The sequence below is a fragment of the Equus caballus genome, chromosome 13, assembly GCF_041296265.1.
Source record: "Equus caballus isolate H_3958 breed thoroughbred chromosome 13, TB-T2T, whole genome shotgun sequence".
NCBI lineage: Eukaryota > Metazoa > Chordata > Mammalia > Perissodactyla > Equidae > Equus > Equus caballus.
The window spans coordinates 6,879,847-7,015,842 of NC_091696.1; the positions used below are offsets into that span (position 1 = coordinate 6,879,847).

Sequence of the window (135,996 nt, forward strand, 5' to 3'; positions counted from 1 at the left end):
TAAATGATTGAGAGAGTCTCACCCCTGATCGCCTCTTCTCTAGGACCTTCCTGGAGTCTCTGGTGTCTGACTCAGTTCCACAGGTTCTTGGGCGGAGGGTAGGGTGAGGGAGGGACGGCGGGAGGCAGGCCCATGGATATCTTGATATCAGGGGCAAGACTCTGCTGGGTTCTAAGTGCAGATGCCCAACCACCGAGGCAGCACTTAAGGGTAATATATGCCAGGATGTCTGAATGACATCTTCAGCATCCTCAGCCAGGCCTCATCACTGCTCCGTATATTCATCATCTGCAGAGTTATTAACACACATTTATTGAAGCCCGCTTTGTAACAGGCCTGTCCTGGCCCAAGAACACAAGAGGTGTAAGTCATGGATCCTGCCCTTATTCTTGGGACCACATGGAATAAGTCAGATAATATCCCCAAGTGACCTTGCTCCCCATCCTGCATGGCTTCCAGCCTGCTCTCTGTGCTGGACCCTTGTCCACAGGACATAAACTAGTTCATCCATTCCTGTCCTAATGTATAATCTCCCAAACTGGAGATGCTTCATGAAGTATGGAATAGGAGGTCTGGACGCATAGAGTACAGGGTTTCAGATTCCAGATGCCTGGTGTCTCCATTTGAAGAACCAATAAAAGACAAAGTAGAATTAGCCTCATCGTCTGCCCACATCTCTTTTGCCGTCTCTGTGCAAGGCATTGCTAGGATTCTGCCATGAAAAATATTTAACAAAGTCAAAATACCATCTGCAGAAATTAGCAGGGGGGGATATTGGGTTTAAGTAGGAACAAGTCATGTGTGCGTGCATTTTGAGAGGTAGAAAAACCAAGAGCATAAATGTAAGATGGAAAGAGAGAGTTGTCGGAGGGAACACAGAGGGGGCAGTTATGAGGTTGGTCTCTGGCTCGCTCTTCTCCTCTCACTGATATAATGCACGTCTTTGGCTTTCTACGTGGACTGGCAAGTTAATATCTCCAACTCAGATACATCCTCAGTGTTCCATATTTGTATATCCAATTGCCTCAACACTTTCTCTTAGGTGTTTCAAAATACTCCGAACTGAAGCCATGCTCTTCATGACTCCCTTCCTCAAGTCTGCTTCTCTTTCTGATTTCCCTCTATCGGTGAAGTCACCGTGATCCATTCACTTGCACAAAGCGCAAACTTAGGAATCATTTGTGACATCTCTTTCTCCCTCCATCCCCCATATCCAATTCATCACCAGCCTGTTGACTTTAATTCCTAAAAGTCACTCGAGTCGATCTACTTCTCTTCCACCTCCTGCCAATATGCTAGTCCAAACTGCCATTTCTTTCCTCAAAACTCCACACAGTCTTCCGGCTGGTCTTCTTGCATGCAGTTTCTTCCTCACCCTGCACCCAGAGGGATTCTACCCAGATGCATCTCTGATCACGTCATCCTGCCATTGACTCTGTCCTCATAGGGACATACTAAAACTCTTCAGTGGCGGCTCCTTGCTCATATGATAAAGATATGCTCTAGAGCTGGAGACAAAGTGAGCTCTCCCCAGCTGAGCACGGAAGTGGGAGTGGAGGAAGGATCCTTTATCAAGGCCAGGTACGAAGCTGTTACAGCACAAGGAGAAGTGGATGCTGGTCATGGAGAGACAGCAGACATCCACCACAAGGACAGTCTCTCAAGGGAGAGTTTTGTCAAGGGAGAACTTTGCAAGAGATTAACAGGATTTCAAGACCCTGTACAGGTGGGCTGAGATAATGGTTTCAGCAAGAGACTAAGAGACCTTATAGGCTTAGGGAAAAGCTGACTGAGTGGAATCAGGGCACGTATATCAAGTTTAGGGCAGCGTTAGTAAGACCGCACTAGTGGTGAGGCCAAGGCACCTAATATGCATCTGACTGCTGAAGACTTCCAGTTCATGGAGCTATACAGGAGCAGTCTGGGGCTGACAGGAGTCTGGCATGACTTGGTCATACTGAACCTCCGTTGGCTTCTCCCTGCTCAGAAACCATCTGTTCTATAATGTCTTCTAGAATTGAACTGGGATATGATGTTGTACTACCCGATCTCTAATTCCTGGGAGTCAGCCTTGAATCTTTGTTCTTGCCTGAAAATGAGCTCAATTACTCATCGCCAGTCTCCTGGTGTCTCTCTCACCTACCTACCCTGAAGATTTCTTCTTTCTTCCTTGAAGTTGAACTTATATTTCATAATAGGTGCCTCTGTTTAATCCACCGTTTGAAGTGCTGGAGGAGCAAGGAAGGCCAGATGAGTTTCTTCCCTTTCAGCCCATCTTCTGTGTCTCTCTAGAGACATTAAAAAAAAAAGAAGCCAGCTCTCTGTTTAAAAGCCTCCAATTTTCTGCAGACTAAAGTTCAGCTGCTCTAATGTGGCACATGGAATTCTTTGTAACACAGCCTGCATCTTGTAGGGTTTCTTGGTTACAGGCACAGTAACTATCTCTGAATGGTGCAAGCCTTAGAAAGCTCATGGAATGGAAGGCATAGCTGATCAAAGAAGCCTAAGAAAGGACTGGAACCAGGAGACCTCCAATAATCCAGAGAATAGGACTTAAGCGACACTCTCTTCAAGACGCTGTGGCTGGTACAAACCAGCTCCAAGACATTTCCCTCAGCCCCTCCATTCATGATTTAAATTCCTAAGAACCACCTCCCACCACCATTGTGTGGCTTCTTAGAGGAAATCCCAACCAAGGTGTCCCACGTCCCTTGGGTAAGGAGCAGTGACCTAAGCTCAGCCGGCTTGATTGCGGAGGGCAGCACCATTCTTAAGCCCATGCAGAAAACATCCCTGCACTGAGTCATCCGCCCTAGAAGTCTCCACTCTAGTCCTTCTCCCATCACGTCTTCCCAGGGGATAAGGAGGCCACAGGCCAAGGGCACTTGCCCACCTCAACCTGCACCCTCCCTTCTGGACCATTCTCTTGGTCACAGAGACCCTGGACTTCCCTGCCTAAGTTGGCTCTTCCCTGGATCTGTCCTCCCGAGGGCACATGGCACATGAAAGCCAGAGGGGATGTAAAGACTGCTGTCCACCCATTTTCACTGTGCAGGTTGTGATGTACTCACACACGTACAAAAAGCCACTACAGTGATGGGCAGAGCTGGGAGTAGGAAGAGAAGTGGGGAACAGGCTGAGGGTAGGGATCCGGGAGCCATAAGCCAGGAGCCAGCTCTCCCCATGCTGCTATATTCTGGCAAGAAAATCTGAGAAGCCAGAGGATTCCAAATTTGAACTTGGCCTTCCGGGTCATTATGAAGATAGGAGGATAGTACATATTTTAAATGACACTTTAATAGATTGCTTTATCACTTTCAAATCCCTGGGCATGTGGTATATGGCCCTTCATTTGTACGCTTCCTCTGGGTCCTGCAAGGGTATAGGCAGGTCGGTCAAAGAGCATCAGGATGCTGCTACCCGAGGAAGAGGCCAGTGATGTCCACGTGCTGTTGAGATCCCGTGTTCCCACCCCTGTGTCTAGTGACCCAGCGCCCCGTGACTCAGCTGCCCAGGCCCTGAGCAGACCCTGCAAATGCCGGAGGCTCCCAACTGTCTCCCTGCCTCCACGTTAGCCCCCTGGAGTCTTCTCAGTCAAGCATCCAGAGGTATCTTTAAACATATAATGAATCAAGCCACTTCCCAGTTTAAAAGCCTACGGTGACCGCTCCCCACCCCCACCTACCCCGCCCAGAGGAAAAGTCAAAATCCTTTCCACATTTCGCAAAGCTTTGCACGACACCTCCCAGCCTCCATCCACCGTCTCTCTGTCCTCTTGCTGACCCACTCCAGCCGTGCTGTCCTTCTGGTGGTCGCTGGGACACGTCAAGCTCAGCCCTGCATGGGGTCCTCTGCACCTGCTGTCCTTGTGGCTGGAACATTCTTCCCTTGGTTGTCCCCGTGGCTAGCTCTTTCAGCTCCTTCAGCTCTCTGTTTATGCTACTTCCTAGCACAATCTTCTCTGGTGACCCCAACTAAAATAGGGGGCCCCGTTCCCACCGCAGCATCTCCCACCTCCTTTCCCTGCATTATTCTCCGCACAGCACTCCCCGTCACACTATGCGTCTTGATTGTTTCTTGCATGTTATCTATCTAGACAGACTAGAAGAGAAGCAACGTGCGGGCAGGGACCTTTGTCTGTCTGTTCCTTGCTGTCTCTCCAGCACCTCCAACACTCCTGAGCTCAGAGGTGACACTCCACAAATGTTTGTTGAGTGAATAATGGGATGAATGAATGAAAGCATACATGCCATGCCCCTGAGCCCCTGCATATGGTCCCCTCTCTGTCTGGGATGCCACCATCATCTTCTCCTTCAAGGCCTAGCTCAGCATTACCCTATCTCTGCGGCACCTCCTCCTCTCCATCCCACCCCAGCAGCATTGTTTTTGGTTCCCCCGTCATGCTTTACACATACTTCTCTAATAATACTCACTACATTCAATTATTGTCTGGTGGTTTTTTTTCTTTTAAAAGATGTACATAAGCAGTACATGAATACATTCACTTTATTAAATATTCAAACAATATAGTAAGTGAAAGATCTCCTCTAGGCTACTCTCAAAATCTACCTTTCCTTTCCAGAAGTAATCTTGTCTGGGAATTTACATACACATACATGGATAAAAAAGTAAAGTTTTGTTTTGAGTGTGCATGTGTGTGCTTTATTATACCTATGTTCTGGCATTTTCTATGATTTGCATCTTTGACACAGAGTACTTTGTGTGATTGTCTGTTTTGTACCTGTATGCATTTAAATCACTTTAAAAAATAATTTAGCATTGAATTAGATAGAATGAAGGCATGAAGATTTAGTTGGCCATTCCCCATCTTATGGGTATTTAGATGCTTCACATTGCTGCAGCCATGCCACAGTGAAAGTTCCTACACAGGTCTGTTAGAGCATATGTGTTTCTCCAGACTACATACCTAGAAGGGAAATAGAGGATTTGAAAAGTGTGCAGATTTTAACCTGTCAATTCACCCTTTAAAAAGCCTGTAAAAATTATGCTTCTGTGAAGGTGGGATATTTTTAATATTTGCCTATTTGCTGGGAGAAAATGTCTCATTCGAGTTTTGTTTTTCATTTCCCTGATTATTGCTGAAGTTTACATGTTTGTCTATATTTATTAGAATTTAGTTTCTCTTGTGACTCGTTTTTCCATCTTCTTGGCCCGTTTTTCTTTTCTCTTGCTGTCACTATCTTACGTGCCTGTTTGTTTTACTTGACTGTGAGCTCCTTCAGGTGGTCATCACATCTTATTTATCAAGGTTTCCCCTTCCAGAGCACACAGACAGTGCTTAATGAATTTATATCCAATTGCATTGTTGAAGCCGTAGGCATTACCCTTTATCATGGTTATCATCATTATCATCCTCCTCATCACCGCCAGTACCATTTATTTAGTCTCACAGGATGCTAAGCCCTGTCTCGGGAGGTATGCCTATATAGTCTCTCATCTTCCTAATACCTCGCCCAACAAAGTGACTATTGGTAGCTCTGTTTTACAGATAAAGCAGTTGAGACTCATGCAAGTTACATGGGCTGCCCAAGGACACTCAGCTGGATTATGAAGGGAGGGATTATGGAGCAGAGTCTTTTCAGCCTGGTTCCAAAGTATGTGCAGTCTCCCTTAGAGCAATTGGCCTCTTCCTGGCCACGCATTAGAATCACCTGAACAGGCTTTCAAATGATAGCTATATCCAGTCCTACCCCAGGCCAATTGATTCAGAAACTCTGGGACTAGGTCTGGGGAAGTGGTGTTATAAAAATCCCTACATGATTTTGATGTGCAGAAATGGTTGAAAACCTTTGGTCTACATTGGGAGTGAACCAGCTTTTTTTGTAAAGTGCCAGATAGTAAATATTTTAGACTTTGCCTGCCATACAGTCTCTGTGGCAACTATCCACCTTTGCTGTTGTAGGGTCAAAACAGCCAAAGACAAAAATGAACGAACATGACTGTGTTCCAATTGAAACCCATTTACAAAAACAAACGGCAGCCAAATTTGGTCCATGGGCTGTAGTTTGTGGACCCCTAGTCTATATCATAATACTTCGAAGATCTTGGAATTTCGGATTGTCCCAGTCAAACCAGGACATCTGGTCACATTAATTACCTTGCTAAGTCTCAAGGACAGTGGCATGAGAATCTTTGCCCCACCTCAAGAGATTCTGCTTCAGTAGGTTGGGGCCTGGGCGTCTGCATTTCAACAAGGGATGCAGCTGATTCTGATGTAAGCAGACTTCGTGGGTCCTTACTGCAAGAATCACTGGGCTACCAAAGCATAATGTTCTTGGCAAGTAGCGAAAGCTTGGCTGGAGAAGCAGAACTGGTTCTTATCCAACAATTCTTTAAGCTCATGGATAGACATTTTGTGCGTCCCTGCCTGCCTTATGTTCCAGCATCCTGCCTCCAAGGTTCTGGAAGCTTGGGTGCCCCAGCATCACATCTTCCCAGTCTGCACGTTGGCAGAGAAGGAAGCCGTCCTGCCTCTTCAACTCTGAAATTAGTAGAAGACCAAAGTCCTTGTATATTTCAAAATATTGAAGAAGAAAGTGACTGTTTAACCACCTACGTGATAAAACTGATACTGGCATTTATCAGTCTGTGTGTGTGTGTGTGTGTGTGTGTGTGTGTTTTAATAGTTCAGTAGTTAGAAAATGGAGCCTCCATTTTCCCGTCATCCGCTTTGAAGCTATGTAGTGGGTGAATGCCATCATTTCTGTTTCCGACCTCTTTAGCATCCATTATTTCTCTGTTGTCCACATCTAATAGTCTGGATCCTTTTAGTTGTTGATGGCGCAGCGATTACTGGGGCTGCTGCTTTAGGATGACTTCCAAATGCATCTGAACAGTTGAATTTACTTACTGCTTCCCTCCTGAAAGCTTTTTAGCATGATCCAGCTGGGGTGGTTTCATCGGGAAAACCATTATTTGCGGCTCTCTTTTTTTGAGGGGTAGAAATAAATTTCCCAAAAGGTGAAAGTGGACGCTGTTCATTGTGGATCTGCAATCTTAGTTTTTCTTCTCTCTCCTTCTTACATTCCATTTGCACAGTTTTTCTCAGGAATGACTTCTTTCTGGGGAAATGGAATGTTCTAAATGGCACGATTGAGTCAAATGAATGTTTAGAGTGGTTTGGACTTTTAAGCCTTTTGCTGGATTTTGGCAGTATCATTTTATACTGTAAAACCCCTTTTTCCCAGGTAACCTATAATATTCATATTGAACATTATTCACAGCTTTCTAACACCCCCTCATTTCACTTAGCTATCAGCTAAGCAAATAGTGCTCAAGAGTTAAAAATATGCTATTCTTCCTCTACAGCACATGCACTTTTATGTGAAAGGGGAACCGCTCTGTGTTCCTAATCTCTATATACATATCTATCTGTGCATGTAGTAGCTTTCAACACTGTAATTAGACACAGAAACCACACCGTGCCAACACAGTGCACACAGGCAGGTTTATAGAGCAGCTGTGACAAGTATATAATATGGTAAAACACCTTTTCACCAGCTGGGACAAATTCTAGAGTATACAAGGAGAGTTTCAAATGAAAATTAGGTAGAAGAATCTGAACTATCTCATGCAGGAGGACTGCACAGATGAAAATATCTAGGACGCCTCTCTGGAAGAGTGTATTTGAGAGGCAGCGTGCAATACTGGAAGGCTGATAGCTCAAGGCGTCCAATCCTCTTGGATTTAAATCCCAGCCAAGGTGCTGTGTGATCTTGGGCAAGTTGCTTTACCTCTCTGAGACTCAAGTACCCTGTTACGTCACAGAGATAGTAGCAGCACGTTTACCTCATGGGGCTCGTGTGAGGATTAAGTGAGGTAACAACTGTCAGGCTGCAGACACACTTTCGTCATCTGAGGATCGGAACCACAGTGTGGTGATGAAAATGAAAGGAGATACGTCATCATTACAACAGAACTCTCTGGAATATGCCCCTCCCTGCCACACACACAGCAAATATGAGTCTCTTTTGTGAACTGTCAATGTTAATAGCATCCACATTTACTCAGCTACCCTCATAAAAAAATTAGGAGCTACACTTAAATGGTTTCTCTCTCCTCCTACCTGTCCCCTTCTTCTCGTGCCTGATCCCCCATGGTCACTTGGTACCAAATTGTGCCATTCAGCCTCCGAAATAACTTTCTAATTCGGTCTCCTCAGCTTCATCCTCCCTGTCACTGCCTCAGTTCAGACCCTTATTGTCTTTTGTCTGGATTAATGCAAGAACCTCTTAACCAATTTCAGTATCTTCGGCTTGGATCCTCCATGATCCATTAGTAGCCCCATTTTACAGATTAGAAAATTGAGACAGAGAGAGGTTCAATCAAGAGCCCCAAATCACACAGCTGGTAAGTGGTATTATAGGGATTCCAACCTCAGCAGCCTGGCTCTAGGATCTCTGCCGTTTCCTGCCTTGGAGCTTGGTGCAGTGCATTATTTGGTTGTGGAAATCGGCAGTACCTCCTACATCTGGTAATTGCCTGGAGTGAGTCCTGTTTCCCCCTCACCAGATGTTTCCTTAGAGCTGCTCTAAGTGATACATCGATCCTGCAGGAGCTCCAAGGAGCAGCCAAGCCATTCTGCAGGAAGAGAGCGGGTGAAGGAGGAACAGGCAGAAATGTACAAATGAGTTCTGGTGGGAGACCATCAGTGCATCGTGGATGCTGTCCAGAGGCTGACGTGGGCCACGTATAAAAAGAAGAGGCTGAACTAGGGATGGAGAAAGTAGGGATTCAGGTCCATTTCAGCATTTCAGGAGTCTGGTCCAGTGGGTGGGGCCTGGCATGAAGAACTGCCAGCGGGGATGATGCTGGGATTCTGGCAGTATCAGAGGCTGCTGGTTTAGAGCAGGATCGCAGGCAGACGTGATGCTGTGGTACCACAGGGACAGATCATCCATGTTCCCGTGAAGCCACAGCCACTCTGAAGCCGGGGCCAGGGCTTTCCCACGCCCTGTGGTCGTAGGCACTAGAGTGGCAGGAAAACTAAACTGAGAAACTACAAGTTTCTCCTTGTAGAAGCCTTACTCATTCTTTAAAGCTCACTTAAAAATTACTATTTATCTGAGGAATCCATACTTGTGCCTTTAAAATCAAATAGTACTGAAGGCTTTATAAAGGACCGTGACAGGCCCTCCCCAACCTCACAACCCCAGTCCTTTCTATCCCCCCAGTTCCATTCCCCATGGAAACCACTTGAGCCATTTCTATCCTAGCTGTTCTTGTGTTTACCTCCATTTATATAACTAGTATGAATACTTGTATTTAAAAGTAATTTTAAAATATTAGACACTAACTTCTTGCCGTGGTAGATAAAATTTGAGTAGGTAAAATTGCAGGTGGATGAAATTTGGTCGACACCCCATTCCCCTCTTCACTCTTCTCAGTCTGTCCTCACTTAAATCTTTATTCATGCAAAGTTCATCTTGGCATGGAAGGTGACCCCTTTCCTGGAACGTGTTCAGAGACTGCTCCTCCCCTGCTCCCACAGAGCTGTGTATCCCTCTTAGTGCACTGTTCCCCTTGCCCTTCCACATTGGCGTTATCTATAGAACAGGTCACACAACTGTGGTCTTTACTGCTGTGTGCCCGATATTGGTAAACCCTGCTCTTCTTCCCTGTCCCTAGCCATCTCTATATCTCTCTGCTTTGCCAGTCTCTGGGTGGGGGGAAACCAAAGTGGGTACTTCATGTGTGCCCTGAAAGGCTGGGACGCTGGTCGTTCACTCTGCTCTCTCTTTCCCTGAAAGGAGAGCTCTTTCTAGCTGAGGAGTTCCCTCTTAGCACTGAGTAATGCCAGCTTAAAGGACGGGGTGATGCAGGCAAAATGAAGCTGTTCTTCTTTCTCTTTATGTGTGGTTATTCTCACATTTTTTGTTCCGCTATGTTGCTAAAGTTTCTTAAGAGGGCTTTAGAGCTCTCCCAGAACTCTTTGTGATCATGGGTAGGTAGCAGTCTAATTGTTGATCTTTCTGGGAGGACAGAGGCTAAGATCTCCTACTCCCCCATCTTGGTGACATCACTCACTAACACATCGTTAAGGATTTTCCATTTATATTCATGAGGGATAGTGGTCTTGTCTTTGCATGTGATGTCTTCACTTGCCATTGAAATCAAGGTAACTCTGGCCTAATAGAATGATGTGAGACCAGCTCTCTCCTTCGATATTTTCTGAAATAGATGGTGGGAGATTGGGATTATTTTCTCCTTTAATAGTCAATGGAATTCACCAGTTGAGTCATCCGAATCTGGGCTTTTCTTCCCTGAAAGGGTTTTAATTAGTAATTTAATTTTCTTGTTTGTTACAGATCTATGGAGATTTTCTATTTCTCTTTGAGTCAGTTTTGGAAATTTGGATCTAAGAATTTGCCAATATCTTATAAATTGTCTAATTTGTGGCATAAAGTTGTTCATAATATTCTCTTATAATCCTTTAATTTCTCTGTGGGTGTCCCTTTCTAATTTCTGATTTTGGTAAATTCTATCTTCTCTCTTCCTTGGGGATGCTAGCTAAGGGATTGTCAGCTTTATCTGGTAAACAGCCAGTTTCTGGTTTTATTGATCTTTGTGTTTTGTATTTCACAGACGTGTTGTAATCTTTTGTATTTCCTTTCTTTTGCTTGTTTTCAGTTTGGTTTATTTTCCTTTCTTTCCTTTCTTAGGGTAGGAACTTAAGTTATTGATTTGAGACTTTCCTCTCTTCCACTATAGGTGTTTAATACTCTAAATTTCTCTCTAAGTACTGCTTTAGGCACATCCCATAGACTTTGATATTCTATTTTTTAAATTTTAATTCACTTCAAAGTACTTTCAAATTTTGTTCCCAATTTATTCTTTGACTCATGTGTTATTCAGATGGGTGTCATTTAAGTTCCAAATGTTTGTGGATATCCCAGATATATTCCATTCTTGATAGCTCACATTCCATTGTGGTTGGAGAACATATTTTATATTATTTCATTCTTGCTAAATCTGTTGAATTTATTTTATGGCTGAGTACACGGTCTATCCTGGAGCATGTTCCATGTGCTATTGAAAAGAATGTGTATTTTGTAGTCATTGAGTGCAGTGATCTATACACGTCACTTAATTTAATTTGGTTGATAGTGCTGTTCAAGTCTTTTATAACCTTGCTGATTGTCTTTCCTCTTTTTAATCCATTATGGACAGGAGGCAGTTGAAATTTCCAAGTATTGTTGTTGAATTCTCTTTCTCCTTTCATTTCTGTCAAATTTTACTTCACGTATCTTGAAGCTCTGTTGTTACATTTGTAAGCATTGATAATTTTTATATCTTTCTAATGTATTGACATTTTGTCATTTGGATATGTCCCTCTTTGCTTCTAATAATATTTCTTGTTTTAAAATCTACATTGTCCAGTATTAATACAACCCTCTAGCAATCTTTTGGTAACTATTTGTATGATATCTCTTTTCCATCCTTCTAGTTTCAACTTCTGTTTGTCTTTGAATCTAAGATGTGTCCTTTGTAGATCACATATAGTTGGATCTTGCTTTATTATTCATGTTCCCAATCTCTGTCTTCTAATTGTTTTTTTAGACCATTCACATTTAGTGCAGTTATTGATAGGATCAGAGTTCCATTTGCCATTTTGCTATTTGTTTTCTGTGTCTTCAGGCTTTTTTGTTCTCTGTCCTTCCTGTATTAACTTCTTTTGTGCTAAATAAATCTTTCAGTATATCATTTTAATTCCTCTATTGAATATTTTTTACTGTTTTTGAGCTATTTTCCCAGTGTCTGTGCTAGGGATTCCAATATGCATTTTAACTGACTATGGTCTATTTCAAACGAATATTAACTTAATTCCTATGAAATATAGAATGTTTCCTCCAATGTAACTCTATTACTTTCCCCTCTTGTGCTATTATTTTTATATATATTATATCTATATATGTTACAAAACCAATACTACAATGTTACAATTATTTCTTTGTACAATCTCATGTCTTTTAAAGAATTTAACAGAAGAAATGAGAAAAATATATTTATAGATTCTTTTTTTTAAAACCCAGAAATTTATTACTTCTGGCTCTCTTAATTTCTTCCAGCTGATTCGAGGTACTGTCTGATGTCATTTTCTTCCAGCCCAAAGCATTTCCTTTAGTATTTCTCACAATTCAGTTCTGATATCAAGAAATTCTTCCAGTCTCTTTAAATTTAAGAATGTCCTTATTTTACCTTTATAATTAGTGGATAGTCTTGCTGGATAAAAAAATTCTTCGTTACCATTTTTTCTTTCAGTATTTTGAATATGCCATTTCTCTGCCTTCTAGGGTCTATTTTCTCTGATGAGCAGTTAGATATTATTTATGTTGATGCTCTCCTGTACATGTTCAGTTGTTTTTCTCTTTCTTCTTTTAAGATTTTCTCTTTGTGTGTGGCTTCCAACAGTTTGACTATGACGTGTCTAGGTAAAACTATATCTTTGTATTTATCCTACTTGGAGTTCAGTAAGCTTCTTGGATGTGTAAATTAACATTGTTTCATCAACTTTGGGAAGTTTTGGACATTATTTCTTCAAACAATTACAATAACTATTAGATCCACAATTTGAGGAGGTGTATTAGATGAGATTTGGGACATTTACTGGGAAAGTCTAGGAACCTGGAAATTGGAATGATTACATGTATTTGGATTCAGATATAGCTGAACTCATTGGGCACAATGAGTCTCCCTTGATTTCGTAAGCAGTCGTTTCTCCCTGTGTGAGGCTGTTCCTTCATTGCTGGTATTCAACTATAGGATGAATCTCAAAATCATTATCCTGAGTGAAAAAAAAGCCACACGAAAATACACTGTATGATTCCTTTTGCATGAAACCCTAAAAAGATAAAACTAATCTAATATTGACAGGCGTAGAGAGAAACAGTTCCCAGATGGAAGTGTCTGAACAGTTTGAAGAGTGATCCAATATACTGGGGCTCTCAATAGATTGCCTCAATTACTCACTCAGATAAGGTTTGAATACAAGAATATCTTCAAGAGGGACATTATGTTCCTCAATATTTTATAAAATGATCACTACACATATGAGGGTGAATGCCAAGTAAGTACACCTCCCCCAGTTACTGCTAGGATGGACTCATTGTGAGGTCAAGATTAAGGTGAAGAAATTGTATTCCTTCACTTACATGGATTTACCGAGCATCTAGGAAGCCCAAAGTTATTATCAGAGGAGAAGGATATGGTCAAACATATACTACTACTTGGTCAGAACAGATATTCTAAACTCTGTGCACTTTGCCTGGCAGGTGTACACTTGCCTCTGCACAGCTTTGAGGCTTATTAGACAGTTCAAGTTTGTTGTACCTGCCACACACTCTGCAATTTTAAGGCCTTTAAGGTATACTAAAAGTCACTGCTTTGAGGAGCTTAGAAAAAGAAGTGAAGAGTAACTGAATTCTGACAGTGTCTGTCTCACTTCTCTCTCTCTCTCCAAATCCTAAGGGGTGATCCTAGTATAAGTTACCCCTGAAGGAGATACACACTATCCTCAGGCCCTGTCCGAACTTCCTTACTGGCTCCAGGCCCATAATGGGAATAAAAAACCAGCTATGTTCAGAGTAAAATTGCAAGAAATCCAGAAATTAAAAAACCAAAAACACAAAAGGAACTCAAGATCTGGCCCAATAAAGCAGAAACTAGGTAGCACATAAGGGGGTGGATCCTTACCATATTAGATTAGGAAGGATGAATTATGTTTGGATAGGCTCAAATTAATCAATATGAGTATACTCCCTGTGGACTCAGGAGCAGCCCACGTTGCATTTCAAAGCAATGAAATATGTATTTTCTCTAATGGGATACTGACAAATGCTTTTTAAAACTCTTAGAGTGTTTCTCATGTGCAGCCATCTTTTGTGGTGACATGAAGAGATCAGTGGTGGTGGCTCTTTGATCATGAAGTTCATTGAAATGAAATAGATGGGTATTCTACTAAGATGCTTCTTGAGATATATATCTATATACATGTGAAATTCTGGATCTTGTGGGCAGAAAACGAACACAAATCACCACAACAGGGATTCAGATTCTCTTTCTAAATCCTTGATATATCCTACTTTATAGACAGAAGGCTTTGACTAAAGGGAAGGCTGGGTCCCTTTGACATAATTCCTCATAACTTGGTCACAAGAATATACAATTAAACATTCCCCAAAAGTCCCCAAGGGAGACCTGTGGCCACATACCCATCAACTCTCCTTCAAACTGGGTTTACAGTGTATGGTGGCATCATTGGAAATTATGGCTGCTACGATTACAGTCTCACTTAGGGGTGGTTCTGAAACGTGTGGTGAAAAAAATCTTCCCAGTGGGTAGAGTTTAAGGAGGTATATTTAGTTCACTTTGTGAAGAACTGACATGTACTTGAGTTTCGATTTATACTGATTTATGTCCAGTAGCTCAGTGAGTTGACAGGTAGTAGGGGGCTAAACAAGAATAAGACTGGAAAATTGGTGACAAAAAGGTCTAGAAGAGACACATGTGGATGGAATTCTAAGAATAGGGGTTTATAAATGCTTAACAGAGGATAGGATATCAGAGGGAAGAGAAGAAGTGAGGTGTTGGGTATTTATTCCTTTGGCTCTCCGTGCTGAGCCATGTAATGGGCATTCACAATGTTTCTCTTCCTAAGACCACAACTCTCATAAGGGTGGCCTTTTGTGCTAAGTTCTGATAATGTTACCTACTCTCACTACACCCCTGGGGGTGATAATAACTCTCTACCAACGCTAGTTACAGGATGCTTCACTAACCCTACCCACATTTTTAGAGCCCTATTTATTAGACTCTCCTCAAGTGTCCCATGGTTTCTTGACAACTGACACCTGTTTCTTCAGGGGACCCTGACTAATAGGCCCCACAACAAGCCTGATCATAAACTCCATGGGGGTAGGGAATTTACTCTCTTTTATTTGATGTTGCTATCCCAGCACCTAGAATGATGTCGATTGTACAGTCAGTTTTCAATAAATGTTTGTTAAACGACATATGTGTGACCACTTTCTCTCCTTCGTGATCTTTATGTTAAAGTCTATTATGATTGATTTAATATAGTTTAACCAGCATTCTTGTGCTTTTATCTGTAATTTGGTAAAGAATGACAAAGAATTATAAACGTCAGCAAAAAGCAAGCAAACTTGTCGTTATGTGCATGGAAATCCAAGATATTTAACATAAAAATTTATGAAACAATAAGAGAATTCAGCAAGAATCAATGTTAATGTATAAGACCCGACAGATTTCCTATAAACATCCACCCCTGGAGCACCTGTGCAGACCCTCAGTAGAATCTGCACACTGGGCCCCAGGCGCGCCAGGATGGGGCTCAGGGGTTGGTGGGTCCGGCGGCTGTAAAGGAACAGGGTGGAGGTCCCAGGTTGAAAAATTGTAAAATTATAATTTTACAGCTATATAATTTAACTACTTCAGTCGTCATGTCTTTTTCTTTTTACAAAGTCAATTTTCCTACCTAACTCCAAATTTTTTTCACACCATCTAAGTAATATTTTAATATTTTCCATATCCAATCCGTATTCAAATTTCCCCAATTACCTCCAAATGACTTATGAAAAAAATGCTATTTTAATCGGGAGCCAATAGCGGACTACCTTTGCATTTGACAGCAGAGTTCAGGCTTAACCCTTAACCTCTTCGGGCTCGGAGGACCCTGGGCAGGAGAGATTTAAGAACACCGTCCTCCCGCTTTCGCGGAAAGGCCAAAAGTGACTTGAAATGTAGACGCGGAGGCCTATGGGAAATGTAGTTTTAAATAGGTGAGGTTCACCGCCTGGACTCCGGGAAGGGGACGCCACGCTCCTTCTGCGCATGTGCAGCCGTAGCCTCCTCGTTTGTCTTCTCAGGACTCCAGAGAACCGTTGGGGAACTTTGGGGTGTGCTCGGAAAATGCAGGGTGCGCACCGAGGGCGAGGGACTAGCTGGGAAGGGTGTGCCTGTGCTTGGGGATGGGAGCAGGAAGTGTCTGGGACCTCGTCGCCCCCCGCGGCGGTGTATAAACCCGGGCGGGCCGTCAGAGCGGGTAAGGCCGATGGGGGAGACCCCGGCCCTCGGGCTGCCGGGGGGCGCAGGTGTTCGGGGCGGTCCGGGATGCCCGAGGATCGTGTGACCAGCCCGCCTGCAGCCCGACCGGAGAGAAGCCCGTGTCGGCGGCGGTGGGTGCGGGAGGGAGGAGTGCGTTTATCAGGCGGACGGTGACCGTGGGTGTGCGGTGGAGCCCGAGCTCTGGAGCACTACAGGCCCGGTCAGTGCCAGCTCTGTCACCTGTTAGCAGGGGCGACAGAAGGAACCTGGGCGAGAGTCAGGGTTCTCCTCTCTAAATATTAATAATGATTGTTTCACGGCGACGTTTGGAAACATAGATCACTGTTTTAGACAAGTGCCAGGTAGGAAGCTTTAAGTAAGTGACAACTGCTGTTATAGTTAGAGGACGCTTTGTTTTTTTACTGGATAGTTTAATGTACCCTGACAACCACTTCACCAGAAACGGAGGCTCGGGTCGGTGGCCCGATGTGCTCGAGTCAGGAGCTCCCAGCCAGGGAATTTGGATTCGAGGGCAGGTGTGCTTGGCTTCAGTCTCAGGCTTTGTCTGATGTCACACCTGCCCAAGACTGGCATTACAGCCTTCACAGCACTTAGGAACATGGCCTGACCCTGCGTCCCCAGGGATGTAAAGGAAAGGATGTGGATGGAATCCCACCATGTGTCACATGTATCCTGGGATTTCTAGTGTCTCTTCAGGTCCCTTGGGTCAGACAGAGGTGCCTGGCCCCCTCTGCATTGTCAGGCTTTCTGTCCTTGAAGTCTGACGTTATAATGAATTCTAAGAGTCAGGCTTTTTGCCCCTAAGATGAATTTATTTCTCAGATCCATGTCCCAGTTGCCTTGAAACAAACCAGCCCTTGTGAGGCAGGAAGCAGGGGGCCTCTGTGAGGGAGTCGTACCTGGAAGAGAGCGCCCCTCTGACCTTAGACCTCTCTCCAGAGCTTCAGAGCAGAGACAAGAGCCCAGAAAGGAGCAGATGCTAGATTTGCAAGATCAGAAGCAGGTCTTGATCCTCCTGCCCAGAATGAACCAGACTTGATGATGATGCCACCTTCAGGAGCCACCACACTGTGTGACAGTGGGGCATTTGGGCCGTCCCTGGGAAGTACAGGTGAGCTGGGGTGGCCCAGGGGCAGGCTGCTCAGGAAAGGCTGCTTTGTTGGAGAGCCGTGAGGGCAAGGTCTGGGGGTAAGGGACAACCAGGCAGAGGGAGGAAGTTCTGTCTCCAGTCCCCTTAAATGGCCCCCGCTATTTACAGATGCGCTGCTGTCACACATGTCCACCACCACATGTGACATTAGTGACGTTATCCTGATGTCACAGGATCCAAGAATGATGATCTGTGAAGAGTTTTCCAAGGTCACCTACTTCTAACTCTTTTGAAAGATTTAAGGACATTGGGCCTGAAAATTTCAGTGACTTGTCCAGGGAAACGCAGTTTGTGACAGTTCACTCTCTCACAGGTAAGTTACCAAAAGCATCTATCGAAAGGGCCTTTTGAGAAATACTTCCCAGCTGAAATAACAATTAAAAATTCCTGCCTTAAATCCTCCCATCTCTTTTACTAGGCTTTCCGTGGATTGTGTATACCAGGGGTTAAATAATATTACTGAGAAAAATAGATAAATGATGCATACTGAGCATTTTTCTGCTAAGTTAACTTTAATGAAGGAATAGTGTCTTGTCGTTTGGCGTACTTTAATTCAACTGATCGGTTGTTTTTATTTCTTTCTGTTATCCAGAAGGACGCATGCGTTATTGTTAAATCAATCGAGTAAAGTTTATGTTCACTCAGTAAAAAACTGCAGATTTCAGCTCCATGGTCATTTCAGAATCACACAAAGACAGGTGTTGCTGCCTGTCCATGATCCTTCTTGTGCCTTTTCAAGGCCCAGAGGGCCCTGTGCCTATGGGGAGGATGATCCCCAACTGGGGTGCTGAGATTTGAGGAGGCGAATCTAAGAGCTGTAAGACAGCTAAATCTCAGGACCCCTGTCTTCTCTCTGTCCCCTCAGCTGAACCACAGTCCTCTGTACTCGCCCAGGAGCCACAGAAAGTGAACATCCCTCAGGCGAGCTCTTTATTCATTCCCCACTTTATATTGTAATGGATTTATAAGGTTTAGCAGGATCCATGCATTAAAGGAAAAGGAGAAGTAGAAATAGTAGAAATCAAGTCAGTCTTGAGGAAAAATATACCGTGTTTTACTATTAATTGTGATGTTGGCTGTTAGCTTTGAGTGGGTAACCTTGTCAGGGTAAGTAGTTTCCCACTAAGCTACCTGTTTCAATCTCTTTACTTGTGATTGGGCTATTCAGATTCTCTGTTTCTTCTTGATTCAGTTTTGGGAAGTTGTATGAGTCTTAGAATTTATCTGTTTCTTCTAGATTGTCCAGTTTGTTGCTATATAGTTTTTCATAGTATTCTCTTATAATCCTTTATATTTCTGTGGTATCTGTTGTAATTTCTCCTCTTTCATTTCTAATTTTATTTATTTGAGCCTTCTCTCTTTTTTTCTTAGAGAGTCAGGCTAAGGGTTTGTCAATTTTGCACATCTTCTCAAAGAACCAGTTCTTTGTTTCACTGATTTTTTTGTTTGTTTGTTTGTTTCAATTTCATTTGTTTCTGCTCTGATTTTTATTATTTCCCTCCTTTGGCTGACTTTGGGCTTTGTTGGTTCTTCATTTTCTAACTGTATTTTAAGATTGCTTATTTGAGATCTTTCTTGTTTTTTAAGGTGGGCCTGTATCGCTATGAATTTCCCTCATAGGACCACTTTTTCTGCATCCCATATGAGTTGGTGTGGTGTATTTTCATTTTCATTTGTCTCCAGATATTTTTTGATTTCTCTTTTAATTTCTTCAATGATCCATTGGTTGTTCAGTAGCATGTTGTGTAGTCTCCACATATTTGTCACTTTCCCAGCTTTTTTCCTGTAGCTGATTTCTAGTCTCATAGCATTTTGGTCAGAAAAGATGCTTGATGTGATTTCAATCTTCTTAAATTTATTGAGGCCTGTCTTGTTTCAAAACATATGGTCTGTCCTTAGAATGCTCCATGTGCACTTGAGAAGAATGTGTATTCTGCTATTTTTGGATAGAATGTTCCATATATATCTATTAAGTCCATCTCGTCTAGTTTTTCATTTAATTCCACTATTTCCTTGTTAACTTTCTGTCTGGATGATCTATCCATCGATGTAAGTAGAGTGTTGGGGCCCCCTGCTATTATTATGTTGTTGTTAATATCTCTTTTTAGGTCTGTTAATAGTTGCTTTATGTACTTTGGTACTCCTTTGTTGGGTACACGTATATTTATAAGTGTTATGTCTTCTTGTTGGAGTGTCCCTTTTATCATTATATACTGCCCCTCTTTGTCTCTCATTGCCTTTTTTATCTTGAGGTCTACTGTGTCTGATATAAGTATTGCAATAACTGCTTTCTTTTGTTTGCCATTAGCTTAGAGTATCATCTTCCGTCCCTTCACTCTGAGCCTGTGTTTGTCTTTAGAGCTAAGAGTGTTTCCTGGAGGCAGCATATTGATGAGTCTTGTTTTTCAGTCCATCCCACCACTCTGTCTTTTGCTTGGAGAATCCAATCCATTTACATTTAGAGTGATTATTTATATGTAAGGGCTTAATGCTGCCATTTTATCACTTGTTTTCCAGCTCTGTATTTCCCTTGTTTCTCGTCTTGTGTATTTTGGACTGCCAGTTCAGTTTGGTAGTTCTCTATGATGGTTTTCTCAGTTTTCTCTTTTTTGTGTGTGAGGAAGACTGGCCCTGAGCTAACACCTGTAAGCAATCTTCCTCTTTTTTAGCTTGAGGAAGATTGTTGCTGAGCTAACATCTGTGGCAGTCTTTCTCTGTTTTTTGTGTGTGGGATGCCAGCACAGCAGGGCTTGATGAGAGATGCATAGGTCTGTGCCTGGGACCTGAAGCTGCAAACCCTGGGTGGCTGAAGCAGAGCATGCGAACTTAACCATTATGCCACTGGGACAGCCCCTCAGTTTTCTTTTTTTTGTATCATTTGTGTCTCTGTTCTGATTATTTGTTTAGTGGTTATCATCAGGTTTGTATAAAAAATCTCGTAGATGAGATATACCATTTTCTGATAGCCTCTTATTTCCTTGGTCTAAGCCAGGTCCATCCCTTTCCTCTTCCTCTGATTTGTTGGTCATAGCACATTCTGTTTTGTGTTGTGATTTTGTGGTTAAAAATCACAAGATTATAGTTATTTTTGATGCTTTCCTTCCCTTTATCTTTCATGTCATAATTAAGTTTTTGCTAACCTCTTCTGGTAGAGAGCTGCAATTTTCTGACTTTGGCTGCCTATTTATCTCCTTGCTCAAGGCTTTGTGAACTCTTTTTTTTTCTTTTTCAGGTATGAAGGTCTTCTTGAGCATTTCCTGTTTGGGGTGTCTTGTGGCGATGAACTACCTCAGCTTTTGTTTATGTGGGAAAGTTTGTATTTCTCCACCATATCTGTAGGATATTTTTCCCTGGATAGAGTATTCTCAGCTGAAGGTTTTTGTCTTTCAGAATTTTGAATATCTCATTCTACCTTCTCGTAGCCTGTAAAGATTCTGCTGAGAAATCTCCTGAAAGTTTGATATGGTCTTTGTAAGTTATTTTCTTCTGCCTTGCTGCCTCTAAAAATATTTCTTCTTTGTCACTGACTTTTTCCAGTTTTACTACTCTATGCCTTGGAGTAGTTCTTTTTACATTGATGTAATCAGAAGTTCTGTTAGCATCTTTTACTTGTAACTGCAGCTCCTTTCCCAGGTTTGAACAGACTTTCTGCTCCTTTCTCCCTCCCTTCTCCCTCTATAATACCCATAGTTTTCATGTTGCATTTCCTAATTGAATCAGATATTTCTCAGAGAATTTCTTCATTTCTTTTTAGTCTTAATTCTCTCTCCTCCTCCATCTGAAGCCTTTCTATATTTCGGTCCTCCAGATTGCTAATTCCGTCTTCCATAATGTCAGCTCTGTAATTCAGGGTATCCAGATTTTTCTTTATCTCATTGTGTTTTTCATCTCCAACATTTCTGACTGGTTTCTCTTTATAGGATCAATCTCTTTTGTGAAGTATTCCCTCTGTTTATTAATTTTATTCCTGATTTAATTGAACTATCTGAATTTCCTTGTAACTTGAGTTTTTTAATGTTAGCTATTTTGAATTCTCTGTCGTTTACATTGTAAATTTGTGTGCCTTCAGGATTGATTTCTAGGTGCTTTTCATTTTCCTTCTGGTCTGGACTGTTAATATATTTCTTCATACTATTTGATGGGGTTGGTTTGTGCCTTCACATAGATAGTATCTGGTTGCAGATTCCACCTGCCACCACTGGAGGAGGTTCAGGAGCTGTGTATTCTGAGCCTGCTGTGATCCCTGGTGTCTGTGCTTGTCCTTTGGAATCTATGCTGACAGGACCCATGTGCGATTGCCTGCTTGTAGCTGCTGCTTTGCTAATGTACGCACGGGCACTCTAGACGGGGTCCCTTGCTCTGGCTGACTGGCTGAGCTTGTGAGCCCAGCATGGGGAGGGGCACTTCTTTTGCATGTGCCATCCCGTGGGTGTTCTCTCTTTGCCCTCGCTGTCTGTCCTCCTGGCGTGCTGGCTTCATGAAGACAACCCCACAATAGCTTAGCCTCCTCTGTGGAGCTTTCCTATGGGATGTGAGGGAACTTGGAGAGCGAAGGCATTCCCACAGAGTCTCCCCCTAGGCCCCTCTTTTCTCAGAGCTGTGCATGGTCCTGTGCCCTAGGTCATTGCTGGGGAGGGAGAGGAGATCCCCTTACTTCCTCCTTCTTCCTCCTGGGGGGTCCAGCACCTCCACCTTCAGACATATGGCTGCATGGGTCTCTCAGATGTCTTTTTTTTTTTTTTTTTTTTTTTTTTTATTTAAAGATTTTTATTTTTTCCTTTTTCTCCCCAAAGCCCCCCGGTACATAGTTGTGTATTCTTCGTTGTGGGTTCTTCTAGTTGTGGCATGTGGGACGCTGCCTCAGCGTGGTCGGATGAGCAGCGCCATGTCCGCGCCCAGGATTCGAACCAACGAAACACTGGGCCGCCTGCAGCGGAGCGCGCGAACTTAACCACTCAGCCACGGGGCCAGCCCCTCTCTCAGATGTCTTTTGTGTTGTGTGCCTGTCCTCTGTTGGTTTATGAATGTCCTTTTCATTGTTTCGTAGGGAGGAGAGTCTAAGGGAAGAGCTCACTCCGCCGTGAAGCTGATGTCATGCCTGGTCATTCTATTTTTAAGTTTTTGAGAAATCTCTGTACTGTTTTCCACAGTGGCTGCACCAATTTACATTCCCACCAGCAGTGTATGAGGGCTCCCTTTTCTCCACATCCTCTCCAACACTTCTGTTTTCTTTGTAAAGATTGGCACCTGAGCTAACATCTGTTGTCTATCTTTTTTTCCTTCTTGTTCTCCCAAAACCCTCCCAGTATATAGTTGTATATTCTAGTTGTATGTCCTTCTGGCTGTGCTGTGTGGGATGCCACCTCAGCATGGCTTGATGAGTGGTGCCGTGTCCAGGCCCAGGATCCAAACTGTCAAAACCCTGGGCTGCTGAAGTAGCGCACACGAACTTAACCACTCGGCCATGGCACTGGCCCCTCTCCAACACTTCTTATTTCTTGTCTTTTTAATAATAGCCATTCTGATGGGCATGAGGTGATATCTCATTGTGGTTTTGATTTGTATTTCTCTAATAATTAGTGATGTTGAACATCTTTTCATGTGCCTGTTGGCCATCTGTATATCTTTGGGAAAATGTCTGTTCAAATCCTCTGACCATTTCTTGACTAAGTTTGTTCTTTTGTTGTTGAGTTCTTCGTATATTTTGGATAGCAACCCCTTATTGGATAAATGATTTGTAGATATCTTCTTCCAGTTGCTAGGTTGTCTTTTCATTTTATTGATGTTTCCTTTGCCATACAGACGCTTTTTAGTTTGATGTAGTCCCATTAGCTTATTTTTTCTTTTGTTTCCCTTTCCTGAGGAGACATATTCAAAAAGATACTGCTAAGAATGATAGCAAAGAGCTTACTGCCTACGTTTTCTTCTTTGAAGTTTTATGGTTTCAGGTCTTACATTCAAGTGTTTCATCCATTTTGAGTTAATTTTTGTGCATGGTGTAAGATAATGGTCTGCTTTCATTCTTTTGTGTGCGGCTGTCCGTTTTCCCAACAGTGTTTATTGAAGAGACTTTCCCTTCTCCATTGTATGTTCTTAGCTCCTTTGTTGAAAATTGGCTGTTCCTAAATGTATGGGTATATTTCTTGGCTATCAATTCTGTTCCATTGATCTGTGTCTGCTTTTCTGCCAGTATCGTGCTGTTTTGATTAATACAGCTTTGTAGTATACTTTCAAATTAGGGAATGTGATGCCTCCAGCTTTGTTCTTTTTTCTCTGGAGTGCTGTGGCTCTTTGGGGACTTTTGTTGTTTCCAGTAAATTTTAGAATTCTTCTTTCTATTTCTGTGAAAAATGTCATTGGGGTTTTGATAGGGATTACATTGAATCTGCAGATTGCTTTAAGTAACATGGACTTTTTCACTATGTTGATTCTTCTAATCCATGAGCACAGAATATCCTTCTATTTCTTTATGTCTTCTTTAATTTCTTTCAACAATGTCTTATTGTCTTCAGTGTATAGGTCTTTCACCTCATTGGTTAAATTTATTCCTACCCACTTAATTCTTTTTGTTGTGATTTTAAATAGGATTGTATTCTTGATTTTTTATTTCTGCTCGTTTGTTTTTAGTTTTTTGATGGATTCTTTAGCGTTTTCTATATGTAAAATCTCATCATCCACAAGTAGTGACAGTTTTACTTCTTCCTAGTGACAGTTTTACTTCCTCCTTTCCAGTTTGAATATGTTTTATTTTTTTTATTTGATTGCTCTGGCTAGGACTAAGAAGAGTGAGCGTGGGCATCCTTGTCTTGTTCCTGCTCTTAGAGGGATAGCTATCAGTTTACACCATTGAGTGTAATGTTAGCTGTTGGTTTGTCATATATGGCCTTTATTATGTTGAGGTACTTTCCTTCTATAATTATTTTATTGAGAGTTATTATCATAAATATGTGGTGAATCTTGTCAAATGCTTTCTCTGCATCTGTTGAGATGATCATGTGATTTTTATTCTTCATTTTGTTAATGTAGTTTATAACATTGATAAAGAATACTGTTGTAATCCTTTGTATTTCTGTTATATTGCTTGTGATTTCTTCTCTTTCTGATTTTATTTGAGGCTTCTCTCTTTTTGTCTTATTCTACCTAAAGGTTTGTCAATTTTGTTTATATTTTCAAAGAAGTAGCTCTTAGTTTCGCTGATCTTTTCTATTTTCTTTTTACTCTCCATGTCATTTATTTCAGCTCTGATTTCTAGTAGTTCCTTTGTTCTCCTGACTTTGGGCACTTCATTTTTCTTCTTTTCTGATTCTTTTGGATGTATTGTTAGATTGTTTATTTGAGATTTTTCCTGTTTCTCAAGGTAGGCCTGTGTTGCTAGGAACTTCCCTCTTAGTACTGCTTTTGCTGTATCCAATAGATTTTGGTACACTGTATTTTCCTTTTCATTTGTCTCCAGATATTTTTCCATTTCTCCTTTAATTTTGTTGTTGTTCCAATAGTTAATGAATAGCACGTTGTTTAGGCTCCACCTATTTGTGACTTTTCCAGCTTTCTCCTTGTGTTTGATTTCTAGTTTCATACCATTGTGGTTGGAAAAGATGCTTGATATCTTTTCAGTCTTCTTAAGTTTATTGGGAGTTGTTTTGTTTCCCAACAAACAGTGGATCTTTGAGAATGTTTCATGTGTACTGGAGAGAAAATGTATATCCTGCTGCTTTTGGATTGAATATTATATATGTATCTGTTCAATTCATCTGGTCTAGTGTTTCATTGAAGATCAACGTTTCTTTGTTGATTTTTCTCTCTAGAAGACCTATCCATTGATGTAAGTGGGTTATTAAAGTTCCCTACTCTTATGGTGTTGCTGTCAGTTTCTCCCTTTAGATCTGTTAATAGTTGTTTTATAGACTTTGGTGCTTCTACGTTAGGTGCATATATATTAATAAATGTTATGTCTTCTTGATGGATTATCCCCTTTATCATTATATAATGCCCATCTTTGTCTCTTGTCTTTTTTGGCTTGCAGTCTATTTCGTCTGATAGAATTATGGCTACACTCACTTTCTTTTGGTTGTCATTTGGTTGGAGTATCATCTTCCGCCCCTTCACTCTGAGCCTATGTTTTTCTTTAGAGCTGAGATGGGTCTCCTGGAGGCAGCACATTTTTGGGTCTTTTTCTTAACCTGTCCAGCCTCTCTGTCTTTTCATTGGTGCATTCAATCCATTTACATTTAGGATGATTATGGATATATAGGGACTTACTATTGCCATTTTATCTTTTGTTTTATGGTTGCTCTATATTTCCTTTGTTTCTTTTTCCTTGTGTTTCTCACTACAATTTCAGCTTGACGGTTTTTGGTGATGTGTTTTTCAGTTTCCTCTTTTTGTATGTTTCATGACTCTGCCTTAATTTTTGTTTTGTGGTTACCATGAGGTTTGTATAAAAGGTCTCACAGATGAGATAGTTCTTTTTCTGCTGATAGCATTTTTGCTTCATTTGACTAGGCAAGTTCTGTCCTTTTCTTCTTCCCTTGCTATTTTTGTTGTCAAAATTCTTTCTTTCTGTATTGTGAATTTGTTACCAAATTGGAATGGTTAATGTTATTTTTAATGCTTTCTTTCCCTTTAACCTTTGCATCGTAATTGTTTACTAACATGTTCTGATACAGAGTTGCAGTTTTCTGATTTTATCTATTTATCAACTTGTTTAAAGCTTTGTATCCTTTGCCTTTTCATTTCAGACAGGAGAGCTCTTTTTGACATTTCTTATAAGGCAGGTCTAGTGGTGATGGACTCCCTCAGTTTTTGTTTCTTCCTCACACTTTATTTGTCAGCTGCAGCAGTGGACCCCCAGCTGTCGCAGCACCCAAGGGCACAGAGCTGATTATTACAGTGTTGATTACTACAGTCCCTAAGTAGCTCTCAAATACTTGTACTTTTCTGCATCCTTTCTGAAACCACCCTAGTCGAAGTAAGCAACTAAGTAACTGGATGACTCTAATGACCTCATGTCTCTGATCCTCAATTTCTTGGTTTGTGAGATGAGGCAGTTAGAAGGAACACCAAGTTTCTTCCTTCTCTATATTCTGTGATTATCAGAATCTACAACTATGGAGAGACTCAGGGAAAAATCAATTCCAATGTTTTGGGAAACCATCTCACTTTCTCCATTTAAATTAACTCTTGGGGTGACTGAGATTGTGCCTCATATCCTCTCATAGCACTGCTCTTAAGGACAGTCTCAGAATCTTCAAGACAACTTAAAAGAAGGCCCTTTCTCTTAAATAGGAATCTGCCTTATGCCATGTTTTGAGCTGTAGAAAATATTTTAGAATGAGATTCTAGTGTTGGTAACAAATTTATCTACATTGCTAATTCATCTGAAAGCTCCTATTCTTGAAAATGTCCCATGTGGGGGTAAAGAAGTTCCATGTAAAGGTTTAGTCCATTTTTGTTGACAATCTCTTGAGCGTATGTTAAAAACCTGGATAACAGGATAATGTTCATGGAGATTGGGGGGAGGGAGAGTGATGAATGAGTTTGGTTGACTTTCAGCAGTAGTAAGGTCAAAATGAAAGCATTATAAAAGAAGAGTAGAGATTTAGGTCAGGGCTTTCTATGCAAAACAAGTAAAAACCATAAGCAGATGGAAAAAGTTTAAGTGACACAGTATGGCAGATTCCACTGATGAGTTTAATAGGCAGCCATTTTAGTGGCACAGAGAGTAGACTGATTCAAGGGACAAGAACCAAAAAGCAAGGGGTCCCATCCTGCCCTGAGGATTCTTTTGTTCTGAAGTGTGTTAGCCCAGCTGAGGGAAGACCTGGGGAGGATGTCGTAGATCCTCTAAAAGGGGCATCCATCAGCTGCAGGAAGATGTGCCATCTCTCCCCAAAGCTCATTAGCAGATTGGAAGTGGGATGCTGCATTACTCTGATTAGCATTAATTTTATAATTCTAGGCATAGAACTTTCCTCCACATGAGTCAGCCTTCACACAAAAACACAGACTCACATGGTGTGGATAAAACACAAGTAACCTTACTGCTGCTTCCCATCTTCCAAGGATCCAGTGGGAAGGAAAACGTGGTTCCCTAGCAAAGAGGGGAGTTAAGGGCTGGAGTTTTCCAGCTCTCCAAGCTGGGTGCAGGTCCCACAAATCGGGGAGAAGTGCAATGCCATCTTTCTGGCAGACCAAGACTTTGGGAAAACTGGGTCCTTCTGATCTGGTTAGGGAAGACGCAGTACTTCCAACAGCCACTGCAGCAGGGCACCAGCAGCATTACAAGTGAGATGAGGAACGTTACCTCAGAGCCTCCCAGGGAGAGAGCATTTAGGCCCCTACCGTTTATTGGGATAACTGGTTCCTGGCCCTTTGGAAAATACCCAGTCATCCCAGGGCTAGACTTCTCAGGAAAAGTAACTTGCCAATCCCTTTAAAATTTGCAGCTAAAACCTATCTACACTTTTATTTGTTACATATATTGTTGGGGCTTCATTTCAAACTGCTATATTACAAAACTGTGTTTCAGATAACTTTAAATCCATGGCAGTGACTTTCAAATTCTTTTGATGGCAACTCACAAAATAAATCTATAAATTATGTTTTATCGTAAATCAGTATATACGCACACACACCAAAAGAATATAAAAATTTTATGAAACTGTTCTTACCTTTTTACGTGTAATACACTCTAATATTATCTATTCCATTTTGTTTCGTTGTTTTTTAAGTGCTTGTCACACCCTCTAGAATTATTTCATAATCCACTAGTGGGTCAGGAGTGACAGTTTGAAAAGCACTATTTTAAAATTATTGCTTCCAGGTACCCTAGCCGGTAGTCTGGTATCCAGATTTTTAAAAGGCTTATTAAAATGCATCATCAAAAAGCAATATTTGCTAAAGGACCCTCAGTCTCTATAAAGAGCACTCTCTTGGGGATTCCAACCACAAGTTACCAGATAAATAACCAGCTTTCCTTTGCAGAACTGAGATGTGAGCTCAACACCAAGTAAAAATGACATAAAATCAGAACAAAGTTGGAAAAGGAGGACCACCTCCAAATGCAATATGTGGTCCTTCTGGGAAACATGACGCAGCCTAGAGTGAGGTGAGGGGGACAAAACAGAAAAAAAACATTAATGGAGAAAAAATCAAGCTTGTAACTTCTGTCTCCAGGCTTCACAAGGTGCACTTGTACTTCCAACCCTAAGAGACAGAGTGATGTTCAGCGTGACTCCATAATCCTGTGGCCTTGAGAACCTCAGCAGACATCAGTTAAGTCATTTAAGGATAACTGCAAATTAAATTAGTTCATCCTAACTCTATATGACTCCACTCATAGGTGGAAGTTAGTATATTGATAAGGAGATCTGATCGGTGGTTACCAGGGAAAAGGGGGGGTGGGGGGAGGGCACAGAGGGGGAAGTGGTGTACCCACAACGTGACTAACAAAAATGTACAACTGAAATCTCACAAGGTTGTAATCTATCATAACATTAATAAAAAAAAAAATTAGTTCATCCTAATTACGCAAAAATGATAAATTCAAATAAGCAAGGTAATTCAATTCTGAATTAAAAATTTTTTCAATCACTTGACATCTCAAATCAAAGCAAATGGGTAATGTTACCAATTATATCAATTCGACTCTATATTTCAATACATAAACATATGATGAACAATTAAAATTCTTATGTGATATGCATTTAACTTGTTAACATTTATGCTACAGTAGGGAACCACACTCGAGAAACAGGGTCATGTCCTTGAAAACCAAAGGAGGTTATCACAAAAGAGTCTTTGTAAGAATCCAGCAACAGGATGAGTCCCCAAAATCTATTAAATAAACTATCCCACAGGAAAAGTGAGGCAGGTCACACTAGTAAAGGCAACACTATGGAAGCTTATGAAATAGTTATCAAGGGAAACATTTGATACGTAATAAAAATATTTAGTTTTAGGAAGCAGTATGATAGGCTCTGATATGGTTGCACTTATGAGTACAGGACTTTCATAGGAAGGAAAGAAATGGAAATTCACTGAATGTCTGTGTTTTGTCATGCATCACTAAATACCTTCGATTACATTATAGCATTGGAAACTGGGAAGCAGAAATGTTAAATAACTTGTTGTAGGCCACACAGTAATAAATGACAGAACTAGGACTTAAACTCCATCTTCTAATTACACATCCATTATTCTTGTCACATCAATACCACTTTATCCTGAACTAGTACTCAAAATATGATAGTGCTTAAAATATTTGCTTAAGCATTTCTTAGGATTTCTGATCAAGGTCAATTCAAATTCCAATTTCAAGGCTAATGAATAAGAAAGTGACCTTTAAAAGGAAAAAAATACGTAAAAAATATACATGCATTCCGGGTGGCATTATGAATCTTCAAACTTTCGATATTCTTTGTGTCTCGTGTAAGGATGAAAAAAGTTATCTATTGCTGTATAACAAACCACAACAAAGTAGAGTAGCTTGAAACAGTAACTTATTCTTGTCTCTTATTGTTCTGTGGATTGGCTGGGATTCGCTGGGCAGTTCTTGCTTGGGGTCTCCTAGGAAGTACAGTCAGATGTCAGCTTGGGCTGAAATCCTCTTTGCCTCTATTGTGCTGGATGTCAAGATGGTTCATTTCTGTGTTTGCTGAGGATGCTGGCTGTTATCTTATTCGGGGCTGCCAACTGGAGGGCCTGCATGTGGCCTCTTCATGTGACTTGGGCATCTCTCAAAGTGGTGGCTGGGTTCCAAAAGAAAGCATCCCAAGAGGATATATTCCAAAAGACCAGGCTTCTTACAGCCTAGCCTCAGAAGTCCCAGAAAGTCACCTCCACAGCATCCTATTGGTTGAGCCAGTCACTGAGGCCTAGGGGGAGGGATGTAGACTCCATCTTTTGATATGAGAAGCAGCAGGCAATAAGGGCGGGAGGGAGACTGCCCATCTCACCTTAGTCTTTAGCCTCCCATCTGGCATCTCTACTTTACCCAACTGAGTTAGAAGGGGAAATAGATGATACAACTACAATAACACAAATTATTGTGTGGTGTTTTCTCTATCTCTTTGGCACTCTCTCTTTCTCTGGAAACACAGCACTTCTTGAATGAATGGATAAATGAGTCTCTCCCTTTTCCTCTCTACTCCTTTTTTGCCTCCTCACCTTTCTTTTCTTCTTTTTAACTGCAGATGAAAGGTTAAAAAAAAATGTGTTAAGCAGCAACATACTCTAATTAGTAAATCTTATAGTTAGTTTCTACTCAGATCTCCCATTTCATGTCTACCTGCCTGATTCAGTCATCGTCCTATCAGGGAAGGTGATAAGAATGCAAGCAAAGGAGAGAAGAGAGGGAAAAATGGGAAAGCAAAAGTAGATTATCGAGGGAAGAAGGAAAATATAAATGGGAAGGGAAATAAATCAGGAGCACTGAACACCGTTAAGCCCAAATGGCTGAAAAGACAAAGGGAAAGAAGCAAATTTTTCCCTTATGATGCTGCATCCATCCTTCCTTCCTTTCCAATCCATGGCCGCCATCGCCACCCTAGTCTAACCTTATTTCTTAATGCCTGAATTTTTGCTATATCATCTTACCTAATCTCCCTGTCTAGTTTTTACCCCTTAGAAATCATCAAAAATGGGGCCAGCCCGGTGGTGTAGTGGTTAAGTTTGTGTGCTCCTCTTTGGCGGCCTGGGGTTTGTAGGTTCCCATTCTGGCACAGACCTATACACTGCTGATCAGGCCATGCTGTGGCAGGCGAGCCACGGATGAAATGGAGGAAGATGGGCACGGATGTTAGCTCAGGGCCAATCTTCCTCCAAGAAAAGAGAAAGAAATAAAATAAAATAGATCATCAGAAACACTCCTTTCCTCATGGTGCTCTCAATTACAAAAAAAGAAAAGAGAACACTAAATGACTTCTGAAGGATTAAGTCCAATATAAACATTTTAAGAATTTTCATAATCTGACCTAACTTTCCTTGCCACTCTTGTTTCTCAAGTCTCCCATATGTGAAACTCTTTACTCAGCCAGAGCACTCTACTCAGTGTATCCAAATACACAGAAAAATGAGACTAGATCTCACTATTACATCATGAAAAATACAAAACCTGAATCAAGGAAAATAACAGACAACAAAAATATTACATTACAGAAAGCAGTGTGGTGACATTATAAGCTTCTAATTATAGCGCTTATGGTCCAGCTCACTTCTCACGAATACAGCCTTCTCCTTTTGTCTTCTGTCCTTTGCTCTAAGGATCCTATCACCAGGAGCATTCCCCGCCGCTCTCTGCCTTCCTAAATCCTGTCTCATCAGGACCCACAACATTAACTGACTAATTTGGAAGAAGTGTGATTAGCAGAATCATTCTGGACCTGAAGTCCCTTGTTAACACTACAGCATCAGATTTGATTCTCGATGGACACCAAGTCACTCAAATTCCATCTCAGTTTTTACTCTGTAGATTTGTTCAGTATACAGTTGATTAAAAGACCATTCACCCCAGTTTGGTAGATAATTCAACCAGCCTCCAATCCAAAGTTTGTACAACTTTAATTTGTAGTAATTACAAACAGTAATTACAGAAACAGTTAAAACATTCATTGCTAATATTGTAACTTTATGGGAACCTGATATAAATGCAGTTTTAAAAAAACAGGATATTTGAAGATAGTAACGTACCGTGATTAACAAGATTTTGTGGTGAGAGTAGTTTATTGTCAGGTATAATTAAAGCTGTAGATGCTATTCTGAAAGTACAGACTTTAGGGGGCAAGGGAAGAGAGTTTTTGAAGCAAAGTACAAATTAGGAATAATTACAGTGATGGTTATGGAATGTCAACATCCATTTCATCATGATGAGCTCAGTCTCCTTCAAAATTCACTTGAGTCCGGGAAAGCATTAGTGTAAGACAAAAGGCAGCTTTGGGAAAAATACCTTTGAAGTATTAAGGAGTAGAGTGATTGGCAGTCAGCAAATATAAAAATGGACGAAAGAGTAAATGTCTTGATCACCTACGGAAAGTGTACACTTCAAGTATCTTATTAAAAAACCAGTTTTCTTTTTCATGTCCAATGTTGAATGCACCTGCAATTGTTGTTTTTTCATCTATTTTGATTCCCAAACTGGATATAACTAAATGTTTTATGGGAGTCTATAAAGGTGATGAAATTATAAAGAAAAGTAAGTGAAAGATTATCAGACAGGAGAGTGGAGGCTTCTGGGGTGATATCAACATTATATGATTTGACATGAGTGGTGGGACTGTGGGTGCTCACTTCATTCTCCTTGTTTATGGTTTATGCGTGTTGCTGTTTACAAAGCAGTTATGTAGAAAATCCGCTGACACTACTACCTTCGACAGTTCATTAGCCCAAGGGTGTCTGTTATGCTTTAACCAGGGCTTTGCTCACGTTCCCTTTTGCCCACATGAAGCCAGTTGTGCATTAAGAGATGACACAAACATCTCTTGAAACAAGAGATTTCTTCTTGTTTTCTAGAAGAAATAGCGAAGCTGGTCTAGCGCTTGGTGATATTTCCAAACAGTCCTTTTGTGAATGGCCGCGAGAAGATGTCCTTCTTCAGCCAAGGATGAAGTCTTATACTTTGTATTATTTAAAGTACCTGATGCCATGCTACACAACTAGTGTGTGTGCATCCATTCATCTGACAGATAGTTATTGACTCACCTACCAGCTGACCCCCTGGGAAGCCAGAGCAGTTTGCCAACTAATATGGTTAATTGGGATTTGATAAGTGCTATAAAGACACCAGAGATTCAGCAGTTTCTCCCAGCTATGGAACTTATTTTGGCTAATGGATATCACTCCCACTCCCATTTCAATCTTACAAAGGGATGCTAGAAGAGGATTGAGCAGTCAGAAGGTGGAAACTTAATAAAAATTGAAAGTCAGAGACGGGAGGGAATGAAAGCAGCAGAGGAAGAAGGAGGCAGAGACTGGACGGCCAGCAAGGCCTCAGTGCCCTGCACAGTTTAAGCTGAGCCAGGTATTCTTCCTGTTTCCTTGCTTGATCTTTGCTTGATCCTCCCTCTTGCCGACGCCCTCACCTGGAGGAGTCAAGCCCAGCACAGATGCCACTGAGACAGGTCAAAGCCAGGGAAAGGTCCTGGGATCAAAACTTGGCTAAGTATGATCCAAACTTCCAAGCAGTCAGAAGTAGAAAGAGCCAGAAGATAAACCTAACCCATTTTTGAAGGGGTGCCAAAGGTGAAAAGCAGGAAAACCAAAATTACTCATCAAGTCTAAAGGGGGAGCACAGAGCCAGAAGCTGAGGGGAGAAGAGGAGTCAAGCAAGTCAGTGCCAGGTAAAAACAGAAATAGAGAGTTGAAAAAAAGAAAAACAAAGCAAAGCAAAATGAAGGGTCCAAGACAATAATTGGGAGCATTCCTTGGGGTTTGATAATGGATTTTATGGGTTAACTTAAGTTAAAAGCAAAAGATGTGAGCGGATACCTTCCTTCCTTCTGACATTATCTCCCACCTTGTCAACAGTCCATTGTTACCAAGGCATTAACACTTACCAAACAAAGTCTAGAAGCCCTTTGGGCAGTCTTGCTAAGAACCATCTTAGTCTAGACTGATTTGGCCTTGAGGATGACCACATCTCCTCAGGACAGTTCTCCCTGGAGTCCTCCATTGGCTATTTTGGGAAATGACGCACTTGGACAAATGGTCTACCTAAATGAATGGTTCAGGTCTGAGCAGCATGAGACACTGGCAGATAGGAATGCCTCCCTTAGCAGCAGGAAATTCAGCACTTACCATGTCCCATGCGGCATGCTCTCCCAGAATACTTTTAATATGATATCCCAGTGTATTTAACATTTTAAAATTACTCCATTTGGTTAAAATCACTTAGATTTTTTTGAGGATCTTGGTCTTTCTCCAGCCCAGTTTAAACCATAATTTCCTGAAGACTAGGATTATCTCGCCATGTTCTTTTTCACGTCCCCGTCGTTTCTAGTCAAGCCTCAAAACGTGAAGTCTGCACTGTGGGTTCATAGCACCTCAGAGATCATCTCGATTCTCCCCATCCCACAGTGGGAAATTGACCTCAGTGAACGTGGAGTAGAGTGTTTAGTATCAGCCTTAAAATAAGTGTTTTCTTTTTTATTGTCTTTTCTTCCTGTCTGCTTTTCAGAGTAGAAGCAACAGTAATTTAAACTTTTCTACTATGTGACCTACACTCCACAGGTACCTTATAATAGCTGAGCCAGGGCTTAACAAAGGAATTGGGTGTGTGTGGTATTTGTGTGAGCATGTGCTTGTGTGTGTGTGTGTGTGTGTGTCACAATCTGATTGCCGATGTGGGATGGGAGATGGGAAAGAATGTTTAGGCACTTGTGTATTTATATCAAAGAGATGGTAGGACCCACAAAAAAGAATTCATTTTTTGTGATGTTAATGTTATATTTTGGGGGGAGGTTTTGGGGGAGGAAGATTTGCTTCTAAGGGGTGGACTCATATCTCTGTGTGGGGAGGCTCAGTTATAACGACAACTGAAGTCTCTCCTGGCGTTGGCATATTTCGTTCTCGTAGGGAGAAATGCAATGCTCATCCCTCCTCCCTCACACCCCCCACCACTTCCTTGGTGCCCTTCCAAGGTAGGGCCCTTGGTGCTGGCTGCTCATTCCTCCCCCAGGGGTGGCTTTCCAAGGCCAAGAGGGCCAGAGAGGGCTGCTGCCAGAGATGCTTCTGTTCTGGCTCCTTCTCACTCCCCTTCCTGTCTGCTGGGCCTTTTGGTGGCAGCACCTAGTCCTGACGGGGTTAGAGTACCACCCTGGAGCGGATGGTGTGTGCACCAGCAAGCATCCAGTCAATTCATGAGTTATCCTCTGCGTGAGCTGGGCTGTGATGTGCCGTTATCTTCCTGCTCCCATTGTACACTTCACACACCAGCTTTCTCTCCAGACAGTTGTTTGATCACTAACTACTTCGAATATCATGACCATAGGCTCATTTATTTTTTTCTGTTTTAAAGGATGGTGCTGGTGTGCACAGGGAGCAGCCACGTCAATTTACACATTTGCCAAGGTATCCGATTGTGAGCTGCCTATCAAGGTGCTGACTTTAATAAAAGCTTATTACCATGAGCATTATTTAGCATTTATGTGGCTCCTCACAATTGTTTACCCATTATTTCTCAGCGCTCCCCTGTCCAGGTGATCAGTGTTAGCAACCCGCATTGTAGAGGCAATAAATCCGGGGTCCTGGAGAGGTTTTAGTAATATCCCTAAAAGGACACAAAGTGAATAACCACAGAACAGTGACTTTCCTGGAAACCCTTGAAACTGGCCTGGACCCCTCTCCCTCTAGCATACTTGGCGAGTTCACTCATTCCATCATCTGGTTTGCAGACCTGCACAGGGTGGGCTCTTCTCACAGATTGCAGCTCCGATACCCTGAGGCCTTCCCTGGCAACCTTATCGACAACAGCATCCCTTCCCCAAGGCTCTATCACATTCCTGTGTTTATGGACTCCACAGAGCTTAGTGCCACCTGAAGTTATCTCGTTTATGTGAAGTTGTGTGTCTTTGTGTTTGTTGTCTGTCTGCACCACTCAGGAAGGTCATCACTATGAAAATAGCAGTCTTGCCTGGGTTGTTCATGCTGTGTCCATCCTCTTTGTTGAAAGCACCTGTCATTACAGTAGGCACTCAGTAATGCTTGTTGAGAGAATGACAAAGACAGACCCTGTAAATACTGTTACTCACACGTCATTTTCTTTGCCTTTTTATCTCTTTCTGGATTTTCTGGCCATAGTCACACATACAGTCAGTTATTCTCAATTACGCTGGAGCTAATGATCCAGGCTGTGGATGGCCCAGGTCCTTGGCTTCCTTCCCTCTCTGGCTTCCTCTCCTCTGGAGATTCCTCCAGATCTTTCGGTCTTTTCTGGCCTTAGTTGAGAGGGGTCGAGAGGAGAGTAGGGCAATGAAAGTCCTATTAGACAATTTTGCAAGTTCTAATAGCTTTTGACAGGTACAAAGTTGAAATTATTGATCTGAAGATTTATTTTTTACCTTATTTGTGGATTTAAAAAAATGCATCTGTTTTATATATGCAGTACAGTGAAAAGTGCTTTGAAGAAGTTAAAAACACTGGATAAATGTAAGAGAGAATTATGTATGTATGTAGTCCCATTAACCTTGGTAATTGAGACTTGGTTGTAGATTTAAAATATAATTAGTTTTGATAGAACAGTAGCTCACACTTTTCTAATGGGTAGAGCCAGACGAGGCTTAGAAAACGTACCTTTGGTAGATTTTATTTTTGAGCCATCAAATCAAGACAAAGCTTACAATTCCTTCAGAGGCTAAAAGGGTGGCAGTAGTCGTGACTTCTCATCAACAAGTAAGAATAGGCAAATGGTCTTAAACGATTGAGTTTTCTTGCTTCAAATTTCAGGACAATGAGAATACAGTTTCCTCCGAAAAAATCTTAGGCTGATCTTGGAAGAAAGACCCCCTGGATCATCTAAAAATAAAGTTTTCTATTTAAAGGTTGGTTTTAATGTTCATTATAGCCCTATGTGCTACCAGAAAATGGTTTGCCTTTTTGTTTTAAACATAAGGAATCAATGTAACGCCTTATACCCGATAACCTGTGCTGTTGTATTTGGTCCTCCCTACAACTCTGTCCATAGATATTATTGTTGCCACTTTATAGATGAAAAAACGGAAGCAAAACCATTAAGTGCCTTCCCCAAGGTCTTAAAAGAAGTCACCAAGAAGGTGGTGTGGCTCAAGTCTCCTGACTCCAGTTTACTATTTCCCACAATAATGTTGGAAAACCACATTGGAACGGGAAGACTCATTCCAAGTACTGCTGTCACACCAGCAAGCTTCAAAGGTCAGGCAGATATTTTACTTTACGGTTAAATTGGCCACGTTTGCTCAGTGTGTGCTATATCCCAGGCCCTGTGCTTTGCCCTGGGAGGATTCTGGGAAAGTAAAAGACGGATTAGACTTTTCTGGCTCTTACAAGCTGGTGGGAATGGGAGACACATACATACAAACGTGGAAGGGCAAGGGGGACAGTGCACTAAGAGAGATACACAGCTCTGTGGGAGCAGGGGAGGAGCAGTCTCTGAACACGTTCCAGGAAAGGGGTCACCTTCCATGCCAAGATGAACTTTGCATGAATAAAGATTTAAGTGAGGAAAGATTGAGAAGAGTGAAGAGGGGAATGGGGTGTCGACCAAATTTCATCCACCTGCAATTTTACTTACTCAAATTTTATCTACCACGGCAAGAAGTTAGTGTCTAATATTTTTAAATTACTTTTAAATACAAGTATTTGCGTATTAGTTATATAAATAGAGGTAAACACCAGAACAACTATGATAGAAACGGCTCAAGTGGTTTCCATGGGGAATGGAACTGGGGGGATAGGAAGGATTGGGGTTGTGAGGTGGGGGAGGGCCTGCCGTGGTTCTTTATAAAGCCTTCAGTACTATTTGGTTTTAAAGGCACAGGTATGGATTCCTTAGATAAATATTAATTTTTAAGTGAGCCTTAAAGAATGAGTAAGGTTTCTCCAAGGAGAGGGAGGAGGTGGGTATTTATAGCAGAGGACCCAACATTAACAGAGAGAGGCGGCAGGAGAGCAGAGGGAAGAACAGGTGACCCATTAGGATGACTGTGGAACACACCTCCCTGCGTGGGGACACCTGAGCTGGCGCTTGATTGCAGAAGGCCTTGGATAGAAGGGCGCGCACAGACACACAGACACACACACACACACACACACACACACACACACACACACACTCATGTGGTTGTCGGCAGGAAAGCAATAAAGGGTATTGGGCAAAGGGGTGATATGCTCAGAACTGAGCTTTACGTACAGCAGTGGTTCTCACCTTGGAGATTACCTTGCTTGTTAAAATTGCTGGGCCCCACATCAAAGTTTCTTCTTGAGTAGGTCCAGAGTGAGGCCCGAGAATCTGCATTTCTAATAAGTTCCCAGGCAATGCTAATGCTGCTGGTCTGGGAACCACAATTTGAGAAGCAATAATAGAGTAATCTGGCAACAAGGAGAAGTCGAGACTAGAGTAGTGGGAGAATGAAGGTCAAGGGACTGTTCCACTAGGACAGAGCAGAAGGAATGGGGCCCTGATGGTTAGTGACGGTGAGAAAGTCCAGAACAGCAATCAAGAAAACAGACTGACGGCTTCAAAGGATAGAGGACCATTGGGCCATGTTCTGGGTCACACCAAATCACAAATCACTGTTAAATCTCCAGTGCTTGGGCCAAGTATGCCAAGAAGCACCTGAAATTCATTTTTAAAGCAGCAATCCTGTCTAGAAATTAAGCTGTGAGCTTTGCCTTACTTTCCCTTTCTTCCCCATCTCTAACCTCATTCTAGTGCAATTTAGGTTACAAAAGCATCTTCCAGGGAGAGCATTCATATCTGCACGTGGTCAGAAAGTGTATCTGTCTGTATATATAAAATCGTATTAAAGCTGGTTTCCTTATTATTTCATTTTAGAACATCCCTGTAGCTAAATGGTGTTCAAAGTAAACATGGAGAACAGAAAGCATCCATCTCTACCTAGTGGGGCAAAAAATGACTGAATTCCCATACCATATAAATACCCCATGAAAAGACAGAGGAATCCTTGATCCACCCAACATTCACTGAGTATCTGCCTTGTGGCAAGCACTGCGGGTGTGCTTGGATACAAAGATAAGTAAAACGTGGGCTCCACTCCCAGCAGTTCAACATCTAGTAGTCTTTGTCCCATGCTCTTAAATCTTGCTAAGGATTGGGTTTTGTTTGTAATAGAAATTCTAAAGCATGGACAGAAGAAGTTATCTTTTCTAAATTGCCCACCTCTGTTGTCTAATTATTCCACTGAGGAAAACACTTGGTCCTGGATTACTTCGCTGAGCTCAGATATGTTTTGCTGACACACAGAGTCTGGGCAGCATCCAGCCCCCCGTTTACTCCCTGGTCTTTAAGTCTAGTAAGTATTTTATCATTTACACCTTTCGATGTCCAAAGAGAGTGCCGCTCGGGGTTTAACACATGTAATTTCCTTTACTACCTCCCCAAATAACAGGGTCATTTCAGGACCAGGACAGTTTGGCACTGGGACGTGTTTCCCAGAAGCACTAATAGTTCGAGAGAGGAGCAAGTGTCTTCACATCTGCAGGTCTGGGTGCCGAACTTTCTACTGTCGGTGAGAATCATGTCCCAGTGAAAATGTAGAAGTGAACCAACCCTCAAAGGGATAAGGTGACAGGGAGTGGTGTTTACTTGAGTCAGAGAGTAACTGAAAATGACTTCTGCAGCTGGAATAAAACAAAGGGTTGAAGGTCAACTTCCTCTTTGATTTTGGCTAGTCAGCAGTTCAAGCAGCCTTTTCAAATGTTTCGTGTCTGCTGACTTGTCCAACTCTATAAAAGACCCCACATCTTGCACCAACCTGTACCTCTTGGGCACTGGAGTGAAACAAAAGGAAAAATGTTCCGTCTTATTAGAATTAATGAAGTCATGCCACTCACATCCGTCCACGTTACTCCACTTTGGTCACCACCATTGTGGTCCATGCTGACATCATTTCTCTCGTAGATTACTGCAGTGGCCTTCTCACTGGTCTCTCACATCCTGTTTACCCCATCCAAAGCATTCTTCACATTAAATCACTGTAATTCATTAATTCACAGTATTAATTCACAGTAATCTTTTGGAAACTCAAATAATACAACTAAAATCTGAATACCCTACACATATAAAGAAATCCTAACTTAAAAATTTCCCCTGGCTCCCCATTGCTCCAAAGACTTAACTAGTTCATTTGGCCCAGAGAACTCTGCTTAATCGGTGCCTCCCACGCTTTACCCTCTTCTTGCTGCATCACGTTCCTCCCTCCTCACTCTCCCTGCTCTCATCACCCAGATTCCTCTGCCTGGAACACTTCTCCCTCCCTGCTTTGCCAAGTTGTCTCCTACTCACCTTTTACCTCTTAAGCCTTATCAGCTCCTGAGGGGTGGGTGAGGAAGACCCTCTTCTCCTTGGTTAGGCCAAATCCCCATGTTTTAAACTCCCTTGGCACCGACAACCAGCTCATGAACCCTTCATAGAATGTAACATGGGACATTTACACAATCTTGTATGATTAATTTCTGCCTGATCTCCCCTCTAGACTGTAAGATCCATGAAGGCAGAGACTCTACCTTTTTGCTTACCATTGTATTCCAGAGCCTGGCATAGTGTCTGGCACATGTTAGGTACTAAATAAATTCATTCTGAAGGAAGGAAGAATGAATGAGTGGTAAATTGATACTTCTAAAATAATAAAGAGGAGGCCTAGCATTTTAAATGAGTGATAATAATGGGTAGCACATATTAAACTTCTAGTGTTAGGTAAACACTGTTCAAAACTCTTTACTCATTCATTCCAGTTCCGAGGACCAACCCTATCAGTACACGTCAGTATCTGCACATAATAGATGAGATCTGAGACTCAGGCTACTTGTGCAAGGCCAGGCAGCCAGTGTAAGGTGAAGCCTTAACAGTTGTCAATGTTGTTACTCTATTTATTACTATTCTCACCTTGGTGGAGTTCCTAAGAGTGCCATCGTCAAAGGGGGTGGTGTTGGGCAGGCACAGCCCGCCCCCAGGCCTCTGAGCGCCTTCTCAGGCTGGGCCTGGAGTGAGAGTTTGGGGGCCCAGGGGCCTGCCCACCGTAATGGAAATGGCAGATGGAGGAAAGGATCCTTCAGGCTGGGCAGTGGGGAAGGTCACTCAGGCATCCAGAAACCTTCCTCAGAACCTGTCTTTGAATTAAATCTCAACTCATATCTTCCAGAAGCCTGAGGTGAGATGTCTGGCCGTGTTGCTAGTGCCGTCGCCCTCAAGAAGCCAAACAGGCTCTCAGAGTCTCTCAGGCCCTGCCCCCGGACGTGGCCCCGCCCCAGAGCATGCTGGGCAGGACCTCCCCATAGATCCCTCCCATTGCCAATGTATTCCTCCAGAGGATTCTGAGCTCTGCTTGGTGTTTCCAGCTGTGATGAGGTAAATGTAGTCTTGGTCCTCTGGAAAAGTAGATAATTAAGGCAGATAGTCCACACATGTGAAAGTGTTGTGACTTGGAAAGGGTGGGCAGATCCCAGGTTGGGAGGATTAAGGAAAGCATTGAGGGAAACCTTTCAGTATGGTGGGAAGGAAGGAGGAAAGAAGAGATGGAGGATCTCATTTTGGTTTTGGTTTTGTTTTGTTTTGAAGTGTTTATGAAGAAAAGTTCCCATCTGATGACTTCTCTGTTTCCCTCTGGTGGTCCAGCACATATGATCAATGAGCGAGGAGTGTGGACAAGGTGTAGGAAAGTGGAATTGTTTTGAGAACTTAGGCAAGCGAGTTGACTGAGAAAACAATCACAGAAGCTCCCCCGAGACAGGGCCTCTGTTTGTTGCCTCCACTGGGTGTCCCAAGTGCTTGGAAGAGCGTCTGGCACATGGTAACACAGGAGGAATGACTGGATTCTGAGGCAGTGGTGGAGCTGAGCAACAGATGTAGAACAGAAGTTTATGGGGCACAAACACACTTGTGTGATTTTATCCAAGAGGAAGCAGACCCTTATTTGAAGGCAGTTCTAAAACAGGCAGAGTTGGATTTTGCTAGGCAGGACGAATGAAAGAAGGGGGTAGGCTGTTTAGAGCAGAGCAGTATATTTAGGTTTAGGATTAAGTGATGCCCCATGAAGTTTTCCTTGGAGAGGGAGGTAATGAAGACAAAGGTTGTCAGGTAAGTAGGGGAAAGTATAGAGTGGCTTGTAGTTCCTGAATAGGTTGAGGCATTAGCATGCTGAGGGCATAAGCTGAGAGGATAAAGGGAGGAATGTCAGACTGTATTTTTTCAGAACACACAAGTGTTGCTGGTGATAAGTTCTAGGATATGGCCATAACTGAACTGGAATGAAGGTAAAGGACTCTAAGATGAGAAGGAGCAGACAGTGAGAGATCAGATCATTGGATGGTCTATCTGCATGGATGTTGGGGCCTCTGATTGATTCCTTCCCCTTTGAGTTCCTTTCCTGTCCACAGAACTGGCATTTCCTCTAACTCTAACCTTCAGTCCATGGCATGACTCTGGACAAGAAGGCAGAAATGGGGTGGTGAGAGAGAGGGTTGAAGTAGACATCCGTTTTGTTTTTGTTTTTATTTTGACACTCAGCATTCACTCACCTTCTAAAAATAGTCCTTCTTTTGCCCTCTGGGGATCTAACCCCGTTGTCAGTTTCAGTCCATGTCAAGTGGAGTTGTTTATCACTAACGCTCTTACTTTAAAGGAGGGCATTGAAGTCAGGCTTGGCCAAAAAGATTGGTCCATGCTTTTGGCAACAGTGATTGGTCAGGGATGGGCATGTGACCCAACAGGAAACAATAAGGCACAGTGGGACTTCTGAAGGGACTAGTGGGAGAAACAACCCATTTTTAGCTGCGCTTTTAGTTTGGAAGATGTAGCTACGAACTTGCCAGACAGACTTACAAGGTAGCCAGTCCAGAATCTAGAGCAGAGAAATGGATAGAAACTGAAACTTGATGACATCAGCTGAGCCCCAATATGAATCCTCCTGCGTGAGGGCAGCCTTACTCCCAGAGCTTTTTCAGGTGCCTGAGTCAACAGATCCTGTTTTTAAAGTCAGTTGAATTGCGCTTGCCATCATTTACATCCAAAGAATCCCTCACAGCGTAAGGGGGCTCTCCATCCCTGGCTCCCTCTTCTGTGCTAGCACTCTGAATATATATTACCTTCTCTGTCCTTCAGGTCGTGCCCTTCTATAAAAGAGGGTAAAGAAACCTACTTCAAAGCATTGTAAAGTTTAAATGGGATAATATACATAAAAAGCATAAATTTGTTCCACAACATTGAAGTACAATAAGGAGTACTTAATTTTTCTAAATTAAATCTGGCTCAAAGACCCCATTTTCAAGGGTAGGAAGATACACAATAGTAGTCATTAATGGGAACTTTTTGCCTATTTAGTTAAGTATTCACCATGAAATATGTAGGTAAGAGCCTGTGATCTTGAGTCCATCTTGGTTGCCCCTGGGACTTTCATTGCCCAAGCCCTTCAGGCCCATTGAAAGGCCAGTGGCTGCACAGCCTCTGTGCTAAGTGTGAGCAATGCCGTGTCTTGCGACAGCTCTCAAGATGATGGGGCTTGATGATTAGTCATCTCAGCATCATCACTTCATCCCTTAAAACATTGTGCTGTCTCCTAGAGGACTTCCACACAGAACCCGTCCACCTAAGGGACTCATCTCTACATCCTGATTCTCAGGGTCTTGGAGCCACTGCTACCTTTAGGCAACTCTCCTTCTCTCACCCCAGCACTTGTGTCAACCCCTATCTCCTCTCTCCTTGGAGCAGCCAGCTAAAGTCTCCTCCCACATGAGGGTCTGGACAGGACTGTACAACAGGTATCTCACAACTTCTGCTTGGGTTCAGGAAACATGAAAGCCATTAATAACTCCTGAACCCAGAAGCCCAGAACTTCCTGTAAGACAAATGAGGAAAGGTAACTTTTATTCCTTCTGGAATCCCCTCAGGTGGAGGGTAGAAACAGCATTATCCTGCTTCAAATGAAGGTTGCCTCAAGCTGGGCAAGAATCCCTGCAAAGGAAAATTACCTACTCTTGTCAGCCCAACCCCCTCCCACAGTGAAGCATTGCTAAACTTGCATAATACTCAGTTCCTTCTCTACCTCCTGGCCCCCATAGAAGGAAGGAACAGACCCCGAGTCTCCTGGGAGAGATAGGGAGGCAGCCTCCACAAATCTCTGAGCTTCCACTTGGCCTCCCTAAGGAAGACCAAACGTGTCCTTGTGACCCCAGGAAAATAACCTAAATTAGGCTCTGATCCAGGGCCAATGGAAGTTCCAGAGGAAAGGCCTCAAGAGGAGCCCCGGGGCCAGCCCCGTGGCCAAGTGGTTAAGTTCGCACGCTCCGCATTGGCGGCCCAGGGTTTCACTGGTTCGGATCCTGGGTGTGGACGTGGCACTGCTCCTCAGGCCACATTGAGGCGGCGTCCCACATGCCACAACTAGAGGGACCCACAACTGAAATATACAACTATGTACTGAGGGGATTTGTGGAGAAAAAAAGAAGGAGAAGATTGGCAACAGTTGTTAGCTCAGGTGCCAATCTTTTAAAAAAAAAAAAGAGAGAGAAGAGCCCCTTCTCATAGCCTGGGCCCCTTCATTGTGGCTGCAGATTACGGCACAGTTCTGAGTGTTAATCCATGTGAAGGCTGCCTCAAGAAAGCTGATTCCCTTAGGCAGCACCTGGTACCAGAGAAATTCACAGTGCCTGAAGCTGAGATCTGGGGTTCCCATACCCAAGCCACATCAAGGTACCAGTCAATTCATGCATTTTATTCGCCCTGACATTAGGTTTGGAGTGTGGGCTTGAGGGTATAAAAATTCAGGTAACCCATTCCCATCACATTCTATGTCACTGAAAATTCTTCAGGTGCCACAGAGTACCATGTAAATGAGACCCCCACCCCCACCCCCCACACCCCCCAAGCTGCACAGCACTGATCTCTGGGTATAAGCAGCAAGCCCATGAAATCTGTTTCTAGAGAAATTCCTCCTCATCTCTCCAGTCACTGTTCAGCTAATACGTTTTCCTTCTTTTGGTAAGAGTCCTGCTTTCCCATAGGAACTGGAATCTGGGAAAAAGGAAAACAGTACTAGAAGCAGAACAAGAGTGTGGGATCACTCCTGGGTGGTACTGTCCCCTCATTTGGACAGTTCACTGCCTAGATGTGCTGAGTGTGCAAATTCTGTCTCGTTGCCTCATCCAGTGTTTCTCTGAATAGAAGCAAATATCTGGGCACCAGGTATGACTTGTCTTGTGACCCCAGCCAGTAAGTCAGCCCTTTTGAGCCACCACCTCTCCCTTGGTTAGAAGCTCTTTGGCAATGGGTTCATGGAAAACATCCCAGAATGGGAGCTACATGCTGAATTCCCTAGTACTGGCTTTGCCATCGATTGTGTGATTCATTCTCTCTGATGTTCAAGCTGTGAGAAGCAAATTTGAAATGATGGATGTGCTATATTAAATATATCAATAAGAGCAGAAGTTAAACCTTGCAAGCTGTAGGGTTTGCTTCCTCGATAAGCCTGGCTATCTCTATGGGAACTGAAGGTTTCTTCTTTAGGCCTATAGTCGGGGAGCTAGAGCAGAGTGGAGATACGGTGGCGGAGTGAGGATGAGCCGTCTTGCTCCTAATTTTTCCTCCCCTCTAAGTCTGAATACTGGCAGTGGTGAGGCAGGTGGTTCTAAGGGCTCCTTTCACTTTACCGTTCATGATGACCCCACACCGCCTTTACCTCCATGCCACCTTTCCCTGCTTCTTTGGATGCTTCAATCTCTTTGATGTTTTTCTTACCAGACGTTTCTCCGCTTAGCCATTAAACAGCTTTACCTTTGATGACGTGGATATGGATGAGCACAAGGATCCACTTGGTCCCTTTGGTCACTTTTGCTTCAGTGAACTCAGTGGGATGTCCAAGAAGAAACCCTTGTGTTAGGAAGAGTTCTAAGAAGGTTCCAAAGATCCCTTCTTATGCTAGTCACACCCTTGTATAATCTGCTCCCCTTGAGTGTAAGCTGGACCTCGTGATTTGCTTCTGACTAATAGAATAAGGGAAAGGTGATGGGATATCATTTCCCTCGTTAGTTTACAAGATTGTGACTTCTGTCTTGCTAGCAGACTCTCTCCTGGCTTTGATGAAGCAAGCTGCCATGGTGGAGAGGCCTACATGACAAGGAACTGAAGGTTGCCTCCAGCCAACTCCAGCCAACAGCCATCCAGGAATTGAGGCTCTCAGTCCAACAGGCCTTGAGGAACTGCATCCAGCCAGCAGCTATAGAAGTGAGCAAAGAAGTGTGTATTTCCCCAGTCAAGCCTTCAGCTGAGACCCCAGCCCCAGCTGCCACCTTAATTGCAGCCTTGTGAGAGACCTTGGAGCAGAGAACCCAGGTAGGCCTTGCCTAGATCCCTCACCAACAGAAACTATGAATTAATAAATACTTGGTTTTTTTAGCCACTAACTTTTGGGGTATTTGTTATATAGTAACTAACACACCCCTAAATTACTGTAACCTTGGTGTAAGATGTAGCATGGCTGGGAAGGCAGGCACCAAATGAGAGGACAACCTCCTTGACAACATTCCTGGAGATACTGTCTTCAATCTCGAAGACTATCCCAAGTTCTCTTAGCTGCAGTGGTATCATTGTGCTCCCCCCAGCCCTGATTAGTCTCCAGGAGGTGAGGCCTAGGTAAGGTAGTGCTGGGTGGAGTGGATGGCCAGGATGTGGGGTGTTAATCTGTCTGGAAGGGACATTTTGAGCTCGAAGTGACCCTCAGGGATCATGAGGAGTGATGATAAGGTCATTCTTCCCCTCCTCATTTTTTCTTTCCTTTTCCACTCACTCCACCATTCCTTTTTCCCTACTTGTTGTCTCCTTTTGCCCCAAATTCTGGGTGGCTGCCTGACGACCATTCCTACAAATGATAGCCAGGTGATCTCTTGGTCTTGCAATAATTCTACCAAGCTGGGCATCCTGAGGAAGTTTCCCTCGGGAGCATCTCTGCCCTTTCCTTGAGGTGTCCTCACATGCAGGGAGACCTCATTGTTGAGCTCAGAATGTGCCTTCCAGACAGATTACCACCCCACATATAACAGATTCTTCGGTGGGACCCACCCAGTTCCTGGACCCTGCCCTGGCCACTCCAGTGTCCACAATCGCAAAACCCACCCATACGCACACCTGCACTGACTGCTCACCTGTGAGATACTCAGGAATCAGCAACTTTTTCTAAATGAAGGTAAGTTACCGTTTTCAGGAAAAGATTCATATCTCTGGTCCTTTTCAGAGCTGCAAGGTCTCTCCTCCCGTCTGCTCCAGGAAGGGTAGAGGAAGGGCAAGGGTGAACTGCCCCCCATTTTCGTTAGGGTCAGCTGAGGCGTGGGGACGCGGCCCACCACCCAGACCTCCTGAGGGAGAGAAAGGCTCTTAGGAGCAGGTGACATTCATTCCTCACCAAGAGATCCAAGAGCAACATTTCCCCCTGCCACTCACCTCAGGGCCTAAACACCCCCACACTTCCAATTCCAAAACTTTCTGAGGCAACAAGGGGAAATTCTGGCTGTATCCTTCCAGAGGAACGCATCCCACCCTGCAGCTGTGTATAGTTCAGGATAGTGAGGGAGCAGATGGAAAGACAAGTTGAGCCAACTTCTGGACTTGAAGGGTTCTTCTCATTTTGAGAAGGCCCGGAAGTTTTTAGAGTAAACTTTTTGTACTTTTTATGAAAAAGTAAAGTGTTTTAAGTACAGGACATCTGAGTAAGGTCAAATACAGGACCCAAGATAAAACTGAGAAAGCCACTGTCAGGCCCCCTACAAGGGACTGGTCATCTTGCAGAAACCAAAAGAGGAAATCAGTCAGAGCTGACTTCCCTCCTTCCTTTCCCTGAGCATAAGCGCTGGGAACCCCAAACCCACTCCCCCAAAGCACCACACAGAGAACGCTACTCTCTCCTAGCAGAAACATTTATTGAGGACGATCAGTATTCTTGGTTGTGCTAACCATGGTTCTCATCAGAGGATGTGTTCTCGTGAAAATGGCAATGCTTTCTCAACAAGGACTGAATGATTTCTTTGGGGACATTTTTCCTCCCTGGAAGTGCTGGAGAAGCATTTCCTGTTTGAATAGAAGAGTCAGATCTCTGAACACAGTGCTTTCATTAGAGGTGAGGGTGGCCGGAGGGACGTGGCATACATCATGCATGCAGGTGGGTCTTGGATGGGGCACAGACTCCCTTTAGGGTGGGGAAGGGGGTTGACTCTGGCATAAATGCTGGTCCTTGAAGGCCACAACTTTCCAGGGCTGTCTGATCCTGTCTCTTTTCTGTCTAACCCTTGTACGAAAACTCTTGTCAGGAGGGACAGCATCTTGGCTGCAGGATGTGGTCCTTGCCCATTCCCCTGGCTGTGGGTCAGAGAGAGCCCCGTAGTTGGAGGGATGTCCCTCGTCAGGCTCTACCTGGGCCTGCAGTTCCCCCTTCTGCTGACTTAACTCTGCAGCCTCAGGTTCGTATCTCCATGCCAGTTTCTCCTCTAGGATCTTCCCGATGGCTGCCATGAGCTCATGAGCTTCAGGAGGCCCACAGCTCACGAGAGCTGCACTTTGAGCTGGGTCTCGGAGCGGTGCAAAGGTTGACGTGAACTTGGCTTTTTGCTGGGGACTTTCCTGCCCTGTGATTTTTTTCTTGGAATTAATCCACTGAAAAAACTGCCTCATTTTTTTTCTGAAGTAACTTTCAGGAGGAAACTGTTCATTCTGTGACAGATACGGGGAAGTGCCCTCTAATTCTCTGTCCTCAATAGAGTGGCTCTTCTTTCTGGCTTTAGACGTCCCAACTCCTGAATCCTCGCTTCCACATTCTCCTGCTCTGGAATCCAGAGGTCTCACTGTCTTTGCAGCTGGTGGGAAATTCCTATCCTGGCATTTCCGTGAGACATGCTTAGAGGCCCAGGGTTCCCGCCAATGCCCATTGTCCTCCAAGTGGACTTGCAGCACCTGGGAAGCTCCCATGTCCCCACTGGAGACGCTCTGGGACTGAGTCAGTGAGGAGTCGGAAGGCAAGCTATCTGAAGTAAGGGATATGTCAGCGGGAGAGCCTTTAGGCTGGCTATGTTCCTTGCTCTTCAATTGAAACTTCAACTTGGTAAGGAGCTGTTTTTTAATGTCTGATGGCTTGGAATCTTGGGGAACTGGTATTTTTGGTAAGGGACATTCACTGGTCAGGGTAGTTTCTACTTTGCTCACATTGATATTTACCATTTGGGAGCTTCCCAACTTGTTGGTTGTCAAGATGTCACAAGATTGTGATGTAAGAACGCACAGCTCCTCAGCCTTGACTATCTCCCTGAAGTTCATGGTGGACGTGGAAAAATGTTTTCAATTCTTCTCCACCATCTTTTGGCCCTGAATCATGTCCTCTCTATCACTGGAACTCACATTCTCATCCCTTGGCACATGTCCAACCCCAGCTTGCCTTGTGGGCACCTCTCGGCTGCATCTGTTATTGTCTAGTGCAGTCTTACTCTGACTCACTTTGTCTATAAAGCTGTGTGTGAGGATCTCTGAAGTCTGTCTGCCATGCTCGATTGACTGGATGTCCTTGGCAAGCTCCTGGTCGCTATCAGAGTGGGATGGTTTTAGGGCCCCCTGTCCTTCGTTGCCCACAGATGAGGTAGCAGGGAGTGGAAGATCCAGGATGGGGACTGAATTCGTTGTTTGCACCTTATTTCCCTGAAAACTTTTAGAGCTTCCCTCAAGGGGCTTGGAAACCTCAAATTCCTTTCCCTTACTTGGAGTCTTATTTCGTTTGTCACCTATGTCTTGACCCCCTCTTATTACTTACAGAACAATCATTTTATTCTATTTTTCCCTTTTTCTCCTCCCTTCCATTTTTCAAATCATGTTGTTTTTAGAAAACAAAATTGGTATTTTATTTTTCCACCCTTGTAACCATCTTTATTTTACTTAGACATCTACAACTTAATGTATTTCACGCTCACCATCATAATGCTTTTTGAATTTTGCCCCAGTTGACACTCAGCCAATTTTTGAGTCCCAGTCTGTCTAAGTGGAGTTGCCTTTCCTCCAAACCCCTATTGTAAGGGTGGGTATGTGTGCAGTCCATGGTGAGACCCCCATATATCTGTAACCTGGTGCATAGTCTGGGACTCACCTCTGGTTCATGAGCTGCAGGTGTTCTGGGGGAGACCAACCATGGCTCCACCGAGGCCGTGAATATCAGAGGCGGCACTTCCATCCTGATAGGTGAACTGTACACATTAAGGGCAAGATCTTGTATATTCCTGTTAAGCATAGATGGACGGAAGGCAGCAAGATCACCTTCCCAAAGAGGGGGATGCCATGCCTGATGACCTCCCTGCAGATAGTGTTTAGTATTCAAAGAACAGCCCAGTGCCTTTTTGGAATAAGGCATCAGTGTGCTGTGCAGTGCCTGGATCAGCCTCAAGGTGGTGATGCCTGGATCAGATTGAGGAGGGGGCGGGGGGAACAGGACAGGGTCACCATATGGATGATGATGTGGCATAAAGCTTTGTTCTACCAGCAAGGTCCTTCTTTCCCCTCTTCATTTTTTCTTTCCTCCTGGCTTACTCCAAGTCATCTTTTCCTTACTCTCAGCTTTATTTTATCCTGGGAGGTAGGTGGCTACTTGGTCAACATTGTTACTACTGGCAGCTGAGTGATGCTTTTGCTCTGCAACAAAATGTCATTGGGCAGTCTGAAGAAATACCTACAGAGGGGAACCACTTCCCCCAGGTGCCTTTCCAGTAGGGAAACCTCAGTGTAAAGTTTAAAGTATTCTTCCCTAACACATTAATATGACTCACATGACAGATTCTTAAGGAGTGTCTGTGCTGTTCCTAGCCCCTCCCCCACCAGCCCAGGATCCACTGCAGCAATACCCTCCCCCACCCCCAAATCCCATTCAGGGTTCACCCCCTGTGGGGTCCTCTGGTCACTGACCTCTAAATCATGATGAAGCCACTGTTTTTTCTTCATTGTTGTTTTATGAATTGCATACCTATTCTTGACCCTCTTCGGATAGAGAACACCTGTCTTCCCTACTCTCTGAAGGATGTAAAACATTCAGTGAGCGGAAGGTGTGGGCTGCTCTACACTTTCGTTAAGGCTAAGCGAAGAGGCAGGAGGCAGAGCCCACCTCCTCAAACTTCATCAGGGAGGAAATGGGCTTTTGGGGGCACGTGATATCTCTTTGTCAACAAGAGCTGCAGAGCACTGGTGACCTTTCGGAAGCCAGAGGAAGCAATCAGTAAGAGCTGAACTCACTCCTCCTTTTCCCTAAGCACAAGCCCTGAGTTACCTGAAACCCATGCCCCCAACACAGGACACAGAAAAGACATCACTATTATTAGAGAATCATTTATTGGGGAGAATTAATATTCTCCACGAGAAGGAATTATTTTGTGGTGGGAAATTTTCCGCTCTCGAAACGCTGGAAAAGCGTTTTCTGTTGACATAGAGACGGATCCCTAAACATAGTGCCTTTAGCAGTGGTGAGAACAGCTGGAGGCCCCTGGGCCGGCTTGACGCCTGCAGGTGGAGCTTGGATGGGGCACATGCTCCCTGCGGGGCACAGATAAGGGACGCTTCTGATCCAATAGCTGATCTTTAAGCGCCACGACTTTCTGAGGGTGTCTGTTGTGGTCTCTGATCCGTCTAGAACATGTAGGATAATTCTGGCCAGCAAAGACAACTTCTTGGTGGCAGGACTTGGCCTTTGGCACTTTACAGGAGGGAGCCCTGTAGTTGGAAGGATGCCCCTGGACGGGCTCTGCCTGGGCCTGCTCTTCTGCCTTCTGCTCAGTTTTCACAAACTTCCTCAGGGAAGGAAGGGGCTCTTGAGGGCGGGTGACCTCTGTTGCACACCGCTGCCCCAGTTTCTCCACTGGGAACTTCCCAGGGACCGTCCTGGTCTTCTGAGCCGTGGTGGTCCCAGTAACGGCAGCTCTCTCTTTAACCAGGCCTCTGCTCTGTGCAGATGATATGGGGCGGCGCTTTTCCGGGGGATGTTCTTGCTTTTTGCCTTTTGTCCCAGGACGAAGCCATTGAAAAATGTGGTTCATCTTTTTTCGGAACAGACTTTCAGGAGGAGGCTGTGCCTTCTGTGATGAGGTCTGGGAAGACTTGCTCCCAAGCGTCTCCTCTGATGCTGTGATCTGAGTAGGGAAACTCTTTCTTGTAGGTTGGGATGTCCCCAACCCTGCATCCCCTCCACCAAGCTCTTCTTTGTTGGGGCCCGGAGGGCTCAGTCTCATTGTAGCTGGTGGGAATTTCTTATCCTCGGACCTCTTTAGGTCTTTCGTAGGGACCCAAGGCTCTTGCCGCTGCTGCCTGCTGATCCCACTGTCCTCCAGATGGACACGCAGCACCTGGGAAGCTCCCATGTCCCCACTGGAGACACCGTGGGCATGAGTCAGTGAGGCCTTGTAAGTCAAGCTCTCTGAGGCAGGGGCCCTGTCAGTGTGTTGGCCTTGGACCTGGCTCTGATTCCTCTTCTCTAGTTTTGACTTTAATTCCCCAAACAGATGTTCCTTAAGATCCGATGACTTTGGGTCTTGGGGAACTTGTCTTTTTGGTGCAGGGCTTTCAATGGTCCCAGTAATTTCTATTTTACTGTGATTCTCACGTATCATTTGGGAGCTTCCTGGCTTGCTGGTTGTCAACACACTACCAGTTTTTGACTGCAGAGCATTGAGCTCCTTGGCCCTGAATATGTCCCTGGCCGTGTTGTACATGGAAAAGGGTTCCGACTTCATCTTTTTGTCCTGTCGCCCTTCTCTTCTATCACTGGAACTCACTCTCTCATCTTTTGTCTCAGGTTTGGCACCAGCTTGCCTTGCAGGCAGCTCTGGGGGGCATCTGTTGCCTAGCTGAGTAAATTTCTGACTCGTTTTGCCTGTGATGCCACATGTGACAGGCAGATGAGTCTGCCTGGCACCCTTACTCCTCTGAACAACCTCTGCAATCTCTTGGTTGATACCAGAGGGTGATTGTCTCGGCACCCCTTGTCCTTCCCTGCCCATAGGTGATGTAGCAGGGCAAAGACGATCCAGGACCAGGGCTGAATTTGTTGTTTCTGCTTTTTCTTGAAGAACAGATTTAGAGCTTCCTCTATGGGGCTCGAAGCCCTCGGATTTGGAGTCGACTTCCAAAGTTGGGTTATTTGAGGGGGGCCAGTAGAAATAGGGCAAGGACTGGGATGCAGCATCTTCCAATTTAAACGCCTGTATGGATTCAAGGACCCTGCAGGGCAGGCCCCACTCCATCCTCATACGGAAACTTTTAATATGGGTTTCCATCATCTGTTGTGCACTGGAATCAATGAAGCAAAGCTCCTGGAAGGTATTCAGGGAGGAGTCCCCACCCACTGAAGGTGGCAAACTCCTCTGAGTTATTTGGGTGCGGGATTTGTCAGAAAGCAGCAATGTCTGCTTGCTAGCATGCCATGAACTGCGCACCGTCCCAGGGAGCCGAGCCTCACTGATTTCCTCAAACTTCTTGCTCAAATGTGCTTTCAGGACATTTTCAAGTTGTTTCTGATCTAGACTTTCCTCCAAGGCCCTTGAAGCTTTCCCTGACAGACTTGCCATGTGACTATTTAGGTCTTTCTCAGAGTCATATGCCAGATCCTTATCTGAAGAGCTCTCTGGGTCACTCAACAGATGAGCTTTTGGGCCGTTCTCTGGGCTATGCCCCTGATCCTTCCCCATCTCCTTCTCTACCTGAAGCAGTTCTGAACCCCTCTCATGGAAGCTTTTGGATTGGCTCAATCCAACATTTAGATCTTTGTTCACCGAGATCCGTGAGAGTCCACGATTGCTTTCTGACTTAGCTATCTCTGAGAAATCTCTTGGAGGCATCATCAGTGACAGACACTCACAGATCCTGCGGGGCAGGCCCCACCGGTGTTGGATGAGCCTCTTTCGAAGGTGATGTTCCAGTTTCTTCCTCAGCTCATCACTGAGAGGAAACTCTACGGGAAGGGTGGAGATGGAGGCATGGGCCTGGGAGGCCTGATGGTAAGGAAAGTTGGGAGCTGAAGAACAAAATTCTTCCTGAGATCTTTGGACTACAGAGGGGGAACCCCACAAACTTTCCTGTTGCTTCTGCAACACTTTCCATTCCAGTTGTTGAATTTCAGATGAGGTGAGAGACTCTGATTCATCCGGGGGTCTATGGTAACACACTCCACAGATCCTTATCTGGGGTAGAGGACCAGATGGTAGGATTGGGAGTGGGGATTTAAGGTGGGCCTGGGACTTGACCTGAGTGAGAGGTAGGGGCTGGGATTGGGGCAGGGTTTGAGGCAAGGGTTGGGGCTGGATCTCAGGCAAGGATGGAGGTGGGCGATGGAGAGGTACTGGGGATTCTTGGCCCATGGAGGCATTTGAGATGGTATTGAAAAGGAAGATTGTGGTGCAGTCACGTGAGTCACGGATAGCAGAGGGCAAGGACTCGCTGTGCAGAGATGGGAGACCCCAGAAGAGCTGCATACATTTTTCCTGTAAATGGTCCTCCAAGATTTTAGGATATGGGGGCTGCTCATGCATGTGCAGCTCCTTTGGTTTGCCTGCACTGCTCCAGAAAGGAAGGGAGAATGCTGAGTCACACTCATCAGCATTTGACTCTGACATTTTCCCCGAAGGAGTTAGTTGGTGGCCTGGCCTAAGTTTTTTTGGAAAAGAGCCCTTCTCCTTCTCCTTTTCCTTCCACATCAGGAAATCACTCCTCTTTCGGACTTGTCTCTCCAGGAGTGCCAGGACATGAGGGCTGAGAAATGAGAGGTTACCAGGCTCTATAAGGTTAGCTGTAGGGTGTCTCTCCAGAGAGGACTCTGGAGAATGGAGGGCAAGAAACTCTCGATTAAAATCACGTGGTGCCAAGGTGGAAGGTGCTAAGAACAAGTCTTTGGCACAAGCTTGCCACCAGGATAATTCTGAAATTGACAGGCTTGAATGGTCAGTGCCTCTGATTGTTGGGACATAAGTGGACAACCCACCAGGGCTATCTGGAGATGAGTTCTCTGGAACAGACTTCAATAAGATGGAAACCGATTTAGATTGAGTCACAGTTAAAGGGTGGTCTGTCGGTGGTGAGACAGACAGGCTTGGTGGTGCGTGATGACAAGCCAGTGAGTCATTGGGATTCATTATCTGGGACAAATCTGGTAAGGGGTTAATATCTTGGGAAAGGGTGCGGTCAAGAGAGAAGATCGTATTCAGAGACAGAGTGGCCTCTGGTTGGAGAATAGGACCCGTTGCCTGGGTGTCATGTGGTGGGAGAGGGGGAAGGGCAAGGGGTTGGGGTGGGGAATGGTCTGCTGGGAATTTGGACTCCAAGGGAGGAATAGGCTCTGGTGGCATAGAGTGACCCGGTGGTGAGGGTGAAAGAAAGTCAGCTAAGGGTGTCATTGGGTTAGGTGAGAGAACGGAGGGGGGCGGTGGGGAAGGGTCAGGTGGAGGGGATGGTGTTAGGTCTCCTGGAGGGACTTCTGAGAAGGCAGAGGACAGAGTGAATGATGACTCAGTCCCAGAAGCTGTGGAAGCCATAGAGGACACAGAGGCAGTATCATCTTCCAGGTCCTCCAGGAACAGCAGCCGATTGATCTCAGCAGTTGTGCTATTACACACCTCACAGGAGGGGTCTGGGCATAATAGTTGACGAATGCGGGTGGTATCGAGAGGCCGGCCTAGGGGCCTGCGGGAGACAGGAAGTAGAAAACTGTAGCCAGGACCAGAACAAGGAAAGGAGGACCTGCTGGCCTGTCAGGGGAGGGGCCACCTGAAGCCTGCTGCCCCTTCACAATGCCCCACATCTATGACTTCACCATACACTCAGCAGCCCTCACCCCAAGGCCTTCATTCACATACCCGTTCCTATGGCAAACCCCTCCCATGGCTACTGCAGGCTGTACTGAATCCCTGGAATTGCAGAGAACATGTCAAAGAGGGATCAGGAAAGAAAAGACTAGTCACCTTTTCAGAATAGAAATTAGCCTCCTTTTCTCCTCTGTTTCCCTCTGGTAGTTTCTCCAACCTGGGAAACCAGAAGAGTGAATTACATGTAATAAAGGTAGAAGCATAGGTGTTACACGGGAGTCCCTTTATGGGAGACCCTTGGGATATTAACGGGATATTAACTCTGAAAGCCCCAAGAATCAGTAGATGTGGTCAAACGGTCAATGATAATATTAATAAGGTTCACATGTGTTTGTTGCTTCATTTATAAAGTACTGTCACATACATTATCCCATGGGATGTTCAAAACCACCATGTGAGGAACATAGGTCAATGGTTACCTCAAAGAGGAGTCTGATCATCCAGGAAGTCAACGTAGTTTCACAAGGTCAGGACACAGAAGTTCTGACTCTTGGCGTCTCCCACGGCAACCCACTGGGCAACACCCATTGTCCAGGCCCATCACTGCTTCATGCCCAGAGCTGGGCAGAGCAGGAATCTGAGAAATGTCTCGGGTTCTGACTACCTTCCCATGAGCCTTTCCTCTGAGGCCTCTATTTTCTGAGAGGGACTCTATCTAGCGACTGACATCCTCAGAGACCATGGACCTGGGACCTCATGGAGAGGACAGGAAGGGTCACCCTTGGAGAGCTCAGGTGGGATAGGTGGAACCTTACCACTTGATGTTCCACCTTTTCTTCTCCTCTTGGCTCTGCCCTGACGCTGAGAACAAAAAGAAAAGAATGAGGAGCGAGGACTTAGTTGGCTTGCTCCTCTCTCTAGGAAACTCAGATATTCATCCAAGATTAATGTCACTCTCTATTTTTATTACTAGCACTTTGTGTTCTTTCCCTTTCTGAATTTCTAAAGGTGATAAGATACTTTCAATTTCTCCTTCTTTGAAAACCTCGAAGGAGGATTTTTGGCTAGAGTCCACACTTGATCTTCTCAGTCAGAAGTCCTCTGCTCAAGGCGGGCATAGACTCTGAGGCCCCCAGTCACATCTGTGCTTCCTCAGATAGGCCCCTGTATCCTGGGACAGAGCTCACACTCCAGTGTCTGCTCAGAGGCTCAGCCCTGCTCTCCTGATCTGCCCAATACAAAGGATGGTTTGGTCGAATGACGCCCGTCATGGGAATGTGACTCGTGATCCAGTGTTGGGAACAGTGTTCTCCTACACAGATCCCAAACTCTCTAAATAACCTAATGCAGGGCCGTGAAATCACTGATGGGATTTTATCCGGGAATCCTCCACCATACCCAGATGGTCTGTGAGTTTTAAATGGGAAACAGTCCCAGCTGAACCCCTAGTCCTGCCTGGCCTATTCCCCTAGAAGGATGATGTTCTATCGTCTATTCAGACTTGCCATCTTAGGAGTCTCTCTGGACCAACTCATTTAAAAATGTGGGACTAGAAATGGAAACAACAATAAAAAATCCCTGTTGGTGGCTTGCCCAGGGATCCTTACCTTTTGGTAGATTTTGGTTTTCCAGAAGGTTGGTAAAGATGGAATCCCCACCAGGAAGCACAGGAACAGAAGAAGCAACCACAACCCACACACGATGGTGAGGTTATAGTCACTATCTAAGAATGTTGAGCAGATGCTCAAAAACAACTCCATATGGCTATTCAGAAATGAGAGAACATTCCATTGACTGAACTCCATTTTCTGAATCGCAAGGCTGCCTGAGGCAACTGAGCTCTGAGAGTGTCCGCACTTGCCTATAATCCCAGGCCTGCATCACAGAGCACTGAAGAGTCACAAAGGGTTTCAGAGGGTGGGGGAGGGGACATGAAGAGGGTGTGCCCATGGCCCCTTCCTCCCACCAGCCCAGCTGATCTCTCCATCCATCCTGGGCCCTCCAGGTCCCTCTGCCCTACCCTGCCATCCTATTTTCCAACTCTGTCCGTTCATGAAATCATACAATTACATTAATGAAATTTTCTGCCTGTTCCACCTGTACTCCAGATATTACCTGGGCCCCCTTTACTGTTTGGAGAGCTTGACTTTGGTTTCACCAATTCCACTGCCTCGAAAGTCTGAAATGCTCCCTGGAATTTTTGCTTGTACCCAGACATTTACACTCAGAATCATATATGTCCTCAAATCCATCTTTCCTTTAGAATGTTTTTGCCTTACATGAACCCTGATATAGAACTCAAAGTTCTTCTGTACTCATTTGGTTTTGTGAATGTTGAATAACAAATTTTAGTTTTTTGCTTCAGTCAGCCTTTACCATCTTCAGCCAGTGGGGCTGACTCAAATAATTGAAATGAGTAATTCATTATTCAACACTCACAAGACTAAAATCAGTACAGGCGTACCTCACTTAATGAAAGGGAAATGTTTAGAGAAATGCATCATTAGGCACTTTCACTGTTGTGTGAACATCACACAGTGTACTTACACAAACCTAAGTGGTAGAGCCTACTACACACCTAGGCTATGTGGTGCTACCCGTATGGGACCACTGTCATATATGTGGTCCATCAGTGACCGAAACATCGTTAATATTGTTACGTGGTGCGTGACTGTGGTGGATGACAATGACAAAATGGAGTACCATTTTCAAGGCTTCTAAAATGGAGCTGGGAGGCCATTAAGGAAGTGGGGCTTATGCTTGTACACCACATCCACCACCAGATGTTAACTGAACTTTTGAGCTTTACCTGACAGCAGAGGTCACATCTTGAAGTGTTTCCTCATTCCAAGAAGGGACAGTCTGCCTAGGACCAACTATGTTCTGGCAAGTCAGCTCACCCCATGCCAGAACCAGTCAGTAACTGTTCACTGTAGACCTCTGTAAGCCTGTGTCCTTTCCTTTTATCTACCCCTGCCTCCTTTGTCTTCCTAGGAGCACATTTGAGCTTCTACTCGAATCTACATCTCCTGAATTGCAATTCTTGAGACCCCAAATAAACTTTTTGGTTCTTTTGCAGTTTATGCCTCTTATTTGCTGACTTTACATGGTGACAGAAGTGGGATCCCTAGCTACTGACCTTCAATTCTGGTGCCACTTCACAGACACAAGCAAGGTGCCTGCAAAGAATCTTTTGTGCTCTGTCGTCTCCTCCTGGTGGCTCTGGTTCCTGGTGGTAAGTCCTCCTGGGCCTGGACCTCGCATTTTTGGTAGAGGTCCAGACTCTTTCTGTAGGCGTCCTTTGATACTGGTTCTGGCCATCCTTCCGTTGTCAGCTTTGTTAGAAACTTCTGTTTCTTTCACTCCTTTTTTGGGCCTTTGATCCTTTGGTAAGTTCATACAAATGAGAAATCCATTTTCTAAGAGGACCACCAAAGAACAGCCCCACTCTGGGACTCCTGCTGGTTTTGTCTTTAAAGAATACAGACCTTCTACATGTAGATTTTTGTCCCACTGGGCTCAGATTACTCAGGGTGATTTAAGGCTTCACTGGCCTAAATGGGGCTCCTTTGAAATTCCTAAATTGGTTTATCTGTGCACTCAATTGGAAAAAGCCTATCAAACCAAGCAAATAAAATGGGAAACTTTTTAAAATTGGTATCTTGAGGCCTCTAAATGAAACACTGAAAAGGACACTTCCTTACAAGCCATAACAATGTCATAACTAAGAATTTCAAATGATTAAATGTAAATGCCATCGATAAAAGAATATTAACTCCTCCTGTATTCGTCAGGGTTCTCTGGAGAACCAAGGAGATTATATATATATATATATATATATATATATATATATATATATATGTATATATAATATATATTAATATTGCTATATAATAGAATATATAATCCATTGTATCTATATTTAAATTCATTTATTTAGTTCTATAAATTTATATATGAAAGAAACTTTGGCCTCACCCCTACCTGCCTAAAAGAATTTAAGACAGAAGGCCTGTTCCAGGAAGGAGCTTTCAACGTAGGGAACTCCAGATGTGGTAGAGAAGAAGGTACCTAGCCGGGCCCATTTTACACAAGCTCTCTCTCATTTGTTTAGAGATGGCCCAGCAAACATTTGGTTTTCTGTCTCCTTGTGAATTGGCTTCCTCCTCTTTGAAGTCCCAAACCATGACCCCCAACCCCGCGCCTTTGTAAAATATCTAAACCCTAACCATAGGCCTGGCAGACACGCTGTGGACTGAGCAGCAGCATGAAGACCAGGGTCAACCTGATGACATTGTGGGTGGGACTACTGGCTGTTTGTCCACATCCTTGTCCTGGGTGCCCAGGAAGGCAGTCACCCAGCAACTTGCAGTGAGGTGTGGCGTGTGACTATGTTTCAGCCAATGCAATGGGAGTGGAAGTGCTGTGTGCCATTTCCAGGTTGGAACTTTTGAAAGCAGGTGTGTCTTCTCCGTGTTCCTTCTTTCTCCTTGTGCAGATTGGTTGCAGACAATGATACAGGCGTCAGGAATGGCGGAGCCAAGAGACGGGAATTCATGGGTGACTGACACACCCTGTGGAAGAGAACCACCTGCCCAACGCGAAACCCACCTTGGCCTGTAAGGTAATCACACATAAATTTCTACTCTCTGGTTATTCTTTTTCGGGATGTGCTTGTTATTTTCTTAACTATTATGGAAATATTTCAAATATGCAGAAGAGTACATAGTATGACCTCTATCTCCGGCCCCAATACCCAGAAAGAACAGACGTTCAATTCTGCCCTATTTGCTTCCGATGTTGCATTCATTTGCTGGGGCTGCCATGACAAAATGCCACACGTAGGGTGGCTTAAACAATAGAAATTTATTTTCTCACGGTTCTGGAGGCCGAAGTTCAAGATCAAGGCGTTGGCCGGTTTAGTCTCTTCTGAGGCCTCTCTCCCCAGCCGCTTCTCCCTGTGTCCTCACACGGTCTTCCCTCTGTGTGTGTCTGAGTTCTAATCTTCTCTTCTTACGTGACTATCAGTCACATTGGATTGGAGCCTACCCATGTGACCTCACTTGACCTTAATTACCTCTTTAGAGGCCCTCTCTCCAAATACAGCCCTATTTTGAGGTCCTGGAGTTAGGACTTCAACATGTGAATTTTCAGGGACATGATTCAGCCCACAACGATATCTCTGTTTTTAAGAAACAAAATGTTGCCGTCACACCTAAAATTCACATTTCCATCCCGTTCTCCTCCCTCCCTCATCATAGGTATCAATATCCTAAAATTAATTACATTCTTTATGATTCCAAGAATATCCATGTGCATGGCTCCATTAACAGAAGATTACATTTTTATGCATAGTCAAGACATACATGTGTATGTCTCCGTTAACAAATTCTTACATTGTTATGCACTTAAAAAATGTACAGGAACAGCATCACACTGCACATGTCCTTCTTTGATTGGCTTTGGGCTATAAATGGGGAAGGAAAAACAGCAGCCGAGGGTAAGAGAATAAATAAACGGCTTATGCATAAAAACCCAAAAGGACAGATTTCCAAGAGCGTCCCAGTTGGTGACCATGTGGAGGTTCTGGGAGAGTGGTGGTTCTGGGAGAGTGGTTACCTGGAGAGGGCGTGGAAGCTCAGTGCCCTTTCCCCATGTCTTGCCCTATGCGTCTGTTCCATCGAGCTATTCCCGAGTCATATCCTTTTCTAATAAACAAGTAATCTAGTAAGTAAGAGGTTTCTCTGAGTTCTGTGAGCCACCCTAGCAAATTAGTCGAACCGGAGTAGAGAGTCTTGAGAACCTCCTACTGACAGCCAGTTGCTCAGAAGCATAGGCGACAACCTAGACTTGCTGTTGGCACCTGCAGTGGGGCAGTCTTGTGGGGCTGAACCCTTAACCTGTGGGATGTGATGCTGTGTCTGGGTACATAATGTCAGAATCGAGTTGAATTGCAGGACACCCAGCTGGTGTCCCAAGAATTGCTTGTTGGTGTGGGGGACTCCCCCGACCCCCAACCCTACACACGTTGGAATTGGTACCAGAACCTAGGAACAAACTGTGAAAGATAAGCGTCTTAGCTTGGGTTCCCATAACAAAATGCCATAGCATGGGTGACTTAAACAACAGAAATTTATTTTCTCACAATTCTGGGGGGCTGGAAGCCTGAGAGCAGGATGCCAGCATGGTCAGGTTCTGGCGAGGGCTGTCTCCTCAGCTTGCATAAGGTCCCCTTCTCACTGAGTCCTCAGATGGCGGGGTGTGTGTATGTGTGTGAAGAAACAGAAAGAGAGATCTCTTCAACTTCTGATGAGGCCACAGTCCTATCTGATTTAGGTTCCACCATTATGACTTCATTTTCACCATAATTACTTCCTAAAGACCTTGTGTCTGGACATGGTCACAAGGGGCGTCAGGGCTTCCATTATATGAACTGTGGGGAGACAGAATTCAGTCCATAGCAATAAATAAAGAGCAAATAAATAGGAACAAAGGTTTGGCATTTCTCTTTATCATTTCCTTTCTTCCTCACTTTACTGTCTTGCTCTTTGTCTAGCTTCTTGAACAAGTAGCTCGTTGGTTTCTAATTTTTCTTTTTAGATAAGTATATTGAAGATATGTTTCTTCTAAGTATTGTTTAATTCCATCCACCAGATTTTGTCATGTAGTGCTTTCAGCTATAATATTTCCTAAGTTCCATATGAGATCCCTTTCAATGCAAGGTTCTATAAGTTCCCAGCCATTATTATTATTTTCTCATCCGTTGCTCCTTTTACAAGTATGTAATGTTCCTCATTGTCACCATGTTGGTTTTGTCTGGAGCTTTACCTCCAGATTTCTATAGATATACTTTTTTATTGACAGGTAAAGGACAAAATGAGGAAATATCTTTGCTATATATAAGACATGGTATCTGTCTACACTACTAGGACAGTGTAGACTTCTATTCTGTCACTTATCCACCTTTGTGAAAGGAATTCTGATATTGGCTCACTGAAGTCATTTTGGTCAACAGCAGAGGAAATTGATAATATGTATGTTTTCATCAGTCAGACAGTCCATGTTGTGCTGTATTCACAACAAACTCCCAAGTCTCAACTAAAAATAACCAAGGTTTATTTCTCGAACATGCTCCATGTCATCAGGGGCTGGCTCTGTATTATCGTTCCTCAGTCTGGAGGATTGAGTAGATGGCAGCTAAAAGAGGCTCGATCCAACTTCTTGCACAACTGCCAGGCAGGAAAAACACACTCCCACTGTTTGCGAAAGGTTCTGTCTGGAAGAGACAACCTCACTTTTGCTCAAGTTTCATTCGCCAAAGGGTCACAGAGTCAGATCTGACTTTAAGGGGCCAAGAAGATACATCCCTTCTGTATGCCAGAGAAGAGCCGACAATATCTGGTGAACGGTAGTAATAATAACTATACACTATGCTGTATTGTGACTTCCAAAGCTTATTTTTGCTTTTTGTTTGTTAATTTCTCAAAAATTCCCTTCAGTTATGTGAGTTACCATAAATCCTTCTAGTCAATTTCTTTAATAAGAAAACTGAAGTTAGGCAGAGTTAGCTTCTTTTGCTTATTAGAAAAAAAACGATCTAAGGCATTAGACTTGGCGTTATAAATGTCACTGAGCGGCTTAGGAAAGTGAACTTCAGTTTACACCTTGGGCTGGTTTTGAAGAAAGGGTACACACCTATTTTTCAAGGATAAGGTTTTAATAGGAAAAGAAGCAGGGCATGGCATGAGCCAATATTTAGGTCCGAATAATTATTGGTGGCTGCAGCATGTCAGGCAGGGAGCCAGGTGTTTTTGCATATGCTAAGTCAATTTAATTCTTTATAAAAACAATATGAGGTGAGTCTTACTATTCATCACTTACATATGCAGAAACTGAGGGTCAGAGAGGTGAAATGACCTGTCTGAAAGTCACTTAACTAGCAAATGATGGCTTTGTTTTTACTCCATCATCTGATCAGGCAGAGGTGAAAGAGAAGAATGCAATGTGTGCTTTTGGGTAGTGGGTACTGTTCGGTTTGGCAGGACTGTGGGATACATGCAAGGCGGAGGGGCCCTTGAGTGCTAAGGCAGAGAGTTGGAGTCTATCAGGTAGGCAGTGAGAGGAAGGTTTCTGCATCAGAGAGGGCACTGGTGGAGCCATGCCTCAGAAACATTGATCCACTGTTGTCCTCTACGATGAAGAGAAATGAGGCACGCTGGAGGCCTGGAGACCAGTTGGAGCAGCATTGTAAAAACTCACATAGGCCTGAATGGGCATGGGTGTTGGCAATGGAAAAAGAAAAAAGTATTCTATCGAGTCTCCAGACGCCCAGGGAATTGCTGAACGAAGTCTGAGTTCTCCCTATGTAGATAGCTCCTACTTTTCATTATAGGTTTCTCAAGAACTGGCTCCCAGAAAAAACCTGGATGGAGAACAAAACAGGTAAGTGCCCAAGTGAGAAATCTACAAAGCTCCTCTCCCCAAAAATCACCTCTTCCCCATCAGTTGTGGGGCCTATCATTTCACCAACGGGGTTCCGTTCTTTCAAGAGTCTCTTATTTAAGTAGGACTATCTGTGGACAAGAGGGAGAAGCGACACTGGGAAGTGTCCTCATTAGCAGCATCCAGGCAAGTAACATAAATGTATGAGGGCACTCTGGGGGGGCACCATGAAGAACAGGGCACATGCTCCATGTCAGGGGGGCCTCTCGGTTCTGGCTGAGGGGCCCAAAGTTGCTGGATCTACTATTTCAGCAGAAACCTCATAGCCAAATTTTTTGGGAAAGTCCTCAATTTTAAAACATTGCAACCAGTTTAAACTTCTTAATATCACTGTGCTGGCCACATTCAGCTCTTAATTTGTTACCAGTTTGCCACCTCTAGGTTAAATGTTAGTACCATTTCATCAAAACCTTTCCAAATTTGAAAGCACATCTTTAGTAAAACTAGCTACAGAGCAAGTTCATTTGGATCGCCGAGAGCAGGGATAGAGCAGTCTGGGAGCCGGGCAGGGACTGTAGGGAGGCCCCTGGACCACGTGCTGGGCATCCTGGTGCCTTAGCTTTGAAAGGTAGATGGACTACGGCAGTGACAATATTTGCTGCAACCGGGCCCTCCTGGGCGACCACCCAGAGCTGGGCTTGGAGCCGAAGGAGGGATGGGCAAGCTGTGCTGCTCCCAGCTCCAGTTGGCCCCTTCCCATTAACATTACAGGAGTGCAGTCGCGTGGTGTTTGAAAAAGCATCCCTAGTTCCACGAAATGATTTACAGGACACCAGACTCTGCATTTCAGAGGTCTCCGGTGTACCATAAAAAATATATTCTAAAGGAATAATCTTTATCTGAGCTGAAGCTGCAGTGAAGGAAGCTCACGTCCAGCTGAGAGCAGCCGTGAGCTTCTGTTCACTCAGGGAAAAGTCTCTGTTCATGTTGTTGGAGTAACATTTTTTTCTCTCTTTGGCACTAGGTATCTAGTTAATATTTAGACACTATATACATTTTCTTTCAACTGTTGTCCCTGTTATGTGATCAAACAAAACCGGAGATGCCAACCACATCAGCCCTGTAGGTGAAAGCAGACCCTCCAGGCACCCAGCTGTGGCTAGCAGGGTAAACAGGACTCACTGGAGCCAGCCTCTGGGAAAGACTGGCGCCATGTGCGTGCAGGGCCAGCCCCTGCCCCCAGGAAGCAGAGTTCGCTGGAGTGCCTCAGTTGACCGCTCTGCCTGTTCCTGCCATTCCAGCCTCGCGTTTCCTCTACCTCCCTGAGCAAAAGGAAACAGGAAGCAAAGTGTAGTTTTGAATGTTCCAAAGCCTTCTGATGTTTACCATTCCCCCCAGGAGAGGGACGTGAGGGACAGAAATCTCTCTGCAAAGAAGATACTTTGTAATTCAATGAAGCGATGCACAAACACAGCAACACAACTTCTCTCTGCTTATAAGGTGTTTAGAGCGATGATAGTCTCAGCCTATTTTGGTCCAGGGAAATCCAGGGCGCATGTGCATCTGTGGTTCAGGGTGTCCAGGAGGAGACAGCCTCTCCTTTTGGAGCAGAAAGCACAGTCAACCAACCGGTGGCGGGACAGAGGCAGAAGCTCTAGGGCAAGGAAATTTGTGGGTTTGTGTCAAAGCTCCACCAATCAGGAGCTTCAAGCTAAGATGGGGAGGCTGGAAAGATGGAAGTTGGGATGGGAATCCTGGTATGGACAAGAAATTCCTCCTGGGTCAAAGGCAGGAGGATGTCCAGGAAGGGAGAAGGGCGGGTCACGGATGGACCGAGTTTGCCTGGAGTCCCATGAGAAAAGGGGAAGCGAGAGCTCACCACCTTGTGGCTGCCAGCTACCTGTTGGGCGGCACTGGCGGCAGGCGTCGGGCTCTAAGTCTCTGAAAGTATCAGGAGAGGGAAGGAGAAACTGGCGTCCCAGGCTCCCAGGGGAGGGGAACCTCTCCAGCATGAATGTGGTGCGGGGCGGGGGAGGGGGGCACGATCTCCGCTTTGCCGGGTGCCCCAGGCCTAGCGCACGCCGCCTCTGTTCTGCATCCCCCTCTGCAGGCGCGCTCGAGGCGCACTCCCCCTTCCCTCGACGGCGCGGACCACGCGCCCGGGCCCCTCCGCCTCCCATCCACTCCTTTCTCTACCCGCAGAAAGTTAGCAGCGGGGAGGGAACTCGGGGCTGCAACAGGGCGCGGCGGCGGCGGCAGAGACTGAAGCAGGAGCCGCGTCGGAGCCGGGGAAGCGGGGGCGCTGCAGACGGAGCAGGTGCAGCCGGTGGGTCCGCGCGCCCCCCTTGGTCCCCTTGCCGGAGGCTGAGGGGGGTGGTGGGGGGCCACCCGGACTCCGTGGGAAGAGTGGGTAGGGGGATCATGCAGCCGGGCTCTTCCCCGGCGCAGCGCGACAGCGGCCAGGGCCGGGGTGCAGTGGCGTCGCTTCACGCTGCCTGGGCGGCTGGGTGGGGGGGGGGGGCCGGGCGGGGGCGCTGGCGGCGGCTGAAACCATGTCCGGGCTGCGTCGGGGGCTGCCGCCACCGCTGCCGCAGCGAGCCCGGAGCCGCGATGACCCCGTGGCCCTCACCTCCTCCGCTTCTGCCTCTACTTCTCGCCGCGCCGCCGCCGCCTGGCGCGCAAGCTGCTTTTTCTCTGCGCCTTGTCCCTGTCTGTCACCTACCTGTGCTACAGCCTCCTGGGCGGCTCGGGCACCCTGCAGTTCCCCGTGGTGCTGCAGGAGCCGCCGGCACTGCCGCCGAGCCCCCGCCGAGCCCGCCGCCACCCTCTCTACTGCCGCCCCCCATGCGCCTCGGCACCCCCTCACAGCCCTCCGCGCTGCCGCCGGACAACGCGAGCCGCGAGGAGCCTCCGGAGCCCTCCAAGCAGCCCCCTGCCCCCGGGGCCGACGGCTGGGGTCTGGCGAGCGGCAGCGGGTTCGTTCGGGACACCTGGCTCCGGACCCCTGTGGCCCCTGGCGAGATGATCACGGCGCAGAGCGCGCTGCTGGAGAGGGAAGCGCAGAAGTCCAGCACCACCCACGAGGAGCTCGCAGGCCAGAGAGCGGTGAATGGGAGCAGCGAGAGGGGCGGCGCCCTCAGCACCCTCAACTATGGGGAGAAGAAGCTGCCACAGGCGCTCATCATCGGGATCAAGAAAGGAGGCACCCGCGAGCTGCTGGAGGCGATCCGAGTCCACCCGGACGTGCGGGCCTGCGGGCCGTGGGCATAGAGCCACACTTCTTCGACAGGAACTACGAAAAGGGGCTGGAGTGGTACAGGTAGGACCCTGGGCTCGGCGCAGGCGATGGATGGGTGGGGAAGACCCAGAGGGAAAGCTGCGGCTTCTCACGCCCTTCGACATCCAGGCACCTCCCCGAGAGCCCTTCGCCCCACGAGGGCTCTGCGGACCCTGGCGGGCCTGCTCGGGGGTTCGTGGAGAGGGCTGGAGGCTGGCCAGGGATCACTGTATTTCAGGGCTAGGGGAGCTGGTGTCACACTGCCCTGCCTGCCTCAGGTTCCTCAACCAGGGAGCTGCTTTCTGAAGCTGCCTAGCTCCACGCCTGGAAATCCCCAGCCCAGGTGCCCACGGGGTGTTTCCCAGGCCAGTCTCTCGTGGGGCTCAGCGCTGCTGCGTTGGGGACGCTAAGGCATGAAGCAGGATAGCTAGATTGACTGAAGGGCTTTGAGATCTCCTGGAATCTCTCAAAATCGCCCTCAAACGTATTTGCGTCTCTGGAATCCGACTTTAGTATTTTCAGGTTAGAGCAAAATGATCAGGGAACAGTTAAAAAGATGATGCTGGCGAGTTTTGGCTTGCTAGAAAAGACTGAGGATGTTCCCCATCTCCAGCAACCCTGGGTTGCTTTGGCATCAGGAGCATCAAGGTCTGCACGACAGTCGGTGCCCTAAGAGTTTTTACATCCTGCACCCCTGCCCTTTCTAACCGTCGCCTCCTTGGCAACAGATTAGAGCTTCTGTCTTGTGAGATGTTCATCTTCCTTGTCTTCCACCGTCTCCCAGCGGTGAGGGAAAGGAGAGGAGAGTAGAAAGTTAAGTGCAGGTAAAATAAATTAGTGATCCGGCTTTCTTGCCCGCCATAACATTTAAAAAACACTGGAGCAGATGCCCAAAAGGCAAACCTCCTTTGCTCCCCCCCCCCTCTTTTTATGTCTTTCTGGAAAACATCTGGATGGCTGGTCCCATCTCTGTTGCGTCTCAGTAATTAATTGGAATTGTCAGACAAACACAGGCTTTGTCAGCTAAAGTGGTATTATCATCTTCACAAGGCCAATAGGTAAAATAAGGATTGTTTCCTGACAAGTTGCCTTGCTGTTGAAGAGATGTGCTTTCTAAGTTTAAATTACAGCCTGTGAAAGTTTTAGAAATAACCTAACTTCAGAAATATATAGTAAATGTGTATTATATAATAATATATATTACTATAGGTATGTATTATATAATATCTATTATATATGAATATATAATATGTATTGATTGATTTCTTCCGCTTTAGAAAATACCCCTTATGCTTTCAAAGCTTGAGAAAAGTACACTTAGGCATAAACATTCCAGCAGGTTAAATGGAAACAGCAAATGTGTCTGTTAATGTCTTGTCTGTTTCAACCAAGAGAACTAATTGCAACATTTTAGGAGGCTTCAAACAGCCGCTTCCTATCAAAACAGAAACCAGTCAATGCCTGCTTGAACTGGAAAATCAGTATTTATAACATTGCAAGTCATGGCTTCGAGTTTGCGATTATAATTAAAAAGGTGTCAGGATGATTAATGCAGCAACAGCAAACCAGAGAAAGAAGGGGATGTTTGGGAACGTTTCGGTTGTTTAATTGTTGGTTGTAGGAATGTTCTGATTTCTGCTGTGGGGCAGCTTCAGCCCTATGAGGGTCACTGTGGTCTTTTCCAGTTCTAATTTTAAAGCTGTGTATCTTGTGAGAAGTGTCAGATGCCCTTTGGGGGAGAGGAAGGCCTGAGGATCAGACCTTTCCAACATGTGTTGTGTTGCTTTGTGGCAGCTGGAAATAGAGATGGGGTGTTTGATTCAGGTGACTTAAAATAACGTTGATGACGTGTGCGTGGTGGAGTGCGTGTCAGGAAGTCCCATCGTAGGGTCTGGAGAATTTTCTGAATGAAAGGATAGAAGACGCCAGATTTTCTCATGTTGTTTTTACACTGTGGCTTGGAAAGGAAGGTATGAACTGGCCTCGCTGTCGTGACATGGCTACTGAAGATGTCATTCCAGCTTGGTGGTACTCTCAGCCATCACTTGTGGTATTTGGGCCTTGTGGTATTGGGTGTCAGTATTTGGTAGCCACCTGTAGAACTGTTCCACTGGAGAGGTGTGGACAGAACTGGATCCTCTTGATCCTCACTTCAGAGGACCATACGGTGTCTCTGTGTCCTCGATCTGTTATGCCAGTGACTTGCCTGTGGGAGACCCTTATGTTCAGTGGTGCCGATTGGAAGTGCGGGAGGAGAATCTGTCTAACATAGAGGTAATCATTAGCCACCCAAACCTGGCTGTTGAGAAGACTCCCAGAAACCCCTTGGACCTGCAGGAGCCGAGTGGGCTGGCACTGGCCTTGGACCGCTCTCCAGCCTTATGAGGGACAGCAGTGCTTTGAGGACATTTGTGGGATTTTTACTTGCTGCACCTCTTCAGGCTCCTCTCTCTCCCATGTACGAAGAGGGGACGACAACCTCACTCTATTGTAGGAAAGGAAACAGTGGCATTGATTCAAACCAGTAACAGAAACCCTTCCTCTTGGTTCCCTGATGCAACTGGGTCTTTTCAGTGGTGGCATCGCTACTTAAATGGTTATACCACGTATTCTGCCTGAAATCTTACTCTACTGTCTAACTGGTTAGAGATCCACAGGTTAATTAAAGGCTTTGATTTCCCCCATATATTTATTTTGTTTTTGTTTTTCTTTTCAGTGTGTTTCCCAATAGCCTACTAATTGTGCTAGTGTTTCTGTTCTGGTTGTGTTTTCAGCAAGAGGGAGAGCGAGAAGAAATTGGGGCTGCTCTCGGCACAGCTGGCTTGGGGTTTCCTCATATCCAACTAGGCAGCCCTAGCAGTTTTATTTCTGGTGTCCCTCAGGCTGTATCTAAATCTGGGTTTTGCTTTCTTCTGTGCTGTTGATCTAACGTGAGTCAAAGACACATCTGAGATGAGGACATGTGCATTGGATTTTCAGGGCAGTATGGACTGATGGATTAGGATGTGTGTGTTAAAGCTATGGAGAAGCAAGCCTCACTTGGTGGATGGACAGAGGCCAGTGATTAATAAGTGGGAGTAGATTAAACCCTCCACTCCTTCCTCTGTCCACCCCCCAAATAAAAGGGTAAAGCCAGAACACACCTTTCAGTATGAGCCGATACACTCTGGCTGGGCAGAGGCCTTGAACTCTCCTAAGGGATGGGACCTTGTGGCAGGCCAACTGGCTGCCACGGCAGAACTCATCAAAGTGACAGAGACGACTCGAGCTGTGGCCTCCCTCGTGGTTTACAGACTGAACAGTAACCGTGACCACTTTGCTCTGGGAGCCACTCAGCTCCAGGGTGCTGAGAAGGGACCCTCCACGGTTTCCAGTTGTCTGCAGTGGTAGCAGTTAATAGGCAGGTCCCATTGGCTGGGGGAAAATAACTCAGGAAAACAGCTTCAGTCATGCTCATGCCACACAGAGGAAAGTGGTCAGCACCATTATTCGCATGTGGTATTTGGAGAGAATGAAAGAGGACAATGGAAAGGCGCTGGCATTGATTGAATGCCTGTGATTGTGGTGGTTGGTGCTTCACAGACATGTTATCACATTGGGGTGTCATGATGAGGCTGTGAGTTAAACAGCAACATTCCTGGTTTACACTCCAGGTGGCTCCCGGAGGGTGAACCACTGGCTGAAGGTTGCTCAGCTGGTCAGTGGTTGAGTTGACCACATCTGTCCAATTTCAGAGTGCTGGTTTCTTTCCCTGTGCCACGCTGCCACTCAGAAAGTACTGGAATGTCTTTTCCTTCTTTCATTCAACAAACACTTAATAACGTTTACCATGTGCCCAGTACTGTTTTAGGTACTGGGGATAAAGTGGAGAACAAGACAGAGGGAGGACCTGTTCTTGTGGAAATGGCATCTTTTAGTAGGGTGGTAGGGGAGACAGCAAACAAACGAGTCGTTCTTTTAACCTTTTTAATGTGGCTGTAGAAAACTTAAAATGACACTTGTGACTCCCATTGCATTTCCAGTGGGCAGGGCTCCTGTAGAGCAGTGCTTTTTAAACTTGAAATGCACATGGATCACCTGGGGTGTTGTTAACATGCAGATTCTGATTCAGCAGGTCTGGGGAGGGGCCTCAGACTCTGCATTTCTAACTTCCCAGTTGATGCTGATGCTGCTGATCCCTGAACCTCACTTTGAGAAGCAGGAGTTTAGAGAGTAATTGGGGTGTGTGTGTGTGCATGCACAGATATTATTTTAAGTCAAATGGTTAGGGGAAACCTCTCTGGGGAGGGGATGTAAATGAAGTGAAAGAGTAAGAATCTTCCATGTGGATATGTAGGTGGAGAGGTTTCCAATAGAGGGAACAGCAGGCACAAAGGCCCTGAGGTGGAAACAGGCCTTATGGGCTTACAGAGTGTTCTTTCATTATTTCAAAAGCAAGGTGTTTGTAGCTGGACAAAATTGGGTTTTGCAACTTACTAGTTAGATGATCTTGGTTGGATAACTGATTTAACATCACTCATTTTCAGTTTGTTTATCTGAGAATAATGCCTGCCTTGCAGGATTGTTGAGAGGAATAAATGAAATAATAAAAGTGAATGTATTTTCTAAGCAAAAAGTGAGTATCCTAGACCAAAAATCCAAATGGACTCAACTACTGGGTTTTTCCATTTCTCAAATCCTTTTGGTCTCATATGCCTTAGCTTCTGTCACAGCTGTCTTAATACTGAGAGAAGAGTCTGTTATTGGGGGTGTTTTTAGGAAAAGTCTAATAATGATTGGCTTTGCAGTCTACATCTGCTTAACCTCTTAAACCAAGGGTCACCAACTCACATGCCTTCTGGGCCCACAGCGATTGTATAAATGAGTGAAATAGACCAGGTGGGGAGAAACTGGGACGCACAAGCTCTGTCTAAAGGGGCAGCTACTCTTTTCCACGTGCAAATGTGGCATCAGGGTTATCAGATCTTCCACTTGGTGAGAGAAACTGGAAATCCAGTTTTTGATGTGAAATTATCTGGTGTTTAATGCTGGCAACAGATGGAAATTTCTTCCGAGCGCAGTGTGGGCCAGCACTGCAGACAAACAAAACCCACCTGTGGGCTCGGTACAGCCAACCGGCTACCAGTCTGTGGCTCTGGCTTAAACTCATTTTGGAAAGTAACTGGCACACCCGTACCCTTTGTGGTTGTCAGAATTGTGGCTTCTGTGTGCTATTTTAGGTTACAGTTTTCCCCCTTTGCAGATGTTGCAAGAGCATGGGGCAAATACCTCCCAGATACATTGCAACAACAGCAAAAGGAGCTGGGTAGAAAGAGGAACATGGAGGCAGAAAAAGACAATTCCCCAATAAATTTCCCATTTGTTCCCAATGAACATTTTCCAGAAGTTGAGAAAATTTTCAGCTTTTCACTCATTAACGAGGCAGTCCCCTATTTGATCCATATTGATAAACTGTACTTATGTAATAGGGTCTGGTCAGGTGGATTGAGTAAGACCTGAGAGTTAGAAAAATTGAGTTCTGGCTTTGCCTTGCCCCATCCTAGTTCTGTTGGGCGTTGGGTTACTTATATTAAATTGTTTCTTTCTCTCCTTTTCTTTTCTTTTCATCTTTTTTTTTTAAATCCCTGTTTCTTTTCTGATGAGGTTATACTGTCTCCGTAGGGCCCATTCGCCCACTAAAATGCTTTGGTTCTGGAGCAGACGTCTGTGTTAGACCCTTCAGAGGAAGCAGGAGAGCACTGTAGGAGCAACATTATTTGGAGCCAGTTTTTGTATCTCTGAGTCAGAATCCACTGCATCCTCCTTGTGTGACCTTAGACAAGTTACTTAATATCACCAAGCCTCCATTTTTTTGTCTGCAGAATGGGCTCAATGTTACTTACTTGCAAGTGATTATGTGAGGGTGAAATGAAGTGGCCCTTAAAAAGTGCCCCCACGCAGAGTGTATGACATGATAAATTTCTTCTTCTCCTTCTCTCCTCTCTCTCTCTCCTAATTTTCCTTTTCCTTTGCATTTCTCCTTCATTTTCCTTCAATTCCTTCCTTTTATCTTGCCTATCAGTACAGAAGGCCCTACAGAGAAAGCTGTAATGCATTTTTCATTAGCAAATCGTCTTTCATTTCAAGATTATGTCTGAATGAGGGATCTCAAACCCTGAAGCAGATCTTAAGTAGCTCTCCAGAGAATAATCCAAACCGATTCCAGAATTGGGTCTACTGTGACATGAGCCGAAGGAGGAGAAGAGTCTGATTTCCTGGGGTACCTGCAGCCAGCCTTCTCCACTAAGGGGACGGGGGATGGAAGGGGGCAGGCTCTCGGGGCCTTCCTTCTCATATTTTCTTGAGCCCACTGTAGGAAGGAGGCCACTTGCAGTGGAGAGAGACTGAGGCATTTAGAATGCTGAGGGCATGCTTTGCCTTCCATTTTTCTGCAGAGCTGAAGGCACTGGAGAAGGCAGGACTGTTCTGGCAGACCCCGCCAAACTTCCTATGTTGCTATTTGGCCACTTTCCCTGGAGTTCTCCAGCCATCATAACATGACTTAATTATTTTAACTTTTGTAAATCATACCAGGCATTTTTAGTTTTAAATTGAGTCAGGAGAGGGGCCTTGAGACTTTAGGTGAATGAGAGATTGCCAGGGTTGTACGTTAGAAAGTTTTAAAGGTTTTGGGTTTGCATAATGGATGCTATTTCTGAAACTGATTGAACCAACGATCTTTCAAGTAATCTCTTGATTCCATTGGTCTCTGCGGTTTGACAAGCTCCTCTGTAACTGTCTTGGGAATTTCAGTCTGAAATTATAATTCACTAAGGGAGCTTTTCAGCCCATCTTGCCATTCATTAAAAGCAAGTGGTTGATTTTTTTTTTTTCTTAACACTCACTAGTTAGGGTTGCCTGCCTTTACTTTTTTTTTTTTGCAATCTTTATTTAAGAATGTGTAAAGCATATTTACAGGGAAACAAAGCAGCACATCAATTAGGCAATACTTTTTTGGTTGTGAATGATAGAAATTGAGCTTAAATTATTATAAACAAAAAAAGATGCTTTATTGGCTTATGTAATTAGGAAGTCTGTGGGGTAAGTGGCTTCAGGAAAAGCTGAATCCAGGGGCTTGAGTGATTTGACAAGGTCTCTGTCTCTTTCCATTCTTTGCCGGGTTTGTCTCTACCTTGCCTCATTCTCAGATAGATTATCTCACTACATTTTAGGCAAGATGGTAAGCAGCAACCCGAGACAAACATTATATGTTTATTTAATTCTTTTGGAAGTAATACATTTTTTTTAAATTGAGAGGTTTATGCTTTCCCCCAAATTACAGAATTGTTAAACCCCATTACGGAAGTCTCTAGTGTATTGTTTTCCTCTGCATTGTGTTGAATTGTAAATGCTATTGCAAATTCCAGAAATATAAAATTTTCTAAATTTTATAGTCTCTTTTCTTGGTCTCTTGAAAATTTTCAGCTAGCTCTATTCACGTAAAAATACCCTCAACCAAAAGCAGTAGTAAACCATAGAGAAGGAAATAACTTCTCCATTAAAACACAGACGGCTCCACCACAAAGGCCCATATGAAATGACCACACATTCAAGCAAAGCTGAGTTCCCGAAGGCCAAGAAGATTCCATGATGGATTGCCTCCAAAGGAGAAGCGTAGACCCATATTTTCATGAGTACAGTTTTGCTGATCTAAAGATGTATGGGCACACTGAACAAAGTACTTTACTTATAAATGTAAGTTCACATTTGTGATGTCTGATCACTGAGATAACTAATAATGAGGCTACATGAAACTTAGGGTAGATAAGTGATTTTGAAAAAACTTTTCTTAAGAGCTTCTGCAAGAAATTCCTGGAGATGCCTGTGGTCCAGGTTGGGTCATGTGCTCATTCCTAAAGCTGTCGTTGTGTAGTACCCTCATCGGGCCTGGCTGATGTAGCCACCCCTTTGGCCTGGAGTGGTGGGGGGAGTAAGCAACCAGGGCTAGTCCCACTGAGACCATAGGGAATAGTTTCCCCATGAAGATGAGGTGTTCGAGGGTTCTGTTGCTAGAAGAAGTGGGGACCAGTCTAGCCACATGTTTATTAAACCTATAAAGATCTACTTGGGACAGGTGTATGATCTCTCTGAGTGTTTTAACCCGGAACGAGGGACAAAGGGTTAATTTTGGGAGGTTCCATGCACTTGTTATTTTATTCATTCATTTATTTATTCATTAAACATGTATTGACTGTCAACTTTGTGCTGGGGCAGACATGAATCAGTCATGGCCGGTGACCTGAAAGAGCCTGCAGAGTGGAGAAACGGACAAGTGAATGGTTAGCTCACAAAGTAATAAAAGTCCTGACACAGTGGGGTTTATTCCAGGAATGGAAGGATGGTTCGATCTTAGGAAATCTAATAATTTGACTTATTCTTAATACGGGTAAATGAGAAAATTTCTATGATTTATTTGATGGATGCTAAAAGGCATGTGATTAAATTAGCATCTATCTCTAATTTTTAGAACACCTCCTAATAAAATGGGATCTTCCCCAAAGCCAGCATCATCTTTAATGGTGTAATACTAGAAACATTCCCATTAAATCCAGAGCAAGACTAGAATGCCCATTATCATCACTATTATTTACCATTGCTCAGTAATTAATAGATGATGCAGTTAGATACAAAAAAGAATAAGAAAGGGGGAGGTAGAATTATCAGCATTTGCCAGTAATTTCATTTCTTTTGGAAAATCTAAGATAACCAATCCCCCCATGAATCTATTAGAAACAATAATAGGGTTCATTAAGGGCACTGATGAGGAAATACTATGCAAAATCTGTAGTTTTCCTGTATGCCTACCCCAACCGTTTTGGAAATATAATGAGAGAAAATATTCTATTTATAGAACCAGCCAACCAAACAGAATAACTTGAAATATATTTAGCAAAAGTTGCAAGGGACTTTTAAGTACCAAATTTTAGTACTTTATGGAGGGGCATCAAAGAAAGAGGAGTAAATGGAAAGTGACCTCTTTCTCTTGGCTAGCATGTCTTTTTTTCATCCCTTCCCCCTCCCTCCCTCCCTCCCTCTCATCCTGTCCCTGGCTCTTCCCTCCTCCCTCCCCCTTCCCTCCCTCCCTCCCTCCCTCTCATCTTGTCCCTGGCTCTTCCCTTCTCCCTCCCCCCTCCCTTCCTCCTCCCTCCCCCCTCCCTCCCCCCTCCCTCCCTCTCATCTTGTCCCTGGCTCTTCCCTCCTCCCTCCCCCCTCCCTCCCTCCCTCCTCCCTCTCATCCTGTCCCTGGCTCTTCCCTTCTCCCTCCCCCCTCCCTCCCCCCTCCCTCCCTCTCATCTTGTCCCTGGCTCTTCCCTCCTCCCTCCCCCCCCTCCCTCCCTCCCTCTCATCTTGTCCCTGGCTCTTCCCTCCTCCCTCCCCCCTCCCTCCTCCTTTGATTAGAGTTCTTTGCTGCTAAGTTGAGGGTGTGTTTGAGAGTGGTCTGAAAGTATTGGTTATATGAACGTGGCGAAAATGTTGTACTTCATGTATAGAATTCCCTTACTTTCCACATTACGGAGAAGATGGTAAGACAGCTGTTACTGTTTAGATTCATAAACAGTGGGGTGGGTGCTGATTGTTTTCTATCCCAAGTTCAGGGGTGGTAGGACTGTGCCAAGATGTGAATTAATAGTTGAGTTGGTGTAAATCAGTAAATTTAGATGCACTCCTGTTGTTGCAAAGCAAAAGTCCAGTCAGGGACAAGTGATGGTTATTTTCAATGGGACAGGGAGATGACAGTGTGGATGGGAAAGAATAATGGTGGTGGTGGTAGTGACAGCAGTGGTGATAGACACATATTGTATTCCTGTGTGTGCACCAGGCTCTGCTCCAAGCAGTGGAGTCATTGAGTCTTCAGAGGACCTGGCGAGACAGGCGCTGTGATTTTACAGGCGAGGGAGCTGAGGCACAGAGAGGTCAAGTAACTCGCTCGAAATGTGGAGTTGGGATTCAGACCCAGGTGTTTGGCCACAAACATGCAGCATTTCCTTTTATTTGTTTCAAATCTCTTTCCCACTGTAGGTGATGTCTTTCAGCATCACGGGAGTGAATAATAACTGCTGGCATTCCCTTCTAGGAGCTTGTGATTTTCCGCATGCAGATGGACTGCTTGCCTACCGGATGGGCTAATTGAGGCGGATGGGCTAATTGAGGCGTTCTCGACCCAGCAGCAAACTGTGGCAGTGGCTTCCATTCTGGGACGAGGCTCATTCCCACTGTTCCCTTCTCCTGAAATGCTCAGCCCCAGATCCTTAAACTACCCTCGGCTCCTTATCTGTCCTTCAGGTGTTAGCTCAAATTTCAGCTCCTGGAAAATACCTCTCCCAGTTACCTAATTTAAAGACCCTTTTCCGCGTCTGAGCTTGTGACGCTGTTTTATTTTCTTCAGAGCATTTACTACTTTCCAAAATCATGCTACTTAGTTACTTCTTCCTCACCAGAAGGCAGATTACATGAGAGTGGGGGTCTTGTCCATCTCGTTCCTTGCCGGTGTCCAGAACAGTGCTTAGCACCCAGCAGGCACTCCGTCATGGTAGTTTATTAATCACTAATTCTGAATCAATGAATTAATGAATGGAAGGAGGGCCTGCTGTGTGCTAACTTTTCTTGCAAAACTCCAGGCTTCTGAAAAGAAATGACACTCATGTTTCTTGGGAACTCTGGCTAAGAATTGTCAGCTCTTTCACGTCCTACTTTTGCAAGACTATTTTGGGTACAAGAAAGAGAAACCCACTCAAACAAACCATGTGGGCTCAACAGTCTCCCACAAGCTGCCTACCGCACAGGACATCACCTCCTTTATTCCTCACTGCAGCCTCGTGAAGTCGAGACTTTCTTATCCCAGTGTTACACAGAGAGCAAATGCGACCTGGAAGGGCGGGCAGGAGTCCCAGGGTCACACAGCAGGCTGGCACAAGCCAGGTGTCTTCACTGTAACGTGGCTTTTGGTTCCTGGCCTTTGTTGCTGATGCTGCCGAAGTTTTAGAAGAGTTCAATTACTCCCGATAGACCGTTATGCTCTAAGAGTGGATTATGTTTCTCTAAATGCAGTATCGAAATTACATAGTTGGCATTTAACAATCAAAACATTACGCTGAGGCCCGTGTTTGATATGTCACTCACTGTAGGTACAGGGGCACCCTTCCCGGTGCCTCCTGGCTGAGCCTTCTGCAGGGGGCTGGAGGGTTGGGTGTCGCTGGAGCTGAGGAAGTATTTGAGCCTAACTGCCTGAGCGCCTCTGTCACAGGGCAGTTGGACTGTTTGGAGCTATGTTGTGTTTTGAAAGAAAAAGCTGAACCTGAAGTCAGAATTAAGGCTTTGAGTCTGAGTTCTGTGTCTACCTTGCCTTGTGCACATAGATAAGTATTCAGCCTTTGAGCCTTTGTTTTCTCATCTCTCAAATAGGAGTACCAGCCTCTAATAATTCCATGGTGCTTTTGCAAGGATAGAAGGATGATGCTGTGCTGGGATCTGTTTTGTCTACGTCTGTTAGTTGTTATTAATCCATGCACGTTTTCGTGAATACCCCCAGGTAACTGGTTTTCTGGAATATTGCCCTCCAGGGAGTACCTGAAATACAGGACAAGCATTCTTATCATAAAGTTAGATTAAGAAGTTTAATTTACAGAAACTATTATACACCATGGATATCAAACATCGTGAGGGCAGACTGCATAAAGATCCTGGAATTCTGGAGAACCTCTGTCTGTATCACTCTTTCACCCAGCTCAGGACCACTGATGCGTCATTCTTTTGTACTGAAAACGTACAGAGCGGTGGGGTACACTTGCTTCTTAGGATTGCGCTGCGGCTCCCGAACTTTGGGAGTGACCAGGAGATTCTTCCATTTTACTCTCAAATGACCTATCATTTCATTTTTCTCTGCACCCTGTCTCTTTTCCAGGTTGGCATATTAACTTCTTACCTTCTGGCTGCCTGACTAACCTACTTTCTCACCTATAGAAGGCAGAATAATGCCCCCCCCCCATAACCACGTCCTAATTTCTGGAAACTGTGAATATGCTAGATTATGTGGCAAAGGGGAATTAAGGTTGCACATGGAATTATGATTTCTAGACAGCTAACCTTGAGATGGGAGATAATCCTGGATTATCTGGATGGGCCCAGTGTGATCCCAGGGGTCCTTTTAAGTGGAAGAGGGAGGCACGGAGCGAGAGTCAGAGGGATGGCAGCATGAGAGGGGCTTAACCTGCTGTTGCTGGCTTCGAAGATAGAGGAAGGGGTCATGAGCCAAGGAATTCAGGAAGCTTCTAGAAGCTAGGGAACAGGGAAGGAAATCCATCCTTGCTTAGAGCCTCCAGAGGAACGCAGCGTGTGGACACTTTGATTTTAGCCCGTGGAGACCCGTGTCAGGGTTCTGGCGTCCAGAACAGTTAAGCCATCGGTGAATGGTCATTTGTTACAGCAGCAGTACGCTCTACTCAGATAGCTCGAGCGGTCTCCATCTCATTCCATTTCTTCCCTTTGCTTCGTCTCCCTTTCTGGAAAATACCCCCTCTGGGGCTGTTTAGTTCTCTCGCCAAACAGCAAAAAAGATGTACCCATCCAATATTTGCAGATGGTAACTGTACGAGTTAGGGTGAAAACAAAGAGACCCCAACACAGTGGCTTCCGTAAGACAGACAATGATTTTTCTACTACGCAACGAAAGTTGATATTCACAGTTTGTAGCAGTCAGGGCTGTGTGGCGACCAGCCACTCTGAGAGACCCAAGCTGACCACAGTGAGTGCAGGCGTGTGTGTTTGAACAGCAGCCGTGCATGAGCACTCCAGCCAGTCTTGCGGGGGCAGCTGTGCTCCAGGAGACCGTTCAGAGACCCACGTTCTGTTCTTCCCATCTGGTTGCTCTGCCGTCCAGAGCCCCCCAGGGAACTTGTTAGAAAAGCAGAATCTCAGATCCCATCCCAGACTTTCTGAAGCAGAATTTATGTTTTAAGACAATACTTGGGTAATTATTATGCACGAAGTTTGAGAAAAATGGCCTAACGGCAAGGTGGTTCCACTTCACCATCAGCGACACTTGGGGCCAGGAAAGTCTTTGTTGCAGGGGGCTGTCCTGTGCATTGTAAGCTGTTTAGCAGCCTCTCTGGCCTCTACCCCACCAGACACTAGTAGTTAGGCCCTCCCCCGGTTTTAGTAACCAAAAATGTCTCCAGACATTACCAAATGTCCCCTGGGGTCCAAAACTCCCTCTGATCGAGAACCCCTGCCTTAGAGGGTTTTCTCTGCTGCGTGATGGGAACTGGGACTGCACCCTGTCTGCATTGCAGCCACCGTGAAGCAGCGAGGGCAGAAGGCCGGGAGCGGGTTTCTCTTCAGCAGGTGAGGCAGTAGTGACGCTCATAACTTCCGCTCTCCTTCTGCTGGGGAGACTTCGTTGCATGGCCACCTCCAGCTACAGAGGACTCTGGGGAACTTACTGAGTGTCTGTGTGCCCAGGAAGGAGGAGAGAACGAGTCTGGGGACAGTCAGCTGTCTGCTACAGTAACTCACGCAAGGATGTGGTCATACTGTATTTCTTTATTCTCTTCTATCCAAAGTCAATCCAATTGGCAGGGTGAAATAAACTGACGAGGTATTTTTTTAATTATTTTTTTGCAGTTGGAACACAGAACTATTTTAGGAGGTCACAGGATATTTTAGGAGCACACATAAAATTTACCCAAAGCTCTGATAGTGTGTATTTTGATATCAAGAGTTTGGTATCTTCTAAACTTCAGTCGTGAGTAGTATTCCTGCAAGTTTCTTTATTTTTTCTTTTTCCATATAGATGTATTTGCCTATATTGATTTTTTATGTGAAAAATAATTTTCTTCAATCATTGTAAAGACTATATCATACTATAAGTGTGTTGTTGTGGTGGAGATAGACGTGCATGTCCATACATGTCTATGTATGTGTGTGTGTCGGTAGCTATCAGTAGACATCTCTTTCTCTGTGTATCTATTTATTTGGCACCACCTGCCTTGGTACCCCCTCACCCCTCGCCCAGGCTGCTGCAGCCGACTTCTGTTCTTGTTCCGCTGACTTTCTTGCCCTCTGTAATCTGCTCTCCACACAGTGGCTGGGGGAAGTGATCCTTTTAGAACATAAAGCAGGCCACATCACTCTCCTAATTTAAATTTTCCAATGGCTTGTTGTCAACCTAGAGAAAACTTCTAAGTCCTGGCCATGATCTACAAGGCCCTACAGGATCAGACCCTGCCAACCTCTTCAGCCACATTCACTTGTCATCTTCTCTGTGCTCCTCTCCTTGAGCCGCATTAGCTTCCTTGCTGTATCTGAGAAGCCAAACATGGCCCTGCCTCAGGACCTTTGCACTTGTTGCCCGCTCTGCCTTTAATGCTTTTTCCTTAGATAATTTCTTGGCTTGCATCCCTCCTTCATTCGAGCCTCTGCTGGGCTGTCCCTCCCTCCTCAATATGGCTTTTTCTTGTACTGTCTGGACTCCCCTTGTACATTCTTGGTGCTAAGAAAGAGCTCCACTCATTGGAAAATGCTGGTAAACACAATATTGCCATTAATATTTGCCTACGTTCCCCAGTTACACTACCCCAACCCAACGTTCTGGTGTCTTAATTTCTTGGTTCTTAATCCCCCCATTCTTGACGAAAGATCTTGCTTTGATCTGGTGGCACAAAATGACCTCGATGTTGCTGTGGTCAGTTGAAAAGATGCTTAGGTAACTCTTAGCCGTTCCTGTTATTTAAGTAGACTGCCTCTAGGGGGTGGTGATGCGATACAGGCTGAGTCCAGAGTGAGGCGTTTTCCTGAGATGTGGGATGTGCGTGGCTCCTTGCTCCTTCCAAGCTAGGTTAACCCTCCACATTTGCCCCTGAAAATAAGACGCTTTAGGAAAGGCTCACTTTCAGTAAATAATAAACAAACACCAAAAGCAATGTTTAAAGCAAACTCAAGTATAGTTGAGTATCTTTTGTTCTCTACCCACTTTCTAGCTAGTTTTTCATTTGTGTTCAGATACAGAAGAATATTCCTGTTACTGTCTGAATATGGATAATGAACATACCACGTTACCATAAATATATGTTAAGACATTTAATATTAGAAATTATTATTATAACATATATGCCCAATATTAAATAGGTAAACTACCCACTTAGATTCTGAGAATCGCATGACAGGTTCAACCAACAAACCGCATGACCTCACCCAGAACCGCTGATTTCCTTATTTAGAGTGAAACAGAGAGTTTGTTCTGTCCGTACTGACTGGTTCTCATTCACTTATGAATTGCTGGGTTGAAAGTCTAGTGTTTTGGTTTACCTTCAACTCTTGGCCTTGATGCTCCTAGATTTTCTTGGCTTTGTGTCTCTTTTCAGTCCCTTTACCTCTCATCCTCCAGGAGGAAGAAATTGCCCCAAATCATGATATGTTAGAGCACTTTTAAAGAAAATCTTTCCCAGTGTTTTGAAACTTAGCTTTAGCTGCAGAAATCTATTGGGTAGGATTCTTCTGGTTATAACACACGGAAATTCCAGGTGAAATCTGAAATAAGCATGAATCAAAAAAGAATTTAGGGGTCAGCCTGGTGGCGTGGTGGTTAAGCTGGCATGCTCCACTTCTGTGGCCTGGGGTTTGTAGGTTCGGATCCTAGGCGCGGACCTACACACCGGTCATCAAGCCACTCTGTGGCCGCCTCTGCATACAAAAAATAGAGGAAGATTCCTTAGATGTTAGCTCAGGGACAGTCTTTCTCCAGTAAAAAGAGGGAGATTGGCAACAGATGTTAGCTCAAGGCCAATCTTCCTCACCAAAGAAAAGAAAAAGAAAAAGAATTTAATGGCTTATGTATCTGAGAAGTCCTGGGAAGGGGTGGCCTCATTAGGGCTTAAACAGTGTCACTGGATCTCCCACTTCTGGATTCTGCTGCCTCTGAGGTGGTTGGCTGCTTTCTTAAAACCTGTCCCCTTGTGGTCATAAGCGGGTGCCAGCCCAATTTTCTTGCTCCAAATGGAGTAGGAAAAGTGTGCCATCTTTGTCCCAGAAGTCTCTGCTAACGCCTCAGGGTAGCTCATTGCTTTCTTAGGGGTCACGTGCACATCCAGCAAGCAGTCCTTGGTGCCAGAGGGGGTGTGGGGTTTGAGGCACTGCCTCCCTGGAGCAGAGGTGGGAGGAGTTCCCCTGTGGGCACAGAGGATGAAATGCGGGCATTTTCCCAAAGCAAAGCCAGCAGACGGTTATCAAAGAAGGGAAATGCACGCTGGTGCCAAAACAACAGATGTCTGTTTTGAGACTCTACTGTTCAAACGTCATCTTTCACCGAAGTACCAATGAATAAAACAGACATCCCGAGAGTTCTGCTGGCTTGCGTGGAGATGGGGGACCCGGATCCTCTTCTGTGGCTCTCCTGAGGTGGGCACAAGTAGAATGGCTCCAGATCTCCCTCTGCCAGCTCACTGCTTGGAGACTCTGCATCTCTTCTTTAACACAGAAAGAAAGGAAGGAAGGAAAGGGGAGAGAGAGAGAGGGAAAGCAAGAAAGGAAACTTGTCTAGTCTCTGTGCCTAAGAGCTGTTCAATTCTGAGAAAAATATCTAAAGAACCTGCCCCTCAGAAATCACTAATTATTTACTTAGAATATTTTCTATTTCCATCACTTCCTTAGCAACCCCTAGCAGCTGCCTGGGAAAATGTAAAGGGATTGTACATTTTACAAGAGAATTCCTCAAATAGCAAGTGAAATGGTTTCGTACGTTCATCTTCCTGCCCAGATTCACTTCAAGTGGAGAGGGAGAAATGATTTGGTGTTTGATCAGTCTTAATACAACAACTAGATTGCCCGGAATTTCTAGAACATCCTGCTTCTGTGTCATTTTCCTCCTTTCATTTGTGGTAAGGCCTACAATATAGATTTAAGTGTGATTCAGTCTTTTATGCTTTTGTAAGAGTTTTTATGGAAATCCACATTTTGGGAGAAAAAAATTCCTTTATTAAATCTAGTGTCTTGATGTTTTGTTTAAAAATAGGTTGTATTTAAAAATACTTTGTGTACTTTTTGGGTTTCTCATTAGCACACAATGACGTTGTCTTCCTCTGTGTGTGTGTTTGTGTGTGTGCGTGTGTATTGTGTTAAAGGTGTCTCTTGAAGGTGCTCTCTCTAGGGAAGCCTTGGGAACTCGTGGACCTTGGGCTTGTGAAGCCCCAGGGTCAGTTGTCAGGTCCAGGTCACTTTCCGGTATGGTTCTTGAACTTTCTATGGCTCCAGTCTCCAGCCTTCCCTGACAGGATCCCCCTGGTCCCGCCCCTGTCCTGGCTGTGGAGGAGGAGTCTGGCTCTTTCCTCATTCCCCTGAGAAGAAGACCACAGACCTTTCCCTTTAAGGGTTTGCCGGGTGGAGGTGAAGGAGCTGGAGGAACGAGGAGGAGTAACACAATACCACTTACTGCTGGTCCTCCAGTCTCTGTTGGGCCCATGTATTTGAACGCTGGTTTTCAGAAAGAGAGTGCTCATCCAGATTTCTTGTGACTGATTTGATGAGTCTGAAGACTTCCTCAAAATTCTCTTTTATTTCAGGAAAAGGCAAAATTTAAAAACCAGTAGATTATGCAGGAAGTTAATTTTTGTGATTTTCACTTTCCAGTAATTGTGCTTTTGCGTGTTAGGCATTCTTAGGAACAGTAGCTAACTTCCTTTGAGTGCTTATGTGACTAAAAGAAAACCCCGATGCGTCCCTGCCCCTCCTTTGTCTGAGCTAATCCTCAGGGCAAGCCCTGTTGAGTAAGACGTGCTGTATGTTATGTGGAAACTGAGGCACAGAGTGGGGAAGAATGATACCCAAAGGTTCACAGGTCATTAGTGACGGGACCTAGATTCGAAGATAAGCATTTAGGGTGTTCTGTTAGCCACAGTGCTGTGCTCTTCTCTGAGAGAGGAGATGCTCAGGTGTAGGTCCATCCACAGTCACCCAGAGTCCAGCTGTCTCTTGTGCCTGTCTGCAGACAGAGCTGGGATTCTCTGGAAAGCACTTCTGCAGCCGAATTCCAGATGTCTGCATCTTAGAGGATAGCTCCCGTTGCTGCCTTTCGAGGCTGTTTGGGAAGGAAACCCACATCTTCGAAGGCTGTGAAAGACTGTTGCTAATGTCTGCCTACTGCCATTTGGGGTAAAGGTCTCAGCACTTCGGATCACTTCAGAGACAGATACTGATTTTCCAAGCCCTGCTGTGAGCCCGCAGCTTCCGAGACCCAGTGACTCAGCCTCCCCTCTCTGCATGGGGCAGCCAAGGCATGAGAATTGCCCTGGGCTGTGTATTTTTTAAAAATAAGGGGATCAGAAAAATCCCTTCAACCTAGGCTATTTGAAGGCAGTGTGAGGGATGGAAGGCAACCCTTCTCCATCATCTTGCTTAGGGATGCTTCTGACCCTCTGCCTCGGTTGTGCCGTGTCTGTGCAGAGAGGGGCTGCTCGCAGACACAGTGGTTTATTCAGTGACATCACGGCCACCCTTTTGTTCCTAGTGAAGAATGTTTTTTTGCCCCCTGAGGTTAACAATTACCTTTGGAAAAGTGTTTTCGTGAACAGAACTTTGGCTAAAATTGTAGTGATAACATTACTGCCTCGTTGCAAAGCTCTGACACCAGCACTCCTGGTGCAGAGTTACCTGGCACGGAGTAGAGGAGCATAACAAGCATGCTCATCATGCCCGCCAGGAACTTTTATATGCGTTAATCTCCCGAAAAACAGTCCTCGTGACCACCCCATGAGAGAGAGGATGCTTTTCTAAAGTAGTTTAATTTGTTTCTCTTCTATTGTGTTAAAAAAAAAACCATGTTATAAAAGTTACCGTCTTAAGCACTTTGAAGTTCAGTAAAGTATATTCACATTGTTGTGAAATAGATCTCCAGAACTTTTTCATCTTCTAGATGTGAAACTCTACACCCATTAAATTTTATTTTACTCAATAAATCATAAACATCTTTCCATAATAACAGGAGCGAGACTGTTCTTATCCCCATTTTACACAGGAGGAAACTGAGGTAGGGAAAGTTAAGTCACTTGCCCCGGGTCACCCTGATCCTAACGCAAGTTGGTCTGGATGCCAGTCTCACTATCAAGTCCTGCATTTTGGTCCTGGTCGGGTCCTAGTCTTCCTAACTGCCCTGCGCTTGGTGGGGCACCTGGGACACAGTAGGATTTCACTTAAATTGTTATTATTTAAGCAATACATACTCAGTGAAGACAATGAGAAAATGCTGACAGCACAAAAAAGTCCTCTCACCCAAAGATAACTCTTACTAATAGTTTAGCGTATGTTCTTCCCTAAATTTTTCAGTACAGTCGTGTGCCGCATAACATCGTTTCGGTCAATGATCCACCGTGTATCTGATGCTGGTGCCGTATAGCTGAGGTGTGCGGCGGGCTATTCCATCTAGGTTTGTGTAAGTGCACTCTATGATGTTTGCACAACGACAAAATCGCCTTACGACACATTTCTCAGAATGTATCCCCGTCATTACGCGATGCATGACCATACTTACAAAGTATATATAAATCACTTTCTTACAAAAATGTGTACTTTTAAAGATACTACTTTGGTTTTTTCCACCTCCTCAAATTGGAAACAACCCAATGTTCATCAGCAGTGGCATGGATAAATAAAATGGGTTATATGTTTTAAAATGGAATTGTATACAGAAATAAAAATCAACCACAGCCACATTCAAGAAAATTTATGAATCTTACAAGCATAATGAAAGAAGTCAGACATAGAAGAAGAAACTCTGCATGATTTTGTTTAAACACAGTTCCAAGACAAGGAAAGCAAATTCATAAGTTAGAATATTGGTTCCCCTTGGGCGAGTGAGGGCAGTGACCTGGGATCGGTGTATCAGGGGGCCACTGGAGGCTTAGTCACCTTCTGTTTCTTGTGAGTATGGTTGCCGGGTGTGTTCCCTTGGATAATTCATGGAGCTATGCAAGTACGATTTCCATACTTTCTGGTATGGATGCTATGCTCCAAATTGCAAATCCAATCACATGATTATAGACTTTTTTACTGATTAGTTCCAAGGCATAGTTATTAGTGCAAGACTCCAGAATTATGGATGTGGGTTCATATCCTGGATTTAACCTCTTCTTATGTCAGAGAGACCCTGGCCAATTGATTAACCGTGTGGGCTTTGGTTTCTTCATCTGTAAAATGAGTTAATTTTGGTTCCTCTTACTTAGTGAGATAATTATCTCCTTGCTGGCACAGGGCAAGAACTCCTTGAATGACAGCTTTTATAGTTGTTCTTGCTGTTCTTATCTCTTTAGGTGAGGGAGCTGGTGGATGGTGTCCTGTGGCAGAGGGAGGAGCAGGAGGGGGATCCAGTCAAGACACAGTCTCCAGGTGAGCCTGAGGGGACAGAGCAGAGCTGATGCTGAGGTGCGGGAGGAAGGGTCCAAGGCCTGGGGCCCCTCCATCCTTCCCTGTCTCAGTTCCTGCCCATCTGTAAACACAGGAAGGGAACTAAACCAGGTCATCTCTAATTGGTTAGTCCTTTCAGCTCGGACATTGAAGAGTCATGAGGGCAATAGAAATGCCACGAAAATTTAAAAACAAATTTCCCGGTTTGATCCCCATTCAAACACAAAGGACCAGGTCTGGGCGTGAAGGGAGCTGGATATCGGTGGTGGGATTATAGGTCGTTTCTATATTCTTCATTGTGCGTTTTTCCATTTTGGACAGAAGTAGCCTGAGCCAAGGAGCTGCTTGCGTGGCTGAGGACCCTGAGGTGGTTCATTTATCTGAAGACTCCACATGAAAGGCAGCCCCCTGTGTCCTGGAGAGCAGAGAATCACACCCTGTGGATGGGATAGGATCGAGCCCCTGCGCTCAGGCATGCTCTGTCCACTCTGCCACAGCCCGTCCTTAAGGGACATCCCCACATTCGATGGCTTGCTGGGGGGGGGCATCAAGAGAAGGGGGCTCAGACTGCCAGTGCCCAGACTCCAAGGGCCTCCACTCTCCTCCCTCTCACCCTGAATCAGCCCCTAGCCCCTCCTGAGTGGAACCCCGTCTTCCCAGCCTGGACCATTAGAGCACGAATTCCCCTTCCCAAGACGTGCATCCTGGAGAAGGGAGAGTCCCCTGGTGTGGACTCTGTCTCCCTTAGGATGTCAGTCTCTCCCAGCCTCCTGGGCTTGGCCTCTACTTGGGGGAATCTGGGTCTCAGAAGCTGTACCTCAGGCCCCTCCTAGCTGGCAATGTGTATGTCACACCCACATCCTGCCCCACTAAGCTGTGTACACATATAGTGCACACAATCCAGGCACTGAGCCTTGTGTGGGGTGAAGATTTGTCCTGCACAGGGAGGCAGGGTGTATGGTGAGGAGAGAAGGAATGCGTGAAATGTATGTAGAACAGGGAGAAATGAGGTCCTCTGGGGACACTGGGAGAGGTGTGGGCAGCACTGAGGGCCCTTGTAGTCTGTGGTTGTGATGTGAAGGTGGGACCAGCCCTCACTGCACCAGCCTCTGCCCCTTTCCCGGCTGGGGGCAGATGCGCAGGAGGCAGAGAGTTGGGTTCCCAGGGTGGATTTCACCTGGCCAGGACCATGGAAGGGGTCGGTCAGAGCTACAGGACAGGAGCGTGGGGCTGTCCCGGAGCTCAGTGTCTGCAGAGGAAGAAAGGACGTGATGTAGGGGGAGGAGAGTGAACATGGAGCCAAGTTTGCAGATGGGGAGACCCAGTGGCTGAGGATGAGTGAGGAGAGGGAGCCCACAGTGACTGGGCTGCAAAGACACCACTGGGTGCCGACTGGAAGGGGTTGGCCTGAAATGGGTTATCAGTCATGCTGGAGAGGTTTATATGTGTGGAGTGAGGCCAGGGTAGTGGGTGGCAGGGGTTGAGTGAAGGAGGGAGGACAGGGCCCTGAGGGTCCAGGATGTCAGAAGGATCATCTGGGTGGATGGCAGAGTGACCAAGAAGGGTCGAGTCGCAGTGATGGTGAAGAGACAGACAGTGAAGACTTATACAGACACCCGAACGCACACACACATGAACACACACACACACAGGGACCCTGATCAGCGCATAGGGTGCAGTTTGGCCCAATGGCTGAGCACAGCTGCCAGAGGTGCCAGCCCTTGTGGGCAGCCCCTTCTCTGTGGCCATGCCACTGTCCCTAAGGTGCCTCCTGCTCTGTGGAGAGCCCCACTCAAGAGCTTCATCATCTTCATGCCCTGATTATTCATCTTGTCCCTGAAGCACTCGATACCATGGTCTCTCTCCAGGATGAACCAGACGTTGATGGTGGGTTGCCACCCTGGAGGTGACATGGGTTAGAGCCATGTTGGACTCCTTGTGGCCTGTGGGGTTGGGGAAGGTCCTAATGCCTGAAGGAGGAAGAGCAGACGTGGGGGAAACCCCGATGCAGGGAGTTGCGTGGCCAGGAGGGATGCAGGCCCAGATCCCCAGCAGTGCAGAGTGGAGATGGCTGGTGGCCGGCAGGGAGGCTGTCCAACCTGCGTCTCTTTGCTGGCCTCAGGATCGCTGTCATCAGCCAAGGCTGCCGGAGGCTTGTTTTCACGAGTTCTCTCAAATGCTGCAGGAGCTTAGGAGCAGGTGACCTGAACTTGAGACTTCCTGACCTGGTCTCTGAATGAAATAAGAGGAGGTGACAGGCTCTGTACCAGCAACTTTTGTGTCCGCTGAGGGTGGGGATCCTGTGAGGCCGGGGAAGCACAATTGTCCTGTCCCTGGGCACAAGGCCAGCTGCAGCGAGACAGGTTCACAGGTGGAGGGGTGATCACGGAAGGGCGTGCCCGGGCTTTGGAAAACTGGAGAAAGTTGGTCCTTGGATGGGGTGTGGAAAGAACATGAGCTATGGGTGGGGAGGAGCCAGGATGATTGACAGCTCTGAGCAGTGGAGGAAAAACTGTCTCCCCAAGTAGAGATCTGAGGTTTCCACAGTACAGTAGGAGCTGAGTCTGTCACATGGTGGTTCACCCAGATTCACAGACTGGGTGGTCACCTGGCACATTCCAGCAAAAGTGCTGCCCCCTGGAAGCCAAGGCCATCCATGCAGCTGAGCCAGTGGCCACTACCAGATTTTGAATTTTGAGGCAATGATTCCACAAAGGGCATTATAAACAGTTTGCATCCACTTGCCTTCCTAGAAAACAGGAGCTGCCTTCGAGACCTGTTCTGGCATTGGAAGCATCCCAAGGTTTCCAGGGGGTGAATACTGACTTGTCAACCAAAGGGCACGCTCCTCATTCTCTCAATGCCCATCCTGCCTCTTCCAACCCAGGGTTGTGCCACCATTTTATCCATTAAGCCCAGCCGCTGCCTTGTCAGTCCCACCCCAATACACCAAGGACACTGAACTGGGGTTCTGCAGCATCTTGGCTGAAAAAAAATGAAAGGATAGTTTCAATCCCATAGCCCCTGTCATCACCTCTCATCACACTGTACTGCCATGATCTCCTGAAGCATGTGAACCTCCGTGACCTCCCTCACAAATGTCCCCAGGCATTGCTGATGTGGCCGCATAGCATGGATGGTCAAGAGACTGTCCAGTGAATCTTACAAACTCCTCCTCCCCCAACCTCAGCCAGGAGATCACTCCTGGGTGAAGTCCTCCCATCTCAAGCACAGTGAGGCTGTGGGTTGCAGGCTTCAGGACTGGCATTCCTCTTGGGTAAAGCTTGCCCATCTGCCACTCAAGAAGACTTTGAAAGTTTGAGTGGGGACCTCATCTTATTTACCTTGTCTCCAGTGCCCAGAATGGTGTAAACAACACCCAGCACATGTGGTAGGCTGAATGGAATGAGCTAACAGAACAGTCAATGCCCTGACTAGCCCCACTTCCCCCTGAGGAACAGAGCATTTTGCCTCTCACTAAGTGACTTTCACAATTCCCCCATAAGGCCTAGTCTAAGGACACATAATTCTTGTCTTGCTGACAGTTCCCAACAGGATCCTAGAGAGGCTGTTGGTGTGCTATGGAGAATACCCCAAACCTCTTCCTTGGCCATCTCGCTTACAGAGTTGAGCTGCCAGGTGAGTCCACCAGGGGCCCCACTGGGTACAAGAGGATGACAATGGCTGCCCCTGGCCCATTTGCCCACCTGTCTTGTAGACAAGAGGCCTCTGTTCTTTGTCTCAGCAGAAGCCAGTCCAGAGCTCGCACTCTGGGCTCAGAGATCCCCAGTGCCTATCAGTCTATTCACCTTCCAGCTCATGTGAGAACTGTGAAGCCTCCACTTCCTCAAATACCCACAGCACTGGGCTTTTGCAGGTTGTGAATGAGAGAAGGCAAGTAAAGCATTACCCAGGGAACCACACTGTAATTAGTTCTTAGTACATGGTGGTGACTCTCCCTTATTTTCATTAACACCACCACCATCTTTATCGTGTGAAGTGTCCTAGAAACACCAGCACATTAATAATTAGAAGACATAGGACCTATATGGCAGGCCACTGCCTGGCTCCAATGTGCAGGTAGGAGATGAGGCCTGTTTCCAGTACCCCAGGATTGGTATTGGGGAGCTCAGGGGTGGGACGAGAGGGAGGGACACCCCCATGTTGTGCGTTCTGAATTCCAAAAACCTTGAAGTTCATTCTGAAGCCGAAGGGTGGCAGGGATGGCATCACTTTACTCTGGTGATATCAATGGTTCCTGCTCAGCACTTTGTATACCATTTTCCTGAAAGCTTGGGAAAAAAGATGTCGGTAATAAGGGCTTTATGGAGAAAAATGTAACAAGATTGAAGGGACTGAGCCCAGATGTCTTTAAAATGACTAATATCAGAGCAGATGTCCATAGCTCAGGAAAATGGGCTGTGAAGTCAGGTGAAACAAGGAAAGAGATCATATGGTTGATGGAGATACGAGAGGCAAACAGCAAGTTGTCCCTCCACTTGAGTCTGCTGTCCCATCGCGTCAGCTGAGGAAGCTGACACTGGTGGGAAATGTCCGATGAGATTTCCACAGAAACTGCGAAGACCCTAATATCCTGAAGGGGAGGGGCTGTTGATGAGCTCATTGAGAGGAGAACTGTGAAAGGGCCACAACCTTGTCAGAATTGGACATCTCCCCAATCCAGAATAAGGAAGGGACGAGAAAGGAAGAGCAGTAGATGGAGCAGATGTGCATAGAGCTCACAGTGATGCTCAATTGGATTAGACTCACTTACCTTAGAAGTGTCCAAGTGTGCCTTGGCAATCGTTGCCTCATAGGTATTCATTCATCCATCCATCTAGCCATCCATCCATCCATCCATCTATCCACCATCCATCGTGCACACATCCACAAGCCATCCATCCACCATTTATTCATCCATTCATCTATCCCTCATCTGTTCATCCATTCATTCACCATCCATCCATCCATCATCCTTCCATCCATCTAGCCATTCATCCATCCATCCGTCCACCCACCCACCTATCTATCCACCATGCATCCCTCATCTATCCATCCATCCAGTCATCTGCTCATCTATACACTATCCAGCCAGGCAGCCATCATCCATCCCTCCTCCCACTATCCATTCAAAATCCTGTCATTTATCCCCCATCCATGCAACATCTGTCCATCCTTCCATACATTGATCTATCTATCCATCTACTCATCTATCCACTATCCATCCATCACCCACCTAACCACCATCCATCCATCCACCTACCATCCGTCCACCATCCTTCCATCCTTTCACCATACATTCACTACCTACTATCAATCCATCCACCTACTATCCACCCACCATCCTTCAGTCCTTCCATCAACCATCCACTATCCATTCATCCACCCACCCACCCACTATCCATTTATTCACCATCTATCTATCCATTTACTAGGTAATTTGGGAACATAGGATAAAAATTATTATGACTGTGTTGCCGGCCCTTCCTCTGCCCTGACGCTATTGAGGGCTCCAGATCCTCTAAACCATTACCATTGTCAAGCTCTGTCCCCTGAAATCAAGTGCAGTTTTGTTCCGATGATGAGCACACATATTCATGCTATTCCCAAGATCTTGGACATGGCCACCCACCAGGATCTGGTTTCCCAGCACCAGCTCCTGCCTCATCCCTGTGTCTTCTGCGGCTCACGTTCCTTGAGAGGCTGAGGTTAAATCTCAGGACTGAATGAAACAATCCTTTCATGGGTGAGGGAGAGGGAAGATCCAGACATGGGCATATACCAGAGAAAAGGCAAAGAGAGGGGACCACTTGTCTCCTCAGGCCCAGGTGGACAAGAGTTAGGCTGGAAAGCTGACAATCACCCAGAGAGGAAAGGTGGACATGCGGAGACAAATGGGCAGAGAGGGGGAAGAAACGCTGGACTCTTCAGTGGGAGGTCAGGTGTTATGGAGGCCTGGAGCCCAGGGCTGAGTGTCAGGGCGGTCCAGGTCACAAAAATACCAAGAAGAGGCACAGGGGAGGTGAGGCTGTGATGGTCCCCGTGTAGGGACTGGTGTCATCTAGATATTTGCAGACCTCAAATATTGTTTCAACAGCACTATGGATTTTGGAAATTTATAACATGTTTGATAATAATGTGTTTGACTTTTAATATTGACCACAGTGTAGTACCTTGCAAAATATAAACACATAATAGGGACAACATTCTTCACATTAATAGGTAGACTTAAAATATGCAAAGTTCCTTCCAAACCATGACTTTGCTAAAGAAACTACATCTTAGAAAGGCTACCTGACTTGCCCATAATTTCACCAGAAGTAAGGGGTTGGCAGGGACCTATGGTGGACGAAAATCTGTCCAAGGCCTCACTGAACTGCCCACTCACGCAGCGGTCAGGAAGATGCTCTGCTCTCCCCGGGAGACATCACCAAAGACACGAGAGGAAACTCTGGCCCAAGCTCACCTGATGCTCAGAATAACAAAATTGAGACTCTAAGCCCGTGAAGGTGGCTGACCTGGGACCTGTACAGGCCAACTGCTCATCCCTACTGATATTCTCACCTCACCTTTTCAGTGTGGGTAGGAATAAACTGGGTCCCCTCTTCTCATAGCACAGAGAGCAGACTTAGCCATGCTTTCAGGAGGGAGGGCTGCATGGCCCAGTGGGAGGCCCTCTATCTGTTCCCTGCTCACCTGGCCTGCCAGCTGCCCTTTTATCCTCTGGCTTAGGCTGACCTGCAGACAGGATCCTGCCGCTCCCTCACCTTCATAAAGGCTCTTCAAGTTTGCCATGTAGCTGCTGATTATATTGTTTGGCTCCTGTGAATGGATGTTCTTAAATTTTTGTAATTAGCCATCATTACTCTTGGGTTTGATTCCTTCTGAAAAAACATATCTGGAAGGGAGAATGTCATCAGAATGGGAAGTAGTAAACATCTGCATTGAGAGTTAGCAAGATAAAACAATGGCTTCCTTGTGTGTATCCTCCACCTCCCCTTGGCCTTTATTGTACGAGCCCCAGGGATCCTCGACAAGCCCCGTCCCTCGAGCATCCCTGGAAGAGTTGGTCCAGTCCAGGCTACAGATCCCACCTTGGAGCTGACGTCCCCTCACCTCCCCTTTCCCGCCAGACCTCCTGAACTCCAAGCAAAGCCTCCAGCCAGCTCCAAACATCCCCACAAGGATGCCCACGGCTCCCATTGCAGTTGCCTTTCTCCCTGCAGGCGGAATTGATCTCCTTCCTCTCAAATGTACCCTGGCTCCTGTGTTCTGTATTCTTATCACTGCTCCCAGTGAGACCCTGGGAGACCTCGCTGACCCTCTGTACCCTTCACTTCTGTTCCCCACACCACCTGGGGCCTTGCTCAGATGCATGCCCGCAGTCCACCTCCTCCCTTTGCTGCTGCTGCCCCTTTCCTACCTCGAGACTTGGAAGTATTGGGATGAGATCTCTGACTGAAATATCCTGAGTGGCCTCTGCTTTCCCTGTCCCTCATTCCTCTTCCATTTTGCTCCCAGAACTTTCCACCAAATGCAAATGGCATCATCTTGCCCCTGTGCATGTGCATGTGTGCTTAAGTGTGTTTGTGTGCATGTATGTGTATCTGCATATGTGTCTGTCTATGTGTGCATTTGTGTATGCATTTGTACACAAATTTACATGTTCATTTGTGCACATGTATATCCATATGTAGGCATGTACACACGTGTGCACATGCACATGTGTGTATATGTCTCTCTGTGTGCATAATAGTCTCTATGTGTATCTGAGTGTGTGCATGTGCACAATTGCGTATGTGTCTCTCTGTGTTTATATTGTGCTGCAGGTGTGTCTGTATGTGAGAGTGTGTGTGTGTGCCTGGGTATGGTAAGGGGAGGCTCCACAACATTCCCACTGCTACCCGGTCCAGTTCTTGCTGAAAAGGGTGGAGGGACCTATGGTGAATGGAAATCTGTCCAAGGCCTCACTGAGGTCCCCCCTCCACTAGAGGGCAGGAAGATGCTCTGCTGTGCCTGGGAGATGTCACCAAGGACACAAGAGAAAACTCTGGCCCAGGTCCATGTGGGGCTCAGAATAACAGGACTGAGACCCTAACCAAGTGCGGGTAGGTACCCAGTTCTTGCTCCGAAGGATGGGTGATTCCACCTTTACCAGGCCCCAGAACCCTCCAGCCCTGGCCATGCTGCTCCTCTGCTGGACGTTCATCACCGCTGATGGTGGTCACGACAAAGCTCAGGTTTGACTATTCACAGTAGTCAAAGGGTGGAAACAACCCTGATGTCCACCAGCTGAAGAATGGATGACCAAATGCGATCTATCCAAGCAATGGGATAGCATTCACTCATAAAGCAAATGAAGTTCTGACACAGCTGCAGCATGGATGGACTGTGGAAACGTGATGCTGGGTGGAAGAAGGCAGACACCAAAGGCCACATATTGCAGGATTCCATTTATAAGAATGTTCAGAGTCGGCAAATCCAGGGAGAGAGGAAGTAGATTAGTGATTGCCAGGGGTCACGGAAGGGGAAGGAATGAGAAGTGACTGCTAAAGCCTGAGGAATCTTTATGGGGTGATGAAAATATTCTGGAATTAGTGAAGGGGTAGGCTGGGACTGCGCCTCTCAGAAGGAGATGGGAGGAGTTGTGTGGAGTTTCTGAACTTGACGTGGAGCGAAAGTGCAGTGGTCAGTGATGGTAGCTGGCCAAGTGACCTAGGCAATCCCCACCTGTGGCCTGGGTCCCCTCAAGGCTGACCCTAGAAGGGGTGAGTTGAGGTCAGTGAGCCCCCACAGAGGCAGCTCCCCGGCAGTGGGGAGTCATTTCCTTCTGCTGAGTTGCACAGCAGGGCCTTTTAAGTGCTGGGCTGACCTGAACTGGGTCTCTCGGGAGGAGACCAGCCTGATTCCTGCTCTAGATGGTTCTTCCCAACACCTTCTTAACTAGAGGTCAGGGGTCGAGTGCTCATCTGTGCAGACGTGGTGCTCCCATGTGTGGTGAGCATGAGTAGACATACACTGCCCTCTGACCAGCAAGTAAACAGGAACATCTGGGTCATCCATCTGGACCCCACTGAGATGGGGGGGGGGTCTCAGGGTGTGTGGCATAGAGAAGCAACTACTGAAGGGTGGCTGTGTGGGTCAGTCTGGCCCTAGGACCAGCTACAGTGGGTCAGGGGCTGTGGTTTGACCGCTGTCTTCTCTCTTCTGAGTGTCCTCTTGAAAGGAGGATTCCCAGGACCTGGAGGAGGTGCTCCCTAAAGGCGAGCAGAGGTGTTTACATGAGCTCAGGACATGACAGGTGGGCTATAGTGTCCACGCAGGGTGACGCTCTGAGCCCCTTCAGGAGAGAGCCTACCAATGAGCTGCAAGGATGACAGTTGGCTAAAGACACCGGTGGCAGCACCCCAGGACCGAGCCCATTGGGCGTTTGGGGAGGAGAGTGCTGAGCTGGCCTTTCCACCATGCAGGCTCCTCCATGGGCAGCCATTTCTCCCAACTCCCCGCTGGGCCAGCTCGGCTCCTTGGAGAGTCTCCTGCCTCATTTGGCTTCCTCCCTCCTGGTCTTTCTCAGGTATCAACCCCGAGGCCCCTCTTGCTCTCTTACCCGGCTCAGTGGCCAATTCTCAGAGGAACCAACTGAGCAAGAAATCAGGTAAACAAGCCAGAGGAGAAAGGGAGAAATAGAAGGGTCCTGTCTAGGAACGATGAACTCTATGTGGGGTCCGCTTCTTACTCTTCTTTCTGTCTGTCCACCCATTGCTTTGAGGCCACAACAGCTAGGACCTCAGACCTGGACCTGTTTGGGGTGGTTTCATTTCAGGGATGCTCCTTGGGCTCCACCCAGAATGAAGTCCACGTGGGGAGTAAAGCATGGTGGTTTGACCACAGGGACTTGAGTCCCCAGGATGCCAGCTGCCTCTCTGAGAAAGTCTGTGGTCTTCCTGGGGTCCATACAGGGTCCTGTCCCATGGGAAGTGTGGTTTGCAGGATTCGGTTAAGATTCCACTTGTTCTGCCCCATCTTGCCCATGAAGGCCCTCCCCGGACACCAGGCCCTCCAGGGTCCAGGAATCCACTGAAAACCACTGCCCAGCACAGACCGGGCACCTGGACGGCCTGCAGGCAGGGCCAAGGCTGTTGTGGTGCAGACAGTGCTGGGGCAGGTACTGGACTTGGATTCCCAGACCAAAGAAAAGACTCCACGTAGGAATTCTGTTGCCTCCCGATTAGGAAGACAGACCCTGAAAATCGCCTCTGTATGAGCCCATGGGTTGGGCACAGGGATTCTTCAGCTCTGCCCACTTGTTCTCCAGCTGGAGGGATGTGCCCTAGGGAAGTTCTGCTGAGGATTGTCACCTGTCAGATCTTAGCATCCCTACCCCAAGTCTTAACCCCTCGACCCTTGAGGACCCTGCACCCTGACCCTGGCCAGCTCACAGCCCCTTCTCTGCACAGACCCCTGGGGCTGCCACAGCAGAGGGACACCGCTGTTTAGGGGCAGGTCAGCACCAGGTGGACAAATGGCACAGGGTCCTGGAATCCCAGGACAGGGGCCTGCGGGCACAGAGGCTTCCACCGACTCCCTCCTCCCAGGCTCCTGCCTTGATGGCCTCGTGCCATTGCGGAGACAGTGGTATAAGAACTGTTATCCTTATGGAAGCTGAAAAAACAAAGCCAAGGCAGTTGTAACCTGTGATTGCCTGGACCCTGGGCACCGCCTCAACCTGTGGGGGGCTTGCACCAAGCAGGGACTCCCTACCTAGTATTTCGTTGTCAAGGAAGGAACGTACAAGTACCAGGGTGCCAGAAGTCTGCATCTGGGGTCTGCTGTGTTCAGGAGAGGCCCAGGGATGCTGGCCATCCCACCGGGGACCTTGGGCCTGTGACTTGGGAAGGTGCACTGACCCTGCATGAAGGGAGCTCCAGGCACCCCCCTGTCTCTAGGGAAGCTGGGCTGCATTCACCTCTCCCACCACAAGCAAGGAGACCCTGACCTCAGTTGGCTGGCTGTCACTGCAAAGCCCCAGGGTGATTTGGGAAACCATAGTGATGACATTACAATTGTGAACAAGGTCCCTCTTGAAGTGGCTCCCTCCCCAGGGGCAGTGCATGTGTCCAGCCAGGCCTAGGGGGAAGGGGCAGGAGCAGAGTCCCACCCAGGCTGGGATTCCAGCGTCCTGCTGTCCCCATCCTGATGGCCTGTGGAAGTCTGGTCTCCTGCCTGCACCCTCAAAGGCAGCCTCCCAGCACTCCTGTCACCACATCTAGGCAGTTGGGAATCAGGGGGCCAGGTGATCCCCACCTGCACACATGTCATCACCTCTGGGCTGTATCCGACCCTGTTATCTTCACATTCCTTCTCCCCAACCATGTGACCACCCAGAACCTGAGCTTCTTGGATGTCAGACCTGTCCCCCATTAGACCCTTGGTCAGAGCTGTAGCACCCATCCCTCGGCCTGGACCCTAATGCCCATTGGATTGGTCTAACTCTCAAGGAGAATGCAGACATAGATGGGTCCTCCTGTCCTGCCTTCTCTGGCTTGCCCACTTCCTCCCAGTTCCCAGCCCACGCGAGGGACCCCACAGACAGGCAGAGTCACCAGGAACTGCTGAAGCTCTTTATGTGGAACTAGGAGAGGGGATGCATGGCTGGGGGAGGAAGGGGAGTCAAGGTAACTGGAGGGGCAGAGCAGGTCAGGCTCTAGAGGCAGGGGCTCCTTCCATGGCCTGCAGGACAGAGGGTCCTGGTGGTGTCACCCTGGGGCTGCTGTGGGGTCCTGGTGCCCCCTGCCCTAGAAAGAAGGGAGAGGGTCAGTGAGTCCAGGACAGGGGAGGGGAGGGAGGGCAGGTGTGGGGTTCTCAGGGGTGGCAGTGTTGGGGGCACATGTAATGCTCTCAGGGCTGCTGCATGGAGGGCAGGTTCCCACTTCCACCAGGTGCATGGGTGTGGTGGAGGACAGACCCTGGCCCATTGGTCCCAAGTTACAGAGACAGAGAAAAAAAGGAGTCCCTAAATGTCCCAGGAATGATGTTCAGGGACAGACATCCCAAGTAAGGATCAAATCCCAGAAGGGATTTCAGAGCAGACAAGGCTCTGCTTGGCTCACATGAAGTCCCTCTTGTCTCCACCTTGGGGGTGCCTTGGTGACTCCTGACATTCCTTTGAACCCAGGACTCTTGTTTGCTTCAAGGGTCACTTACCCTAGTCACTTTCAGGAATGCAGCTTTCTGTAGAAACCAAGGAGATTTCAGCAATGAGAAGAGACCCTGGCCAAGGGCCCAGACCCCATCAAGCCGCAGCTCTGACACCAATAGCAGAGACCCGGAGTGGGGCCCTTGTGCCCCTGTGACACAACACAGCGCTGATGTCTCCCCCATGGGGGGGGGGGCAGGGGAAGGGGAGAGGAAGGTCATGGGGGACACAGAGGGACTTGAAGGGCACAGTGGGACACGAGGAACCTGCTAGGGACACAGGGAGGGACATAGGGGACAAAGGGACATGCAGAGTGGACACAGGGAACCTGGGCAGAGTTGTCCTCTTACCCGTCTGGACGGGCATGATGATGTTCTCCTGTGGCAATCCCTTGCGCTCTGCGAATTTCTTAAATTCTTCCAGGGCTTCCAGGCTCATGTCAGGATTTCTACCTGTAGGCGAGGTGACCAGGTGAGCCCCAGGTTCGGGAAGCAGACCCCAAGAGGAGACAGCGCCTCCCAGCACTTGGGGGGCTTTGTCCTGTAATGGCTGAGGCTGAGATGGAGGGTTTCCCCTGAAAGTATACAGATTAGGCCCAGAGGAGACAGGCCACCACCCAGGTGACAGGTTCCTATGAAGGAGGATAGCCAGGGAGACGCTCCGAGACACCGAGGGCCCCTGGGGTCCCAGGCCCACTCTCAAAGCCAAGCTGCAGGGTCACACCCCTGACCTGGAAGAAGCTGATGGCCTGGAGGAAGCTGATGGCCTGGAGGAATTGTGATGCTCTCTGGCCAGAGAATTCTTGGGCTTCACCCCAATCTGGAGGGTCATTGCCACAAGAAGACCTCTGTCAGCAACAGTGCACTCCCCAATGCTGACCTGGCCTCACACCCCAGACCCCAGGAGATGGGACTTTGCAGCTGCGTCCATATCCCCTTTGTGAGAAGTCAGCTCACTGAGGGATTTCGGACTGGCCACCCAAGGGCAGCAAATTGTGCCCGGCCCCCAAAGACAAGCAGGTGTTCATATTCCCCAGAATCAGGATTGAAGCCAGTTCCACTGGCTTCTAGAAGCAGAGCCTGTGGGGGTGGGTCAGGAGAGGTGGATCTCTGAGGACCTGGGGCAGCAGCCTCTTACCCACGAGTTTTCCTATGCGGATTGCTTTCCCTCCGAGCTGGCCCTCGCAGTAGAAGATGCGGTGGTCCTTTACTGGCAAGTCCAGGATGTGCATGTGCCTCTTTCCCCCAACTGCAGACAGACATAGAGAAAATTGGTCTTTAGTGTCTTCATTCCTGCAGAAAATATTTGAGACATTAGGGAACATTTTGGAACGTTTCAGTTTCTCGGCCACCTTAGCTCTACTGACTGCCCCATAATCCAGGTGCCCAAGCTGGTCCAGTGCCCGGGACACACTGCTGCTCAGAACCATGGACCACACTCTGGAGAGGGAGACTCCTCATGAGGAAGGTTCCAACCCAAGCAGTGGAGTCACCAGAGGCCAGAAGACATCAGAGGCTGGGGCTCTTTCCTTTGTTCTCCCAGCACCTGCCCCGCCCTGCATCCTCATCCTCAACCCTTGGTTCTCTGCAAGCTGAATTGCTAGGACCATCCAGAGGGAGGGTTTGGTACTGTCATCCCTGCTGTGGAGAGACCTGTCCAATGTCAGGACAAGGAGACTCCTGGGAAGGGAGTGGTTAGCTGCTCCTGGGAGGGCACAGGGCAGGGACTGCCAGGCAGCAGGCGGCCTCAGGGGAAGGGGAGGCCTGGGCTCTGGCAGGGAATGTGGCACAGCCTGGTCTGGACTCACAGGCGCTGTATCTGCCAGGCTCCTCAGTTTGGTGCATCACAACTCTCTTCTCGTGGCACTGGCCCCCATTCCTGGAAAACGGGAGGCAGAGGGAGAGGCTGTCGGGAAACACACTCGAGCCAACCTGAGCTCACCTGGCACATTGGCCTCTGCCCTGGTGTCCCCACAAGTGCCGTTGTCACCCCCCACAGTCTGGACTCTTTCCCTTCAAGGTCAGGGGGACATTCATTTTACCCACATCCCAAACTGGGATGGGAAGAGGCACAAAGAGGGGCTGCTCTGGGCCACCTCGCAGCCTGGGGAGAGGGAGGAGGAGGGGAGAGCAGGACCCTTGGGAGGCAACACTCACATGAAGGTGCCCATGGCCTCCAAGTCTCCATCATCCATGGCAGTGACTGTCAAGGGGGACACCTTCTTGGGCCTTTTCTCCTTAGGCAGGTCTTTGTCAGCCACCACGGCCTTCACATACCATGTCCCTATGATCTGAGCAGGGTGGGGGCCGTGAGTCCAGCACGAACATGGCCCAGAATCTCCTCCTCACCCCACTACCCCCATCCCCGGTGCATGGGCTGCAGCCGTCACCAGACATCCCCAGCACCCCAGCTGCTGTCCTCCAAAGGCTGGCTGGGTCCCATACATCCACACCCTGGGCTCTGTTAGAACCAGCCCAGCACTCAGGGCTCCCGACCCTAAACAGAGGCAGGGGGTTTCCCACCCCATGAGTCTCTTCTCTGCTGGGACCGGGCCCTGGCCCTGGATGAGTCTCTACTCCACAGAGTCCTCAGTGCCTCTGGGTTCCCAAAGTGTCAGACCAACAGTCCCTATGCTGAACCCGCTCCCCTGCTTCAGCCTCTGGGCCCAAGGAGGAGCGCTGTCTGAAGACACAAGAACAGAGCCTCCTGTTCCTCTGACCACACTCTGCAGGGAGCACAGGGTCAGAACTTCGACCTTGAGTGACACCTCCTAACACAAGGCCCCTGGTCACTGCTGGCCAACAGGTAGTCACCGCCTTTCCCCCATACCTCTCTCCCTGCCCACCCCTGGGCTCACATTCTCGTTCTCTGAGGGGAAGAACAGAGGGTCCTGAGCTTGCAGGGCTGTGATCAGGCCAAGGATGATGGTCAGGAACAGAACCTTCATCTCCAGGGGTCTGTGCTCACAGCCGCCGGCAGGTCACTGGGGTCTGGAGGAGGCTGTGCGAGGTCCTCACAGTGCTGCCCTTTATGCCCAGCTCGGCTCGTGCCCATAAACACTTGGCACTGGCCACACCCCTCCCACCTAGCATCCTGGCAATTCTGCATCAGGGGAGGTGGACTGTCATTATTGTTGGAATCTGATGAGTGATAATTAAGTGCCACCCATAGAATAAAAGACACATAATACCATCCCTTTTTCCTGCCTCCCAGGGTGCTTACTCCAAGTGAGCCATCTGGATGAGGACATTATCAGAAGGGGCAGGGGTGCATGTCTGCACTCCCAGTCATGGAGGGAAGGCCAAGGGCTTCCTTACACCCCCGCCCTTCCCCCTCCCCCAGGATCCCAGGGCGGGATCTTCTGCCAGTTCTCTGGTAACTGGCCTCTCACTGCTGAGGGGAGAGGGACAGAGCTTTACAACTACAGAGACAGGGTGTGCAATCAGCTGATTCCCACAGGGTCCCCAGAGTCCGAGCTCTCTCCTGCCCTGGGGCCCCTGCATTTGCTCATCCTGGGCCTGGGACCCTCAGGCCACATCTTCCCGGCATTGGGGGCACTATTTTATGTCTCAGGATCAGTTTAAATATCACCTCCTCAGAGGGGCCTCCCCAGGCCACAGGAGGGAGCGATCTGGCTGTGCCACCCCCTTCATTCTGGACCTCCAGGCCAGGCTGTGTTTCCCGGAGAGCTCTCATTACTCTCTGGGTTGTCTGCTCATTTCTCCCCATGAGTGTTCAGTGCCCATCTTCTCTGTTAGAATTAAGTTCCCCAAAGGGGAAGGCTTGATTCCCGGGTCTCACGAGTTCGATGGCCTGTAGGGAGGAGCTCCATCCACGTGCTAGGTGCTCTTGGTCGTTCGTTCATTCAAGAATAAACCAGTTACTGAATCTCTCTGAGCCTCAGAGGATTCCGCCCCCACAGGGGCACCCACAACTTCGATCACTTTGGATCTTTGTAAGGCTCTGCTGAGTGGGCCTGCAAAGACCCGGCTCCCCTGACATGTACAAGGCTCAATGAATGAGGGCTCCTCCCTCCTTCTGCCTGGAGTGGGACCAGGGACCAGGATCCATCAGAGCCTGTCCAAACCCCCAATACTGCAAGTTGCTTACATTCATTCTTCTAGAACCCCGACTTTCCAAAATGCTTTCACCTCCCTCCTCAGCTTTGACTGCCTCATGTACCATAAGACAGGCCTCACATCTCCTTCCCTTTGGATAAATGGGCCGAGTGAGGCACAAACAGGCCACGAGGGGCCTGTGCTCTGAGTTCATGGTTGAGCACACTTGGGCACCTGGCTCTGCTGGCCTCAGTCCTGGCTGCCTTCTGAGCAAGAATTTGGCCTTCTCCCTCCCTGACCCTGTACTTCCTGGGCTTGAATCATCTCCGCTGAGACCCACAGCTGACGTAGACCCTGTACACAGGTGCTACGGCCACACAAGGGCAGCTTTGTGCCTCTCTGGCAGAAGATTGGACACCACTGCCGATTGCACACCCCCAAGTACTCACTAAATAACAATAATAAGCCCTCTCTAATAACCCCTGGGGGATTGTACTGAGGGTGCTGACACGATCCAGTAATCAACTGCCAGCTTGGAAGGTGCTGCTGAGCAGAAAACCTTCCGTCCTGGGAGTAGGAAAGGGCGAGGTAAGTGCACTTTAGGACCAGAGATTAGTAAACATGCTGGAGTCTCTATGTCAATGGGAGAGCTTTTCCTGTGTCCTGTTCTTGTTGACTGTACCCCAGAGACCTTGATTTCCCTCATTATATGGAGTCACTGATCTAAGCATCTTATGACATTGACAAATTTAATTCCATCCTTGAAAAAGATGATGGAACACCACGTAGGGGTCATTGGGAGGACAGGGCTGCCCCCATGAACCCTATGCTTAGTGCAATTGGAGGTTTCCAGGGGCTGCCCATCGTCCACCATCTTGTGCTGTGCCACCTCAGGTGAACTCTACAGAGCTTTCCAATTGTGTGGTGTTTTTTTGGATACTGGATGTGTTCAACTGGTGGTAGACACCACTGGGAGAACAGTGGCAGGAGGGGAGACCTATCTCCGCCCCCCAGTACACAATGGCCTGAGGCATTTCTTTGGATGGCTGCATCCCGTTATGATGGGAGACCATTATACCACCCACACCATGATGACTGCCTCTACTCCACAGCTGTAGCTCTTATCACTTCTGGTGACACCTCTCACAACCTCTCCTTTGAATCTCAGAGTGGTCACAGCTCCTCACAGCTGCTACTTCCCAGATGTCTCACTAAGGGGGAAAATGTCTGGGCCTTCCTTGGCATATGGGAACAAGAAGGTTTTCATGGCACTACCAAACAATCACCAAGACTAGAGGGCTTGCTGGCTGGGATAGGTGGACATGGAGAAGGGGCAGGAGAGGAGGCAGGATGGCTGCAAATTAAGGCCCCCAGACCACCTGGAAAGCTGGGACTGCAGCTTGTTTCTACTAACCATCTCCTGTCATTATTTTAGAGATTGTGGCTGGTTACTACCCTGAAGCCTCAGTTCCATAATTCGCCAGAACAGATTTGGTTTGGAGCATGAGTGCATCAATGCAGTGCAAGGGGTGGACTATGGTTGACAGTGCTGATGGCCCACCCCCTCAGCCCACTGCACCTGTAGTTCCTGCACACTGAGAGGGTCACAGCTTCCCAACCCAATGCCTGCATCCTCTGTTCCCCTATGCTTCCTATGCACACATGGTGACACTAGAAGTGCAGGTGAATTCACCTACCGAGTCAGTAGAGACGGTAACTGATGGGCTAATAGTCCTAATGTCTTTGTTCCCCATGGGGCAGTCTTGAGATGGTTCCACCCTATTTCTCAGAGGATCTTCAGGAAGACTGAGTCCCAGTTGCCCACAATAGTGACCATCTCATTGGCATACCCTTTATTGGATTTTCTACCTTCCCCGTCTCACTTGATCTCAGACTTCTCCTCCTGGAACTGTGAGAGAATGAATGTTTATGTTTTAGCCACCTGGCTTATAGCACTGTTTACAGCAGCCTTAGGAAACAAATACAAGCCTTTACATATTAATGGTTATAGCAAATGTACATAGACTAACCATGCAAACTAAAGGACAGGGATTGGCAGAGTAGATTAAGAACCATGATACAACCATATGCTGTCTTCAAAAAACTTACTAGAAATAATAGGAGTAAGTTGGAAGTAAAAGCATGGAAAACATAAACAAAATAAATCAGTGAATTATGTTACCAGTTATCAAGGGATTGCCTCTGTAATACAACATCAATGTGTTGCCCTCCATTGTTTGCTCTGCAATAATGGAGCTGGACCCAGTAGGCATTTCTCTTTTGCACCTGGCAGGGGTTAAGCTTTGTTAGCAGAAGGCTTAGGGCAAAGGGGCTTCCTTCCTGGTTCCAGGGTGCTTCCAGGTTTTTTCATTTTCTTTCTCCTGGTGTACAACCAGCAGTGGCACAATCTGGGGATGTCCACAGGCACTCACCCACAGTGGGTGATCAACAGTGGAATCAGTGGATCCCCTTGGATAGCTTCCTAGGGGGATTGAGTGGCACCCCCACAAGTGGAATCCCGGTGAGTCCTGTAGGTATCATAACCTCAGCCCACCTGCCCCTGGGAGGGGACACAACTTTGGCACTTGCCACTGTCCGCCTACATTTCCCTACCCGCTGAACGCTGCTCTGACCATGGACCAGCTCTGGCCCTTGGCAACCGGCAAACTCCTCCACCATCCCTGAACTGCAGCCACACCTTCTCCGACAAAGTCTGAACCCGGCCTTGCAGAAGTGGACCCCTCCCACATTTGTTTGTTTCTTAGCTACTCCACTGTAATTCTGGGCTATTCTCTATAGTTCTCTTTACACTTTTATACTTAATTTTTCCTTATAGAAACTATTCCTGCTCAATCTTTTGTATAGTTTCTGTGTCCTGATTGGACATTGATTCACATAATTACATATTATTTTAAAAGCTTATAAGTGCTATGGGGAGAAATCTAAGTGGAACAAGTTGTTTAAGGAGTGTCAGGACAAGGGGATAGTTTTATTTTAAATGGCATGGTTGTGACAAGCCTCACCAAGGTGACATTTGAACACAGAATTAAAGATAATGAAGGAAATGAACCATGAAATCATCAGGTGGAAGAGCATTCCAGGTGGAAGGAACATAGAGTTCAAGTCTTTGGGTAGAAGAGTGCCTGGCGTGCACCAGGGACATAATGGAGGGCAGAGGGACTGGAGAGATTAATACAGGGAAAGAGTGGCCAGAGATGAGGTCAGAGAGAGGGTGGGACCGATTCAGTTGGGCTTGTAGGCCATGATAAGGACCTTAACTTTTACTCTGAGAGTAATAGAAAGCCTCTGGTGAGATTTTACAATGAATTTGACTTCTGGTTTTAAAACATCACTCCAGTTGCTGCATTGAGGATAAATTTGTGGGGCAAAAATAGAGGCAGAGAAACTACTTTGAAAGGTGCTCCAATAATCCAGTCCAGAACGATGGTGCAATGAGGCCTGCCAGCCATCAGGGAGTAACGGGGTGTGGAATTACATACCCACAGCAAACAAAGAGAAAACTGGTCAGAATAAATGAAATGATTTCTTCACTAATGGCCGGTCTACATATGTATTGTTGGAAAGTCCGCAAGGCCAGAAAAGAAAATCCTTTGTATAAAAAATGATTCCAACGAACTGTAAGTCAAACCACATCCAACACACACAGATTCTAGAATTAGTTGACATGCCAAGAAAATCGCAAAGGAATAGTCTTTCAACAAGCAGTGTTGGGATAACTGGATATCCACATGTGAAAGAACTAAGTTGACCCCCTACCTCACACCATATGCAATACGTAAGTCAAAATGGATCAGGAATGTAAATGTAGGATCTAAAACTACAAAACCTCTAGAAGAAAATGTACAAGTAAACTTCATGGCCTTGGATTAGGCAATGGTTTCTTACATATGACGCCCAAAGTACAAGCGACTAAAGGGAAAATAGGTCAATTGAACTTCATCAAAAGTAAAACTTTTGTGCATCAAAGGACATGGTCAAGGAAGTGGAAAGACAACCCACAGAAGGGGAGAACATATTTGCACATCTTTACATATCGGATGAGGGTCTACCGTTGAGTATATATAATATACTCTTGCAACTCAATAATAAAAATACAAATAGCTCAATTGTAAATGGACAATGCCTTTGGATAAGCATTTCTCCAGATTAATATGCAAATGGCCAGTAAGTACAGGTAAAGATGCTCCCCATTATCAGTTGTTAGGGAAATGCAAATCAAAACCAGAATGAGATATCACGTTACACACACCAGGATGACTGTAATAAAAAAGTCAAATAATACCAAGTGTTGGTGAGGATATGGAGAATTTGGAACCCTCACTCATTCACTGCTTGCCAGTGGGAATGTGAAAAGGTAGAGTTGCTCAGGAAAATAGTTTGGCAGTTTACACTGATGAATAGATCAACAAAAATGATATATGAATACAATGGAATATTATTCAGCTGTAAAAAGGAATGAGGTATTGATACCTGGTACAACATGGATGAACCTTGAAAACATTATGCAAAATGAAAGAAGCCAGACCCAAAATACCACCTGTTGTGTGATTGCATTTATAGGAAATGTCCAGAATAGGCAAATCCAGAAGGACAGAAAGTAGATTAATGAACGCCAGTGGCTGGGGGGAAGGAAGTATGGAGTATGACTGCTAATGGGCATGAGGAACGTTTTTATGGTAATGAACATATTCTGGAATTAGCATCGATGATTGCACAACCTTGTGAATATATTAAAAACCACTGAATTATACGCTTTTTAAAACTTAAGATTATTTTTTAGAGCAGTCTTAGGTTCACAGCAAAATTGAGGGGAAAGCATAGAAATTATTCATATGTCCCCTGCCTCCACACATGCATGGCTTCCCCCATTTTCAACATGTCCCACCAGAGCGGTAAATGTGTTATGATTGATAAGCCTACATTAGCACATCATACTCACCCCAAGTCCATAGTTTACCTTAATGTTCACTCTTGGCCTTGTTCATTCTATAACTCTGGACAAGAGAATAAGATGTATCCATCTTTAGGCTATCATACAGAGTATTTTCAATGCCTTAAAAATCCTCTGTGCTCTGCAGATTCACCCCTCTTCCTGCCCCCATCAATCTTCAGCAACCACTTGGGCATTTGTTCAGATCTTTCACTCATTGATTAATGAGGTTGTTTGTTTCCTTATTATTCAGTTTTAAGTGTTCTCTATGCATTTCATATATCAGTCCTTTATGAGATGTGTTTTTGCAAATATTTTACCGTAGTCTGTTACTTATCTTCTCAATCCCTTGTTATCATCTTTCACAGAGCAGAAACTTTTTACTTTTAATGAAGTCCAATTTATCCATTTCTCATGGATTGTGCCTTGAGTTGTGTCTAAAAAATCATCAACATACCCAAGGTCATCTTGGTTTTCTCCTATGTTATCTTCTAAGAGTTTTGGAGTTTTCCATTTTACATTTAGATGCATGATCTATATTGAGTTAATTTTTGTGAAGGGTGTAAGATCTGTGTCCAGATTCATATTTTTGCAGGTGGATGTCCATTGTTCCAGCAGCATTGATTGAAGATCTGATCTTGGCTCCAGTGTATTGCCTTTGCTCCTTTGTCAATTCTCAGTTGACTATATTCCTGTGGGTTTATTTCTAGACTCTCTATTCTATTCTATTGATTGATTTGTCGTTTCTTTCACCAATATCACACTGTTTTGATTACTGTAGCTTTCTAGTAAGTCTTGAAGTCAAGTAGTTTCCAACTTTGTTCTTCTCATTCAACATTGTGTTCTCTATTCAGAGTGAATTATACACTTTAAAATGGTGAATTTTTTGGTATGGAAATTAATATATAAATAAAACATATTTAAATCAACTCCTCAGAGAAACCTCCCAAGGCCACACTATGGAAGATGCTACCCCACGGCACTCCCTGCACTTCTGTCTCTGTCACTCCCCTGGCAGTGTCTGTTGAGGACACATCTCTCCCTAGGGTTACCCTGCTCCTTGACTGCAACCCTGGTGATGATCAATTTTCCCATGGAGTAGGCTTGGTAATGGCTGTCACCAAAGATGTCCACATCCTAGTCCCCAGAGCCTGTATATGTGTTACCTTCATGGTAAAATTTGCTATCCCAGTGTGATTAAGTGAAGAATCTTCAAATGGAAAGTTACCAACCTCTGTGGGCATCTGGAACTTCCAGGACCCCACACTCCCGAGCGTAGACAGGGGCTAGAGGAGAGAGGCCACAGTGTCTCCTGTATAAATTAGGGCGCTTGAAGTCGGTGATCCACATGACTGCAAAGTGTCTGTAGGCTTTGGCTCTCCATCAATGACCCACTATGCTTCAAGACCCTGGGATAATGCTTCCCAGACCTTGAAGGCCTGTGGATTAGGGAGAGGTTCAGGGACTTTGGTGGATGAGGATCGGGCTAGAGAAGGACATGCCAGAGCACGATGCAGCAATGCCAAAGTAGAAGGAAAGATGGTTTTTGTTGGGGTGCTCTTTTGGAAGTCGAGGCAAGTCATTGTCCTAGCTGAGGCAAGGATGCCTCGTGAGTGAAGATGACGCCGAAGAATGAACACATGGGCGGGGGGAAGGAAGCTTCCAAAGCCCCTCATACTGTCCTTGGTGTCGTAGGTCCCACCGAGAACCTAGAGAGTCACCGTCTTGAGAAGCTCCAGTAGAGGTGAATGTGTGGTTTTGTGCTGTCCCTGCCGTGGCTTCTGTCCAGTACTGGCCACTGGGGGGAACCTCCAGTGTCAGGGGGGCCCACTGAGCTGTGCTGGAGCAACTGAACAAAGGAGGAGTCATGTGGAAGTCACCCTGCCCATCCCCCCGCCTCAGAACCTGCTTGCACCTCCTATTACTAGCGTTCGTCTCCACCATTGCAGCAGGTCAAAAGCAGGAAGGAGAAACCGAAGATCCCCCTATTTACTCATTGAGCAGCTGTGTGCCAAGCCCTCACCCTGGGCCAGGAGCCCTGGTCGGCCCTGGGGTGGTGCTAAAAAGTGCCTAGTGGTCCCTGAGCCCCAGGAGCTCAGTCTGGAGGGAGACGGGCAAAAGCACCACATCCGAGACATGTGAAAGAGAAGAGCATGAACTGGAACGACAAGAAAGAGTGTCCTGCAGGGAGGGCTGGGGTCTCACAGGGTAGGAGAGTATGAAAGGCCTCCCCGGGGTGACATTGGCTGTGAGCAGAGTGACAGGAGGAGCCAGCCCTGCACAGGCCGGGAGCAGTGTGCCAGGGAGAGGGCACTGCTGGTGCAGAGACGTGCAGGCCTAAGCGAGTTTGCCAGAGGAGGTTCGAAAGGCTGGCAGTGTGGCTGCAGAGAGCCTGGAGGAGAGCGGAGGGAGGAGGGCAGGCCAGACCCAGGGCCTGGGAGGCAGCGCGAGGGATCTGCTCCTCCTGGACTCCATTGCTCCCAACCCTGCACCTCTCAACTACAAATACTGACGATCTCGCCATCTCTGTGGGCCAGGGACGCCAGCACCGCTGAGCTGGAGTCTCTGCCTCCTGGCGTCTTGCAGGTTGGGGCTGTGGCCTCAACTGAGGCTGTGCTAGGGTGAGATTTGCTATGGAGATCACTCCCGTGGGCGTGGTCATGATCAGCTTCACTGAGAGCTGAGCTCCTTGCTCCCTGTTGGCCAGGGCATGCCCCTGGTTCACCCCTATGTGGCCTCTACATAGGGGAGCTCAGGACATCCATGCATGGTCCCCAGGTCCGTGGGTAAGAGAGACTGAGAGAGGGGCTGGCCCCGTGGCCGAGTGGTTAAGTTCGCGCGCTCCGCTGCAGGTGGCCCAGTGTTTCGTTGGTTCGAATCCTGGGCGCGGACATGGACATGACACTGCTCATCAAACCACGCTGAGGCGGCGTCCTACATACCACAACTAGAAGGACCCACAACGAAGAATATACAACTATGTACCGGGGCGGGGGGGGCTTTGGGGAGAAAAAGGAAAAAATAAAATCTTTAAAAAAAAAAAGAGAGAGACTGAGAGAGAGAGAGAAACAAAGGGGGCGAGAGAAGGAGGGAACACAAGAGCGGGAGGAAGTGGGAAGGACAGCCTGGGGAATGAGATCTGGAGGGCTGATCTATCGCTTGTGCTGTGCTCTGTCGGTCAGAGGCCAGTCCCTGCCCACTGAGCGGCTCCACAGGGGTGTGTTGGACAGGCAGTGACATGCATGCCTGCCAGGGCCACACTGACCGTGAGTGGAGTGTCCCGCGGTGAAAGGCTCGCTTCCTCCCTGGGCTCGTCCTGGGCTGAGCTCCGATCCTCCTCCCTGGGAGTGTTACTCATCGGGACCAGCTCTGCTCTCCAGGTTTTCCTGGACTCCATCTCCTCAGAGGGAGGTGTACACGGAGGGGCACTGAGGGCCGAGAAAGCAGGGTCCCCCTCCCCACTCCCAGCTCCTTCTCTTCCTGTCCCAGGAGGGCTGAGGCCTCAGGAGCCTCTCCTCCCTGCTCCCCACCTTCTCTACCTTCAGAGCGCCTCGGCTCACCCTATGAAGAAGGCCAGGGAGAAGTTTCCAGGTGGGAAGGCCTTTCTGCATGCGAGCCCCAGAGAGGACAGGGAGCCCCCACAGGGCTGGGCTTTGCCCCTCAGTCAGCTGGGACCCTCTGGGAGGCAGCAAGGCCTGGGGCCAGGGCCTGGGCTGGTGGCAGGTCTCTAACCCTCCCCGCAATGCGCACCTGCCTGGTCTCTCCTGAGTGTGTACAGACCTGCACGTGTGCACAACCGTCCAGACCCCCAGGGATGCGTGGAGCCCGTCAAGTCCTTGTGTCTGTCTCACTGCCTGGTTCTTCCTCTCCACTTTCTGGCTAGTTCGTGGCTCTGTTCTGGATCCAACCTCAGGCAGCTACAAAGTTGACCTTCCATGGCAGCTTGCTGCTGAGATGGCTCCAGTTTCCAGAAATGCTCAGGGGCTGGGGATTCCCCACCTGTGCAGAAACCAAGTAGGCAACTTCTGACAGGGAAGCAGCCGCCTTCAGGCTTGCCCTTGTCACAGGGCCCTGACACTGAGGGTGTGGGGGCCGGGAGCTGCCCTGGGTGAAAACACCACAGACTCTCATTGGTCTCCCTCAGCCTCAGATGCTCCTCGGTGGGCTGTGTGCCTTCGGTCTCTTGGCAGAGTGCTGAACTGGTGGTTTTCTGCCAGCTTCTCCAGAATGGTCATTGCTGTGCGGGAGGCGGATTTGCTGAATTCCTCGCTCCACCATTCCGTGTGTCCTGCCAGCCCACCCTGAGGACGTTTGGAAGGCACATCCTTCCAGCAATCTGAGCACCCAAGATGGAGACTCCGGGGCCTGGAGGATTTTGAGAAGAGCTGGTGGGAAGGCAGTACTGCAAAGCTTTTTGCTTCCGGAAAGCTCTCTGGGGTCCTCAGCATTTTCCTGTTTTGCATCAAAATCCTGAGATCTTGAAAATGCCAGCAAGGTTACAACGTGGGCCCCAAAAACCACTGTCTCTGGGCATCCAACACCAATCAAATATTCGGAATTGCTTGTCACTTGAGATGAGTGGAAAGGAATCGGGCAGGTGGGGTGGAGGGGTGGTCTTGGACCCCACTTTGTGTTGGAAGGACAAATGCCATGCAGATGAGTCTTTCTCTGGGCAGAAGGGCGGGACCTTTGTGGAGAGCCCAGCCGCAGACACTGCTGTGGTCACACTCCTGTTCCCTCAGCCCACCTGAGTGCCCCTGCAGCTGGGAGCCAGTGCCCAGGAGACTGATAGCGGCCCCCTGCAGTGCCTGCATCCCTCCTCCCTGCCTGAGGGCTCTCCTGCCCCATGGGCCCTCCCTCTCCTGCAAGGCTGTGCGGCCTTGTGCAGGAATGCCCTGGGGTGTTCCCTCCACCTGAGGGGACCGAGCCAGTCCAGGCAGGACCTGGTCTCCTGCTGGGACAGAGTGATGCTCACCACAGTGGTGCTGGTTCTTCGGGCCCCGCTAAGGCTTTAATCCTCCAGGCTCACTCCTCGCATCCTCCTTCAGGCTTCCTGGGAAGACCTGCAAACAATTTCCCCTCCATCCTCCTCTGCATGGGTACCAAACTCTGCTGAGACGCCACACTGGCCGTGTCTCTGGACAGGCTGTACAGCCTTCTGGACTTGAGCTTCCTCGCCTGGAAGATGCTGACAAATGGCCTCCCTCAGGGAGTCATCAGGCGGGACCCAGTGTATGACGATGCAAACCACTGCAAAGAAAGACGCCAAGTGATCCTAAGTGAAAGTGCCAGCCTTGCAAAAGAAGCAGGAGCTCATGAGGCCCAGGGGGGAATGCGGGCAGCCTGTCCCAATGACGCGGACAGTCCCGGATGGATGACGGTGGCCTCGCAGGGCAGGCCCCCGAGCAGCAGAAGAGCCATTGGATGAGGAGGGACCAGGACAGAGGCTTCCAAGGAGGAAGATTGAAGTGCTAGGAGGTGAAAGAGGCCTTAGGAAAAGTGTGAGCCCTAGAAGATGTTTCCTCAAATGCCATTGTTGGTCAGAAAAATGGTGTCACCAAGCCCCAATCCATTGAATTTCTTCTTTGTTGGTTTTAGGAATCAGTGCACACTTGTAATCAGAGCCCATGTTTTGTTCAACATAGGGCATATTTCTTTGTCCTAACTTTTCCTTCTTTTCTTGTTCTAGCAGAGGAGCCGTGCACGTGTTCTCTCCATTCTTTCCTGTGGATGACTGGCCTCTCTGTTCAGAAGCGGATTGCTGGTGCTCATCACTCCCCCTCACCCGAGAGATGGCCGTCTTCCATGTCACACAGCAGATGTGAACCGCGGGGACAAGGGTCACACCGGATCACACTCACTGGTGAGGTCACATTGCTGGGTGCACAGCAGGGACCAGAGGATTTGGGCTGAATGAGTGAAAAGTATGAGTGAGAGTAGAAATGAATGAATGACTGAGTGAGTGAGTGAGTGAGTGAGTGAGCGAGTGAGTGAAGGAAGGAAGGAGGGAATGAAAGCCTCAGTGAATGAGTGAGGGAGGGCCTAAAGCCACAGCAGCTGGGATCCACCGAGGAGGAGACTTGATTTCTGGTGGGCTCCGAGGCTGTCACAGCACAGGCCCTGCACAGCGGTGTGGAACGTGTCCAGCTGTCCTTCTGGCTCTGAGCCCCTGTCACCTGCAACACAGAGTCGCCTGGATCTTCTTCAGCTCCACCTCAAGGAATGCTGGCTATTCCTGGGGACAGGGCAGCAGGAGGGAAGCCGAGGAGGGACTCCCTGGACCCTGCACCCAGGAGGACCACTGTGACAGCCTGGCAGGTGGTTCCCAATGCGCTCCGGACACCAGGCAAGAGATCCGCAAGTCCTTCCTCAGCGGAGTCTCCCAAGAGCCCGTCACGAGGCCCAGTCATTTCCTCATTGCGCAGAAGGGGAAGCTGAGGCTCAGGGCCTCCCCTGCAGTCGCCAGCTAGAGAGAGGCTGAGCATCGCCCAGGACCCCTGTCTCTCCGGCCCGGGGTCATTCTGCCCAGTGTCCCACATTGCAACCTCCTGGAGCTCAGGGCTCCTGTCTCTCCTGGGGCCTGCCCCATTCTGGCCTCCAGCCCTCACTGAACTCGAGGCCCAGGGCCATCCCGTTTGCCTGGGGCTGGGGTGGTGACCAGGTTGGCCAGCCACAGACACTGTGGGCTCTCCGAGGACCAGGACCAGCCTATCCCCCCACAGGATGAGGTCTCTCTGGGCACCAGCACCAAAGATTGTCAGGACTTTAGGGATAAGAGGTCGTTCCTGGTCAGGGGGGCCATGGGGCCTAACAGGCACTGGCTTCCAGTCCTGGCTCTGCTCCTCTGTTGGGCACAGAGGGACCCAGTCTCTTTAAGCCTCGCTTTCCTCATCAGTGAATTGAAGGCCAGAATCCCTCATGCCCCACTGGGCTGCCAGGAGGATTCGGAGAGACAGCTCATGTGGCGAACAGAGGTGTGGTCCGAGCTCATGCCCAGGAGCCGATCCTGCTGACGTCACCCCCAGGAGAGCCCCTGAGGCCCTTGGCCTCTGCCCACTCTGTTCTCCCACCAGGCATGCCCAACTCGCTCTGACTCCTTTGTTCCTCTGGAATAACTTTCTCCACCCCATCCGGTGCCATGACGGTCTGCCAGTCCGGGTGGGATCCAGGCCCCCGGCCCAGTTCTCCTCCTGGGATTCCTCATCATGGGAGTTAGTAGCTGTGGAGCTCTTCAAAGGAGCAGCCACTCCAAGTGCAGCCTCCGTGAACTTGTCTCACACCACCACGGCAGGTCGGCTGCCAGCCCAGTGGACAGGGGAGGAAAGCGAGGCTCGAATGGCAGTCCCTTTTCAAGGCGCCCAGGGCTCTCTCCCTCGTCCCCACTAAGCAGAGCCCCTCCCTCCCAGAAGCAGAGTCTGCTGGCTGTGTGGACCAGGGGCTGGCACAGAGCCTGAGGCAAGGGTCACTGCTAGAGAACCCTAGCTCTGCTTTGTGCTCAATGACCTTCTCTAAAGCCCCCAGCCCCAGGCTTAGAGCTCTGGCACCTTCCACGAGGCCTCCGCCATACCTTGTCAAAGTCCCTTCTGCTCACACGAGGTCCAGCGGGTCCTGCGCATGCAGCTGAGAACGACCCCTGGACGGAGCACGTTCGAGGTGGTCCCCGTGACTCTGTGCACTGCCCTAGATGTGCTTTCCTGCCTGGAGGATGGGGTTTGGAGGGAGAGAGAGCAGGCAGGAGTGTGTGGGCCCTCCTCATCCTCTGTCCTGGTCAGCAGGTCAGGCTGCTCAGCTCAGGAGAGTTAGAGGCCGGGAGGGGCATTGGGAGGCCAAAGTGGGCTAGGGAGGTGGAGGGTGGGACCAGGGATGAGGCCAGCAGCAGGACCAGGAGGGCAGGAGGGGAGCCCTCCAGCTGGGCAGGTCACCCCTGGTGCCTTCCTCACCTGCATCCTAGCAGCCAGTCCTTGTCCATCCCTCCCTGAGTTCTCTGCCCCAGGCTCTCTGCATCCCCATGTTCCCAAAACAGGCTCACAGCAGAGAAGGAGACCTCGAAGGTCAGAGAGTGACCGACAGCGGAACACCGTGTTGACATCATGCACCAGAATCTCCCCCTCTGGGGATATGTCCTCCAGGATCAGAGATTGAGGGAGGCTGATGTTCCCCTCAGCGTGAGGAGGGGAGAGGAAAGTCAGAAACGGGGCACGTTCCACATCGGGGCCATTTGGAAATTCGGAAGCCGGGATATCCAAAAGGAAGAGTGTTGTCTGACCAGGGTCCGCCCCTGAAGAAATCAGATCCAGAGGAGCACACGCCCTGCAGGCCTCCGCACTCAGCACCCACAGGATGCACGCACTCTCATGCACACACCGGCATATCCATGTGCACACACGCAGCACAGGTGTGAACATGCATCACCCCACACACATGCACCCCCGCGCACGGGCACACGGGCACACACACACACATGCCCGCGCGCACACACATGTGGACACCAAGGGAAAGGACTGGAAAGGTGAAGATCACCTGTGAAGGGCACTCCTGAGTTGCCGCTTCCTTAATTCTTCAGTCTCTTAAAATTCATTCTTTTACTACAATAAACGTTCATTGTCTTGGAACAGAAATCTTCAAAAATAGAAACTAAAGAATGTACTTTATTCCAAAGGTGGATCATCAATGGATTTCATTGAAGCTGTGATATTCACCTTTTTAGAATTAGGAAAGGAATACACGCACATTCTAAGAAGTTTCAACATCCCACCGGGAGCAGATGAGAGACTGGAAAGTCGCGAGCCCCGTGAACAGTTTGGTGCATATCTCCCTGGCGCGGTTGCTCTCATTCTGTCTCCTTCTGTCTGTCTCTCTCTCACACGCACATTCATTTTCATAGATGTCTGTCTCCCTGTTGATGTCACATATCCGTGTTCTGACGGATGGGCCGCATGGGTCCCATTGCCTCTCCATGAACCTGAGTTGTGTTCCCAGCTCCCAGCCATTGCAACCAGTGCTGTCATGACTACTCTTGAAAAGATATCTTGGAAACCTTGGGCAAGACCTCCTGTGGGCCACACTCCTGGCATTCGCACTGCCAGCAAAGGTGGGGTCCTGGGGAACTTGGAAGGGTCCTGCAGGCTATTCTCCCAGAGAGCAGTGCCCTTTCCCCCTGCTCTCTAGGGATCTACGGGGGCCTCTGCTTCCCCAAATTCTCACCAGGGCTGGCCGCAACCAGACCAGAAACGTGCCAGTCTGCTTGTGACCAATGCCGTCTCCATGGTGTTTACGTTTGCACGTGTCCTCTAGGGGGAGGTCGAGCATCTCTGACATGCCGTCGCCTCTCGGGGGAATTGCATGTGTTTACTCTCTGTCCCTTGAAAACAATGACTTTCGGGAGTTCTTTGGTCCAGAGGGAGGTTGCACCTTTCTCTCACCTTGGTTTAGGAGGAATGCTTTCGAGGTTCTGGTTTGTCTTTCCAGCTGTCTCCCTTTTTCTTGTTTGTGTTTTGGCCACAGGAAGAACCAGGCACTTCCTGTGTGGCTTGTGGCTCTGGTGTCCCCCTTAGAAGAGCGGTCTGTAGCCTGACATAATGCACATGTTTACTAAAAGGGCTTCATTTGAAGCATCTAATCCATAAGCCTTTGGGACTTTCCTATCAGCTGGGAAAAATGCTATTCAAGTAGAAAGAGAAATGAAAAATCGATCAGTGCTTCTGAAAATATGGAAGCACACTAGGATGGCCACCTATTGCATGACACCGCTTATCGGATACATCCAGGAAAGATTGACCAAAACCTGCCAGAACACAGAATAGGCGTTGTCAGGGAGGGAAGGAGGAATGAGGTATGAGCGCTTTGGGAAAAGGCTTCCCTTGTGGAGAAGGGAATGTCCAGCAAGCAGACAGTGGTGATGGAGGCCGAGCATTGGGACTGTGCTTAACGCTCAGGAATTGTACACTTGAAAAGGAGAAAATGCGGAGTTCTTAAAATATAAATAAATTTATTTTACAATTTACATAAAGACCAAAGAAAGACAAGAAAACGAGCAACATAAACGGCTACACAGACATACAGGGGAAGCAGGGAGAGGAAGGGAGGTCGTGGTGAGGGAGCATGTGGAAGGGATGGGTCAGGAGCTGGGGATGAAGGGGGTTGGAGAGTGAGCTCTCCCGGGGACAATGCTGGGGCCTGAGCGGGCTCCAGGGCTCCAGGAGGCTCTGGAGCAGGGGATGGCTCTCCCTGCTCCCTGGCGACCATTTCAGCCTGCCCCGGGGCACTGGCAGGAGCCCGAGCAGGGGATGGCTCTCCCTGCTCCCTGGCGACCACTTCAGCCTGCCCCGGGGCACTGGCAGGAGCCGGGGCAGGGGATGGCTCTCCCTGCTCCCTGGCGACCACTTCAGCCTGCCCCGGGGCACTGGCAGGAGCCAGAGCAGTGGATGGCTCTCCCTGCTCCCTGGCGACCACTTCAGCCTGCCCTGGGGCACTGGCAGGAGCCCGAGCAGGGGATGGCTCTCCCTGCTCCCTGGCGACCACTTCAGCCTGCCCCAGGGCACTGGCAGGAGCCGGAGCAAGGGATGGCTCTCCCTGCTCCGTGGTGACCACTTCAGCCTGCCCCCGGGCACTGGAAGGAGCCGGGGCAAGGGATGGCTCTCCCTGCTCCCTGGTGACCACTTCAGCCTGCCCCGGGGCACTGGCAGGAGCCGGAGCAGGGGATGGCTCTCCCTGCTCCCTGGCGAGCACTTCAGCCTGCCCCGGGGCACTGGCAGGAGCCGGAGCAGGGGATGGCTCTCCCTGCTCCCTGGCGACCACTTCAGCCTGCCCCCGGGCACTCGCAGGAGCCGGAGCAGGGGATGGCTCTCCCTGCTCCCTGGCGACCACTTCAGCCTGCCCCGGGGCACTGGCAGGAGCCGGAGCAGGGGATGGCTCTCCCTGCTCCCTTGCGACCACTTCAGCCTGAACCGGGGCACTGGCAGGAGCCAGGGCAGGGGATGGCTCTCCCTGCTCCCTGGCGACCACTTCAGCCTGCCCCGGGGCACTGGCAGGAGCCGGAGCAGGGGATGGCTCTCCCTGCTCCCTGGTGACCACTTCAGCCTGACCCGGGGCACTGGCAGGAGCCCGAGCAGGGGATGGCTCTCCCTGCTCCCTGGCGACCACTTCAGCCTGCCCCGGGGCACTGGCAGGAGCCCGAGCAGGGGATGGCTCTCCCTGCTCCCTGGCGACCACTTCAGCCTGCCCCGGGGCACTGGCAGGAGCCCCAGCAGGGGATGGCTCTCCCTGCTCCCTGGCGACCACTTCAGCCTGCCCCGGGGCACTGGTAGGAGCCGGGGCAGGGGATGGCTCTCCCTGCTCCCTGGCGACCACTTCAGCCTGACCCGGGGCACTGGCAGGAGCCGGAGCAGGGGATGGCTCTCCCTGCTCCCTGGCGACCACTTCAGCCTGCCCCCGGGCACTGGCAGGAGCCGGGGCAGGGGATGGCTCTCCCTGCTCCCTGGTGACCACTTCAGCCTGCCCCAGGGCACTGGCAGGAGATGGAGCAGGGGATGGCTCTCCCTGCTCCCTGGCGACCACTTCAGCCTGCCCTGGGGCACTGGCAGGAGCCGGAGCAGGGGATGGCTCTCCCTGCTCCCTGGCGACCACTTCAGCCTGCCCCGGGGCACTGGCAGGAGCTGGAGCAGGGGATGGCTCTCGCTGCTCCCTGGCGACCACTTCAGCCTGCCCCGGGGCACTGGCAGGAGCCGGAGCAGGGGATGGCTCTCCCTGCTCCCTGGCGACCACTTCAGCCTGCCCCCGGGCACTGGCAGGAGCCGGGGCAGGGGATGGCTCTCCCTGCTCCCTGGTGACCACTTCAGCCTGCCCCAGGGCACTGGCAGGAGATGGAGCAGGGGATGGCTCTCCCTGCTCCCTGGCGACCACTTCAGCCTGCCCCCGGGCACTCGCAGGAGCCGGAGCAGGGGATGGCTCTCCCTGCTCCCTGGCGACCACTTCAGCCTGGCCCCGGGCACTGGCAGGAGCCGGGGCAGGGGATGGCTCTCCCTGCTCCCTGGTGACCACTTCAGCCTGCCCCAGGGCACTGGCAGGAGCCGGAGCAGGGGATGGCTCTCCCTGCTCCCTGGCGACCACTTCAGCCTGCCCCAGGGCACTGGCAGGAGCCAGAGCAGGGGTTGGCTCTCCCTGCTCCCTGGCGACCACTTCAGCCTGCCCCGGGGCACTGGCAGGAGCCGGAGCAGGGGATGGCTCTCCCTGCTCCCTGGCGACCACTTCAGCCTGCCCCGGGGCACTGGCAGGAGCCCCAGCAGGGGATGGCTCTCCCTGCTCCCTGGCGACCACTTCAGCCTGCCCCTGGGCACTGGTAGGAGCCGGGGCAGGGGATGGCTCTCCCTGCTCCCTGGCGACCACTTCAGCCTGACCCGGGGCACTGGCAGGAGCCGGAGCAGGGGATGGCTCTCCCTGCTCCCTGGCGACCACTTCAGCCTGCCCCCGGGCACTGGCAGGAGCCGGGGCAGGGGATGGCTCTCCCTGCTCCCTGGTGACCACTTCAGCCTGCCCCAGGGCACTGGCAGGAGATGGAGCAGGGGATGGCTCTCCCTGCTCCCTGGCGACCACTTCAGCCTGTCCTGGGGCACTGGCAGGAGCCGGAGCAGGGGATGGCTCTCCCTGCTCCCTGGCGACCACTTCAGCCTGCCCCGGGGCACTGGCAGGAGCTGGAGCAGGGGATGGCTCTCGCTGCTCCCTGGCGACCACTTCAGCCTGCCCCGGGGCACTGGCAGGAGCCGGAGCAGGGGATGGCTCTCCCTGCTCCCTGGCGACCACTTCAGCCTGCCCCCGGGCACTGGCAGGAGCCGGGGCAGGGGATGGCTCTCCCTGCTCCCTGGTGACCACTTCAGCCTGCCCCAGGGCACTGGCAGGAGATGGAGCAGGGGATGGCTCTCCCTGCTCCCTGGCGACCACTTCAGCCTGCCCTGGGGCACTGGCAGGAGCCGGAGCAGGGGATGGCTCTCCCTGCTCCCTGGCGACCACTTCAGCCTGCCCCGGGGCACTGGCAGGAGCTGGAGCAGGGGATGGCTCTCGCTGCTCCCTGGCGACCACTTCAGCCTGCCCCGGGGCACTGGCAGGAGCCGGAGCAGGGGATGGCTCTCCCTGCTCCGCTGGTTCCATGAGATCCGGCTGCATGGCTCCTGCCCGAGTCTGAGGAGGGTCTGGCTCTCCCTGCTCCCATCCTGGCGCGCCGCTTGTCTCCTGCCCTTGTGCAGGAGCTGCTGGAGGTGATTGTGCTCCCCGCACACGGGCTGGGGCCTGTGCTGGCTCTGATCCTTGTGCAACAGTCCCTGAGGACGGCAGCCTTTTCCCCACGCCTGCCGCTACGCTGTTCCTGCCCAGCTTCTCCTCCCTCGGGGAGCTGGACTCCGTGTCCCGAGTGGACCTCTGCAAAGACAGTGACCAACAGTCAGCCCAGAAGCATCAGAGCCCTGCTCAGCTGCCCCTGCTCTTTCTTCTGCCCTCTGCGCCTAATGCTCCCACATCAGGCACCACCCTGTGTCTGCGCAGAATTCTCCCCGGGATGAAACAGATAGACCTCAGGGGCTCGGGAGAAACCTCGGGCAGACGGTGCTGCCCGGCACTCCACGCCCCACCCGATCAGCCATGAGCTGGGGTGGGAATGGGCCCGGCCCACCAGGCTTCTAACCCCTCATCAGCCTGCTCCTCCTCGCGGTGGTCCACTCACACAAACCACCCTTCCACACACACACACACATGCACACACACACTAACACACACACACACACACCCAGGGAGGGGACGTAGGGCTGTCCAAGTGGGACCACAGTGGTGGCCTGGCCTGGATTGGCCCACCCCGGGCGTCCCTGTGTTACCTTTGTGTCCCTCCGCACGAACGTCCAGAGACGTCTTGAGCGAGACAGGAGCCCGCCTTTGCGTCCAGGGCGCTCCTTGCGGGCTCTGCTGAGGCTGCGGCCCCGGCAGATAGGCAGACAGCAGAGAAACATGCTGCTCCTTCTAGACGAGTGCTAGACGAGTGAGCTGTTGGGGGCTGTCTCTAGGAGCTGGGTGCCTAGAGACCAGGGTTCCAAGTTCTCTTGGGCCCAGTGAGGTCGCTGCCTGGGGTCCCTTCCCTAGGCTTCCTGCTCACACGAGACCTCCCTAAGGGCCCCCTGGGCCGCTGACGGCTCACCCTCCATCCCAACACCACGGCCATCCACAGTTGCACCAACACAGCCCACCTCACCGTCCCCGAGGAGGCCTGGCTCGAGTCAGATGCCAGCGTTGGGGACGCAGAGCTGGTCAGACCTGGCTCCTCCTTCTTGCCAGTGATGTCCCCCTGGACAGCCATGTGCCTCTCAGGGCCTCCCCATGCCCCCATGTGTGCAGTGCGGGTCCTTCTAGTACCTACTTGCTAAGGGTGTCTTCAGGTGTCTAGACCTATCAATCCCTCTAGCGCCTGTCAACCCATGGGCCGCTACCCCGTGGAGCTCCTGCCCAGACTTAGCACGGGAAGGGTTCCCCAAAGGGCTGGGCGGGACAGACAAGACAACTCCAACAGACCTGGGGCTGCTCTGGCATCTGGGAAAGGCACTGCCCCTCCTGCCTGTTTCCCAGTGTCCCCAGGGAGCGTTGTCATGAAATGCTGTTCAGACATCATCTCCCTCTGGCTCACAACCTTCCGGGGCCTCCTGTTAGGTTCAGACTCAGGTCCAACGGCCTCCTGTCCGCCTCTGTGCGTGGGAGACCCCAGAATGGCTCCCAGTGTTCCCACCCCCTAGCCACACATCTTATGTGATCCGGCCTCCTCGCGGGGAAGGAACTGGGTTCCAACCAGTAGAATATGGCAAAGGGACGGGATGTCCCTTCCAAGACGGAGTTCAGGACATGTCTGTGGCTTCTGCCTGCCGCCCTCTCTCCTGTGTTCATTCTCTCTCCATCTCTCTCTCTCTCTCTCTCTCTCTCTGTCTCTCTCTGTCTCTCTGCGTCTCTCTGGGCCTCTGTGTCTCTCTGTGGGGCTGTGTCATTTTCTGTCTCTCTCAGTCTCTCCCGGTCTCTGTTTCTCTGTCTCTTTCTCTCTCCATTTCCGTCTCTTCTTCTTTGTCTCTCTGTCTCTCCTCTCTGGCTTTCTGTCTGTGTCTCTCTCGGTGTTTCTCTCTGTCTCTCTGATCCGTTGTTCAGGAGAAGCAAGACGAGATATTAGGAGCTGCGCTTGGTGGCCCTCGTGCAAAGAGCTAGCAGAGGGTCCCGGCTCCCAGACGGAAAAGACTCCCAAATCCATCCAAATGGCGTCCTGCCGATAGTCGGGCAGTGGTGTCCGAGACAGCCCCCGCCCCTCTAGCCTCCGTTGAGCCTGCAGCCTCAGCCTCCCGGGAGACCTGGAGGCAGAGGTTCCTAGCAGAGCTGAGCCTGGATCCTGGGAGAGAAACGAGGAGGTGGTGCCTGTTTGTTCTCACGAGTACTAAGTCAGGGTCGTGCTCACACCCAGCCTAGACAGCTAGGAGCTCCTTCCAGGCCTGAGTCTGGCCCTGCCCTCCTCCCCTCCAGCCTCCTCTCCTCCCCAGCTCTCTGCAGCCACTCTAGCTCCTTTCTCACCTCCTCTCGGCCAGATTCCCTTGCGCCTCCGAGTGTCTGGCCCTCGGAGCTTCCCTTGGCACACTGCTCCCGGCTGTGTGCAGGGCTGGCTCCTCGTGTCCTTCTGCTCGTGGCACCAATGTCCGCTCAGAGGACTTTCGACCCACCTCAGGGCTGCAGGCCCTCCCTCCAGCACCCTGCTTCCTTGCCCTCTAGCACCTGCGCGTCTTTACCACATGGGTTTGCTTCCCTCACTTGGTCCCTTCCCCTTGCAGGCGGTGAGGTCCTGGAGGACACGGGCCACGTGAGGGCTTTCAGAACCGCCCCCAGGCTCACACCGCGCCTTCCCAGAGTGAGCGCAGGGCCACAGCAGCTGAAAGAAGGGGATGACCTCAGAGCCCCCTTCCGCCTCCGAGCACCTCCCATCGTGGCCATGGGCGCCAATCATGAAAGGTACCTGTTGCTTTGGCCAGGGGAACCCCCAGAAGCACCGCTGAGTGTACCTTCCCTCTTCCAGTTACTCCTCTGAGCACGAGCACGAGTGGCCACCAAGCCCCTGGTGGTCAGGCCCAGCATTGCAGCAACAGGCGGGAAAGCAGGCCGTGAAAGACACACCTCGGTTCGGGGCCTGGAGGCAGCGGTTCCAGCAGGGCCCAGGGCGCAAAGGAGAAGGCCGTGCAGGCTCCGGGGGTGATGTGAGGGACCTGCGAAGCCTCTCTTGCTCCCTCTCTCCCTGCACTGGCCCCGGCGTGTGCACTTTCCCCACGAGGCCTCCTCACCGCAGCCAGGGCACTGACTCCACTCCACGTCCAAATGAGGACCCCGAGGCTCCAACAAGGATGGCCTCGGTCCTGCTCTGCAGAGGAGGGGTCCTGTGCTCTGCCACGTTCTGCAGTAGCCAGGTGCCCAGCCCACCTACAGCTCAGGCTGCCCTCTGCCCAGAAAGGCCTCGAGGGACTAGAAGGCCCAGTCCAAGGCCTCGGAGCACGGTGGGTCATGGATGGACAACTGAGATCGATAGACTCTTCTACCAGCTTGTGGGGTCCTTGGAGTCACTCCTCTAGGCTCCTCAATTGACGGAGGAGTAACCTCAGGCCTTCCATCCACTAGCCCCTTCCACACTGGGGGCGGGGACATCCTCCATCCAGGTGCCCAGAGTGGTGGACACAGGACCCCAGACCTTGTCAGGCATCTCTCCTCCTCATGCTGCAGACCTGGGCATGTTGCTAGGGGACTGGAAAACCCTGGGCCGAGGCAGAGCCACCTCTTTCTTCTTTCCAGCTGTCACCTCCCCAGTGTGCACTCCCCTCCTGACCCCCACCCTGGGCAGGCAGAGTGTGTGTGAGTGTGAGAGTGAGTGTGCGCCCAGGTGCGGATGCCCAAAGGAAAGGGCCCCCAATGGGAGGGCGTGGACAGAGGTCCCCCAGGATCTTAGGGGCTCTCCTTCCCAAGGCCAATCTCCTGGGACGCTAGAGCTGGCCCAGGGGCCTGGAAGCCTCGCTTCTCCTCCGGACTCTGCCCACCTCGTGGGCCCAGGGCCGGTCCCTGTTTCCCCTGGCCTCAGCTTCCCAACTGTCCCGTGAGGGTTGCGCAGGAACCGCATCAGCCCTGCTCGGCATGGACACAGCCCTGGCCTCCTGCCCCCCTGGGTGTGGCGGGGCTCCCAGTCCTCTCTCGCTCGGGGCAGCCGGGCCTCCTGTCCCCGGCCAGGCACACAGAGCAGCCCTGCCGGCAGCACACGTGGGGGTCCCCGCCCCCAGCACGCCTGTGGACCACAAGAGGCTCCTGACACGGCTGCTTTCGATCAGTGCTTCTGAAAATATTGCATGATTCCACTGATAGGAGCCATCCAGAAAAGATTGACCAAAACCTGCCAGAACACAGAATAGGCGTTGTCAGGGAGCCAAGGAGGAATGAGGCATGAGCGCTTTGGGAAAAGGCTTCCCTTGTGGAGAAGGGAATGTCCAGCAAGCGGAGAGTGGTGATGGAGGCCGAGCATTGGGACTGTGCTTAACGCTCGGGAATTGTACACTTGAAAAGGAGAAAATGCGGAGTTCTTAAAATATAAATAAATTTATTTTACAATTTACATAAAGACCAAAGAAAGACAAGAAAACGAGCAACATAAACGGCTACACAGACATACAGGGGAAGCAGGGAGAGGAAGGGAGGTCGTGGTGAGGGAGCATGTGGAAGGGATGGGTCAGGAGCTGGGGATGACTGGGGTTGGAGAGTGAGCTCTCCCGGGGACAATGCTGGGGCCTGAGCGGGCTCCAGGGCTCCAGGAGGCTCTGGAGCAGGGGATGGCTCTCCCTGCTCCCTGGCGACCACTTCAGCCTGCCCCGGGGCACTGGCAGGAGCCGGGACAGGGGATGGCTCTCCCTGCTCCCTGGCGACCACTTCAGCCTGCCCCAGGGCACTGGCAGGAGCCTGAGCAGGGGATGGCTCTCCCTGCTCCCTGGCGACCACTTCAGCCTGCCCCGGGGCACTGGCAGGAGCCGGGACAGGGGATGGCTCTCCCTGCTCCCTGGCGACCACTTCAGCCTGCCCCGGGGCACTGGCAGGAGCCGGGGCAGGGGATGGCTCTCCCTGCTCCCTGGCGACCACTTCAGCCTGCCCCGGGGCACTGGCAGGAGCCCGAGCAGGGGATGGCTCTCCCTGCTCCCTGGCGACCACTTCAGCCTGCCCCCGGGCACTGGCAGGAGCCGGGGCAGGGGATGGCTCTCCCTGCTCCCCGGTGACCACTTCAGCCTGCCCCAGGGCACTGGCAGGAGCCTGAGCAGGGGATGGCTCTCCCTGCTCCCTGGCGACCACTTCAGCCTGCCCCGGGGCACTGGCAGGAGCCAGAGCAGGGGACGGCTCTCCCTGCTCCCTGGCGACCACTTCAGCCTGCCCCGGGGCAGTGGCAGGAGCCGGAGCAGGGGATGGCTCTCCCTGCTCCCTGGCGACCACTTCAGCCTGCCCCGGGGCACTGGCAGGAGCCGGGGCAGGGGATGGCTCTCCCTGCTCCCTGGCGACCACTTCAGCCTGCCCCGGGGCACTGGCAGGAGCCGGAGCAGGGGATGGCTCTCCCTGCTCCCTGGCGACCACTTCAGCCTGCCCCGGGGCACTGGCAGGAGCCCCAGCAGGGGATGGCTCTCCCTGCTCCCTGGCGACCACTTCAGCCTGCCCCAGGGCACTGGCAGGAGCCGGAGCAGGGGATGGCTCTCCCTGCTCCCTGGCGACCACTTCAGCCTGGCCCCGGGCACTGGCAGGAGCCGGGGCAGGGGATGGCTCTCCCTGCTCCCTGGTGACCACTTCAGCCTGCCCCAGGGCACTGGCAGGAGCCGGAGCAGGGGATGGCTCTCCCTGCTCCCTGGCGACCACTTCAGCCTGTCCCAGGGCACTGGCAGGAGCCAGAGCAGGGGTTGGCTCTCCCTGCTCCCTGGCGACCACTTCAGCCTGCCCCGGGGCACTGGCAGGAGCCGGAGCAGGGGATAGCTCTCCCTGCTCCCTGGCGACCACTTCAGCCTGCCCCGGGGCACTGGCAGGAGCCCCAGCAGGGGATGGCTCTCCCTGCTCCCTGGCGACCACTTCAGCCTGCCCCGGGGCACTGGTAGGAGCCGGGGCAGGGGATGGCTCTCCCTGCTCCCTGGCGACCACTTCAGCCTGACCCGGGGCACTGGCAGGAGCCGGAGCAGGGGATGGCTCTCCCTGCTCCCTGGCGACCACTTCAGCCTGCCCCCGGGCACTGGCAGGAGCCGGGGCAGGGGATGGCTCTCCCTGCTCCCTGGTGACCACTTCAGCCTGCCCCAGGGCACTGGCAGGAGATGGAGCAGGGGATGGCTCTCCCTGCTCCCTGGCGACCACTTCAGCCTGCCCTGGGGCACTGGCAGGAGCCGGAGCAGGGGATGGCTCTCCCTGCTCCCTGGCGACCACTTCAGCCTGCCCCGGGGCACCGGCAGGAGCTGGAGCAGGGGATGGCTCTCGCTGCTCCCTGGCGACCACTTCAGCCTGCCCCGGGGCACTGGCAGGAGCCGGAGCAGGGGATGGCTCTCCCTGCTCCCTGGCGACCACTTCAGCCTGCCCCCGGGCACTGGCAGGAGCCGGGGCAGGGGATGGCTCTCCCTGCTCCCTGGTGACCACTTCAGCCTGCCCCAGGGCACTGGCAGGAGATGGAGCAGGGGATGGCTCTCCCTGCTCCCTGGCGACCACTTCAGCCTGCCCTGGGGCACTGGCAGGAGCCAGAGCAGGGGATGGCTCTCCCTGCTCCCTGGCGACCACTTCAGCCTGCCCCGGGACACCGGCAGGAGCTGGAGCAGGGGATGGCTCTCGCTGCTCCCTGGCGACCACTTCAGCCTGCCCCGGGGCACTGGCAGGAGCCGGAGCAGGGGATGGCTCTCCCTGCTCCCTGGCGACCACTTCAGCCTGCCCCGGGGCACCGGCAGGAGCTGGAGCAGGGGATGGCTCTCGCTGCTCCCTGGCGACCACTTCAGCCTGCCCCGGGGCACTGGCAGGAGCCGGAGCAGGGGATGGCTCTCCCTGCTCCCTGGAGACCACTTCAGCCTGCCCCGGGGCACTGGCAGGAGCCAGAGCAGGGGATGGCTCTCCCTGCTCCCTGGCGACCACTTCAGCCTGCCCCCGGGCACTGGCAGGAGCCGGGGCAGGGGATGGCTCTCCCTGCTCCCCGGTGACCACTTCAGCCTGTCCCAGGGCACTGGCAGGAGCCGGGACAGGGGATGGCTCTCCCTGCTCCTTGGCGACCACTTCAGCCTGCCCCGGGGCACTGGCAGGAGCCCCAGCAGGGGATGGCTCTCCCTGCTCCCTGGCGACCACTTCAGCCTGCCCCGGGGCACTGGTAGGAGCCCCAGCAGGGGATGGCTCTCCCTGCTCCCTGGCGACCACTTCAGCCTGCCCAGGGGCACTGGCAGGAGCCCGAGCAGGGGATGGCTCTCCCTGCTCCCTGGCGACCACTTCAGCCTGCCCCGGGGCACTGGCAGGAGCCGGAGCAGGGGATGGCTCTCCCTGCTCCCTGGCGACCACTTCAGCCTGCCCCCGGGCACTCGCAGGAGCCGGGGCAGGGGATGGCTCTCCCTGCTCCCTGGCGACCACTTCAGCCTGCCCCGGGGCACTGGCAGGAGCCGGAGCAGGGGATGGCTCTCCCTGCTCCCTGGCGACCACTTCAGCCTGAACCGGGGCACTGGCAGGAGCTGGGGCAGGGGATGGCTCTCCCTGCTCCCTAGCGACCACTTCAGCCTGACCCGGGGCACTGGCAGGAGCCGGAGCAGGGGATGGCTCTCCCTGCTCCCTGGCGACCACTTCAGCCTGCCCCCGGGCACTGGCAGGAGCCGGGGCAGGGGATGGCTCTCCCTGCTCCCTGGCGACCACTTCAGCCTGCCACAGGGCACTGGCAGGAGCTGGAGCAGGGGATGGCTCTCCCTGCTCCCTGGCGACCACTTCAGCCTGCTCTGGGGCACTGGCAGGAGCCGGAGCAGGGGATGGCTCTCCCTGCTCCCTGGCGACCACTTCAGCCTGCCCCGGGGCACTGGCAGGAGCTGGAGCAGGGGATGGCTCTCGCTGCTCCCTGGCGACCACTTCAGCCTGCCCCGGGGCACTGGCAGGAGCCGGAGCAGGGGATGGCTCTCCCTGCTCCCTGGCGACCACTTCAGCCTGCCCCCGGGCACTGGCAGGAGCCGGGGCAGGGGATGGCTCTCCCTGCTCCCTGGTGACCACTTCAGCCTGCCCCAGGGCACTGGCAGGAGATGGAGCAGGGGATGGCTCTCCCTGCTCCCTGGCGACCACTTCAGCCTGCCCTGGGGCACTGGCAGGAGCCGGAGCAGGGGATGGCTCTCCCTGCTCCCTGGCGACCACTTCAGCCTGCCCCGGGGCACTGGCAGGAGCTGGAGCAGGGGATGGCTCTCGCTGCTCCCTGGCGACCACTTCAGCCTGCCCCGGGGCACTGGCAGGAGCCGGAGCAGGGGATGGCTCTCCCTGCTCCCTGGCGACCACTTCAGCCTGCCCCCGGGCACTGGCAGGAGCCGGGGCAGGGGATGGCTCTCCCTGCTCCCTGGTGACCACTTCAGCCTGCCCCAGGGCACTGGCAGGAGATGGAGCAGGGGATGGCTCTCCCTGCTCCCTGGCGACCACTTCAGCCTGCCCCGGGGCACTGGCAGGAGCCGGAGCAGGGGATGGCTCTCCCTGCTCCCTGGCGACCACTTCAGCCTGCCCCGGGGCACTGGCAGGAGCTGGAGCAGGGGATGGCTCTCGCTGCTCCCTGGCGACCACTTCAGCCTGCCCCGGGGCACTGGCAGGAGCCGGAGCAGGGGATGGCTCTCCCTGCTCCGCTGGTTCCATGAGATCCGGCTGCATGGCTCCTGCCCGAGTCTGAGGAGGGTCTGGCTCTCCCTGCTCCCATCCTGGCGCGCCGCTTGTCTCCTGCCCTTGTGCAGGAGCTGCTGGAGGTGATTGTGCTCCCCGCACACGGGCTGGGGCCTGTGCTGGCTCTGATCCTTGTGCAACAGTCCCTGAGGACGGCAGCCTTTTCCCCACGCCTGCCGCTACGCTGTTCCTGCCCAGCTTCTCCTCCCTCGGGGAGCTGGACTCCGTGTCCCGAGTGGACCTCTGCAAAGACAGTGACCAACAGTCAGCCCAGAAGCATCAGAGCCCTGCTCAGCTGCCCCTGCTCTTTCTTCTGCCCTCTGCGCCTAATGCTCCCACATCAGGCACCACCCTGTGTCTGCGCAGAATTCTCCCCGGGATGAAACAGATAGACCTCAGGGGCTCGGGAGAAACCTCGGGCAGACGGTGCTGCCCGGCACTCCACGCCCCACCCGATCAGCCATGAGCTGGGGTGGGAATGGGCCCGGCCCACCAGGCTTCTAACCCCTCATCAGCCTGCTCCTCCTCGCGGTGGTCCACTCACACAAACCACCCTTCCACACACACACACACATGCACACACACACTAACACACACACACACACACCCAGGGAGGGGACGTAGGGCTGTCCAAGTGGGACCACAGTGGTGGCCTGGCCTGGATTGGCCCACCCCGGGCGTCCCTGTGTTACCTTTGTGTCCCTCCGCACGAACGTCCAGAGACGTCTTGAGCGAGACAGGAGCCCGCCTTTGCGTCCAGGGCGCTCCTTGCGGGCTCTGCTGAGGCTGCGGCCCCGGCAGATAGGCAGACAGCAGAGAAACATGCTGCTCCTTCTAGACGAGTGCTAGACGAGTGAGCTGTTGGGGGCTGTCTCTAGGAGCTGGGTGCCTAGAGACCAGGGTTCCAAGTTCTCTTGGGCCCAGTGAGGTCGCTGCCTGGGGTCCCTTCCCTAGGCTTCCTGCTCACACGAGACCTCCCTAAGGGCCCCCTGGGCCGCTGACGGCTCACCCTCCATCCCAACACCACGGCCATCCACAGTTGCACCAACACAGCCCACCTCACCGTCCCCGAGGAGGCCTGGCTCGAGTCAGATGCCAGCGTTGGGGACGCAGAGCTGGTCAGACCTGGCTCCTCCTTCTTGCCAGTGATGTCCCCCTGGACAGCCATGTGCCTCTCAGGGCCTCCCCATGCCCCCATGTGTGCAGTGCGGGTCCTTCTAGTACCTACTTGCTAAGGGTGTCTTCAGGTGTCTAGACCTATCAATCCCTCTAGCGCCTGTCAACCCATGGGCCGCTACCCCGTGGAGCTCCTGCCCAGACTTAGCACGGGAAGGGTTCCCCAAAGGGCTGGGCGGGACAGACAAGACAACTCCAACAGACCTGGGGCTGCTCTGGCATCTGGGAAAGGCACTGCCCCTCCTGCCTGTTTCCCAGTGTCCCCAGGGAGCGTTGTCATGAAATGCTGTTCAGACATCATCTCCCTCTGGCTCACAACCTTCCGGGGCCTCCTGTTAGGTTCAGACTCAGGTCCAACGGCCTCCTGTCCGCCTCTGTGCGTGGGAGACCCCAGAATGGCTCCCAGTGTTCCCACCCCCTAGCCACACATCTTATGTGATCCGGCCTCCTCGCGGGGAAGGAACTGGGTTCCAACCAGTAGAATATGGCAAAGGGACGGGATGTCCCTTCCAAGACGGAGTTCAGGACATGTCTGTGGCTTCTGCCTGCCGCCCTCTCTCCTGTGTTCATTCTCTCTCCATCTCTCTCTCTCTCTCTCTCTCTCTCTGTCTCTCTCTGTCTCTCTGCGTCTCTCTGGGCCTCTGTGTCTCTCTGTGGGGCTGTGTCATTTTCTGTCTCTCTCAGTCTCTCCCGGTCTCTGTTTCTCTGTCTCTTTCTCTCTCCATTTCCGTCTCTTCTTCTTTGTCTCTCTGTCTCTCCTCTCTGGCTTTCTGTCTGTGTCTCTCTCGGTGTTTCTCTCTGTCTCTCTGATCCGTTGTTCAGGAGAAGCAAGACGAGATATTAGGAGCTGCGCTTGGTGGCCCTCGTGCAAAGAGCTAGCAGAGGGTCCCGGCTCCCAGACGGAAAAGACTCCCAAATCCATCCAAATGGCGTCCTGCCGATAGTCGGGCAGTGGTGTCCGAGACAGCCCCCGCCCCTCTAGCCTCCGTTGAGCCTGCAGCCTCAGCCTCCCGGGAGACCTGGAGGCAGAGGTTCCTAGCAGAGCTGAGCCTGGATCCTGGGAGAGAAACGAGGAGGTGGTGCCTGTTTGTTCTCACGAGTACTAAGTCAGGGTCGTGCTCACACCCAGCCTAGACAGCTAGGAGCTCCTTCCAGGCCTGAGTCTGGCCCTGCCCTCCTCCCCTCCAGCCTCCTCTCCTCCCCAGCTCTCTGCAGCCACTCTAGCTCCTTTCTCACCTCCTCTCGGCCAGATTCCCTTGCGCCTCCGAGTGTCTGGCCCTCGGAGCTTCCCTTGGCACACTGCTCCCGGCTGTGTGCAGGGCTGGCTCCTCGTGTCCTTCTGCTCGTGGCACCAATGTCCGCTCAGAGGACTTTCGACCCACCTCAGGGCTGCAGGCCCTCCCTCCAGCACCCTGCTTCCTTGCCCTCTAGCACCTGCGCGTCTTTACCACATGGGTTTGCTTCCCTCACTTGGTCCCTTCCCCTTGCAGGCGGTGAGGTCCTGGAGGACACGGGCCACGTGAGGGCTTTCAGAACCGCCCCCAGGCTCACACCGCGCCTTCCCAGAGTGAGCGCAGGGCCACAGCAGCTGAAAGAAGGGGATGACCTCAGAGCCCCCTTCCGCCTCCGAGCACCTCCCATCGTGGCCATGGGCGCCAATCATGAAAGGTACCTGTTGCTTTGGCCAGGGGAACCCCCAGAAGCACCGCTGAGTGTACCTTCCCTCTTCCAGTTACTCCTCTGAGCACGAGCACGAGTGGCCACCAAGCCCCTGGTGGTCAGGCCCAGCATTGCAGCAACAGGCGGGAAAGCAGGCCGTGAAAGACACACCTCGGTTCGGGGCCTGGAGGCAGCGGTTCCAGCAGGGCCCAGGGCGCAAAGGAGAAGGCCGTGCAGGCTCCGGGGGTGATGTGAGGGACCTGCGAAGCCTCTCTTGCTCCCTCTCTCCCTGCACTGGCCCCGGCGTGTGCACTTTCCCCACGAGGCCTCCTCACCGCAGCCAGGGCACTGACTCCACTCCACGTCCAAATGAGGACCCCGAGGCTCCAACAAGGATGGCCTCGGTCCTGCTCTGCAGAGGAGGGGTCCTGTGCTCTGCCACGTTCTGCAGTAGCCAGGTGCCCAGCCCACCTACAGCTCAGGCTGCCCTCTGCCCAGAAAGGCCTCGAGGGACTAGAAGGCCCAGTCCAAGGCCTCGGAGCACGGTGGGTCATGGATGGACAACTGAGATCGATAGACTCTTCTACCAGCTTGTGGGGTCCTTGGAGTCACTCCTCTAGGCTCCTCAATTGACGGAGGAGTAACCTCAGGCCTTCCATCCACTAGCCCCTTCCACACTGGGGGCGGGGACATCCTCCATCCAGGTGCCCAGAGTGGTGGACACAGGACCCCAGACCTTGTCAGGCATCTCTCCTCCTCATGCTGCAGACCTGGGCATGTTGCTAGGGGACTGGAAAACCCTGGGCCGAGGCAGAGCCACCTCTTTCTTCTTTCCAGCTGTCACCTCCCCAGTGTGCACTCCCCTCCTGACCCCCACCCTGGGCAGGCAGAGTGTGTGTGAGTGTGAGAGTGAGTGTGCGCCCAGGTGCGGATGCCCAAAGGAAAGGGCCCCCAATGGGAGGGCGTGGACAGAGGTCCCCCAGGATCTTAGGGGCTCTCCTTCCCAAGGCCAATCTCCTGGGACGCTAGAGCTGGCCCAGGGGCCTGGAAGCCTCGCTTCTCCTCCGGACTCTGCCCACCTCGTGGGCCCAGGGCCGGTCCCTGTTTCCCCTGGCCTCAGCTTCCCAACTGTCCCGTGAGGGTTGCGCAGGAACCGCATCAGCCCTGCTCGGCATGGACACAGCCCTGGCCTCCTGCCCCCCTGGGTGTGGCGGGGCTCCCAGTCCTCTCTCGCTCGGGGCAGCCGGGCCTCCTGTCCCCGGCCAGGCACACAGAGCAGCCCTGCCGGCAGCACACGTGGGGGTCCCCGCCCCCAGCACGCCTGTGGACCACAAGAGGCTCCTGACACGGCTGCTTTCGATCAGTGCTTCTGAAAATATTGCATGATTCCACTGATAGGAGCCATCCAGAAAAGATTGACCAAAACCTGCCAGAACACAGAATAGGCGTTGTCAGGGAGCCAAGGAGGAATGAGGCATGAGCGCTTTGGGAAAAGGCTTCCCTTGTGGAGAAGGGAATGTCCAGCAAGCGGACAGTGGTGATGGAGGCCGAGCATTGGGACTGTGCTTAACGCTCGGGAATTGTACACTTGAAAAGGAGAAAATGCGGAGTTCTTAAAATATAAATAAATTTATTTTACAATTTACATAAAGACCAAAGAAAGACAAGAAAACGAGCAACATAAACGGCTACACAGACATACAGGGGAAGCAGGGAGAGGAAGGGAGGTCGTGGTGAGGGAGCATGTGGAAGGGATGGGTCAGGAGCTGGGGATGACTGGGGTTGGAGAGTGAGCTCTCCCGGGGACAATGCTGGGGCCTGAGCGGGCTCCAGGGCTCCAGGAGGCTCTGGAGCAGGGGATGGCTCTCCCTGCTCCCTGGCGACCACTTCAGCCTGCCCCGGGGCACTGGCAGGAGCCGGGACAGGGGATGGCTCTCCCTGCTCCCTGGCGACCACTTCAGCCTGCCCCAGGGCACTGGCAGGAGCCTGAGCAGGGGATGGCTCTCCCTGCTCCCTGGCGACCACTTCAGCCTGCCCCGGGGCACTGGCAGGAGCCCGAGCAGGGGATGGCTCTCCCTGCTCCCTGGCGACCACTTCAGCCTGCCCCCGGGCACTGGCAGGAGCCGGGGCAGGGGATGG

The 135,996-nt window shown here is 49.1% G+C and overlaps 2 protein-coding genes and 1 long non-coding RNA gene across 53 annotated transcripts; 1 reads left to right on the top strand and 2 right to left on the bottom strand.

The window, feature by feature from the left end:
• Positions 1–15,822: 15,822 nt before the first annotated feature.
• On the top strand, positions 15,823–119,110 carry LOC138917070 (heparan sulfate glucosamine 3-O-sulfotransferase 4-like). 50 transcript variants are annotated; one of them, XM_070231472.1, is made up of 21 exons: positions 15,877–16,081; positions 17,044–17,215; positions 17,363–17,567; positions 28,430–28,527; positions 36,692–36,786; positions 36,953–37,135; positions 38,778–39,255; positions 39,352–39,471; positions 41,104–41,309; positions 46,014–46,286; positions 58,836–58,991; positions 60,255–60,380; positions 64,149–64,198; positions 64,324–65,698; positions 66,401–66,524; positions 66,932–67,517; positions 87,809–87,884; positions 88,224–88,374; positions 91,448–91,541; positions 91,651–91,796; positions 94,295–94,867. In XM_070231472.1, the coding sequence occupies exons 14-17, from the start codon at positions 65,651–65,653 to the stop codon at positions 87,810–87,812; spliced, it is 762 nt and encodes a 253-aa protein (XP_070087573.1). In that variant the 5' UTR covers positions 15,877–16,081; positions 17,044–17,215; positions 17,363–17,567; positions 28,430–28,527; positions 36,692–36,786; positions 36,953–37,135; positions 38,778–39,255; positions 39,352–39,471; positions 41,104–41,309; positions 46,014–46,286; positions 58,836–58,991; positions 60,255–60,380; positions 64,149–64,198; positions 64,324–65,650; the 3' UTR covers positions 87,813–87,884; positions 88,224–88,374; positions 91,448–91,541; positions 91,651–91,796; positions 94,295–94,867. The 50 variants fall into 50 exon arrangements, with proteins under 50 accessions (XP_070087582.1, XP_070087594.1, XP_070087596.1 ...); XM_070231477.1 differs by having other exon boundaries at positions 65,597–65,698; positions 91,621–91,796; XM_070231476.1 differs by having other exon boundaries at positions 65,597–65,698.
• Positions 51,281–57,598, bottom strand: LOC138917072 (uncharacterized). Its single transcript, XR_011424522.1, has 4 exons — positions 57,364–57,598; positions 56,572–56,617; positions 55,913–55,973; positions 51,281–55,634 (listed from the first exon to the last, which is right to left on the bottom strand). It is a non-coding gene; the product is annotated as an uncharacterized lncRNA (long non-coding RNA).
• Positions 99,510–114,930, bottom strand: LOC100147602 (odorant-binding protein 2b). 2 transcript variants are annotated; one of them, XM_070231497.1, is made up of 8 exons: positions 112,888–114,930; positions 105,854–106,065; positions 102,255–102,388; positions 101,906–101,976; positions 101,236–101,346; positions 100,449–100,550; positions 100,107–100,133; positions 99,510–99,697 (listed from the first exon to the last, which is right to left on the bottom strand). In XM_070231497.1, the coding sequence occupies exons 2-7, from the start codon at positions 105,908–105,910 to the stop codon at positions 100,108–100,110; spliced, it is 501 nt and encodes a 166-aa protein (XP_070087598.1). In that variant the 5' UTR covers positions 105,911–106,065; positions 112,888–114,930; the 3' UTR covers positions 99,510–99,697; position 100,107. The 2 variants fall into 2 exon arrangements, 1 of the variants encoding a protein (XP_070087598.1); XR_011424521.1 differs by lacking the exons at positions 100,449–100,550; positions 101,236–101,346; positions 101,906–101,976; ... (1 more) ...; positions 105,854–106,065; positions 112,888–114,930 and having other exon boundaries at positions 99,510–99,692; positions 100,107–100,241.
• Positions 119,111–135,996: the final 16,886 nt, after the last annotated feature.

Coding starts and splice junctions, on each gene's coding strand:
- LOC138917070 (XM_070231444.1), top strand. CDS start 65,651: ATGAAGCGATGCACAAACACAGCAACACAACTTCTCTCTGCTTATAAG. Junction 65,699..66,400: donor AACTTCTCTCTGCTTATAAG/GTGTTTAGAGCG, acceptor CTCTACCCGCAG/AAAGTTAGCAGCGGGGAGGG.
- LOC100147602 (XM_070231497.1), bottom strand. CDS start 105,910: ATGGGGAACAAAGACATTAGGACTATTAGCCCATCAGTTACCGTCTCT. Junction 102,389..105,853: donor TTACCGTCTCTACTGACTCG/GTAGGTGAATTC, acceptor CACCCTGCTCAG/ATCATAGGGACATGGTATGT. Junction 100,551..101,235: donor CCGCATAGGAAAACTCGTGG/GTAAGAGGCTGC, acceptor CCTCGCCTACAG/GTAGAAATCCTGACATGAGC.